Source organism: Miscanthus floridulus, chromosome 9, assembly GCF_019320115.1.
Source record: "Miscanthus floridulus cultivar M001 chromosome 9, ASM1932011v1, whole genome shotgun sequence".
In the NCBI taxonomy this organism is placed as follows: domain Eukaryota; kingdom Viridiplantae; phylum Streptophyta; class Magnoliopsida; order Poales; family Poaceae; genus Miscanthus; species Miscanthus floridulus.
The window spans coordinates 75,003,088-75,147,266 of record NC_089588.1 but is presented as its reverse complement, the minus strand read 5'-3'; the positions used below and the strand labels follow the sequence as shown (position 1 = coordinate 75,147,266).

The following is a 144,179-nucleotide window of genomic DNA, read 5'->3' as shown; positions in this document are numbered from 1 at the left end:
AAAAGCTTTTTCAAAATCAAGCTTTAGAATTACCACTTCCTTTTTAGAATGGTGACAAATGTGAAGAAATTGGAATGCCCAAGCCAGGCAGTCCTGAATGGTTCTCCCTTTTATGAATCCATACTGATTTTCATGTACCAGTTTTGGGAAGACTGTCTGTAGTCTGGTGGACATGAGCTTAGTGATACACTTCAAAGAGTAGTTGAGTAGAGATATTGGCCTATAATCATTGACTATTGCAGAATTAGGCTTTTTGGGTATTAAGGCAATGTGAGAAGAGTTAATGCAACTGACGTCAATGCTGTAGCAGCAGAAGTCCTTGATCAATCTGAAGAAAACATTTTGTATGATGGGCCAACATTTTTTTAATGAAAAGCCCATTGAAACCATCTGGTCCAGGGGCATGACTGTTAGGCAACTCTTTGCTCATTTCTGTGATTTCTGTATGGCTGAAGTCATTGTCCATATGATCCAAATCTTGTCTCTGAAGAAGGGGTTCTAAGTTGTAAGAAATACCTTGAAAATTGCTGGCACCCAATCTTTCTTTGAAGGCATTCCAGAGAAAGCCTGCTTTCTGTTCGTGATCAGTTAACAGGACGTCTTCAGAGGTAGTCAGACTGTCTATATATTTTCTGGTGTGGTTATGTGTGGCCATAGCCTGACAAAAGGATGTGTTTTCATCTCCCAAAATTACCCACCTGACAGTGTTCCTCTGCTTCCAATACTTTCTTTTGGATTCTAACAAAGATTCTAGATGATTCTTAACCAGTGCCCTAAAAGATAGCTCAAGATTTGACAATGGCCTTTGGTCTTCTAGCCCATCAAGAAGTAGAACCTAGTTGCTATTATGAATCAACTTATTGAGATTTGACAATCCTTTGCTCCAAGATTTTAGCCCAGCTCTTGTCTGTTTAAACTTAGCATTCAAAGTTCTAGCTGCATTAGCAAAGAAAGGACTGGAATTCCAATGGAGTTCTACAGTTTCCAAAAAAACCAGGTTGATCTATCCAGTGATTTTTCAAACCTGAAGTGTGAGCTTTTTGGGATTTTGCTTCCAATGTTGATGACAAATGGTAAGTGATCTGTTAGGGATCAGCTATGGCTGGGCCGTCACGTGGGCCTGGAGTTGCTATGGTTAGGCCGTCGCATGAGCGCAGTTCAGACTCTGCCTGGATGGAAGCCTACAAAGGCAAGAGAGCAGGAGCAGAGTAGGCATCGAAGAATTATTCAGAAGACTTCCATCTCCTTCTACCTTCTACTGTTCTTCTTCCTTTCGAAGCCTCTCACTCTTGTACCTGGATTTCCTGCTTCCAGTACCTTCTAGAACCTTCTAGGATCTTCCTCCTAGCATCGATTCCCTGCTTGCTACCTTCTCCCAGATTCTATCTCATATTGTATGGGATCATAGTACCTGTGCTTATTGTGATTGTGTTGGATCGATCTGTGTTCTATCATCCAGAGTGTGTGCTGCTAACAATTGGTATCAGAGACAGTCGTTTCTCGGTCTAGCACCATGAATCCCCCTACCGAGATCTCTCCTTCTACCCAGTTCCTCCTCGACGCGATCCCCAGGACGTTCGATCAGTCCGATGCTCGTTTCGACTGGCTGTTCGCCAGGCTGCAGCAGCCCGCACGCGGACGCGCTCCCTCCTCCTGCGATGACGACTCGGGCACCGGCCCCGTGCACGCGCTCATCACCCTGACCGACATCGACGCGCCGCTCGACGCCGTCCAGAAGGTCGCCATCACGCTAACCCGCGGCTCCAAGTCGTCGAGCCTCGGTTCCGTGCGTGATTCCGACCTCGCCTGCCCGGAGCAGCTCGCCATCGACGTTGGAGCGTACGCGTGCACCATCACCGACGCTGCTGACGTCGCCGACATCTCCCTCGAGCTCGCGTCCGACGCCGAGGTGGTCCCGGACAACTGGGGAGGGCTGTTCGAGCAGCCTGCCCACGACCCGGAGGAGCGCGACCTCGACCTCTCCACCATCGATGTCTTCGGCTCCACCCAGATCCGCAACGAGCACGGCCTCACCTCCACCGTCCCCGACGCGCTACTCGACATCGTCCACGAGCCCGCTCCAATGCTCGACGCCACGGAGAGACCTCACCGCCTAGCCACCGCGCTCGACGACATCGTCAACCTCGACCGCCTCAGCCTCCTTCCAGATGTGCTCCTCCGCGACATCGTCTCTCGCCTCCCCATTAAGGATGCCGCGCGCACTGCGGTGTTGTCCCGCCACTGGCGGTCTCTCTGTGCCTCCCCATCTGTGTCATTGGTGCAGATGGAGACGCAGCCCTTCTTCCTTGTCGCATGCACCAAGCAGGAGCGGCGCCCAATCATCCACGCCGAGGAGATGGGTGCCAGCGGCCACGTCTTCGTCGGCGTGAACATACAGCGGCTCCACGATGACTTCGCGCCCTGGACCCCGGCCTTCTCCACTGTGTCTGCCTCAGCCCCGTCATGTGTGTGCTCCGTGCCACCCCACTCGGTGGCTACGATGGCTCCCTCGACGACGACCCGGAGTCCGGCGTCGCCCACTTCAACGCGCCGTTCGACCGAGCCATCGGTCGTGATGGCCAGGCACCCCCCGCGGCTACCACGCTCCGTGCCAATGCTGTGGGGGCTGCAGGTGGTGGGCTACTGGCTTGGGTGTTGGCTGCGAGGATAGCGCTGGCCATATGTTCAACGATTTACCCGGCCGGTGACAGCAGCTTCGTCGACGTCCCCATCGGCGTGCTCTGGGAGGAGGAGATGCTCCGCTAGGGCAACAACAACCATGGGAAGGGGAGAGTGCTTCATCCCCTGGCGGAGCTCCAGAAGCCGTGGCCTGCTGTTACCCAGGTTGTTCCTGGCGAGCTCGCACAAACATCGCCCTCATGGTGTACGACACCAGGTCACAACCATGCTGGGTGCGCCCCTGAGTCAGTGACCACTGCACCGGCTCCTTCGTCGATCCTTGTTGCGGCGCTGGTGTTTCCTTCCATGCCTGAGCTAGTGGAAGCAGCAGAAGAGTTTACCTTTGTCATCGACTTACACTCCACCCTTGGGCCTGCTATTGTGGTATTCCAGGACGTTGCAAAGCATAACCAGCCAAGGTATTTCATTGCTAATCTTGCCCATGCATACTTAGTTGATGATGCTGTTGTTCCACTTCATGCTGTTCAGAGGGTGTTTGGGAAATTGATCATTCAGTGCCCGGTGCCATTCTGGCCGTTCTCAGCTCCAGTGGTAGTCAAAGCGCCATGGTCGCCATTTATGTTGTTTGAGATCAAGGGTGATGTAGCCCATCTCAGTCCAATTCCTTGGCCATTTTTCTGTGGTTATGCAGCCCCTGTGCACTTGAAGACATCACTCTCAGTGAATACCATGCTTGCGGACTCCACACAGCTTTGTTTTGGTTTATGGTCGCCGTTCTATTTATGTTGGTTTGCTGTGCAGAGTAGCGGAAGCGTGGTGCAAATCCTTGTGTGGCCAATCCTTATGCATGAGAATTCAGCTGCTGATATGGAGCATTTTCCGGTTTCAGTTCAGCATCAGGGCAAATCGTTAAATCCTCGTGCAGTTTTTCACATGCTGTTACGTGTCCTTTATTTGGTACCAAATTTCTATGGATGCAGCAAGGAGAAGGTGCTTTCTGTTTTGTTGGTGATGTCCAAGCGTACTCTTTCATACATGGTCTATAATGAGCTATGGCTGGGAGATTATGTTTCTATCTTTGCTTTTGGTTGCATGTCTTTGTGGCCATCGTGGGTGCAGGGAGACTATCAACACCAACCATGGCCACCACCTACAGAACTGAGGCTGACAATTTATGCTGCTGAGCTAGGGCCTGTACAATGGCCGTTGTTTGATATGCTTGAGAGGTTCTCTGTCATGTGCTAGCCCGGTCAGATCTGGAAGCCCCAATGGCATTTACCACTTCAACAAGAAACTATCAAGCTGCAGCCCTCTCAGATAGTGGATGTCTTTGGTTAGAACATACATGAAACATCAGCCTGGCGTCTAGAACTGGCATGGCTAGTATGCACATTCCCACTAGAGTCAAAGCAACAAAAATGGGCTGGTGCTTCCACAGAGCATATCTACAATTTAAGAGCTCTTTGCATTGGTCAGGGTCTGTATACAGAACACGAGTTTCTGCAGTTTGCTTGGGATCCTGGTGCTTGCATACTTCTCCATCGGCTTGGGGGCAAGCCGAATCTCAAGGAGAGGGGAATGTTAGGGATCAGCTATGGCTGGGCCGTCATGTGGGCCTGGACTTGCTATGGTTAGGCCGTCGCATGAGCCCAGTTCAGACTCTGCCTGGATGGAAGCCTACAAAGGCAAGAGAGCAGGAGCAGAGTAAGCATCGAAGAATTATTCAGAAGACTTCCATCTCCTTCTACCTTCTACTGTTCTTCTTCCTTTTGAAGCCTCTCTTGTACCTTGATTTCCTGCTTCCAGTACCTTCTAGAACCTTCTAGGATCTTCCTCCTAGCATCGATTCCCCTGCTTGCTACCTTCTCCCAGATTCTATCTCATATTGTATGGGATCATAGTACCTATGCTTATTGTGATTGTGTTGGATCGATCTGTGTTCTATCATCCAGAGTGTGTGCTACTAACATGATCAGAAGTCGGTTTAGAGAGAGGTTGGACAGTTGTACAGGTTATTAGAAGATACTGAGTTTGTGTTATGCCAATCAAAATGTACCGAGATGTAGGAAGCATCTGCATAAAAACAAGCTAGAAGAACAGGAAGGTACAGGACAAAAGAGAAAAGGGGGTGGACAGAAAAGTCAAAAGGGGTCAACCGATAAAGGTGAACGCAGATCACACAGGTCACAAAAAAATAAGCTGAAGAAGATAAAGATAGACTATGCTGATTAAAATGAAAGGCATGTTTCATCACCAGATAACAAGTACCAGAAAAGCACGACATAACCAGACTTAGGTTGTTTACATGCCAAACATTGGCAGATAGGATCTTATTAATCCAGCACGCAGGCTGGTAGGACCAAGCAGACTGGTCATAAACTGACAACCTAAGACTGGGCAAAAGAGACACCACTATCAGACGGAGTGGTGTCTGTTAGCATCGTGGCAGTGTACCTCTGTGTGTAACCGTAGATCCGGGTAGACCTCTCCTTTAGTGTTTCTCTACTCGCCCTTGGACAGTAGCACCGCAGCAGCGTAGGACGCCAGTACCACGGCGTTGTAGGCATCGTGCTGGCGATGCCGCGAAGTCCAGTGGCGACCGTGGTGACCCTGCAGAGGCGACGTCGGTGGTGGGGCATCCCGTCGCTGGCAGCACGCTTTAGATCGTTTTAGGTTTACTGTGGGTGGGATGGCGGCTGCTCCGTTGAACCTCGTTCGTCGAGCCCTGATCCCCACCTTACCTTTTATATGTGCTGTGCGATAGGGGCCCACCAACCGTATTAGGGTTGGGCTCCCCCGATCAGGGAGCAGAGATAAGGGCCCAATAGGCCATTGGGCCCATTGGTGGAGATCAACTAACATTCTCCCCCTTGATCTCACTACCATCTTTCAATTTCATTTACTTTTATTCATTCCATTACAGATTAGCGCATAGAGCATGTCTCATCGTCACGGTCCATTGCCAATAGACTTAACAGCTACAACACACTACTCTGTTCTGAAATAGATACTTATCTTTGAGCCTTCTTTTGTCTAGGAATTTTAGGCTTTCCCTTAAACCCATGCTAGCTACATGTTCTCTAAACACCATGTTCTCTGAACACATTGGGTGGTAAGCCTTTTGTAAGCGGATCCGCGAACATCTTTTCTGTACTTATATGCTCAAGACTTATGACTTGATCCCAGACTTTATCTTTCACAACATAATACTCTATGTCAATGTGTTTGGCAGCACCACTTGACTTATGTTGTGAGCATACTGTACTACCGAATTATCATCGCAGTATAACTTAAGTGGTCTATAGATGTCGTCAACCACCTTCAAACCGGGTATGAACTTCTTTAGCCAGTTTACCTGCCCCGTTGCCTCATATCACGCTACAAACTATCATACATTGTGGACGATGTAGTGATGGTTTGCATTTAAGCTTTTCCATGAAATAGCTCCCACTTTTCGAGAGTGAATACATATCCTTTCTGAATTTTCTATCATCTCTCGTATAATTAGAATCTGAATATCCCACTATGTGGAGTGAATCAGATCTTCTATATATCATCATGAGTCCTTTCGTTCCTTGCAAATAATGTAAGACTTTCTTTACTAATTTCAGTGTTCTGTTCCAGAATTGCTCTGGAATCTACCAAGTAACCCAGTAACAAATGCCAAGTCTGGGCGCGTACATACTTGAGCATGTTGCAAGCTTCCGACAGCTGAAGCATATGGAACCACTTTCATTTGATTGAGCTCATATTGGTTCCTGGGGCATTGAAAATCCCCATATCTGTCGCCCTTGACTATAGGAGCAGGTGAGGGACTACATTTGTGCATACTGAATTTCTTTAATATTCTTTCTATGTACGCCTTTTGTGACAGTCCTAATACCCCTTTTCTTCTATCTCGGTGAATCTCGATCCCTAGAACGAACAAAGCTTCACCAAGATCTTTCATATCAAATTTTGGGGACAAAACTTCTTTGTCTCCAGTAGTAGACTGACATCATTACTAGCAAGTAAGATATCATCAACATACGGGACAAGGAAAATAAACTTTCATTTCTTAAACTTTGCATAAACACAATTGTCCTCAACATTCTCTTTAAACCCAAAATTCTTTATTATCTGATGAAACTTCAGGCACCACTGTCTTGAAGCTTGTTTTAATCCATAAATGGATTTCTTTATGCGGCATCCCATTCATTCTTTTCCTTCCATGACAAAACCTTTCGGTTGTGCCATGTAAACATTTTCCTCCAAGTCCCCATTGAGAAATGTCGTCTTTACATCCATCTGATGTAATTCTAAATTGTAATGTGCCACTAATGCCATTATGATTCAGAAGGAAACCTTACATGAGACTAGAGAAAAGTTCTCATTGTAATCAATCCCTTCTCTTTGTGTAAAGCCTTTTGCCACAAGCCTCGCTTTATATCTCTCTATATTCCCTTGAGAGTCAAGTTTTGTTCTGTAGACCCATTTACAGCCTACTATTTTGGCTCCTTTAGGAATTATTTCTAAATCCCAAACTTTATTGGCATTCATTGATTTCATTTCAGCTTCCATGACCTCAAGCCACTTTGATGAATGATCACTTCTCATGGCTTCTTCAAATGAGGTGGGATCATCCTACATTTGAAATTCCTCAGTGTTGTACACTTCATAATCAGCTGGAATAGCTGATTCTCTAACTCTTTGAGACCTTCTAGGGGACTTCACATTTGGCACATCTTCTGTTTGAGGCTGTTGTTGCTCCCCCTCATGTGTGGTAATAGGTTCTATAGGATCCTGAAGAACAGGTTCCTCATTGTCATTCATTGTTGCCATAGGTGGGATAACAACAGGTGCTGGCACCATAGTATCTAGCATTGTCGGTGCAGCGACAGCAGGTAGTGAGAAAAATGGCTCATGAATCATTGGAGTGGGCGCATACACCCACTTCACTTCAAGGTCAATTTCTCGAGCTACCATGCTCCTCCTCATCAATTCATCCTCTAGGAAGACAGTGTATCTCGTTTCCATAAACTTTGTATGTCTCTCTGGACAGTAGAAAACAAAAACCTTTTGACTTTTCTGGGTAGCCAAACAAATGACAACTTACTATTTTGGGATCTAACTTCACAATGTTTGGGTTAAATACTTTAGCCTCAGTAGTGCTCCCCCACACACGTAAGTGTTTAGTGAGGGTACTCTTCCTGTCCATAACTCATACGGTGTTTTGGGCACCGACTTACTTGGCTCTCTTTTGAGAATATGAATGGCGGTTTTTAACGCCTCCATCCACAGGCTCAACTATAAGATGGAGTAACTTATCATACTGCGCACCATATCCATTCATTGTACGATTGCGTCTTTCAGCTACTCCATTCTGTTGAGGTTCGTCCGGTATAGAATACTGGGCTACATTGCCATTCTCCTGTAAGAACCTTGCATAAGGTCTAGGAACTTGGCCATCTGGGGTATGCCGACCTTAGTACTCTCCCACGGTCAGACCTGACTATCTTTATCTTTAAATTGCGTTGGATTTTAACTTTTGCCTTAAATATCTACATTAATCCAATGCTTCTGTTCTTTCTTTGATTGGATAAATGTAGACATAACGGGAGTAATCATCTGTGAATGTTATAAATGAATCATAACCATCCACATGCTTTATAGAAAATGACCACAGATGTCTGTGTGAATAATCTATAAAATTCATGCGCTTCGTTTGTCATTTTTCTTACTTTTCTTTATATACTTTCCTTTTATGCATTCTCTGTATTGTTTTAAATCTGAGAGCTCTAATGGAGGAAGAATATCATTCTTAACTTGTCTTTCTATTCTCCCCCTCGAAATATGGCCTAAATGATAGTGCCATAATTTCGACGATGCATCGTGAGCTCTCTTATGCCACCATTTCCAGAGTGACTCTCTGTCACCAGCTGCTTTATTAGCTGGGTAGCATATGTCTTTGAAGAGCCAGTGAACTGACTCTTTCTTCTATCGAGGAATTCGGTGACCGTGTCACACTCTGGGATTGAGCCCACAATTGCAGGCTCAATCGTGTTCTTTATCACAGCCAAACATTTCATGCTGGCAGTGACCCACTTCCTATACTCAAAGTCACAGGACATCTTTTGGGATTCAAAATCCCTTTCTTTAGTTGCCTAATCGGCATCATTCTCTTTTGTCTTTCTCACCGGTGCCACAGAATCAGTGGGACACGGTGAGGTGACTACCCAGTCCATCTTAGCCAAGATGACGACGAGGTCAAACCTTTTCTTAACATATAAATAACACCATTTGCATGCCTTAATTCCAACATTGGTCAAAATCAAAACATACAATTATTCTTATACACTAATTCTATATCACCGTTGGGCAGAAATAGAATTAATATATAAAACATTAACTTTCACAACTTTCTTACACACTAATTCTACATCACCGTTCGACAGAAATAGAATAAATGCATAAATCATTAAAATTTACAACTGTTCTTACATAGTAATTCTACATCACCATTGGGCAAAAATAGAATTAATGCATAAATCATTAAAATTACGATATTGTTATTAACAACATTGGTCAGAAAATAACAACATCATAATCATGTCAAATCTCTTTTTCTCCAATTAAATATCACATTGGTTCAAAAAACTGGAGAATAAATATTTTCTTTAGCAGCGAAAAAACTTTCTTTTTCTCCAATTAATTACCACGTTGGTACAAATTAACTGGAGAATAAACAACTTCTTTAGCAGCGGAAAAACTTTCACTCAATTTCTTGAATTTTACCCACTATGGAAAAATTAGTTTTCTATTTTCTTTGAGCTATTTTTCATTTTCCAAAAATAAATATTTGCTGGAAAAGGAAAAAACGAAAAAAAAACCGAAACATTTCTTACTGTGCATTCAACCTAGCCGACAAAATGGCCCGGCCCATCTCCCTTGACGCGCGCGCTGGGGCTCCCAGGCCGCAACCTAGGCCTGGGCCGCCAAAGCTGCGTGCCCACCTGGGCCGTTTCGCTGGCCCGATCGCGATCCACCGTCGGATCACATCCGACGGTCGCCTAGCCGTCTTGCCCGAACAAAAGGACCGACCGGCTGCGTCGGCCGAAAACCCTAGCTTCATTCCTTTCGTTGCTCTCTCTCTCTCTTCGCCTTCTCTTCGCCGCTCTCTCCTCTCAGCGCAGCGAGCACCGAGCGGCGACCGAGCAACTACGTCGGTGGAGCGAGGCATCCATGGCGCCGTCGCCGGCTCCCTCGTCGGCGCGTGTGCTCCCCTTTGGGTGAGCACGCCGCTGTCGAGCGGCCTGGCCACGGCGCCCCCTTGGCCGAGCCTGGCGAGCAGCTGCCCCCTGGCTTGACCCTTCTCTCGCGCTGGCGAAGGGCCATCCCGACGGACGGCGAGGTTTGTCTCCTTTTCCCCTTCTCTGATTTGAGTTGTATCTGCTTTCTTTTCTTTTCGCTTGTTCACCCGAAAAGGAGATCTAGGGTTAGGGTTCGGTTGAACCGGATTCGTGTTTTCTTTTGGGTTGATTCGAGATCAGCGAGATTAACCCATCTTCCCTTTCTTTTCTTTTGAATCTACTTTCTACGGATTCAACCGATTAGGGTTAGGGTTTCGAGATTTGCACTTTTCTTTTGATTTCTTTTTCTTTTTGGAGTTCATCCGAATGGCTTTCCCCTTTTCCCTTTCTCCATGCGAGTTAGGGTTAGGGTTCGGTTGAACCCGATTTGTTTTGAATCGAGATCGAGATGCTAGGGTTCACTGTTCTTCCCCGAGACTGATTCCTTCCCCTTCTTTCCCCTTCCCATTCTTCTTTTGGGATTAACCCGATTTGGGATTGGGTTAAAATTAGGGTTAGGTCTTAGGGTTCGGCCAAATCCGAACCCACTCTTCTTCTTGATTCTACTGTTTCTCTTCCCGTTGAAGGCTTTTACGGGTTTAGGGTTAGTGAACCCCTTCTCAGTTCAGATCCGTAAGGAACTCTTTTCTTTTCTTGCCGCACTGGCACTTTTCCCCACGCGGTGGCGGTGGAGACCGGGGTTCCAATGACGTCTGCCACCCCCGGTCTCTTTTCCTCTTTGCTTTTACCTGGTTAGGGTTACACACTGGCAACCTGGCTCTGATACCATTGTTAGCATCGTGGGAGTGTATCTCTGTGTGTAACCATAGATCCGGGTAGACCTCTCCTTTAGGGTTTCTCTACTCACCCTTGGACAGTAGCACTGCAGCAGCGTAGGACGCCGGTACCGCGGCGTTGTAGGTGAAGCGACCTAATTTCTGCAAAGGGAAATCCACAGAGTCGAAGTGTAATATGACCGTTGAAGATCATATTACCCAAATTCCAGTCGAATACCACATCCATACAACGATGATATCAGAGTACAAATAGTGTGGAATTACATAAATTATTACATCGCCGCATTAGCGGAATCAAAAGTAGCATTCATTCAGAACAACTTGAAGATGAGATCGCCAAACTCGAGCGTAGCAACGAACCCCTCAACTGTCAAACTCCTCAGAACTATACTCCTCAGCAGAACCTGTGTGCCAAAATTTATCAGTATGATTTGTACTGGCCACTCCCACCCTATGAGCATTGCTTTGTGGAAATTGGATGCAAGTTGGATATAATCAAAAGGAACCTATAAGGCTAGGGTTTCCTATTGTTGACACAAAATGTGACGCACTGTGCCTCACACACAGCAAGCCGAAAAGCGTAGCTTCAATCGGGTTCCCAGGTGCTTCGTTATCCGGAAGCGTGCCAGTCAGTTTGACCTAAAAACTAACAAGGGATAAAACAATTAAATGTCAAACCGGAACATGTCGGGTAATACCAGACAGTTCCACATATACGGCCCAGAAGCCACTTACGACGACATACAGCTATAGAGAACTGTCTGCCAATGAGTTCATAAACCATTCAGCTAATAGTAAGATGAATACACGTGGAGACCTGATTGCCGAATACACGTGCATGGGAAGACATGTTTGAACAAGTGAAAATAATTATGAGTTAATGCATAACCAAGCTCGGCAGTTTAGCCGAATTGGGGTCCATGAAGAAGGAACGTGCAAATAAAAAACGATTAAACTAATCTAAAACCTGCGTCTGCCGCACGACACCTGGTTTTGTTAAAGCTTAAACGTGATTAACATGCATGAACCCACGACACGTGACAATCTAGATTAAAATAATTCAGCCATTGTTTGCACACTATCTAGTTGCAAAGGTATTATGGGAAGCCATGATCGTTGAAGCATGAATGAAACCACAAGAGATAGAAGGCCGAATAATATCAATCTAGATTGGGCAAAAGTGTGTTACAAATATATATATAATATTCCGTAACATGCAACACTAGATAACTTAATGAATCTATTTAGATTTGCCATATCTAAAAGAGCCGATAACTATCTTGCTTTCACTAAGCATATTGAGCAAACGCCTGCCGCACGGTATCTACTCATAAACAAAGCATAAGCAAAGACTTCTTGATTGTCAAACAAAGATCCGCCGCACGATCATTGAAAACAAACAAGACTACTTGCATCATGTCTAAATCCACCGCATGATACTAAACATGATAACAAGGTTGTCGGAACTTACGGAGGTCGACGGATCGATGACTCCTCTCGAAGAACTCGACGACACGACAAAAGGACTCGAAAGTTGGCACGGGGCCGGTTGTATTGATTTGGTTGTGAACCCTTATTACAATGGTCGAGGGTCAATATTTATACCCTAGACAAAATGTGAGTCCCAAAGGACTACGATTTACAAAGGAACTTCTAAACAAACTTGGAAACTTACGATTCCTTACCCTAAACTTATAGACTCCTTTATTAATACAACTCTCATCTTTCCGATCGGTCTTGCCTGCCATCTTCTGTTTTCCCGAATGGAGTTACCGCCTTCCAGAATAACCGACCGCACAAGCATTTAGCCGACCGCTTGCGTTGTTTGCCGAACACTCTTCTTCCCGCATGTGGGTCTACCTGTCATCTTCCAGAATTGACCAAAATCCAGTGTTAACACATGCCCCCTCAATTTCGGGATAAAAGTTGTTTTATTCTGAAATTGACCACAAGCTCTTTCATCCTCCTAGGTCATCACCGTTCAAAACCGCAGCCGCTGCCCAAAAATTCAAGCTTTCAGCGCAACTTCGGATCTCCTTTAAATCTTCAATGGCGACCCAGGATGAAATCCCAGAGGTAAACTTTATTTCTATTCGGCAACTTTCATCCCATCCTTCCGCTCCTCTTTTGATTTACTCCCCTCTGATTTCAACCATCTTCTAAAGGAGTACAAGAGCCAGATTTTGATCCCTTATGCTGCCAACCCCGACTCCTATTTCCTCGGCCCAATGGGAAATCCTGACCCTTCTGAAATCATTGAGAAGGAAACCCAAAGAATTCCTTTCAAGTCTGGAATTACCTCACCAAACCGATGGCCAAACACGTTCAAGAATTGGCCATTTCCCCCAATCACCGGATGGCGCAACTGGTACAGGAGAATGTTGGAGAAGAGCAGCAGCCACTGGGAAAGTCAGGACATCAGTCATTGTCTGGAGTTATCTTTAGCAGAGACACCCAGGAATGATTCCCTTCTGATAGCAGCTTCTCATTTTTGGTCTGACGCTACCAATGCCTTTATTTTCGGTCATGGTATTATGACCATCACTCTAGCCGACGTATTCATGATGACTGGTTTGAATGTGTCATTGCCAGTATATCCTTATAAGTACAAGAGCAAGAGTAATCAAAGAGCCGTTAGTTCTGGATGTGGATGGGTCAAACATATCCGGAACTATGTGAATGTATCTGGCACCGTTTCTGACAAAGAGTTGAAAGCCTTCATGAATATGTGGCTATGCAGATTCATTTTTTGTGGAAAATCCAATGAACCAACCCTGAATCACATGGTAATGGCTGAAGACTTAGCTGCAGGCACCCAGATCCCATTAGGCAAATATCTTTTAGGGTCTGCTTATCATATGATGCATCAGATCACCCTTCAGATGTGCCAAGGTGGAGAAATTTCTTGTGTGAATGGTCCCTGGTGGCTAATTCAAATGTGGCTCCAACTATATATGCATCAGATAACCCCTGTGAGCCTCTTTAATCTAAGTTTCCCCTCAGTTAACTATGCTGAAGGCAGCACAGCAAAGGTTAAGGCTTGTCAGACTTATGGGGAAGCAGCAGCATCTATAAGCATTGATATAGACATTGGTCATCTCTTCAAGCTATTTTTCAAAGGATTCGGCAATGTGCTCTGGTTTCCTTACAGAGAAAATGAAGATCTGACTTTGCCCTGCAAGTTTAGCTATGAAATTGGTTGTTCAGGCCAAGAATCCACAGAGATTTTCAACTCCTTTATCAAACCTTGCACTTTGCCAGCCGAATTTCATCATGGGAGATTAGTACAATCCACCTATGAATTCTATTATCCAAACATGGTGGCCAGACAATTAGGATGCGGCCAACTGCCTCCAAAATTCCTCTTCTCAACAATCATAAAATCAAGGGAAGTAATAACAGAAGGAATGGAAGCCAAGAAGGTCTTTGAATTAGGATGGGAATTACCAATATATGAACCATCTCCATTTGGGCTAATAGATGCTGCTCATCCCCTCTTTGTCTCTTGGTGGCAAGAATGGCATGCTCATATCTTCAATATATCAGTTCATTCTTTATGCAAAAACTTGCAACCCGATTTTGCTTCTGACAGTGAGGTAATTTCATTATGCCCATCATTTCTTGTTCTTGAATCCACTTCTTATTTTAACATCTGGTCATGCACAGGATCTTGAGTTTACTCCCCCTGCCAAAGCAATTCAGTATTATCCGGCTGGTCCCAAACCTGCTCTGGGGTTTGATGCTCCAAACTTAAAGGAATTCATGAAAACTTCTGCAACTTTGGATTCAGCACCTCTAAAGGCACTCATGAGAACTCCTGGTACTTCAGCTGCTGCATCTTCCAGAGGAAAAAGCAAAAGGAAAACACCTGAAAGTTTTCTCTTACCCAAGAAACCAAGGACCAAGAAAGCCAGATTATCCCTTAAGGCATGAACCTTCTGTTTTCCTATCAGGTCAACCATCTCATTTAGCAGTAAGCCTGACTATCTCTACACTCATTTCTTCCACTGCAGCCACAAGTCGAAATTCCCATACTGGGTAATACCTCAGCGCCTGTAGAACCAACCCCTGAAGTTTCTACTGAAGATGAAGAAATCCATGATAGCGAAATTTCAGAGACCCATGAAGCTGAAGGTTCAAAGGCTCATAAACCTGATGAGACTATAGGTAACATTGTTCAACCAATTCTCTTCTCCTTTCTCTTTAACAACATCTATCTCTTATGCTCATTATCATTTACTTTACTGAGATTAGATGAGATCTTAGATGAACTGGCAAGGGAAACTTCTCCTGATCAATCTCCAGATCCGTCTCCTCTGAACCTTCAATCAAGTCCTCCAGCAAGCCAGGGTATAACCTATCCTGATGACCAATCAGCCCAACAGGTAATGCCTTGTCTCATACTATATTTTAGCAAAATTACCCAATCGGCTAACACCTTCTTTCTTCCTCTTTGTCTAGAAGAACATCACTAAACCGACCACCAGTTACTCCTTCTCTATTGAGGACTACATTATTGAGAAAGGTGAAGAGATCACTTCTCATCAAACTTTGTCACTGGAGAATCAGGCTCGGCTAAAAGAAGTGATTATTCTGCTGAATAAGGATACCATTAGTCTGGTTCAGGATGCAGACCAGATAAAAGACCTCCTTGAACTCATTGATCAAGATATCCCTTCTGCTCTCAAGGCTCCCCTAGAATCTGCAGCCCATCTTGATGATCACTTTGCTATGGTGAGAAGGGCAACCAAGAACATATCTTCGAGGGCCGTTTTGCAGAAGGATAGATCTTTGAAAAAGCTGGAGATTAAAGATCTTCACTCCCATATCCAGACTACGAGAAATTCTTTGGCAACCTTGGAGCCTGAACTGAGATCCATGGAGGATGAAAAAATCAGACTAGAAGCTCAACTAGCCGAACTGAATGCCAAAATTCAGTCTCACAGGGCCCATATAGCCAATCTGCCGAAGAATATAGAAGCAACTTCACTAAAGATAGCTTCGACCATCAAAGAAGACCAGCAGATCAAAAATAAGTTGTCCAGCATCCAGAGTTCTGAAGATGAAGATCAAAAAGTGCTAGATAATGTTAGCCGAATCAGGACTGAGGCCATAGAAGCAATCAATCATCTTCTGAACCAGTAGACATTAGGCTTGTAATAAACTTTAAGTGTGATACCCTTTTTTCCTTGATTAAACAACTTTATGTTCACTTATTTTCATTCGTTCGGAAAAAAGCAATCGGCCATTTTCCCTTAAAGTACTCGATTAGAATGTAGCCGGTTGTCTCCATTCTTCTGATAGCCGAACGAATCCAATCCAAATATTGTGAGGGTATAGCCGAACAATGTTGGCTCCAATAAATCATGGAGATATTCAAGCGACGTTCGACTTAACTCAGGCCTGGCCCAGTCCAGTAACGGTCCAGCCGAAAGGGAGAAAACCTACTCCGCCGTTCGGGATTCTCGCCCCACAACCCCGTGGAACTCGCCACGATCCCTCGCTTCGGCTTATAAATAGACTTTTCCGTTGGCCTTCATCACTATCTTCGCCTCAGCGTTCTCACATCCGTCTCTTCCACTTCTTTCATCCGATTCACTCCAGAAGGAAACCCTAACCTCCATCAAAGCAAATGACGAACAGTGGCAACCGTGGCAAGCGTCCTGCCGACAGAGAAGCTGAAGGAAGCAGGGCATCGCGCTGCCGGCGTCGTGGGTATGATTCGGCTTTTTGCCCCCTTTGCAACTTCCTTGTTTATCTCTTAATTTCGATTTCCTCTTCCTCATTCATCAGGATAAGGGTCATCAGCTCCAGCCAATACCATCTCCTTCCTCCAGTAACGGCAGCTCAACCGGGAACTCCATCATCCGGCTCCTCCGGGTCTTCCAGCTCCTCAAGCTCTTACCACTCCAATCCTTGGGGTTCGGCAGAGCCAGCAGACGCACACCATCCATACTCTCACGAGGAGGCGCTCAAGTTTCGCCAGGAGAGGGACGAAGCCCGGGAGGAGCTAGGCGACGTCTCCAAGAAGTTTGGCATTGATCAAGCCGAATGGGAGGACCAGCGGAAACAATTCTGCGACGCCATCACCGGTTTGATATCTTCATTTATTTTTGTCATCCTGACTTCCTTTGCTTGCCGACCCATTTCTTCTTTTCTGCCCAGCTCTTTCCGCGGAGAATGACCGCTTGAAGACGGCGGCGAACAAGATTGCCGACAAGGTGAATGCTCAAGGGGAGACATCTGAGGCACGCCTTGATGCTGTGGACGGCCGCATTGATCAGGCCATCATCCAAGGTGTGCACCTCGGCGCTTCTCTCGGGCTGGCGGCAATGACCTCCCAAACCAACGAAGACTACTCCTCCCAACCAGTTGGCTTTGTTGGAGGACGCCCGGACGAAGTCGACGACATCGATGAGCGTCTGGAGGCCTACGACGATCATGCTGCTGCCCTTGCCGAAATCACAAACCCCCAATCCGTCCTCAACAAGTTATTTGAGGAGTAGTTTGTATTAGGATGAACTTTTATAAATAATCTCATCCTTTGGAATGACATTTACTTCTTTGATTCTTTTCGGTAAAATCCCAATTGCGATTGTCAGAAAAATGCTGAAAACAACCCAGTTTCGGATAAACATTCTTGTGCTAGAGGCGATGCAAACTACATCGGCTATTTTGTGCTAAAGGCGATATAAACGATATCGGCTATTTCCAATCTCGTATCTGATTTTTAGGCTAAAGGCGATATGAACAATATCGGCTATTTTTCAGTCTTGTATCCGATCTTCTAGGCCAAAGGCGATTTTCCCTCTGTCGGTTTTTCTGATCTACATTCACGAACCAACCTCAACACTGGGGTAGTATTTCTTAAGAAATCTTCCATTAATAGCTCTGGTAAACTCTTCTCCGAATAAAGTCTTTAATATGTATGCATTACCAGGCACACATTCTACAATTCGGAAAGGACCTTCCCAATTTGGAGACCATTTGCCGAACGCTCTATCCTTTGTCCCAACTGGCAATATAGTTTTCCAAACCAAATCTCCTTCTGCGAATTGTTTCAGCCTAACCTTTTTGTTATAATACCTGGCAACGCGTATTTTATTTTTCTCAATATTTTCCAATGCCTTGAGACGAATCAAATGTAAATCTTCCAATTCATCCATCATCAGATTCTTATAATCTTCTTTTGCCAATTCTTTCTGTAACACAATTCGCCTTGAATCTAACCGTAACTCCCATGGTAGTACAGCATGATGCCCATAAACCAGTTCATAGGGAGACGTTTGAGTGGATCCATGACAAGCCATTCGGTAAGCCCACAGTGCTTCATTAAGAACCAAGTGCCATTTCCTTGGTTTTTCATCAATCTTCTTCTGGATAATTTTAATCATAATCTTATTTGATGCTTCTGCCTGACCATTAGCTTGTGCATAATAAGGAGAAGAATTATATAACTTAATCCCCATACTTTTGGCAAAGTCACAAAATTCTGAAGAAGTAAATTGAGTCCCTTGATCAGTTGTTATAGTCTGAGGAATCCCAAATCTGTGAACTATATGTTCCTTAACAAAACTGATCATATTCTCTGATGTTACTTTCTTCAAAGGGATAGCCTCAACCCACTTGGTGAAATAATCTGTGGCCAAAAGTACAAATTTGTGTCCCTTACTAGAAGGAGGATTGATCTGACCAATTAAATCTATACCCCATCCTCTGAACGGCCAAGGCTTGATTATAGGATTCATAGCAGACGCTGGAACTTTTTGAATATTGCCGAATTTCTGACAATTGTGACACCCTTTGTAATATTCAAAACAATCTTCCAACATAGTTGGCCAAAAATAACCAGTTCTCCTAATTATCCACTTCATCCGATAAGCTGACTGATGTGCACCACACAACCCTTCGTGAACCTCATACATCACTTTCTTGGCCTCTTCCTGACTCAAGCATTTGAGCAATACTCCATCGATGGACTTGTAATATAACTGATCATCAAGAAACACAAACTTGAGAGCTTTGTACCTGAGTTTTCGGGAAACCCTTTGAGATGGATTTTTCAGATAATTGGTAACTTCGTATCTCCAATCACCATCTACTGGATCAGTATTTAAAACATCTTCCTCTATAGCAAAAACTTCCCGATTCTCTCGATATCCAGAAGCAGCTTGAGCTAACTTATTTGCTTCTTCATTGTACTCTCTAGGGATATGATGCAAGGTTACTATCAGAAAATTCTTCAAAAGTTCTCTACACTCCTCATAATATTCTCTTAACACATTATTCTTGCATCCATACTGACCATTCAGTTGATTAATCACCAACTCAGAATCCCCAAAGATTTCAACGGCAACGGCCTTTACTTCTATAAGAAGCTGAAGCCCTCTAAGCAATGCTTCATACTCTGCTTGATTGTTAGTAACATGAAATTCAATAGGGACTGCATACTCAAAAGCCTTTCCTTGTGGGGAAATCAAAAGAATACCAGCACCACCACCTTTGTTGCAAGATGATCCATCGAAGAACAAGGCCCAAGGCACAATGTTCATCGCCTCAACAGAAAGATCCCGATGTTGGGTAATAAAATCAGCAATAATTTGACCCTTTACCGCCTTTGCCGATTCATACCTTAAATTAAATTCTGACAATGCTAAAATCCATTTGCCAATTCTTCCATTCAAAATCGGCATTGATAACATATGTTTGATTACATCAAAACTAGAAACCACCACGCATTCGGAATTCAACAAATAGTGCCGTGATTTGGTACAGGAGTAATATACACACAAGCAAAGTTTCTCTGTAGCCGAATACCTTGTTTCCGGGTCTAACAGCTTTCGGCTAAAATAAGCTATGACTCTTTCTTTTCCTTCAAACTCTTGCATAAGGGCCGATCCTATCGTTAGGCTATCGGCCGCCACATACAACTTAAAAGGCTTTTCAAGTTGTGGAGGTACCAGCACAGGTGGTGCTTTCATATATTGTTTGATCTCATCAAAAGCCTTTTGTTGTATGTCACCCCATACAAATTTTTGATCTTTCTTGAGCTTCAATAAAGGGGAAAAGGGTAAAACTCTTTCTGATAAATTGGATATGAATCTTCTTACAAAGTTGATTTTGCCTAACAATGATTGCAATTCTGTGAGATTAGTTGGCGGCACAACTTTGTCTATTGCTTCCATGCTCTTTTTCCCAACTTCAATTCCTCCTTTATGAACTAAAAATCCCAAAAACTCACCAGCCGAAACTCCAAAGGCACATTTGTTTGGATTCATCTTCAAGCCATGCTTTCTTGTGCACTCCAGAGTCTTTCTTAAATCGGCTAAATGTCTTTCATGATTTCTAGACTTGACTACTACATCATCGATGTAGATTTCTACAATCTTGCCGATCAACTCGTGAAAAATATAATTCATAGCTCTTTGATAAGTTGCACCAGCATTCTTTAACCCAAACGTCATGACTATCCATTCGAACAAACCAATATGACCAGGACATCTGAAAGCTGTTTTCGAAATATCTTCTATCGCCATAAAAATTTGGTTATAGCCAGCATTACCATCCATAAAACTAATGACTTCATAACCTGCCGCTGCATCTACCAGCAAATCGGCAACTGGCATTGGGTAACCATCCATGGGAGTAGCCTTATTAAGATTTCTAAAATCTATGCAAACTCTCATTTTTCCATTTTTCTTGTATACCGGTACTATATTTGAAATCCACTCTGCATACTTGCATGGCCGAATGAAGTTCGCTTCTATTAACCTTTCAACCTCCTTCTTCACATCGGCCAATACCTCCTCTTTGTATATCTTCCTTGGAGGTTGTTTATAAGGACGAAACCCAGGTTTAATGGGTAATCGATGCTCAACAATGGAACGATCCAATCCAGGCATTTCCGTGTAATCCCAAGCAAAACAGTCTTTAAACTCTTTCAACAAATCTATCAACTTTGACTTATATTCTGAGTCTAACTTTGCACTAACATACATCGGCCTTGGCTTAGAACCATCACCAACATTGATTTCTTCCAACTTATCAGCTGACATAAAACCACGCCCCAACTTTCCTTTGTTGCCATCGACGGGATTTCCCATTAAAAATTGCTATGAGAGCCGACTGCTTGGATCGGCTGTTGGCCTTCGCTGAAAACATTTACAGGACCTTCTTTCCACACTTTTCCAGAGAAACAATCGACGCCCTCATATTCCCAATAGGTAGATTCTGTGGCAGCAACACTTACCGAATTATCAGCATGTACAACTTCAACATCATCTCCAATCCATTGAATAAGAATTTGATGCATAGTTGAAGGAATGCAACAATTAGCATGGATTCAATCTCTGCCCAAGAGTAGACTATATGCCCCCTTGCCATCAATGACAAAAAAGGTAGTAATCAGAGTTTTTGACCCAATAGTCAGCTCGACATGGATAGCACCTCGGGTATCGGAAGGATTGCCAGCAAAGTCCCTAAGCACCATGTCAGTTTTCAATAATTCTTCATTAGTCATCCCAAGTTTCCTGAAGGTAGTATAAGGCATGATATTGATAGCAGCCCCTCCATCGACAAACATCTTAGTTAAAGGCTTGCCATTGACATATCCCTTTAAATAGAGTGGCCTCAAGTGACGATTCTTGATTGGTTTATCAAAAACAGCCTGCTGTGTTAATACAAGCTGAGCCATCAAATCCTGACATTCACTTTCATCAAAATCGGAGTACACCTCTTCTTGGACATCTTGGCTTTCGGGAGCTATAAACTCTGATGGGAGGAAGAAAGCCATGCAAGCATTAGCCGAAGGACCACATCCATCAGGCTTCTTTTTAGGACGCCAAATTTGCTTTGTTTCGGTAACTTCTTGTTCCAACTCCCTATTCCTCAATCGTTGTACTCTTCTTTTCTGGCTTTTCCTTAGGCCTGGAGGACACCACTGTCCTTTTTGCCATACGTATTTACAAAAGTCAGCTTCTTCATCATGCACTCTATCATGAATCCAACCTGAACCTGCAACTCTTTTCCTTTGCTGATTCTCAAAGCCACCTATTTTTAAGCGCCGATCATCTTCAGGAACCTTCGTTCCAAGTCTTTCATAGACGGGACGGCGGTTGACTCGAGATTGCCTATACTCGGAGTACTGAGCACTACACTCCGGACAATTATTTCTTGCAGGCAACCTCAAACCTTCATTCCAACAATGCCTAAAGAACGAACAACCCCAATGAGACTGCTCCTGTTCTGTCATGTATTCTTCTTCCTCATACCTCCGGCATTCTTCCATAAACCATTGTTTCTTACAGTATTCCTTCTCTTGTTCCCTCTGCCACTTGTTTAGCAAAATACGTGATGTAACTCTGAGTTTGGAAGTTTGACCTTTCTCGGTTCAGCTATTCTGAAACCGAACTCGATGCTGCAGCTCTCTACTGGTGATTTGCCGATCCGGGTCAACAGCACCACTCTCCTTTGCTCTATCGGAAGTCAACACTTTCACCTTGCCTTTACCTTTGAGATCATTGGCAGATACCATATTCACAGAGAAAGAAATCATATTTTGTGGAAAAGGCTAATCATCAATTTTCATCTTACCATCAAACCTCAAATGTCCCTCTTGGATAGCTTTCTGGATTCGCATTCTGAACACTCGGCAATCATTGATAGAATGAGAATTAGTGTTATGAAAGCCACAATATTTTTTGTCTTTCACTCCTTCAGGACGTAACATAGGATGTCCTTCTGGTAGCTTGATGCGTCCTTCCTTTATCAACAATGCAAAAAGTCTGTCTGCCTTAGTAACATCAAAATCATAGGTTCCCTTTTGTTGTTTCAACCAGCGTTGACTAACTTGAGTGGGTTCCTTTGCCCAATTTAACTCAGCTGCAGCTATCTCATCTTCATCAATATACTCAGTCGCTTCATCCAGAAAGCCCTGATACACCTCACTAGTGGCATTGTTCTTCTGAAAGCGATTATCTCTCCTGAATCCTTGGGCTTGATTACTCATAGCTGCTAAACGCTGTGCAAGTTGACCAAGATCATCAAACTCTAAACCGAACAACTTCTCCCTGATATTCGGCAACATTACTGCTATAGCAATTCTAGGTAGTTGATCATCTGGTAAATTTAGAGAATAACACATATTCTTGGTCTCCCTAAATCTGCGAAGATACTCCAATGGTGTTTCATTTGTTCTCATCCCCAGACTCATGAGATCAACCAATTTCTTCTCATTAGTACCCGTATAGAAATATGAATGAAACTTCTGCTCTAGTTCTGCCCACGTACCAATGGAATGAGCTGGTAGAGACGTGAACCATGTGAAAGCCGGTCCTGTAAGAGACAAAGGAAAATATCGAATCCTCCATGCTTCATCTGAAGCAGCTTCTCCAAGCTGCATTAAGTACCGACTGATGTGCTCTATGGTACTAGTATCATCTTGACCAGAAAACTTGGTCAAATCTGTTGGAGGCTTCACCCTTGGAGGCAATGCCACTCTGTTGTACCATTCTGGATAAGGAGATTTGTATGAATAGGATTGATTCTTTGGCTTCAAGCCGAACTGATTTTGCATCATATCAGCCATCCTGTGCATCAAAACATCAATGCCTGGATCCTGATTTCCTTGTACTTGCACTCCAGAAGGCAATCCTGAAACACTTCTATACCCTGGATTTGGCACAGCATTGATAGCACTGTAATCAGTAAATTCTTGATATCCATCTCCATACATATTCTTTTGCAATCTGTTTGATGCCGGAGAAACTCTATAAGCTGAAAGTGGCACTTCTCCTGTGGTACCAAATGTCACCTGGCCATAGGTGGGATGTGATTGCTTTTCAGTGTGAGTCAATCCACCTATATTTGAAGGCGACGCTACTTCCTTTCCAACAGGCTTCTCTTGATGCTTTGGAACATTGAAAAGCGTCGGCCCACTGAGTGGTCCAACATTTTCCTCGAAGTATTTATCAACCATTGGGCCAAAAGTACTGATCATGATTGCCCGAAAGGTATTCAGAAAAGCTGTGTGATGGTTTGTCATGGTTTCTCCCATAGCTTTATAAACCAGGGCTGTCATCTTCTGAGCATCCTCCTCTTCAGTGTAATCAGTTTGATGCGGAAGAAGAACTCTTGGCATTGACTGCTTTTGAAATACTTTATTGCTCTTGTTTTTGGAAAAAGACATCAAGCACTTCCATTGGTATTGCTCACATGCTTGTAGCACTAAATCCTTGTAATTATCTGGCAATTCTGCCATGCTTACATCAAGAACATGATCATTGTTGATCTCAGATGCCATCTTGAACTAGCAGTTGTCCCACCGAGCGTGCCAAAAAGTGTGTTGACACAAAATGTGACGCACTGTGCCTCACACACAGCAAGCCGAAAAGCGTAGCTTCAATCGGGTTCCCGGGTGCTTCGTTATCCGGAAGCGTGCCAGTCAGTTTGACCTAAAAACTAACAAGGGATAAAATAATTAAATGTCAAACCGGAACATGTCGGGTAATACCAGACAGTTCCACATATACGGCCCAGAAGCCACTTACGACGACATACAGCTATAGAGAACTGTCTGCCAATGAGTTCATAAACCATTCAGCTAATAGTAAGATGAATACACGTGGAGACCTGATTGCCGAATACACGTGCATGGGAAGACACGTTTGAACAAGTGAAAATAATTATGAGTTAATGCATAACCAAGCTCGGCAGTTCAGCCAAATTGGGGTCCATGAAGAAGGAACGTGCAAATAAAAAACGATTAAACTAATCTAAAACCTGCGTCTGCCGCACGACACCTGGTTTTGTTAAAGCTTAAACGTGATTAACATGCATGAACCCGCGACACGTGACAATCTAGATTAAAATAATTCAGCCATTGTTTGCACACTATCTAGTTGCAAAGGTATTATGGGAAGCCATGATCGTTGAAGCATGAATGAAACCACAAGAGATAGAAGGCCGAATAATATCAATCTAGATTGGGCAAAAGTGTGTTACAAATATATATATAATATTCCGTAACATGCAACACTAGATAACTTAATGAATCTATTTAGATTTGCCATATCTAAAAGAGCCGATAACTATCTTGCTTTCACTAAGCATATTGAGCAAACGCCTGCCGCACGGTATCTACTCATAAACAAAGCATAAGCAAAGACTTCTTGATTGTCAAACAAAGATCCGGGTAGACCTCTCCTTTAGGGTTTCTCTACTCACCCTTGGACAGTAGCACTGCAGCAGCGTAGGACGCCGGTACCGCGGCGTTGTAGGTGAAGCGACCTAATTTCTGCAAAGGGAAATCCACAGAGTCGAAGTGTAATATGACCGTTGAAGATCATATTACCCAAATTCCAGTCGAATACCACATCCATACAACGATGATATCAGAGTACAAATAGTGTGGAATTACATAAATTATTACATCGCCGCATTAGCGGAATCAAAAGTAGCATTCATTCAGAACAACTTGAAGATGAGATCGCCAAACTCGAGCGTAGCAACGAACCCCTCAACTGTCAAACTCCTCAGAACTATACTCCTCAGCAGAACCTGTGTGCCAAAATTTATCAGTATGATTTGTACTGGCCACTCCCACCCTATGAGCATTGCTTTGTGGAAATTGGATGCAAGTTGGATATAATCAAAAGGAACCTATAAGGCTAGGGTTTCCTATTGTTGACACAAAATGTGACGCACTGTGCCTCACACACAGCAAGCCGAAAAGCGTAGCTTCAATCGGGTTCCCAGGTGCTTCGTTATCCGGAAGCGTGCCAGTCAGTTTGACCTAAAAACTAACAAGGGATAAAACAATTAAATGTCAAACCGGAACATGTCGGGTAATACCAGACAGTTCCACATATACGGCCCAGAAGCCACTTACGACGACATACAGCTATAGAGAACTGTCTGCCAATGAGTTCATAAACCATTCAGCTAATAGTAAGATGAATACACGTGGAGACCTGATTGCCGAATACACGTGCATGGGAAGACACGTTTGAACAAGTGAAAATAATTATGAGTTAATGCATAACCAAGCTCGGCAGTTTAGCCGAATTGGGGTCCATGAAGAAGGAACGTGCAAATAAAAAACGATTAAACTAATCTAAAACCTGCGTCTGCCGCACGACACCTGGTTTTGTTAAAGCTTAAACGTGATTAACATGCATGAACCCGCGACACGTGACAATCTAGATTAAAATAATTCAGCCATTGTTTGCACACTATCTAGTTGCAAAGGTATTATGGGAAGCCATGATCGTTGAAGCATGAATGAAACCACAAGAGATAGAAGGCCGAATAATATCAATCTAGATTGGGCAAAAGTGTGTTACAAATATATATATAATATTCCGTAACATGCAACACTAGATAACTTAATGAATCTATTTAGATTTGCCATATCTAAAAGAGCCGATAACTATCTTGCTTTCACTAAGCATATTGAGCAAACGCCTGCCGCACGGTATCTACTCATAAACAAAGCATAAGCAAAGACTTCTTGATTGTCAAACAAAGATCCGCCGCACGATCATTGAAAACAAACAAGACTACTTGCATCATGTCTAAATCCACCGCATGATACTAAACATGATAACAAGGTTGTCGGAACTTACGGAGGTCGACGGATCGATGACTCCTCTCGAAGAACTCGACGACACGACAAAAGGACTCGAAAGTTGGCACGGGGCCGGTTGTATTGATTTGGTTGTGAACCCTTATTACAATGGTCGAGGGTCAATATTTATACCCTAGACAAAATGTGAGTCCCAAAGGACTACGATTTACAAAGGAACTTCTAAACAAATTTGGAAACTTACGATTCCTTACCCTAAACTTATAGACTCCTTTATTAATACAACTCTCATCTTTCCGATCGGTCTTGCCTGCCATCTTCTGTTTTCCCGAATGGAGTTACCGCCTTCCAGAATAACCGACCGCACAAGCATTTAGCCGACCGCTTGCATTGTTTGCCGAACACTCTTCTTCCCGCATGTGGGTCTACCTGTCATCTTCCAGAATTGACCAAAATCCAGTGTTAACACCTATGTTTTAGCATATCAAGTATATAATAATAGTTGGTCAAGTTTTAAACACCATTCCCACACTCATTCCACCCCATTCCCATCCAGAGCCAGGTTTCGATCCTGGGATTGATATACCACCATCTCCATATCATCACCATACCATCGCTCAGTCGATAGGCCAACTCCCTCTCGGCACTGTCTCAAGGCCCGTAGCCCCTAGCTACGACCGACACTCTCTCACAGGGGAGAAAAGGACTCATTTCGCTATCTAGTTTAAGCGAAACCCAGGAAACGTCCATAGCCGACCAGTCGGCATATGTATCGATCGATCAACCATACACCCTACAGAGGTTTTACATAACCACAAGATCTGCCTTCTTCGCTGACCGTCATCAACTAGGCTGATTCCGGCCGCTTGCTAGCCTAGGATAATGCCACTCTACCATTCAGCCCTGGTACACCCCAAGTCTAGTCTGGGGCGGCTGAAACTATGAGTCATGAGCCGGGTCCACAAGGCCTCCATGAAGTCTCGGAAGGGTGTGGGGGAAATCCTCCATGCCGCGTAACTCCTTACACTGTCCGCTATCAACCTAGCCGTAGTGGCAATATCCTACCAAGTAGTCCGGCCGTCCCGCACCATATAGGGTGAGTGGTACGTAAGGCTTCCCAGTGAATCGGAGTACTAGTAAGTCCTTAGGGATGACCAAGCTAGAATGTCTTCATCAGGGTTTCCATTTATCGTGCCACCACAGCACCTCCACCCCGAGCTCCTCCCATCACAGGTTCACACCTAGGGCCACCTCATATACCATTTACCCACCACAGGTATTCATTCTAGGGGTGCCTAGGTAGCACCTCACGATAAGACTTGCCCCAGGCTCGTCGTATAAACCAACTTGGTCGATATAACCCTTACCCTCCACGCACCCAAGTCACACACACAGCACTCTCCCCATAGTCCAGATAACACCAGTTTCCACCACACGTCAATGTAGTACAAGCGTAGTAGAAGTAATAAGCAATGAAATATAGCAGCAAGCGTGTGTCTAGCCTAATAGCAGGGTAAGCAGGGGTAAGGTTGCGTCAAGGTAAAGGCCATCAAGTAAGCATACTACCATGCAAGTCCTATCATAGTGTGAATATAAAGTAAAGCAATAGCAGTTCTATATGAGCCATGCGTAATAGGTGCTACGAGGTTGGGTGGGATGTGGCACCTTCAGTGAAGTCATCTCCGTACTCCTCACGATACTCTCGGTCCTTGTCTGTCTGGTTCTCCTCCGAGTCTGCAAACGATCGTATTATAGTCGCGTTAGCGACGTCTATAGAATAGCACAAAAAGCAATGAAAATTCAAAAGATCCAAATGCACTCAAATATGGGTTCATTGCGTAGAGCTCGATTTTAGATGAATTTTGGTCCTAGTCTTGTATTTTTCTGAGTTCGTATGAATTAGTTATGAATTTCTGAAGTTTCAATAATTTCTGAACATGGGAAAAGGCTGAATTAATATCGTGTTGACACGTGTCATGCTCCTGTTAGTCCACGTGGCATGCTGACATCAGCATGACGTCATTGTCTCGGTTCTGGTACTGACAGGTGGGGTCCTGCTGACGTCATCATGACGTCATCTACGTCATCAGCTACTGACTGGTGGGACCAGGGGTCTTGGGTCACTGACATGTGGGTCCGGTCTAAGTCAACGTCAAGTCAATGGGTGAGTCAACGGTCAACAGATCACAGTCACTGACATGTGGCCCCGGTCAATGGTCTACGTTGACCGGTCAATGGCCAATACAGGCTGGGCCTCGACTGGGCTGGTTGGGCCTGGATTTGGGCCAGGCTTGGCCCGCCACGTGGCGTGCGCTGGTGCGGCCACATCGTCTTACTGGGCCACTAACAGGCCGTGATCCACAGGCACAGGTGAGGCGCGGTTCATGGTGAACTCGCATGCGTTGGTCCATAGACCGCAGAGTCGGTCTATGAAGGACTTGGTCCACTTACTCCTTCCCAGGGTTTTGTTCACGTGCACGACGTGGTCGTGGTCGGAGCGCGGCGGAGCTGCTCGGGACGTGGTCGACGAGGTCGTGGTCGGAGCTCAGCGGAGCTGCTCGGGACGTGATCGACGAGGTCGTGGTCAGAGCTCGGCGGAGCTGCTCAGGACGTGGTCGACGAGGTCGTGGTTGGAGCTCGGTGGAGCTGCTTGGGATGTGGTCGACGAGGTCATGGACGGAGCTCGGCGGAGCTGCTCGAGACGTAGTCGACGAGGTCATGGTTGGAGCTCGGCAGAGCTGCTCGGAACATGGTCGACGCGATCGTGGTTGGAGCTCGGCGGAGCTGCTTGGGACGTGGTCGACGAGGGGAAAATCCCCTTCTCTTCCCCGATGGGGCTCCCGCTAGCGGTGAGGTCACCGGCGAGGCCCTACAGCGGCGCTAGCGTCTGATTAGGGTAGGTAATAGCTTCCCATGTCATGGCGACTACGACGGTGGGGTCAGGGCGATGGCTAGGGCTTCCTAGGGCTCTGGCCGCGGTGAACGGCGGCGTGGGTTCGTCGGCGTGCATGGACAGGGCTGTAGTGGCAGCGAGAGCCCAGTTATAGGAGCGTGTGAGCTCCATGGTGCTTCTACAGCCATGGTGGGCGTGTTGAAGGAGCTCCTGGTGCTCCCGTGACTCCGGCCACGGTGGTGGGGGCAAAGCAGAGGCGGTGGCGCTCCGACGAGGTGCGGTGCGGCAACGCAGGGCTCCGGTGGGCTTCTTCCTCGGCTAAGGTGAGCGCGGTGGGTCTCTCGTCATGGCGGAGCCAGTCCGGGTGTCAACGTCGCCTTTACCGCAACATAGAAGACGCGGTGGTCTCGCCATGGTTGTGCTCTCGGCCATGGTGAGCGTGCCCGTGCATGTGCGCTCCTGTTCCAATGTACAATGTCATGGCTGGGGTCCTCCTTTTGGCTGATGGCAGCGCGCATGGCGCGTCCTGGGTCTCGGTAAGCGTGGCCATGGCGATCTCCCTAGCTAGCCAGTTGGGCTAGGCCGGAGCTCGAAGCTTCAGCAAGGTTTCGATCATGGCGGTGCACGTTCCATTTGGCTAGGGAGGTGGTCTCAGCAAGAAGGCTCACCGCGAAGAGCTCGAAGGCGATGGTGGTGGTGTGGTGGCGAGGAGATGCAGTGCCGTGCCGAGCAGCTTACGTCGCTGTAGCTGATCGGGGCGGTGCTCCTAGCTCCGATGAGATCCTCCCCGCAGCGGCTTCCTTCTCCTCCTTGCTTCTCCCTCCTCCCTCTCTCTTGGCTTGACGCTGTGTGGTGCTGTGCCACCAGCGGCGGCGGTGAACGGGCTGAGGGTTAGGGCTCACGGACGTTGGCTTTTATAGCCGAGCTCCAAGGGCTCCAATGGCGGACGGCGATCGGGCGGTGGTGATGCGTGCGGAGCATTCGGCGGCTCGCGTGCGGTAGCGTAAGCGCGGCGCAAGGGGGAACAAGATCATGCAATGTGTGTGACCCAGGGCCCGCGCTTGCTCCGCGGTTGGCTCCTGTCGCGTGGTGGAGAACACGTGGGCGAGGGGAAGAAGACACTACTATGCTGACAAGCGGGGTCGGGTCGTCAGGCGCTTGGCATGATGTGGCTGCGTGCGGCGCGTGATGGCTGACGAGCGGGCCCGGCTTGTCAGCGGCTGTGCGCGTGAAAGGGCAGGCGAGGCTGGTTCGCAAGGCCGAGCAGGCCTGGGCTGCTGCTGCTCCCTCTTTTCTTTCCTTTCTCTTTTATTTGTTGCCAATTTGGTTAGGGTTTGTTATAACTATTAAGTAAGTTAGTTAAACATCACATAAGGCAAGAGAATCCAAATCACAAGTGGGATTAAGGATGCATGCATGATTTATTCATTTAGGAATTTAATTACATATGTGGCATAAAACCAAACTATGCTTATGATCTTAACCAAGTTGGGTCACATCCAATCCAAAACTAAGGTTGGGCTTCTACATGTGTCACTCAACATCACATAGGGCTAACACAAAAAATTTGTAGTTGTGATTTTTGGTGTGTGGATTTTTGGGTTGTTACAGTAGGCGTCGTGGTGGCGATGCCGCGAAGTCCAGTGGCGATGCCGCGAAGTCCAGTGGCGATCGTGGTGACCCTGTAGAGGCGACGACGGTGGTGGGGCATCCCGTCGCTGGCAGCATGCTTTAGATCGGTTTAGGTTTACTGTGGGTGGGATGGTGGCTGCTCCGTTGAACCTCGTTCGTCGAGCCCTGATCCCCACCTTACCTTTTATATGTGCTGTGCGACAGGAGCCCACCAACCGTATTAGGGTTGGGCTGCCCCGATCAGGGAGCATAGATAAGGGCTTAATAAGCCGTTAAGCCCATTGGTGGAGATCAACTAAAAGTGTCAGGCAAGGTCTTCTAGGACTGAACTTCATCAGAGTCGGCCTTTAGGATGCAAGCAGACACAGCCGAATGCTGTATCTGAACGAAACCCGTGGCGATCCCTTCAACCACGTTCTTTTGTCAGGTGTGGTGCAACCGGGCTTCCAGGAGGAGGGATGATTGCCAGCGGAGTCGGATTCAGAACTTTTGTGGCCTTTGAACCCGCCGAGGGAGACTTGAAACCCTGCAGCTTTATAGCATTCCTCTTGCTGCGGCGAAGGGATCTGTCATCCAGTTGCTCCTTCGGTTTGGTGGCCCTCTTGCTCGGAGTCAAGTCTGCAGCACTGATTTCAACCTGGTCCTCATCATCCTCCGAAAAAGCAAAGACCAGATTCTCATCAGTTTCCCTGATCTGTGGAGGAAGGAGACAAGCCAAACGGGCTAACATCAGACTGTCACAAAAAAAGGATGGAATCAAAGTGTTATAATCAAAATCAAGTAGGGACAGGAAAATGAAAGAGCTTGAGATGATAGGTTTGGAAATGAAATTTTGTACCTTGCCCAGTTCTGGGAAGACAGAGGCTGGCTTGACAGAGGCTGGCTTGGGAGCAGGACCAAACAGATTCTTCACAACAACAGAGTCTTTCACAATAACAGAGCAAACTTTCTGCTTCTTTGCCTGAGGAGAAGCACTAGACTTCGCAGCTTGGTTTTGGTCATCTGCCAGTGTCACCTCTGGGTTGGGGATCACAGTGCTAGAGAGGGGCTCCTTTGTAACAGTTGCTGTGGCACTAACCCGAACCTGAACTTCCTGTCGAACAAGGTTTTCACCTGCAGTACCATCAACAACAGCAGCTTCTTCATTCTCAGCCGCTACACCAACGGCATCGACTACCATGTTGGATCCATGAGTCTGGGAATCAGCTGGGGTTGCATCTGACCGCGCTGGTGGTACTGGTCCTGTCCAACGGGGGAACTCTGGCGGATAAGGATGCAGCAGACCAGCGGTGACATATGCTTCTCCTTCCTGTAGTTCTTGGACGCCTGTCTTCTTCAGAACGTAGGGAGCGCCCCCTCTTAGGGACACCAGCATTTACTTTAACAGAGTCAGGAATCATGGCTTCATTATTCAGATAAACCTTAGTAATGACCCTGGACAGGGTGCAGGACGGATGCCAATGAACGAGAATCCCAAAACCAGACACAGCTTTGGCTATAGTCCCCATATTGCGAAGATCTTCAGGGAAACCCAACAGCATGACCTAGGCCTCGCGATCAAGATCAAAAGTTCTAGCATTGTCCCCTTCATCATGCTTAATCACAGTCATACAATAGCTACCAAAAGAAAAGACAGGACCCAAGAATTTCTCCCTCTCAAGAGGACTATTGAATCTGATGTAGGCCTCACCAGGGGCGCATGGTTGGATGTCCACAACACGCACCTGGTGAACATCACGGAAGAACGAGCGAAGAGAAGTGGCGAGGGGCCCGAAATCGTCCTTGTGCACGGGGGACTCCAACTTCACGATCGCCGAGTCTTCATTGACCAGTGTGTAGCAGCCCGTCACAAAGACTTCCTGCCTAAGAGGAGGACGGGGAGGGGGATCCTCCAGAGAAAAGCCCGCCGGGACATGGGGGCGCGGGTCGGCAGCGAAGTTGGCCATCGTAGCTAACGAGGTGAGAGCTTGAACTGTAGATTGGTGCGGGAGTGAAGAGGAGGAAGAAGGAGGCGTGTCCAGGTTAAGGCCGCAGCGGCCGGCTCTTCGCCTTCCTTCCTTTGAATGGGCCGATAACCACGGCGGTGACGGGCCTTTGAAAGGCAAGTGCGGGATATACGTCCATAATTAAAACAGATATTGCACCTTACAGAATTGCCACAATCCTTCCTTAAGTGACGAAGGGCCAAGCACCTAGTGCAACCCAACTGAGGTCCAAAAAACAGGGGAGGGTCCGGAGCTGGGCCAGAAGCCCCGCGAGGAGGGGGCACTGAGCTAGAAACACCTGGGAGAGGACATGGACCCCGTGAAGTAGCAGACTTTGAATTCAAAATGGGGATTGAATTAGCCCCGGTAAGAGGCGGGGATCTCGCCGAAGGCATAGACTGAGAAATCGCCTTAGGCACCGTCTTGCCGTTAGAGTGTTTCTGAACACAAAAATGCTTTTCGCGAAGAACACGGATGAAATCTTTATCCAAATGATAGTTATTAGCATAATGATCAGGATAGGAAAGACGGTGAAAAATCGGTGTAGCCGAGATAAGGGGCTTTGGAGCAGACTTAACCACTTCAGCAAAGAATTTTCTGGTTCTGCTCACATAAGTCCATTCAGCTGCTTGTTCTTCTTTCCAGCGATTAAAATCGAGAACCCAATTAGAACCCCCATTGCTCCAAAGGAAGAAATAGACCGCAAAGGATTTGCACAGAAAGGATTTGAGACGATAAATCCAAAAACCAACAGCTTTGCAAGATAAAGAGAAGCGAAACATCCAGCCAGATAAGTGGATAACTTGAAAATCTTTGGCTGAGCCACCAAGGCAAGATTGCAGGATGAGACTCACAGAGTCAACATTGAGACGAACAGCAGAGCGATCGAAACTTGCAACCATAATAAAGGGAGGGGAGAGCGATGGAGCAGAGGGGCTGACCGAGCAACCAAAACGAGCAGACATAGATTTCTCCAGGGCGACACCTGGAGCGAAGTCCAGATCTGAGAGGCCACCCATGGGTTGCGATCAGAAGAAGGCGCCGAAGACAGGGAGGACACCGGAGCCGAGGACGAGAACCATGGCCAAGGGCAGGACCTTCAACATCACACGGGGTCAGGGAGCGGCGGAAAGGCGGTCACCTATGCCAGAGAGGCACCCGGCGGGGGAAACTGGTGGCCTGCGGTGGCCAGGGAGGCCGCCGGCGGGTGGGAGGGTGGAGCAGCTGGTGGCATGGAGGCCGCCGACGAAGGAGGGGAGAGGTTGCAAGTTCCATCCGGCCTATAGCGTTAACAGATCTAGGTCTTAGGAACAGTCGTACCTCCTTCTACCTTTGTCGATCAGGCAAAAACCCTGGCACCATTACCCCGCCTTGGCTATAATCTGAGGAGCCAAGGTTCTCCTACCTTGGGTGCGAACGTCCTTGACACAATGAAACACAGTTCTCTGCATCATACAGGAAAAAGTCCAAAAACAGAAGGTAAAGTGTTTTCGATTTTTGTAGCCTATAGCAATGATTTTGTATGTATAAGTATATAAGACCCTGTTGTATGAGCTGGCACCCCACATGAACCAGTACTTGAGGACAATAAACAATAACACTATAGGCCAGATGATGCAGTTGAGTCTGAATATGAAACAAAACATAGTGTCGCATTCCCTCTACTATAGGCACCCGAGTAAGCTCCCAAATTGGGTACTAATGTATGATATCAACATAATGTATGATATCAACATACCTGTACTTCATCATTCTTCATGAACCAAGTAATAGAAGAGTAGAGTAAACAGGAACCAAAGTGACATTGATCGAATTTATGTGTGCATCTTCTTAATGCATTGATATGCAGCTCTCATGAGTATTGGAGAAAAAAAAAGTTTATATGAGCAGATGGGTTATAGTAGAATTTTATTATTTAGTTTGTGCTACTCTTGTTGCATTATCGCTACGATGTATGCACATAACTGGTAATGATACTGTGTACGCCCTCTGTCCTCCAATATAAGGGATCCCGAGTTTAAAATTTGTACCAAAATACAAAATGTTCTGGGTCCTCAACCCCCTTTCTCCTCTGTCCTTTTTTATAGGAAATATTGAGATTCTTTTTAAACTTGGCATCATCCAAAACAACCAGCTAGTAATTAAGGAAAATTTGAACTACTCCATCCTAATTTGTAAGGGGTAAAGTGGTCTTTTGCTAGGCTCCTTATTTTGTCTCAAAATTGCTTGGATACTATGTATTTGAGGACGGAGGTAGTATTTGGCTACGATAACACATACCTTTTTCCATTTCCTAAAGTTCATGCATCAGTTCACTCACTATAAAATGTATGCTCAAATGATGTTCCCTTTAGCTAACAATTTCAGCTATGGGGTTTCTTTGATAATTGTAGTTGAGCTGCCCTTGTCATTTTTCTACAGATTTTTTTGATGTGTGCGTTCAGTATTGCTTCATGTATTTTGATCCCTGATAACTTTGGAAAACTACAATCCTGTTCTGTTCCTGTTCTTCAATGAAAAACAATACTCCTGGAAAAGAAACACTATAATTGTCTGTCGACTTGTGAAACCTACAAAAGCTAATCCTTCCTCTTTTTTTAGAAAGGGTGACAAGATCATTACCCCATAATTTACTAGACAGAAAGGAATTATCCCATTATTTTGGAAAATAGGGACAAAGTCTGAACAACTACAGAGTTCCAATACAGAAGCCACCCGACCTTTTTTCTGAAACGACGCAGGAGAACTACATGTCATTTCATTAAGAAGAGAAAATAACAAAGGAGAGGCGGAACCTACTCCCCGAAGAAACCTAGTACAATACTTTTTGATAGACCTGTAGGACGTCTAGGTCTAGATTAGTGGGGAAATTCTTAACTTAGATAAGCAGACTTGGTGATGTACCTCGTCGAGTGCAGTCGCGGCCATGGCGCCACCAACAAGGTGGCCATGACATGTCAGTGTTGGGAAGCCGTGCAGGCGCCCGCTAGGTCGTCGACGGCAGCAATAGCGTAGGTGCAGACCAGTGGTGACGGTGAAGGTGGTGTGGACTTCTCGTCGCTTACAGCGCGCTCTTCTAGATCGGACTAGGACTAGGAACCTCAGTGGGACGCTGGTGGCTACGGTGAACCTCGTACTTTGCGCCCCGGCCCCCACCTTCCTCTTTATAGCGCTGCGTGATCGGGGCCCATCAGCCAGGAGAACGGCTGGGCGCCCCCGATCGGGGCGCGGATCAAGGGCCCAATTGGCCGTTGGGTCAACTAGTGGAGATCAATCTAACACTTTTAGCGCCACACACTAAAAAACACAGCCAACCTCAGCCCACCAGGTGCCTAGACAGCCATAGGCAGCAACCTACAAAGAAGCTGTTGCAGTGACATAGCACCAGCCCCACGCCATAAAATACATACCTCAGAAACTATAGCAAAACTTTTTGGACACTAGACTAACACCCACAAAGACACAGACCAACTGTGATTGGTGTTACCATTTTTTGTGATCAGTCTACCTCATTGGTTCAGGTTTCCATTTGTTAGTGCATAAATCTTAATATTATTTCCCATATTAATATCTCCTTTCTAAAAAAACTAGAGTGCCAAAGACAATGAGTACCCGTCTGGAGTAGCACCTTCTTTGGAGTTTCTAATTACATCAAAGGATATTACTGGATCTGGTGCATCCTTGACTTTGCTGATTTTCAACAATGAGAGGGGATTCTCATCGACCAATATAGATTCCATTTGTCGTGTCGGGAAATCAACAAAGAAGGGAAACAGACACCATGGTTACATCGGAGAGAAAGGTAAATATTTGCAGCTGAGTCAATCTTTTGTGTTTTGTTTTTCACCAATTAGAAACACTTGAACTTTTTTTGAAGGAAAAATTTGTTGGAATTGTCAAAGATTGTGATAGCTGATATAGATGAAATTATATTGTTAAATGGCAGGAACTATGTTCATCGTTGATACTTAGAGCGTTCTGTTTTCTCTATTCACCAACACAAATCGTTTTGCTTTTCATGGAAGCAAAATTAGTTAGAACTGTTTTGTGGAACTGAAGCAATATAATAGCAAATAAATGCCAAATAGTACTTTAATTCCCAATTACTGGAACTATGTCTAATGCTTGATGCATTGATATGACACTGACTAAGTATGACAACTACTTAAAATTGTCACTTTTGGAATTTATGCATTTCCTATAAGTTTATTGGGTGCCAGTGACGTTGGGAGAGAGACCTCCTTAATTGTGGTACTGGAGCTCACACATATGTATCCCATTTATCTGGGTCAAGTTCTTTTTAATACATGTATTAGTATGGATAATAATGGAAAACATTGAGCATGACCTTCAAATGTTTTGTTTTTTGATGAACTAGTTTAACTCTGCCTGTGAGCTATTCCTTAGATGTGCTAGTTTTCTTCCATGTATATCAATTCAAATTCATATAAGTTGTCTGAATGTGTTTCGGCAGCCAAAATCTGTTATGCATTCTTGTCATTATTGCTTGACTGTATGCCGATCCGTTTCATTTCATTTCAAAGAGTTGCCTCAATACCAGTTCTAATATCTTGTGCCTTTAATTTAGGTATTGGGTTCAAGAGTGTTTTCTTGATATCAAGCCAGCCTCATATATTTAGTAATGGTTACCAGATCAAGTTCAATGAGAAACCATGTGCTGAATGCAATATATTGGGTACATTGTCCCTGAGTGGGTGGAATCTGGACCTACCCTTTCAGATATCAAAGCCATATATGGATGCTCCAAAATCCTACTTACAACCACAATCATCTTGCCATTGAAGAGCGAGAAGGTTGACGCAGTGAAGAAACAGCTGTCAAGCTTGCATCCTGAAATGCTACTGTTCCTATCAAAAATCAGAAAGCTTTCTGTCCAGGAGCATGACTCTGATCCAAAGAGTAGCACTGTTAGCGAGATCTCAATTTCCAGTGAAAAGAACTACCAAGCCAGAAAGAACATGCATGCTGAGTCTTATACACTCCATTTATCAGCTGAAAAGAGTGGAAAAGGAGAAGAAGAATGTGGTTATTATATGTGGAGGCAGAAATTCCCAGTCAAGCCAGAGAACAGGGTTGATAAACGTGCTGAAATCGATGAATGGGTGATAACCCTGGCCTTTCCACATGGTCAGAGAACAGTCTGACTTCATCCTTGCATCATCAAGGGAGGCAATACTGTTCGACAGTCCATGGAACAAGGGAATTCTCAAGTGCGTTCCAAGTGCTTTCATGAATGCTCTTGTAACACTTGTGAAGTCCAGAGCTGATGCACCTGCATAATGTGTCTGCCATCAATGTTCAATTTCCTACCTGTCAATTCTTCATTGATTCCACTGCTTGAGCCAGTCAGGTCTGGCATAAAAAATAAGGTTCTCGCCGAGGATATAGTTCCATGTGAATCTTATGCTTCACAGAAGATATTCTGCAAGCCCAGTGAAGTTGCACGGCTTAAGCCAGCCATTTGGACTATCCTTGGCAAAGCACGGGAATCTGGTGCAGATTTGAAGAGTCTGTCAACTCATGGAACCTACATTCTTAGTTCCCATTTTGACAATAGTAGATACAACAGTGTGCTTGAGTTTCTTGGTATCAAAAGCGTGAGCACTGAATGGTACGCAAAATGCATTGAAGGGTCTAATCTTGTCAAGGAGGTACATGAGCAGCTTTACCTGGAAATCTTATATTTTGTCGCGTGTAATTGGGAAAACTGTTTTTCTGGTACAAACATGATGTCTGTTCCCCTACTGAAATATGTTGATCGGAATGGTGTTCTCTCTTTTTGGAGCATATCCAGAGCTAGTCAACAGAATGATAGGTTATGCACTGCATCTAATATGAACTGTACATCATGGCTAATCAGCTGGAACAGAGAGTTTTCATCTTCTAATCGGTTCTTTCTCCATCCCAGCACACAGGCTGCTCTGGATAGTTTCTCAGAGAAGATGACAGTGGAAAGCTGGCTTCGGAACCATGCAAGAATGGAGGTTGTCTCTGTCTACAGTTATGGATTGACTGTTGCTGCGTCCTTGAGTATTGATCGAAGGCCTGTCATTGCTTTTGCACACTTTCTGTACCACTCATTTAAGATGAATTATATAGAGAAGTACTGGTTATCAGAACTCTGCCATGTCATGCCGGTAATTGACAGCGGTGGCCATGTTGTCAAGGAAAGAAAAAGCATAATAGTTCCAGCCAATGGGAGCAAATGGGTTGGTTTGTTGGGTGCAAACCCATGGAGGGATAAAGGCTACATTGAATTGTCAGCAGATTACAAGTCAGTAGGCCATTTTGCTGGGAACTACACATCTAAGGATCAGCTGTTGGAATTTCTCAAGATGCATCTGCATGCCTCAGATGTGCCATTCATACACCCACCAAATGCGAGGTTCCATACTGTCTCATCGCCTCTCACAGTGGACAATGCATTCTTGCTACTGGAATGGATACGGAATATCAAGTCAAATGGTGTAATTTTACCAGATCGATTCCTGGCTTCTGTAAAAGAAGGGAGTTGGCTAAAGACATCGGTTGGGTACAAGCCACCAAATGAATCATTTCTGTCCAGTGCTAACTGGGGTGTTAGACTAATGTAATTAGGCCCATGTTTGGGGATTGTAAATACGCCAACTGTGGTGGGCTTCCAAGCCACCCAAGTGCGTATATATATGTAATCATGTACACACACATTAATATATCAATATTCCCGAACTTGCATGGTATCACGCGGTTACGATCCGCTTCCGCAAACCCTAGCGCGCCGCCGGTCCTCCCTCGCCGTTCCCGTCGCTGATCTCCTCGCCTGGAACGCCGCCGAGCCGATCGCCGCGCCTGACCGCCCGTCCTGCCCTGCAGCACGGCCGCTGGTCCCTCGCCTGATCGCCCGCCCTGCCACGCAGCGTGGTCGCCGATCCTACACTGATCGCCCGCCCTGCCCGCCAGCGCGGTCGCCGATCCATCATCGTCCCGTCGCCCCTCCTCTGTCGGGCGCCGCCGCCGGCCCTACCTCGCCATGGCGGATGACGACGCCACGGACGACGCTCGCCTGGAGGCCGAGGAGGCTGCCCGCGCTGAGAAAGCGCGCCGTGACGAGGAACTCCGCCTCCGCAATGAGGCCCTCGCCGAGTACGAGTCTGCCCACGAAGCTCTCTGGGCGCAGGCCACCGCCGTTGTCAACGTCAAGGCTCTCATCCCCATCGTCCTCGACAAGGCGACGAACACCTACACCAAGTGGCGTGGGATGTTCCTCACCGTGCTCGGGAAGTACGCCCTCACCCGCCATGTCCTCGAGGACGAGGCGTTCCCCGAGCGGCCGGTGTGGGTTCAAGTGGACTGCGTCGTCTTGACGTGGATCTACAGCACCACCTCCAGCGATCTGCAGCAGGCCCTCATGATCCGTCAACGTCCAGCACGCGAGGCATGGTGCTACCTTGAGGAGGAATTTCTAGGGCAAAAGGAATCACGTGCCCTTCTCCTGGAAACGCAGTTTCGCAATCTTCGCCAAGACTCCATGTCGATCACCGATTACTGCCGCAAGTTGGAGACTATGGCTGCCTCCCTTGCCGAGTTCGGCGATCCCATCGGCGATCGGCAGATGGTGCTCACCCTCCTCCGCGGCCTCAGTGGCAAATACCGCCACATGGTGTCCATTTTGAAGATGCATCGTCCGTTCCCGACGTTCGCCGAGGCCCGCACCCATCTCCTGCTCGAAGAGATCGACGTCGACGCTCGGCCACCGTCACCGCCTGCGGCCCTCATCGCCACACCGCCTGCACCTCTGTTTGCGCCTCGCCAGCCTGCTGCCCCGGCCCAGAACGGCCAATCTGGTGGGCAGCGGAATGGCCGGCGGCGCGGCAAAGGTGGCCGTGGCCAACAGGGTGGCCAACAGGGCGGCAAGCAGCCAGGATACACCGGCTACGGTGCACCGTCTGCCGGCTACCCCGGTGCCCAGCCGACGCCGCCCCCTGGGCAGTGCCCTCCTGGGCAGTACCCGTCCTTTGCCCATCCTTGGGCCGGGACACTCCAGATGTGGCCATATGGTCGCCCGCCGCCACCACTGACTCCACCTGCCTTCGTTGCCGCCCCTCAGTACGGCACACAGCTTGGTGGCGCCCCTGGGAGCAGCGTCTACGGCCCCAGCTACCCGTACGTCTACGGCGGTGGTGCTCCTTCAACACCAACGTTCCAGGGGCCCTCACATCAGATGCCATCGGCACCCTGGAACCCTGTACATGGTGGTGCGTGGAACCAGGACTCTCTGGCGCAGTCCTTCAACACCATGACCCTGCACCCCCCAGCGCCATCGGAGTGGTACGCTGACTCGGGTGCCGGTTCACACATGACTGCAGACGGTGGTAATCTCTCTCTCTCTTCCTCGCCCAACCCCTCCACTCCTTCATCTATCATTGTGGGCAATGGTTCTTTACTTCCTGTCACTGCCATCGGATCACATACTTTTCATTTTCCTCACCGTAATCTAGTTCTTAACAATGTTTTAGTTTCCCCACACATTATTAAGAACTTGATTTCCATCCGTCGTTTTACCACCGACAATAATTGTTCCATCGAATTTGATCCGTTTGGTCTTTCTGTGAAGGATTTGCAAACCAGGAACGTGATCGCCAGGTGCAATAGTTCTGGCGACCTCTACCCGTTCTTCCCACCAGCCACCACCACCTCTGCATTCCTCGCTGCACCCACCTCGCTATGGCACCGTCGTCTCGGGCATCTTGGGCGCGACGCTCTGTCCAAGCTTATTAGCTCCAGTGTTATCTCTTGTAATAAAGATGATAGTCATCATTTATGTCATGCTTGTCAGCTCGGTCGTCACACTAGACTTCCTTTTAGTTTATCCAACTCTCGAGCTAGCAATAATTTTGATTTGATACACTGTGATCTTTGGACCTCTCCAATTGTTAGTGTGTCCGGCTATAAATACTATCTTATTATTTTAGATGATTGCTCACACTACCTTTGGACCTTTCCGCTCCGCCTAAAGTCCGACACTTTTTCCACTCTCTCCAATTTTTTTGCCTACGCCCACACACAGTTTGGCATCACCATAAAGAACGTCCAGTGCGATAATGGCCGTGAATTCGACAATTCTCAGGCCCGCACGTTTTTTCTTTCCCGTGGTGTTGCCCTTCGCATGTCGTGTCCCTATACATCCCAGCAAAATGGCAAAGCTGAACGCTCCATTCGCACTATCAATGACATTTTGCGCTCTCTTTTATTTCAGGCGAGTCTTCCTCCGGTCTACTGGGTTGAGGCACTTCACACCGCCACATACCTCGTCAACCGGCTTCCTACCAAAACCCTCGCCCATTCCACTCCTTATTTTTATCTTTTTTCCACCCAGCCATCCTATGAACACCTGAAAGTGTTTGGGTGTGCTTGCTACCCCAATATGTCATCCACCGCCCCCCACAAACTTGCACCTCGTTCATCCCTATGCGTTTTTCTTGGCTACTCCTCGGAACACAAAGGCTATCGGTGTCTCGAGCTTGAGTCGAATCGCATCATCACCTCCAGACATGTCGTTTTTGATGAATGCTTCTTCCCTTTTGCCGACATGTCTACCACGCCCATGGCATCCTCCGCCTTGGACTTTCTTACTGACGAGCAAGATCTCACCGCTCCAGTTCCTGGAGCTCGCTCTGTGCTTGCAGGTACACCAGCTGTCACGCCGCTTGATGCACCGTCGCCTGGAGTCGGGTCGCCTGGCCACCACGGCCCAGGCTTGACCGGTCCCTCTCCAGCCTCAACGAGCGCTGCTGCCCCCGTACATCGCCTACGGGTTGCTGCCGGCAGCGCTCCATCGACCTTGCGTGACGCCTCGCCCCAGCAAGCCGGTTCCGCTGCCCCTGCACCACATGTGCAGACTGCTGCCAGCGGGACCTCGGCTGCCCCTGCACGCAGTCAGGTGCCCTCCACTGGTCGCACCCTGGCGACGCGACCGATCTCCATCACCCCCACCGACAATGCGCACTCCATGCGCACACGCAGCAAGGCCGGCATCTCACAGCCTGTGGATCGTCTCAACCTCCACGCTGTGCCCATGTCGCCGTTGCCGTCCTCTGTTCGTGGGGCTCTGTCAGATCCCAATTGGCGTTCTGCTATGCAAGCTGAATATGATGCCTTGATTGCCAATGCAACATGGAATCTGGTACCCCGGCCTCCTGGGATTAATCTTGTCACTGGCAAATGGATTTTTCGCCACAAGCTACTTGCAGATGGTTCCTTGGATCGCTACAAAGCTCGCTGGGTTCTTCGGGGATTCACACAGCGACCAGGTATTGACTATGATGAGACTTTCAGCCCAGTGGTCAAGCCTGCGACTGTCCGAGTGGTTCTCTCTTTGGCTCTCTCTCAGGACTGGCCTATTCATCAGCTGGATGTGAAAAATGCTTTTCTGCATGGGACTCTTACTGAGACAGTATACTGTGTTCAACCCGCCGGTTTTGTGGACTCCTCCCGTCCCGATTACGTCTGTCGGCTCAACAAGTCACTCTATGGTTTGAAGCAGGCTCCACGTGCTTGGCACCATCGGTTCGCCTCTCATCTCCTCTCGCTTGGATTTGTTGAAGCAAAGTCAGATACATCCCTATTTATATATCGCCGTGGGTCAGAGACCGCTCTACTGTTGCTATATGTCGATGACATCGTCCTCACTGCTTCCTCTGCTAGACTTTTGCAGCATATTATTGGGGCTCTCCAGCATGAGTTTGCTATGACTGACATGGGTCCTCTTCACCATTTTCTGGGCATTTCAGTGACGCGTTCTGCTGGTGGTTTATTCCTCTCTCAGCGACAGTATTCTCAGGACATTTTGGAGCGAGCCGGGATGAGTGAGTGCAAGCCTTGTAGCACTCCTGTTGATGTTCACTCCAAATTATCCGCAGAAGGTCCTCCTGTTGCTGACTCCACCCAGTACCGCAGTCTCGCAGGTGCTCTGCAGTATTTGACGTTTACCCGTCCAGATATTGCTTTCGCAGTTCAGCAAGTATGTCTCTACATGCATGATCCCAGGGAGCCCCACCTTGCAGCTATCAAGCGGATTCTACGGTACTTACGAGGCACTCTATCACTTGGCCTGATCATGCACCGATCATCACCTACAGAGATCGTCGTTTACACAGATGCTGATTGGGCTGGATGCCCGGACACTCGCCGTTCTACTTCTGGTTATGCAGTGTTCCTAGGTGACAATTTGGTGTCATGGTCGTCCAAACGTCAGCATACAGTCTCGCGATCCAGCGCTGAGGCTGAGTATCGGGCTGTGCAAAGTGGAACTTCATTCATCGATATACCAATGATTGATCAACAATTCTATCGAAACAAGCTGCATGTGTACAAACAGGAACTCAAGGCAATTGGGGTGAGATTTGAATTTCAGGAGGCATGATCTTACATTGGAAGCCATCTCATGTCTATGGCTGCAAGCAACATGTTAACCAGAGACTGTGTGTACTCCTTGCTTCGGCTCATTCGGTTCCTACGAGAGAAGGTTCTATCTCCAAGTCAATTGATTGACAGTGTCAAAGGTGGAGGTTGGATGAAGAGTACTCTTGGCTATAGGCGTCCTTCTGATTGTATCACCAAAGATTCAGAATGGGCAGTGGCATCTTGTATTAGTGACCAACCATTCCTTGATGTCGAGTTCTACGGCGAGGGCATCCTTTCATATAAACCAGAGCTGGAGTTCCTTTCATATAAACCGTATATTTTGTGCTCCAAATGTCTATTTTCTTGTGGATTCTGAATGGGAGTGCTTTGTGAAGATCTTCAAAGGAGTTCCAATAATTGATTTAGGATTTTATGGGAGTGTGATCAGTTCATACAAAGAAGAGTTGAAGAAGGCCGGTTTGATCACACGATTTGAGGAGGCATCGAAGGCTATAGCCAATGTTTTCAAGCGCATGGTATCTGAGTCATCACTTACGAAGGCTAATGTCTTAGCTCTACTACTAGCTTACCGGCAGCTGAGAACACACAGCCCACTTCCTGTTGAGCTTTTCAACTGCATGCGCACAGAGAAGTGGATACACACATCACTAGGGTTCCAATCTCCCTCAAATACAATCCTATTTGATAATGCATGGCAATATCTATCTCCCATAGCAATATTACCGTTCATGGATGATGGTGACACTTGTCATGGTTTGGGGAAGGAAATATACGGTTATAAAGATGAGCTTAGGGAGTTGGGTGTTACTATTGAAGTGAAATTTGGTGCCAGATTTGTCCTTGTTGCTGGCCTCAGCATTCCTGATGATCCTTCCATTATGTCCAAAGCTACCATTTTGTCGTTTCTGGAGTGTATCAAGAACTACTTTGACTCTGCAACTGAACCTCCAAAGGGCTTTAAAGACAAGATTTCCAAGAAGTGGTTGAAGACATCCTTGGGCTACCAATGTCCTGATGAATGTATTCTCTTTGATGCAAAACAATGTTTTCTACACATGGAAGATGTCCCTTTCATCGATGAAGCATTCTATGGTTCAGAGATAGCTTCATTCAAACATCCCCTTGCGATGATTGGAGTGTCTGTGGATTTTTATTGTGCACAAGATCTTATTGCCCGGTATTTGAGGAACAAAACAGATACAGATACTATTTCCCGGATCTACATGTATCTGAAGAAATGTGACTGGAAGCCTGATAACAACAACAGAAATTGGATTTGGATACCAAATGAAACAGAGGGTGGAGACTGGGTGAGCTCAAGAAGTTGTGTTCTGTATGATAAGAACAATCTATTTGGCCTGCAGCTGCATGTTCTGGACAAATATTATGACAGAAAGCTGCTTGACTTCTTTTCACTTGCTTTCAGTGCGAGGCATGGACCTTGTTCTGAAGACTACTGCAAACTATGGGCCACATGGGAGAGTTCGGTCCACGAGCTAGCCATATCTGATTGCCTCGCTTTCTGGAAATTCATTGCAACGAACTGGACCAAGAAAACAGAGGAAATTCTTTCTGGTTGTGTCAAGGTTCCAGTATGTACTGATGGCAACATTATTTTTATCAAACAAGGAGAACGTGTTCATACCTGATGATCTACTGCTGGCAGATTTGCTCAGCAAGCATCCTCAGCAATCACTATTCATCTGGTATCCTTCTTCTGCTCTACCTTCCATGTCTCGAGCAAGGTTCAACCGCATATATGGTAGTATCGGTGTCAAGACAATCTCAAAAGCAGTCACCAAGAATGATTCCTTCACTTCAGCTAATAGCCGTTTCAAAACAGTGGTTCTGAGTAAGGTGATCAAGGTTGGGTTGCTCCAAATAGTCCTCGCATTCCTTTCGAATCCTGCTTTTGACATTCCTGCTGAAGATAGGCACAAGATGGTTTCTTGCCTCCTGAATGTGACTATCGAAGAGACCGATGAACCGATCACAATGGCATACAGTGCGAGTTTGTCCTCTGGAGAGGTGGTGGAGGTGAAGGCCAGACGAATGCTTCGGTGGGAAAGGGAGAATTCAAAGCTGTACATGCAGAGAACTGATGGCGTATCCAGATACGAAGACAAGATTGAATTTGCGACCTACTTTGTACATGAGATATCTCATGGGTTGCTGTTTCAGATGCCAGATCAGATATCTTTGCTCGCTGAACTCATAAAAATTGGCAGCTTACTGGACTTCGAGCCTGCCGCTGTTGCGTTCTTGCTGAAGTCGAAAAACCTGCAGCTGTTCCCTGAAGATGAAGATTTCCTGTTTCGTTCAAAAAAGATGAAGATTTCCTGAACTCATCACCGCTAGGTACACGTCCTGAAATCTACATTAGCATCTTGTGCTTCTGATTTTTCTCAAAAGTACATCATTACATAATCTACCGATGGTCTGAGGCTAATTTCAATGCACAGGTGGCAGCAAAAAACCAGTGAACAACTAGCAGCCTGCAGATTTTATTCTTTTGTACTTGTTCAAGGTTAGTAAATTACTGTCTTCTCGTTCAAAAAAAGTAAATTACTGTCTTCAATACTTTACTGCCCATTTGCATCCATGTACTGTTTCAAGGCTGCACCAGTTTTTCTTGATGCAACGAAGTCTTACGTAAGTTATCTTGTGCGCAGATTGCTGATGGCCTGCAATCCCTAGAAAAGAGTGTTGTGCTTGTGCCTGGAGGCTCCTGAATATCACCAACGTTGGTGTCTTCTATGATGCATATGTATCATCGTCAGTCTGCTATCTCCCTATTACAGTTATGGATTCAGTGCCTCCTGGTACAAAACATGTCAGTTGTTTCGGTAGTGTTAAATGACACCAAGTACTTGAATGAAGTGTTACTATTATTATCGTCAGTGCCTTGTGTATGCTCCGTTGATTTATGGTCCCGCTACCTGAGTTGTGTTTGTTTGAGATTTGTGGCAGTGACCGTGATCTGTCAATTGCACGGTTTTTGCTTGTACTGGAGGCCAAATAGAGTCGTTTCCGTTGGTGTATATGCTAGGCGTATCAGTTGCAGTCTTGCCGATGAAAGTTGTCATGCTTTTGTATCCAGGATAGCATACTGCTTGTTCTTTCACCTCTCCTGAAATGCACTACTAGATGTCAAACAAGTTTATTTGCCACTGCTCTAGAAGCATTAATCATCCTAAATTGGATGCTCTACTATTGCAACACATCGTCATTTTGTTTCTCGATTTTTGTTTTTTAGATAATGGCCGTGTTTAGTACTACTATGGCCGTGTATATGAATATCACCAGCATTCCTGCGACCGACATTTTGCATGTCAAGGAGCTGAACCACGTCGGCAAGCTCGACGATCGCAGCTCGCCGGGGGGCTTCATCCGCTACACAGAGGGGGCTAAGGCCTACAGTGTGCTTGACCCGGCGACACGGCGCGTGCGCGTGGCGCACGACATCGTGTTCGATGAAGGACGCGACTGGGCATGGGACAAGACAGTGGATGCCGGGTCGGCGACCGCGCTTCGCGACTTCACCGTCGAGTACGCGTGGGCTGGAGGTGCTGAGGAAGCACAAGGTGCATCTTCATCGACGTATGGGTCTTCATCATCAGCGTCGACCTTTTCACCAACTCCACCTCATTCACCATTACCAAATCCAAAGGAGCTTGGCAGCCCATTGACGGTGGTTGGCAGCCCATCGGCGGTGGTCGGCAGTCCATCGGTAGCAGCTCCAACCTCTCCAGCACCGCAGCCGACCTCTCCAACCTCTACATCATCGCAGCCGATCTCTCCAGCGTACCAGCCAACCTCCTCGGCGTCTTCTGCCTCGCCCGCTGCGACACCAGCGCACGCAGGGCAGCCGGAGGTCGAATATGCCACGCCGCTGAAGGACGATGAAGACCCCTTGGACGCCTACTACGACGATGAGCCTCTGTGATACCGCACCGTGGCAAGCATCCTCGGCGACCAGTCTTCACCGGACTAGCCCTCGGCTCTTCACCCAACTTCATCTGATGCACGCCGGTGAGCCGACCACTTACGCTGAGGCGCAGGGTGATCTGACGTGGCGGGTGGTGATGGAGCAGGAGCTCAAGTCCGTTGAGCAGAACCGCACCTGGGAGCTGGTGCCACTGCCTGACGGCCACCGCCCTATCACCCTGAAGTGGGTGTTCAAGCTCAAGAAGGACGAGCTGGGCGCGATGATCAAGCACAAGGCACGGCTGGTGGCGCGCGGCTTTGTTCAGCAGGAGGGGATCGACTACGATGACGCCTTCACCCCTGTGGCGCGCATGGAGTCAGTCCGTGTCCTCCTCGCACTGGCGGCTAATGAGGGGTGGCAAGTCCACCACATGGACGTGAAGTCCGCCTTCCTCAACGGAGACCTCAAGGAGGTCTACGTGCGCCAGCGACTTGGCTACGCCGTCGCCGGAGAAGAGGGGAAGGTGTACCACCTATGCAAGGCACTCTATGGCCTACGCCTGGCACCGCGCGCCTGGAATGCGAAGCTCGACGCCACACTCAAGAAGATGGGGTTCAAGCAAAGCACGCATGAGGCGGCGGTGTACCGGCGGGGTAGCGGACGCAACGTTCTACTGGTCGGCGCCTACGTCGACGACCTCATCATCACCAGCGCTGAAGAGCAGAAGGTGGAGGCGTTCAAGGCGCAGATGAAGAAGGCGTTCGACATGAGCGACCTCGGCCTCCTCTGCTTCTACCTCGGCGTCAAAGTGCGCCAGGACTCCACCAGGATCGCCCTCCGTCAAACCCACTACGCCAAGCGCATCCTCGAGCTTGGCGACATGATAGGCTGCAATCCGCCCCACACCCTGATCGAGGAGAAGCTCAAGCTGAGTCGGGAGAGCACGACGGAGGAGGTCGATCCAATCCATTACCGGCGGTTGATCGGGAGCTTGCGCTACCTGGTCCATTCCCGGCCGGACATCGCGTTCGCTGTCGGGTACATGAGCCGGTTCATGGAGCGGCCGACAATGGAGCATCTGCAGGCCATCAAGCGAATCCTGCGCTATGTGGCGGGCACCCTCGACTACGGTCTTCACTACGGAAGGGCCCCCTACACGGCACGGTTCATCGGCTACTGCGACAGCGACCTCGCCGGCGATGTGGATACCAGCAAGAGCACAACCGGGACAATGTTCTTGCTCGGTGATTGCTTGATCAGCTGGCAGTTCCTCAAGCAGAAGGTGGTGGCCCTCTCACGCTGTGAAGCGGAGTACATCGCCACCACCACTGCCGCAACACTAGCGCTGTGGCTGTCAAGGATGCTGACAGAGCTCCTTGGCAGGAAGGTGGATGTGGTTGAGCTGAAGGTGGACATCAAGTCTGCTCTAGCTCTAGTCAAGAACCGTGTCTTCCATGAAAAAAGCAAGCACATCCGCATTAAGTACCACTTCATCAGAGATTGCTTGGAGGACGGAAGCATCAAGGCCAGCCACATTGCCACTACTGATCAGCTGGCTGACATTCTCACCAAGTCGCTGGGGAAGTCCAAGTTCCAGGAGATGAGGGAGAGGATTGGGCTACAGTAGATCACTCCAGTGCTCGGCACAAGGCTTAGGGGGAGATTGATAGATAAGCCTAGTGCTAAAACACTTGTATCTTACTTTTCCTGCACTTTTACTTTCCTTGGCTTCCAAGTCTAGTGTTAGAAATATGTTCACCATCCACTTTAGTGGTTAGAATATGTTGTAGCAAGTGGGAGTCCCCTTTGCCTATAAAGGGCAAGGGAGTGTCATTGTAAAAACAAGCAATTGCATTTTCATTCAATCCAAGCGGCCAAGGGCCAAACTGTCCTCTGGTAGTTCCAGATCTGAATCTGAGATCCAATCGGACCAACAGGATATAGTTCCGCGTTAGTCTTATGCTTCACAGAAGATATTCTGCAAGCCCAGTGAAGCTGCACGACTCAAGCCAGCCTTTTGGACTATCCTTGACAAAGCATGGAAACTCAAAGTGGATTTGAAGAATCTATTGACCCATGGAACCTATATATATTCTTAGCTCTCATTTTGACAACAGTATATATGACAGTGTGCTAAACTTTCTGGAAGTGAAAAATGTGAACCATGAATGGTATGCAAAATGCATTGAAGGCTCAAATCTTGTCAAGGAGGTACACGAACAGCTTTACCTGGAAATTATATATTTTGTTGCAGACAATTGGCAAAACTTTTCTGGTACAAACATGATGTCCATTCCCCTATTGAAGTATGTTGATAGGGGTGGTGTTCTCTCGTTCTGGAGCATATCTAGAGCTAGTCAGTGGAATGAGAGGTTGTGCATTAAATCTGAAAACAAGTACATATCATCTAATCAGCTGGAACAGGGAGTTTCTATCTTCTAACCGGTTCTTTCTGCCTCCCAGCACACAAACAGCTCTAGAAGATTTGTCGGAGAAGATAACTGTGAAAAACTGGCTTAAGAATCATGCAAGAGTGGAGGTTGTCTCTGTCTATAGCTATGCATCAACTGTTGTTGATTCCTTGGGTTCTGATCAAAGAGCTGTCATTGCCTTCGCACACTTTCTTTACCACTCTTCCAAGATGCTTCACATGGAGAGCTACTACTTATCAGAACTCTGCCGCACCATGCCAGTAATTGATAGCTATGTCTACGTTGTCAAGAAAAGAATATATACTGTTGTCAAAATGAGAGCTAAGAATATATATAGTTTCCATGGGAGCGAATATATATAGGTTCCTTGATGTTCTGTCCTACGGTGAGGCCATCCTCGAATATAAACCCGAGCTGGAATTACTTGGTGTTATTGTGGGGTTCAAAGACAATTACCAGCTTGTTATTGACAACTTCAAGTTCAGTTCTGATGATATTACTTCTGAGGCTACTGTATTAATCCTCAAGTGCATCCATTATGTGGTTTCATGTGATGATTTCGTAAGGAAGCTGAAAGATTTGAAATGGTTGAAGACAATTGTGGGATTTCATGCTCCTAACATGTCTTTTCTTGTGGACCCTGAATGGGAGTGCCTTCTAAAGGTCTTAAATGGAGTTCCTGTTATTGATTACGGATTTTATGGTAGTGTGATCAGTTCATACAAAGAAGAATTGAAGAAGACTGGCTTGATCACAAGATTCGATGAGGCATCAAAGGCTATAACCCATATTTTCAAGCAGAAGGTGTTGAATTCATCGCTTGAAAAAGCAGATGTCCTGGCTCTACTAGGATCGTATCGTCAACTGGCAACACATAACCCACTTCAAGTTGAGCTTTTCAACTCTATGCGTACTGAAAAGTGGCTGTACACCTCACTGGGATTCCGATCTCCTTCAGATGCAATTCTATTTGATGATGCATGGGAACCTTTGTCTCCAATAGTAAATTTACCATTCATAGATGATGGTGACTCTTGTCATGGTTTAGGAATGGAGATACATGGCTACAAAGATGAACTGAAGAAGTTGGGTGTTACTGTTGAATTAAAACAAGGTGCTAGATTCGTCATCACAGGCATCAGCATTCCCAGTGACCCTTCCAAGTTGTCCAAAGCTACAATCTTGTCACTGCTTGGGTGCATCAAGAGCTACTTCACCCTTGCAGCTAGGACCTCCTAAGGGCTTCCAGGAAAAATTGTGCAAGAAGTGGTTGAAGACATCCATGGGATATCAGTGTCCTAATGATTGTATCCTCTTTGATCCAACACAGTCTTCTATCTGCATCGAAGATGGCCCTTTCATAGATGAAGCATTCTATGGTTCAGAGATAGCCTAATTTAAAGATGCTCTTACAAGAATCAGAGTAACTGTGGATATCAAACATGGAAAAGATCTTGTTGCTCGGCATCTGAGGAGCCACAATGATAGGATTACCATTTCTCGGATCTACTTATACCTGATGGAGAGCAATTGGGTGCCTGAAAATAAAAATAGCAATTGGATTTGGATACCAAACGAAATGGATGGTGGCGAATGGGTGACCTCAAGAAGCTGTGTTCTTCATGATCGGAACAGTCTTTTTGGCCTGCAGCTTCACGTCCTGGACAAATATTATGACAAAAAGTTGCTTGACTTCTTTTTGTACTCTTTCGACGTGAGGAATGGACCTGGTTCTGAAGATTACTGCAAACTATGGGTCACATGGGAGAAGTCCATCCAGGAGATAGCTGTGTCTGATTGCTCTGCTTTCTGGAAATTCATTGCGACAAACTGGAGCAAAAACACCCAGAAACTTATTTCTGGCTTTGTCAAAGTTCCTGTATGTACTGATGGAAAGATCATTTTATCAAAGGAGGATGTGTTCATTCCTGATGATCTACTGCTTACAGACTTGTTCAGCAAGCTATCTCAGCATTCATTTTTTATCTGGTATCCTGCTTCTATGCTACCTTCCATGGCCATGTTTGGTACAGCTTATCTGGGAAGCGCTTCCCAGATAAGCTGCACAAATAGAGTAAAAGTGGCGGTCAAAATAAGCTGGTCTGATCCAGCTTCTGCTTTTTAGTACAAATGAGAGCTGTGGGAATAAGCGTGGCCAGAATAAGCTGCTGAAAAGCGTGGCGTTTGACTGTTTTGGCCATAAGTAGCTTATAAGCTGTACCAAACAGGCCCCATGTCTCGAGCAAGCCTTAAGTGCATCTATGATACCATCGGTGTTCAAAGAATATCCAAAGCAGTTACCAAGAATGATTCCTTCACCTTATACAATTACTGTTATAGAACAATTGATCCAAGTAAGGTGATCATGGTTGGCCTACTCAAGATAATTCTCTCGTTCCTCGCTGATCCTGCTCTCGACATTCCTGCTGAAGAGAGGCACAGGATGGTTTCTTGCCTTCTGAATGTGACTGTCCAAGACAGTGATGAACCAATCACAGTGGGGTATAGTGTAAGATTGTCATCTGGAGAGGTTGTGGATGTGAAGTCTGTCGAATCATAGTACCTCTAAAATCGTAGATCAGGGGATAAACTTGACTTAGATAGGGAAACTTGGTCATGTACCTCGCCCTAGGGCAGTTGTGGCCATGGCGCCGCAGCGACTTGGCCGCCGGTGTCGTAGTAGCGTAGGCGCAGGTGGAGTCCAGAGGACGGGGCGGTGTCGGCGGGGCTTCCCGTCACTTGCAGCGCTGCCCATGATCGGAGGGGCCTTCTAAGGGTTACTTCGGTGGGTCAGTGGCGGCGTCGAACCTCGTCTCGCTTGCCCTAGCCCCCACCTTTCTCTTTACTTATAGCGTTGTGTGATAGGGGCCCGCCGACCAGTGGTCGGTTAAGCGTCCTCGATCAGGACGCGGTCAAGGGGGTCTGATTGGCCATTGGGCCAATCGTTGGAGATCAAACTAACATTCTCCCCCTTGATCTCACCTTATGACTTAAACTTAACTTACTTACTTTATCTTGTTTCCTATTCCATCACAGATCAGTGCATAGAGCGTGCCTCATCGTTACGGTCTGTTGCCATTAGATTTAACAGCTACAATACACCTCTCTATTTTGAAACCGATACTCAACTAGGCCCTTAGTATCCAGAAATCATAGGCTTTTCCATAAACCCATATCGACTGTGTTTTCTCTGAACGCACTGGATGGTTAGCCTTTGGTAAGCGGATCCACAAGTACTTACTCAGTACTTATGTTCTCAATGCTTTCAAAATGATTCTGAATTTTCTCCTTTACAACATATACCTTAGTGTCAATGTGTTTGGCAGCACACTTGACTTGTTGTCTTAGGAGTTAACTTACTTTAAATGGTTATTGCTACCATTGTTAAATCCGGGTACAAATTCCCTTAACCACCTTTTGCCTGTTCCTTAAACCTCATATCAAGCTATACTATGGTATGCATCACTGATGACACCACAATTGTTTCTTTAGAGCTTTTCCATAATAATACTCCAACTGCGAGTGTTAGCAACTACTATGGATTTCACTATACATCTCGTCAAGACTTAACATTTGTATCCCTCAACTATTTGAGAGTACTTATTATTTCTTACTCAGCATGAGACCTATGATACTTTGTAAAATTACAAGACATTCTCAACTCTATTTCCAATGATCTATATCTAGACTGGACTTCTGCCAAAATATTCCAGATACATAAACTACTGTCAGGGTAAGTTCTTACTTGTACTTGTATACTCATCAAGCTTCCAACAGCTGAAGCATATGGAACCATATTCATTTGATCGATCTCATATCGGTTCCTGAAACACTTAAAGTTCCTAAATCTATTTGCCTTGACTATAGGAGCAGGTGTAGATTTACTCGCATGCATACTTTATTTCTCTAGAATCTTTTCTAAGTATGCCTTTGTGATAGTCCTAATACCCTATTTTCTTCTATCTCGGTGAATTTCGATTCTTAGAACCAATGACGCTTCACCAAGATCATTCACATTGAAACTTGAGGATAAAACTTCTTCTTCTCCGATGACAGATTAACATCACTACTAGTGAGTAGAATGTCATCTATTCACAGGATGTGGAAAATGAATTTTCCATTCTTGATCTTCGCATAACGCTATTGTCCTTCTCATTTCCTTTAAAACCCAAACTTTCTTATCATTTCATCAACTTCAAATACTACTGTCTAGAGACTTACTTTTAATCTATAAATGGATTTTTTACAGGCGGCATCCCTTATGTTCTTTTCTTCCATGACAAAAATCTTTTGGGTTATGCCATGTAAATGTTTTCATATAAATCCCCGTTGAGGAATGTCGTCTTTACATCCATCTGATGTATTTCTAAATTGTAATAGTGCCATGAACACCATTATTATTCTAAAAGAATCCTTGTATAAGACTGGAGAGAAAACTCTCATTGTAATTTATTCATTTTTCTTTGTCGTAAAGCATATTGCTACAAGTCGTGCTTTCTATCTTTCTACATTCCCTTTGGAGTCACATTTTGTCTTGTAGACCCACTAACAGCCTACTATTTTGGCTCCTTTAGGAATTTCTTCTAAGTCCCAAAACATCGTTGGTATTCATCGAATTCATTTCAACTTCCATAGCTTCTTTACCATTTAAACGAGTAAACGCTTCTCATGGCTTCTTCAAATGAGGTGGGATCACCCTCCATTTGAATTTCTTTACTAACATAGACTTCATAGTCATTGGAAAAAACTGGTTTACTAATTCTTTGAGACCTTCTAGGGGCCTCAGCTACTGGCACTTTCATATGGAGCTAGTTGTGGCTCTTCATTGCCAAGAGACAATTGATTCTACAGGCTCCTATGTAACAAGATCCATATTTACATTATTCATCTTCCCATCTTTTCTAAAGATAGTGTATCTTTCAAATTTCTTATTTTGGGTTTAATCTGTTAAAACCTCATATGACGCTTTAAGCACCACCTTAACAAGCTTTGACACTGACTACGCTATTTTCCTATCGGAACTTTAAAAGGTCAGGAATGTAGCTATTTCTCTGCTTAGGGGTATCATTGTTGTGACCGTTGTACTCCTTCGACGGTCGCATACATCTTAATTAATCTTTATCTTCACTCTTAATGAAGAGTATCTTAATTAATCTTTATCTCACTCTAAATGAAGAGTATTTTTCTTAATTAATCTTAATATTCTCTCCCTCGAAATATGGACATGAACTTTACTGCTATAATTTTGAGAACCATTAAGAAAACCTGTGAACGAGGAGACACATATAACTTACTTCATTCACATGATTATGTCATGCGAACATAGTTATTTCATTGATTCGTATAAGAGTACACTTTCCTTATTTCACTTCGAGAACTCAACGAGGTCTTTCATTAGCAGTGCTTTTGCAAGTCACACTTGCATCTTTTCTTATCTTTTGGTTAGTATTGACCATGACGATGCATTTCTATTGTGCCAAGGTCAATACTAGGACAGCATAAGAGCTACCCAAACTTCTGTCGCTATGCGGGATATAAAACATGTGAATCATCATAAAACTTCTCTCGCCATGCATGATTGACTAGCATAAGTACTATGCCAAAACTTCTCCCTATGCGGGATACATCTATATGAAAACTTAGTCATGACGACTAAAACTTCACTTATACTTCATTTTCAATTAAATCTTCTCGTTGGTTCCAATTTAATCAGAAAATTAGTAAACTAACCAAAAATTGTCCTGAACTGGCTTGACTCAAGCCTTTTCATTCACATACCCCAGCATTGCAGCCCGTTGGCATGCAGCCGAGTGATCTCGTCGGTTAAAATAAAACATACAATATGCTTCTATATCAATTCTACATCACCAGTTGGGCATAAAATAGAATTAATGCATAAAACTCATAAATTAACTTGAAATCCATATAACCACTCTTCAAAATTAAATTCTCACATTGGTTCGAATTTAATTAGAAGATAATTAACATCATTGCAGTGGAAACTTAATAATGAAATACATTCTTTTAGTTCAGGAGCATTTCTTGGTCCTTATCTACTCTCTGAAAAATTCACCACATTGGTGTAAAATTTTCCAGAGATTTAAACATCAAACTTAAATTCATTATAATATTGTCGTCATCAACGTTGGTCAGAAAATGATAATACCATAATCTTATTTAAACTTCAAACTTAAATTCATTATAATATTATCATCATCAACGTTGGTCAGAAAATGACAATACCATAATCTTACTTAAACAAAAATGGACTACTCCTCGAATTAAATTTTCCTGTTGGTTCCAATTTAATTAGAGGATAAGCATAATCATGATTTACTAAATATAACTGCTCTTCAAATTAAATTCTCCCATTGGTTCGAATTTAATTAGAAGATAATTAACTTTAAACTTTATAGCAGAAACTTACACATAATTTGTGAATTTTACCCACAGGAAAATTCTCTTTACTAATTTTTTCTTTGAGCCATTAATCATTTTCCAGGAAATAACAATTTACTAGAAAAATAAAAAAATAGAAAAGAGGAAATGCACTCCATTCAGTACTGCTCCTTCAGCCCAACCGACAAAATGGCTTGGCCCAACTACGCGCGTGCGCCCGTAGCGCCTCCCAGGCCACAACCTGGGCCTGGGATAGCAAAGAGGCCCAGTGCACGCTCCCGCCTGGGCTTAAACTCGGCCCGGTTGATCTGTGCCGTCTGTTTTCATCCGACGGCCACGCGGTGATCTCGGGCGAACAAAAACTCCACTCGGCGTCGTCTCCCCTGAACCCTAGGTCATTCCGTCTCCCTCTCCTTCCTCTCTCAGCCCTGTGACAGAGAGCAAGTAGCACTGGTAGCTGCCTGAGTTCGTCAGAGGAGGGTGACGGCACTGTCGTAGGCCCCCTCGCCGGCGCGCGCTTTCGCCTGAGGGTGAGCGCGCCACCGTCGAGCGGCCTTGCGGCGGTGCTCTGAGTCCGAGCCAGTAGGGTAGGCTCTCTTCTCGCGCTCCGGTGAGGCGACAACGTGGTCATCTTCCCACGCGACGGCGGTGGCGACAGCGGCGAGGAAAAACCCAGGTAGGCTCCTCCCCCTTCTGTCCTCGCTGCTAGGGTTAGGTCTTAGGGTTAGGGTTCGGGTTCGATCCCTCTTGCATCTCTGTTTCTTCTCCCATTTGGGTTAGAGTTTCAATCCGAACCGGATCGAACCCTCTGCTTCGATCCGAATTTGATCTTTCTCATCTCCTTCTAAATTGCTACTTTCCCTATCTAGATCTACACATTAGAGAACCTGGCTCTGGTACCATTGTCGAATCATAGTACCTCTAAAATCAGTAGATCAGGGGATAAACTTGACTTAGATGGGGAAACTTGGTCATGTACCTCGCCCTAGGGCAGTTGCGGCCATGGTGCCAGCAGCGACTTGACCGCCGGTGTCATAGTAGCGTCGGCGCGGTGGAGTCAGGAGGACAGGGGCGGTGCCGGCGGGGCTTCCCGTCACTTGCAGCGCTGCCCATGATCAGAGGGGCCTTCTAGGCTTACTTCGGTGGGTCAGTGGCGGCGTTGAACCTCGTCTCACGTGCCCTGGCCCCCACCTTTCTCTTTACTTATAGCGCTGTGTGACAGGGGCCCGCCGACCAGTGGTCAGTTAAGCGTCCCCGATCAGGACGCAGTCAAGTGGGTCTGATTGGCTGTTGGGCCAATCGTTGGAGATCAAACTAACAAAGTCCTGCCGAATGCTTAGGTGGGAAAGGGAGGATTCCAAGCTGTACATGCAGAGTAGCGATGGTGAGCCCAGCTACAAAGAGAAGATTCAGTTTGCGACCTACTTCGCAGAGTAGATATCGCAAGGCCTGCCCTTTGAGATGGCGGATCAGATCCCTTCGCTCGCTGAGCTTATTAAGTTTGGCAGCTTACTGGATTTCCAAGATGCTGCTGTTCGGTTCTTGCTGAAGGAAAAAAATCTGCAGATGTTTCCTGAAGACGAGCATTTCCTGAAGTCTTCAATGATAGGTTTGTGCCCTGACACTAAACTTCTTATTGTGCCTTCTAAATTTTCCCCAAATTACATAACTATATAACGTACTGATGCCACTGTCCCCAACTCTTTCTATACGCAGATGGCTGCATGAACCATTAGTTTTGTGTCGATTATTCTCTTTTGATAATGTTCACGGTCAGTTAATGTTTTCATTCTTCTTTACAGCACTATCGTGCATGTATAATGTTTGTATGCTGCATCATATGTTTTCTCACTGCAAACCAAGTCTTATGTAAATTCTCTTGGCAGGTTGCTGCTGACCTACATAAAAATTTGGTGCTGACGTGCTGTGCTTGGAAACGTCCATCTTGTGAATGTGACTGCCCTGGTGTTTTCTAGCGTCCATCTTGTGCCTAGTCAATCTGTTCCTATATCTCGTGTTTAAGTTTGGATTTCTGCGTGATGGAATGCAACTTGTCAGTTGTTCCCGTGCATGTATTAAGTGCAAAACAGAACTCAACCGTGATAAGTAATGTGGTGTCTGATCTATTTATTTCTTATCCTATTTGATGAGTTTGTGTTGGACATGAACAGTGCATAAATTATAGCTGCAGTGTGGTGGCTTGCTTACTTTAAATTTTTGAGGTTGCCATTTGGATGAGTCAACTGACGTTTTTTGCTTTCACTTTGGACGAATTCATGTTTTCTCATGCCAGTCAATATCAGGATCAAAAGGAAAATATATAGTTTTGCTATAACGTACAGAGTGAAAAACTTGCCTTCTATGCTTGAATTTTGTGAGTTTGTATATAACTTATTTAAGAAAGATGTTCAATTATTTTTTTAGGTTCAACGTCATGATTAAAGGTGTTGTAAGAAATTGGGTGAAATATTCCTTCCTCACACCTTAATTTTTAGTTACGTCAATTCTACATGGAAAGTATAGTAAAAGGATGTATTCAGTGTAGAGAGCTCCTGCTCTGTGCAGGGTCTGGGGAAGGGAGTCAGTGGCAAGCCTTATCCTCGTCTGTGCAATGCGAGGAGACCGTGACTCAAACCCGGGACCTTTCGGTCACAGGCGGTAAGACTCTACCGCTTGCACAAGGCCCACCCTCCATGGAAAGTATACTAAAATAATCATTTTATCTTTAATATAATTTAATTTAAATCCAGAAATTAAGGTTTCTTCTAAAATTACGATACATTTTTCTTCCTAACCACAAACAAACCTGACAATTGATTTCTGGTAAGAGAGTCAGGAAATTGTTAATAACAAAATTCAATCCAAATCATGGCTTTCCAACCCATAGCTCATAAAAGGTACTTTTTTAGCAGAATAAAACCCTTTATTGAGTTTCATAAGAATTACGAACGCCATCAGGCGGAGATATGAAGCCAAACATGTCACCCAAGTTTGTCATAAATACAACTTCTAGCTAGATTATGAGCATCCGTATTGGATTGCCTCCCCTCATGGACAAAGTCAACAAGCCTAAAGTCATTAGATCTAGCTCTAATCTCCTGGACAACATGACCATAAGTGCCCATGCTTCCTTCCTTGATGCTTTTGATAACCCCAACATTATCACACGCCAATATGAAATCTCGCAGAACCAAATCACTGGCGAGTGCAAGACCTTCTTTGCATGCTATTGTTTCCACCATATTGGTTTCCATGCGACCCTCTAAAACCACAGCCGAGGCCCCCAAGAATCGCCTAGCCGTGTCCCGAGCAACAGCCACCGCAGCAACGACTCCTGAATTTTTGGCCAAGGCTGCATCAACATTGATCTTCATCAATCCCGTTGGCGGAGGGATCCACCTAGCTGGACTTCTCTGAACTTCAGGCCGCACCCTCCTTTGTGGCTTTGCGTACCAAATGTTGGCCACAGAATTGGTAACAAACTGATGAGTCAAGAGCGGGCTTTGATAAATGTTTTTATGCACATCTTTCCTCCTCGCATACCAGATTGCCCATAGAGTAATAGTCACCCGAATCAGGTCCTCATGTCGCATGGACTTCATCACTGTGGCCAGCCAACCCTTCGCATCTTGTTCCTCAATTTGGCAAAGGTGTTCAGTGATATCTTCTTTCTCCAGAGTCCATACACAGAGCGCCATATTACATTCGAGAAGCGAGTGCTTCCATGAGTCCTCAACTCCACATATTTGGCACGCAATATTTTCCGCCATGTTCCTATGGTGGAGAACGTCCTTTGATGGGAGAGAGCACCTAGCTAGTCCCTACAAGAAAACACATACTTTGGAGGGATCCTTGATTCCCCACAATGTAGACCACTCCTTCTCAGTAGCCTATCTATCTGAGGCACCCACATTCCTGGCTAGATACTTATGGTGTGCAAGCATCCTATATGCTAATCGAACCGAGAAAACGCCACGCTTTTCAAAGTGCCAAGCCCAAAAATCTTCTTGATGCCTTGTGCTTAGAGGGATGCTCGTGATCACATCCACATCAATCGGTGTAAAAAACTTCATTAACTTCTCACAATCCCAAGTTGCCGTCGTCGGATCAATGAGTTCACTAACAAGTTGAGGGAGGTTCGCCAGGCTGCTTGGTACCAGCCTCCTTAACCCTGACGTAGGTAGCCAATCCATTGTCCACACATTAGTTGATTCACCTGTGCCTATCCGCCGTATTAGGCCCTCTTTAAGGACATCCCGTCCTTCAACAATTGATCGCCAAATACGGGAATGAGACGAACCAATCTCAGCTGCAAGGAACTCTTGGTCTGGGAAATAGACAGCTTTTAGGACCCGAGCACTCAAAGAACTGCCATCCTGCAATATCCGCCATGCTTGTTTTGCTACGAGTGCAAGGTTAAACAGCTCCATATCTCGAAAGCCAAGACCACCAACATACTTTGGTTGGGTCATGTCATCCCAGGCCACCCAACATGTCTTCTGCTTACCATCTATACAGTCCCACCAGAATTTGCGCAGTAGACCATAAATGTGTTGGCACAGCCCGCGGGGTAATTTGAAACATGACATAGAGAAAGTTGGGAGTGCTTGTGCAACAGACTTGATGAGAACCACCTTCCCGCCGACTGACAAGCACTGTTGCATCCATCCTTGTACCCTATTCCAAACACTATCCTTTAAGTATTTGAAGGCTCCATTGATCGCTGAACCCACATCAGATGGCATGCATAAATATTTCTCCTTGAGTGCTTCAGTATGTACCCAAAGGATATTCTTGATCTCCTCCCTCAAGTTCTGGCCGCAACCCTTGGCAAAATGAACTAAAGATTTTTCCATATTTATTTGCTGGCCCGAAGCTTGACAATAAATACTCAACACTTCCTTCACTTCCCGAGCACTCTCCCCTTTAGCCCTGAAAAACAGCAGGCTATCATCTGCAAAGAGTAGGTGGCTAACCATCAAAGCCGACGGAGCCACCCTAATGCCATTGAGTGTTGATGACTGATTTCTTGATCTCAAGAGGCACGAAAGGCCCTCTGCTGCTAACAAGAAAAGATAGGGGGAGATCAGATCACCGTGTCTGATTCCCCGTGTTGGAGTAAACGGCTCTAAACACTCACCATTGAGCTAAACCAAAAAGGACACTCAGCCTCATTATCTTCTGTCGACGAAATCTAGTCGGCAGTCTACCGAGGGGTATTACGACAGAACCGTCTGATTTATACAAGCTCAAGCACAGCTGCCACCACTTAACACGTTGGTACGCACACGCTTGCACTTATATAAAGCCGATAGTCCGCCGAGTGTCACGAAGGACCTCGGTAAATCAACATCACAACCAAGATCGCATGATTAAGCAAATACATAGTTCACAAATAATAATATGTTGCCAAGTTTACAAATATGATAGCTAAAACAACATAGCTTTAAAATGGTTACAATAACATAAGTTTTAAATACACTGCTAGCATAAGTAACATTCTCCAACAATAGCATATGAACGATAAATAAATAGAGTCTCAAGGGATAAACATGGTAGGATAAAACCCTGAGTACTCGAATGTACCCAGCTAGACTTACCCTATAGGAGAGAAATAAAAAGACTCTCAAGGGTGTGCAAGGCTTATTTAGTGAAGCTAGATGGATAGCATAACTTTGCAAAAAGAGCATTACTACCATAAGTCCTTACTTTCAATCTTTTAGTCAATATTTTAGCATCAAGTTTAGTGAAGCTTATTATGGCAAACTTTGCACCTATTCTAGAACAATCACTTGATTAAGCTAAAGAAAACATTAGTAACCATATCTGAGTTATCATATATCATCATAACCATCATGTTCTATCCAGTGTTACTACGAATGGAGGAAGCCCGGTCAAGTTTCTGACTATCTGGGAGAGACGGCGATTCGAATCGATTGCAACCAGCTGGGCAGTATTCCTAACACAAACCCAGACATACCTGCGCCAAGGTAGTCTTAGGTCACCTTTGGTATAACTCAGGTACACATGTCGCGGGTTCAATTAGGGCCGCACAATCAAGGACAACTAGCTGCCAGGATGGTCAGGCCCAGCCTGCCCTTGGGCTCATGTCTGGCTCTCCGCACATCCTTACTACCTCCAGTGTGCGCACTCTTACAGAACGAGGCCTGGCCTGAGTTGAGCTACTCGGCTTCATGGTCGGAACGAGTTATCCGGCCAGCTAAGTGAGAGGCTCTGTTCAAAATGACCGAGGACCAACAACGATGCGGTCCTTAATCGACACAGATGGGATAAAACATGCACACAAGACCTCTATGTCCTACTGCCTCTCAATCATCAGACCCCATCCGGTCTCCATTTATTCATCATCACATGGTTATTTGCCACGATAGCAAATATAGCCAACCGTGACCAGGTATCCACCTATATTGCAGGTGACAGGAAATCACCCACTTCTACCGGTCTAAGCATGGCTAAGCATAGAACGTCCTACTCATACTCGTAAGGGTTCAGGTATTTATATATAGTGGACAAGGTAGGAATTTTGGACCAACGGTTTCATTCAACTCCTATCACCTAATGCAACATACAAAAGTTATACTTATGTGCATTTGTAAAAAGAGAGGGTAATAGACTTAGAATGCTCCGAGGCTTGCCTGGGATCCAACACAAAGTCAGTTCAGTTAGCTTGCACCGTCTTGGGGAACATCTCCACTCTAGGCATGCACTCTAGGAGTACTTCCATCTTCGGGATAGGTCCACCAAACACCATCTTCGGGTTTGGCTCCAACATCACGTCCTTCGGTTCCCCGCGTGCTTCATCTAGTGTACCTAAATGAGATACAAGATGCAAGTGCATGAATGCGAAGAATGGTAACATGAGATGCATCACATACAAGCATATTAAGATAAGCACAAGGTTACACCACATGACATGAGCACCTAGAGAGTAAGTTATTTACATCAAGTCTAACATAGGATAGCAAGCACATCAAGCATGGCATGATATCCAACTTAAGTCCAGTTACATCAAGCATTTATCAATCAAGAACTAACTAACATGTTTAGCCAAAATAAGAGCAAGCTAAGGCAATCTACTTAGTACATGCTCAGAATCTGGACAGCAACATAGAAGGCACTTGTTTCAACCATAACTGGAGTTATAGGCATAAAAAAGGTGATCCTAGACTTTCTAGAAAGATTAGGAATTTGTATATGACTTTGTTATTTACACCTAGAGCTGATTCAAAGGTTAACAAGATTGAAAACACTAACAAGCAGATCTGCACAAACTAGGACAGAAAACTGACATGAACTTCAGAAATGCATAACTGGAGTTCTAATCATCCAACAAACATGATTCTTAACTTTATGGAAATATTATTAAGCTATTTATAACTTTCTTATTATCATATTAAGATGATTCTATAGCTAACAAGGTGAAGCAACCCAATAAAGAATCTCTGTCCAGATTTGGACAGAACCTGCCATTCCACTTTGAATAGCTATAACCAGAGTTCTAGGCCATCAAAAGTGGTGATCTTAGAAATTTTCAAAATCTTAACAAAATCAATACAACTCTTATATTATCACCAATACATGATTCCATGTTTAAATAAGCCAAACAATACAATCATTCAGATTTGTTCAGAGGACATGCAAAACCTGACAGCAAAATTCTAAAATCTATAACTCCTAAACCATCAGGACTAAAATCATTAAATTTTAGGAAAAGCAAGATGAGGAGGCTATATACAACTTTTGTATTGACCACATTCATAGAAAACATCATTTGTATCATAGAAACACCCACTTAACAAAAACTGCACATGCAGCCATTTCAGCACATATGCGACAAAGTTCTTCATTTAGTTCCTTAACAAGGTAACATATGCATAAGTTAAACACATAGCTCACACTACTATGAACATAGTTAATTAGCATTGGTTCTAGGTAACATGAAACACCCTAAACACTTTAAGCAAGAATTAAAGCAAGGATGAAGAACTTGTATAAGCAACATAATCATTAGTTGTTATATTAACATGAGAGCATACATATGAGTTATATTCAAAGCTTAACCACTACTTATCATAACTTGGCTTCATATATACCACTCAACAACAACTATTAAAAACATCACATGACTTAATTGCATGCATCTACTAGCAACCATTCATTATCCAATTATATAATAAAACATATATGTTAATTATAGGTGATGTGGCAAACATCTCATTTGGATCTCAAATTTTTATGAGAGATAGATGATAACAAAACATGACTAATGTACAAATCTTGCTTGTGCAGGTTCTATATATTAATCATTACAAAAAAGACAAATTCCTATTGCAAGAAAACATGTGTGAGCAAGATAAATCTAAAACACACTATTTTCTGCAAACACATAGCCATATTGTGTATCAACACGACACAACAACCTCATACCAAGGTAATGTAACAACATTTTTTATTTTTGCATCTTTATTTTAATTATAATCATTTAAAACCATTTATCAAGCACCAAACAAGTTAAATCAATAAATCAATCAAATTACATCCAATGAACCTAAAATTTTTACCACAACACACATATAGCATCAGTAGCCTACCATAAAAATTTCATATCAATTAGAGCACCACACCTTTAGATATGAATTTATTCCTAGAAAACCCTAATTTACAAAGATAAATATGTGCAGTAAAAACTTTTTACTAAAACATATGATATTATGGAACTACTGCATATATCTGCTCACAAGGATTCCAAGACATGTTCATTTGCTAATTTATGTTTTTTCTGCAAAAAAATACTTTTGCACCTGGAACCCTAAACTTTTCTCAAACTGATCAAGCCCATAACTGAAAAGTACTCTCTCTAGCGCTCTTGCATCATTAACCATGCAAAGAGTTTCTATTCCAATTTTTTACCTTCTTCTTCAACCTTCGTACAGAGCAAGCAGGGGATCGGGCTCGGTAGCGGCGGCGGGGAAGGGCCGGCCGGGCTAGACCGCGCCCAGCTGTGACCGCGCCAGGCTCTGGCTCGGCTGGCGGTAGCCAGCAGCAGCCTAGCCGTGGTAGCAGGCGGCGATGACTGCGATGGAGGAGGGGGCCGACGGACGGAGGCGGTCGGGCTCGACGTCCACACCATGGACGCAAGGCCGGTGGCTAGCAGCAACAAAAGGAGGGGCTCACTGGCGGCAGTGGCTGGAGGTTGCAAGGAGGCGCAGAGGCACGGGAGCTAGCGGCAGCCACGAAAGCTGGCACGGCGGCCATGGCGGTGTGCGCGCTCGCGAGCAGGAAGGGAGCGAGATAGTGCGGAGAGGGAGAGGGCGATCATGAAGGCGCTGCAGAGCTCTGTGTCTCCACTCTGCGCGCGAGGGAGGCAGGGGGTGCAACCACGCGGTAGGGAGAGGCACCCATCACTGTGCATGGTGGACACATACCAGACACGCGACGTCTTCTGGGGCATTTCTCCGAGCAGCTCGTGGGCTGCGAAGTGGTCGGTTTGGGATGAAATTTTGGGCAGTTTCTGTTCTGATCTGGGCCTTGGGCCTTAAATGAAGTTTGCTATACTCCTGATGCTCTCCAACTTTTATTGAGGAACTCATGTCATTAGGGCAATGTATTAGAAGATAATTATGTCCAAATTTGACACTGTCCGTGAAAACAACGAGGATTAAGGTAGAGCTCAGTTTTGTTGGTTTTGGAGGGTCAAACCGAGTCAAACTAAGTCCAACTTTTTACATGCTATCTCCACAATATAAACTCCCACCTTTATTTTTGGCTCAACTCAAGTTGCTTAACAAATTTTGGAGAACGCGGGATGCCAATGCCGATGATGATGAATTCCAGACTTGGAATATTGTAGCACTCCACTTAGACTTAGACTTTGCTTAAAGGTCAAACTTCATAACTTGCTTCCAAACTATTATTTAACCTTGGTCAAAGCGGTATCACGATAAACCCTAAATTAGAGTTTTAGACCGATTGAGGCATTTTCTTGACATTTGCTCAACATGAACCTTTCTTGATTTTTGTTGTAGAGTTCAATTAGAGTTATTTGGGCAAGGTAGCAAGGTTTGGTCGACATACCATATTCCCATTCACCTAATGAAGCAATTCAAGAAAGGTTATAACTTATCATTTCATGTGACTTCTTGGCTTGAAACTTCATAAAACTTTTCCAATGGTCAAGATGGCCTGATACTAAGGTGATGCCCATAAAAGAGGCATGTTGAACACTACTCAAGCCTATATTTCAAAAGGGTCAACATGTAAGCAAGGTGTATTGCCAAAGTTCAAGTTGGGGCTCATTTTCATAGATTTGACCACAACACCTTCATCACCACTTCAAAAATTTTAGATTAGAGCTCTCAATCATCACTTGACATAACTTACTTGAGTCCATACTCACTGCTTAACTTGTGACTAATACCTAGGGTGTTACAAGTATGCCCACGGTAGTAGATGAATTGGTGGAGGTACGAATGAAGGGAACTAGATGGTGACACAGAACGCAGAGACAGTGATTTAGGCAGGTTCAAGCCATCAGCTAGATGTAATACCCTACGTCCTATGTCTTTGGTGGATTGTATTATGAGATGAGGTGAAAATGAGGGGGTCCATACCCGCCTTATATAGCTCAGGGGTAGGGTTATAGGTCTGTTGTATCTATCCTGATCGGTTACATGATATGTGTTTACAAGGAATACAACATCTAGCATATCCGATCAGATTCTCCTTCGTCATCAAGGATGCTTCATGCAGACTTGTGGTGCACACCGACCTGTGTTGTTCCCCGCGTGCCTTGATACTATAGGCTAGGCCTCCCTCAGCCCATGTATAGCCCTGTGGGTATTGGGGGTTATACCCTCACAACTAGTACCCGAGCGTCTATCTTCGAATTAGTTATCTTCAAATTAGGGCGTCCTGCCTAACAGTGCGATGGTGGGGTGGCATTCGGCAGCCGGTGAGGACTTCCCCTCTCCCCGCTCCGATGAATTAATTGTCTTCGAAGATTATTTCTTCCATGGATTTGGCGTTCCTATTCATCCTTTCCTTCACGGATTGATTGATTACTATGGCGTTAGTCTCTATAATCTCAGTCCGAATTCTATCCTTCATATCACAATCTTTATCAATTTCTATGAGTCATATTTGGGAATCCTTCCCCACTTTGACCTTTTTCGCCATTTCTTCTGCCTCAAAATCAGGGGGATCTAGATCTAAAGTGGTTGGCACTGCTTATTTGCAGCTGCGGGATGGGATGGCGAGTCAGTACATCACCAGCCCGCTTAACACGAATGTGAAGTACTAGGCCTATAGATGGTTCTACATCAGGTAGGTGGAGCCATATGTGCAGTTCGACATTGATCAGGTTCTAGTGAGCAACCCCAGGTGGTCCAAGAGGCCCAATTCCAATGGAATGGAGCAAGTGAGGGAGCTCCTGACTTTGATAAATCGCAAGAGGTTGGATGGAGTCATAGTGGCGACAAATTTCACCTTCTAGTGAATCCAGCCCTGTAAAGAGAGGGTGCATTCTGGATATGAATTCTGGGGGGAACCAACGGGACTCATGAGGTGCCCGAGGAGATCCACCGGAACAAAGTCAAGCGGCGCATCACAATATTCAACCTCGCAGTGCGCACTTCCATCAATGATCAGTAGAGGGCATTCAGTGTCGATAGCCTTCCCCGATGGTAAGAGTTTGCTTGTAACATATACTTGATCTTTGTCTTTATGTAATGTATTCATGTGCATTCTTGAAGATTCATGGGTAGGACCGAGCGGTGTACTTCTCGGCAGTATTGTTAGAGGACCGGCCGAGGGCTATAGATGCTCGACTGAGCAGTCCCCAGTGTCATTCTAGCTCAAGGACTGGTAAGGAGTAATCGGATGGCCCCGGTGATGGAGATGGAGATCCACGGACCGCCTATGCCCGTGAGAAACTTTGGGGGAAGCGACCAGCACAAGATGAGCCGTCCCTAAAGAGGAGGAAAATGTTGGGCTCCTCCCGCCATGAAGAGCGACCTATGAGCATTAGGAATGCCGCACAGCTCTGGAGGTGGTAGATGGTTTTGCCAGACTCATCTGACGATGATGAGAGGGCGGTTCTTCCTCCTCCAAGCACCAAGAGACCTCCACCAGCTGCGCCGGCTAGAGCAGAGATGCGGGAGAGACTCCAAGCATGGGAGGCCACGTCCACAGTCCTAAGGAGTGCTCTGATGACCCCAGCAGCGATAGCTAGGGCCACCGGTCAAGTCCCCAAGCCTGCCCAGGTGACCCCTGTTGGCGTAATCCTGCCAACACTGATGAAGAAGACACCGAGCAGGAGAGGAGCGAGTCAGCTGGGCGGGAAGGCGAGAATTCAAACTGAAGAACGCCAGAGTGGGAGCTGCGGTTGCGGTGACCGCGTCCACGACTAGGCGGTTTCTGCAGAGTGTGTTTTCCAAGTCTTGTATCCATGTGTAGCGGTTTGTTTAGCTAATGGGTGTGTGAGAGATGGCTAGTATATGTAGCTGGTAGTTCAAGGAGTCGAGTTATCACATTGTAAGCCGGTTAGGCGTATTGTACTTCGAATATATGTGAGTGAAAAAGGGCACTGTCACCCGGTAGACCACCGGGCAGTTTCCAAACCCAACATCTGTGTTCATCATGCTTTGATCTTTGATCTAGCCACCATACAGCGTGTAATCGTGATCCTAGACTTACATCTGGTATCAAAGCCTTGATTACTCGCGGAGACACTAGAGATCGGGAGCCATGTCGATTGTGACGGCAGGAGAGGGTGCGCGCGGCGGCGGGGAGGCGCGCCAAGTGTATCCGACCTTGACGCACACGAATTACACCAGCTGGTGTATTCGGGTTCAGGCGATCATGGAGGATCGGGAGGAGTGGGAGGTGATTGAGCCGGAGGCGGAGGTGTCGACGGCGCTGTCCGAGGTGGAGGCGACGAAGCGGACCATCAAGGACAGAAAGATCAAGGCGCATCTTCTTCAATGCATTCCTGATGATTTGCTTATGCAAGTCGCCAAGAAGAAGACAGAGAAGGAGGTGTGGGATTCTCTGAAAGCTCGCTTCGTTGGGGCGGATCGGGTGAAGGATGCGAGATTGCAGACGCTCAAGACGGAGTTCGATGCCATTCGGATGAAGAATGGAGAATCCCTGGATGAGATTGTGGGAAAACTGACGGCAATGTTAGTTAGATACAGCAGTCTTGGGGGATGCCTGGAGGATCGGGAGTTAGTCAAGAAACTGTTTGATATCGTGCCCGATCAGTACTTGACGGTCATGGTTGGTATTGAGCAATTCTATGATCTGAAGTCGTTGGCATTTGATGAAGCGGTAGGGCGTTTGAAGGCGTTCGAAGAACGTACGCAGCGGAGTAGCAGCGGCACGCGATTCAATAGTGGGCAGCTTTTGCTCACCCAAGCAGAGTGGGAAGCTAGACAGAAGAACATGGGAGGTGATTCTTCTGGGAAGGGGAAGAGAGCAGATGGTGGGAGCCGAGGGCGTGGTCATGGCCGCAGTGGTGGCGGTGGTGGTCGAGGTGCCGGTGGCGATGCCGGGAAGGATGGCGCAGGGAAGCATGACAAGAGTCACATAAAATGTTTCAAGTGCCATACCTATGGGCATTATGCAAATAGATGTCCAAACGAGAAGAAGAAGGAGGAGGCGCACTTTGCAAAGGCGGAGGAGAAGGAACACTCGGTGTTGCTTGCTGAAACGGCCATGCCGAGACAGCTTGAGCACCCGTCAACAAACCGACTTTAGAAGGTGTTTCTGAATGAGGTTGGAGCAGTGCCTGAACTCCACTTGTCTGAAGGAGGCAATCCAACAGGCAACTTGTGGTATTTGGATAATGGAGCAAGCAACCACATGACTAGTGATCTTCAGAAGTTCAGAGATCTAGATCGTGCTATCTCAGGCAAGGTACGGTTTGGTGATGACTCTACTGTCGAAATTCAGGGCAAAGGTACTATTGTGTTTCAGGGAAAACATGGGGATCAATGGGTACTTTCTGATGTTTACTATATTCCTAAATTAAAAAGCAACCTTGTCAGTCTTGGTCAGTTGACAGAGATAGGATATAAGGTTATGCTTGATGATGATGAATTAGAAGTGTTAGAAAAGCACTCTGATAGATTGATCATGAAAGTTCCCAGAACACTGAATAGGATGTATAAAATTGAATTGACAATAGTAGAACCAGATTGCTTGATGGCTAGCATTGATGATAAAGCATGGCTATGGCATGGGAGATTGGGACATGTTAACTTTAGATCTCTGAAACAATTGGTGGGGAAGGAAATGGCTACTGGAGTGCCTGCTATTAGTCACCCAGAGCAAGTGTGTAGTGATTGTTTGGCTGCAAAACAAACTAGAACACCATTTCCTAGAGCAACTCAGTGGCATGCTACAGAAAAGCTTAATTTGGTCCATGTTGATCTGTGTGGGCCAATAACACCAGCAACAGCAGGAGGCAATAAATATTTTATGCTGTTGGTAGATGATCACTCAAGATGGATGCATGTTTATATGCTAAAAAGCAAGGATCAAGCATTGTCAGCATTTGTCAAGTACAAGTCAGAGGTTGAAAATTACACTGACTGTAAAATTAAGACTCTCAGATCAGATAGGGGAGGTGAATTCCTTGCAGGTGAGTTTGCAGGTGTATGTGAACAGGCAGGAATCAATAGGCATTTTATAGCTCCTTATTCACCCCAGCAAAATGGGGTTGTTGAAAGAAGGAATAGAACTGTAATGGAGATGGCTAGGGCTCTGTTGAAAAGCATGAGCATACCAGGGAAGTACTAGGGAGAAGCTGTCAGGCATTCTGTTTTTCTCTTGAACAGATTGCCAACAAAGGTGTTGGGTAATACAACACCACATGAAGCTTGGACTGGGAGGAAGCCAAGTATGGGACACTTGAGGGTGTTTGGGTGCACAGGACATGTGAAACCAGCTGCACCTCATCCAAAGAAGCTTGATGACAGAAGCATGAAACTAGTTCACTTTGGAGTTGAAGATGGGAGCAAGGCATACAGAATGTATGACCCAAAGTCAAACAAGGTGGTTGTAAGCCGAGATGTAGTGTTTGAGGAAAACAGGAAGTGGGATTGGAGCACTGTTTCAGGGGGAGTTAGCTCAGCTGAGTTTTCTGTAGAGGGTGAAGCTGTGAGATATATTTATGTTGGTGGTGGTGATGATGAGGAACATACTTGGCAGGATGTGCCAATGGATAATGGTTCAGAAACTGTAGTTGGGGTTTCAGACAATGTGCCGGATTTACTACAGTGGCAAGCAGAAGAAAACAGTCAGCTGTCAGGCAGTCCGACTGGAACTTTTGTGGCTGATCCTTCAACACCCCAACATAGTGTATCTGTGGTTGATGTTCCTACACCATCATCAACCAATGAGAGTGGAGCCTTGAGGTTCAGAAACTTAGATGAGATCTATGACGATACCTCTGTCACTGAATTAATGGACTCTGATGTTGAAGCACTACTTGCAGAGGCAGATGAACCATCTTGCTACAAAGAAGCAGCTAGTCATCAGGAGTGGATGGAGGCAATGGATAGAGAAATGGAATCCATTGAGAAAAATAAGACCTGGGAACTGGTAAAGTTACCTGCAGGCAAGAGACCCATTGGTCTGAAATGGGTGTTTAAGGTGAAAAGAAACTCTGAAGGTGAGGTGGTGAAATACAAAGCCAGATTAGTTGCAAAGGGATATGTACAGAAGTATGGCATAGATTTTGAGGAGGTGTTTGCTCCTGTTGCCAGATTGGATACAGTGAGGTTGCTATTAGCATTTGCAGCTAACAATGGGTGGAAAATTCATCACTTGGATGTGAAATCTGCTTTCTTGCATGGAGAATTGGAGGAGGAAGTCTATGTGTCACAGCCTGAGGGCTATGAAGTGAAAGGTGGAGAACAACATGTGTTCAGATTGAGCAAAGCGCTTTACGGCCTTAGACAAGCTCCTAGAGCCTGGAATGTCAAACTTGACAAAAGTCTAAAAAAGTTGAATTTCAGGAGATGTCTCAGTGAGCAAGCAGTGTATACCAGAGGAGTTGGGAAGAATGCAGTCATCTTAGGAGTATATGTTGATGACCTGATAGTGACTGGAGGTAATCTAGATGAAATCAGCTTATTCAAGGAGCAAATGATGACTGAATTTGAGATGACAGACTTAGGTCTGTTAAGCTACTACCTTGGTATAGAGGTAGAGCAAAGGGGAGATTACATTACTGTTAAGCAAAGTGCATACGCTAAGAAAATATTGGAGCAGTTTGGAATGGGTGATTGCAATCCAACCAAAGTTCCAATGGAGCCAGGGTGTAAACTGAATACTGACAAGGAAGGGCAGAGAGTGGATGCAACAGATTATAGGAAGATGATTGGGTGTCTGAGATATCTATTGCACAGCAGGCCTGATTTGTCATATTCAGTTGGGTTGGCTAGCAGATTCATGGAAAAACCAACAGTGATGCATAGTAAAGCTGTTAAGCAGATCATGAGATACTTGAAGGGCACTATAGATCTTGGACTGGTCTACGTTCAGGGTGGGAGTGCAGACAAGATTGTGGGTTACACAGACAGTGATCATGGTGCTGACATAGTTGAAAGGAGGAGTACAGGTGGGATGGTGTTTTATCTGAATGAGAACCTCATAACCTGGTGCTCTCAGAAGCAAAAGACAATAGCACTATCTTCTTGTGAGTCAGAGTTCATGGCTGCCACATCAGCAGCAAAGCAAGCATTGTGGTTGAGGAATCTAACCAGTGAGATAACAAAAGAGAAGCCTAAAATAGTGACTCTCTATGTAGACAATAACTCGGCCATTGCACTCATGAAGAATCCAGTGTTTCATGGGAGGAGTAAACACATTGATCTGAAATATCATTTCATCAGGGAGTGCATTGAGAGGGGTCAGATCTTGGTGAAGAGAGTGGGAACTGAGGAACAGAAGGCCGATGTGCTAACCAAAGCAATGCCAGCAGTGAAGTTATCAGTCATGAGGCATTTGATCGGTGTTAGAGACCTCAGTGTCTGTCAGGCTTAAGGGGGAGAATGTTGGCGTAATCCTGCCAACACTGATGAAGAAGACATCGAGCAGGAGAGGAGCGAGTCAGCTGGGCGAGAAGGCGAGAATTCAAACTAAAGAACGCCAGAGCGGGAGCTGCGGTTGCGGTGACCGCGTCCACGACTAGGCAGTTTCTGCAGAGTGTGTTTTCCGAGTCTTGTATCCATGTGTAGCGGTTTGTTTAGCTAATGGGTGTGTGAGAGATGGCTAGTATATGTAGCTGGTAGTTCGAGGAGTCGAGTTATCACATTGTAAGCCGGTTAGGCGTATTGTACTTCGAATATCTGTGAGTGAAAAAGGGCATTGTCACCCGGTAGACCACCGGGCAGTTTCCAAACCCAACATCTATGTTCATCGTGCTTTGATCTTTGATCCAGCCACCATACAGCGTGTAATCGAGATCCTAGACTTACAACCCCGGCGGTAGGAGCCGAGGCCGCCGGCCGAAGAAATGCTGAACCACCAGTCGGCTCTGCTATTGGACAGGGCAGGTCCAGATGGGCGCGTCACTTCAGGACAGCTCAATGGGAGTCAGAGTTATAAGTTTTTCTTGCATTGCTTCGTTAGATTGATGTTGTTGTTTGACAAATCTGCTTCCTTGTCTTAGCGCGGAGATGACTGAAGAGTTGCGTCTGTCGGTTGCCGAGGACGGGCAGCGCGGAGCAGAAATAGCAGCTCCTAGCGCCGAACAGGGACAAGCAGGAGCGGACTTGGTTGTCCCCGATGTGGAGGAGCCACCGGCTGCAGGACCGACCTCTCCCGATGGTGGGGCACATGATGAGGGTGACCCTACGGATGCGTTCGGTGATGAAGAGGCATGGGCCATAGCAGGCGTGCCAGTTGGCTCTACTGGGGCATGAGCGGAGACTGCGAGGCCCATGTCGGGTAGCGCGACACAAGACCCTCCGATGGCCATAGAAGATGCGGTGCCCATGGTGTCTCCTCTGAGGATAGCTACTGTACAAGTTGAAGAAATACCACGAGAGCCTGTCCGACCTCCTCAACTCCTCCGCACAGTTATCCGGCATGGCGACGAATTCAAGATGCTAGATGAGGAGGAGGCGACCGCATAAGTGAAGAGGTTGAGGGCTGACCTCTCGGCGATGACGGGCTAGATTGAGGTAAGTCAATAGTAGTCTTGTTGCTGTATTCTTCTTTGGGTATGGTTTTTGACCTGTTGCTTCTGTAGAATGTGATGAAGATGTCTGAGCAGCGGCGATGGCAACTAGATTAGATGGCTCTGGTTCTTGCGGAGAACAAGGAGTTGCATTCATCGCTGAAGGACCTCGAGGAGAGGCTGACCTAGATGCGCTGTCAAGAGGAGAACCTAGAGCTAAAAGTCCTAGCGTTGGAGAAAGAGCACCAGCTGCTAGAGATAGAGAACCGGTCAGTAACTGAGCAGCTCAGTCATAGTGCCAACCAGCAGAGGGGTAAGACCTTCAGCGTTGTCCTATGGGTGTTCGGTGGCATGACTTGCTTATCCATCTTTTCTTATGCGGATTTGGGGATAGAGCTCGACCTTTCCCGCGAGGCCATCGCCCAACTCCAGAAGGAGAAGGAGGAGGCAGAGGAGAAGGCTGATATGGTCATGAAGGATCTTGAAGGAGAGGGTATCTTCTATGGAAACCATTCTCATAGTGCTAGGAACATGTTTAACATGTCATCGCCTTGTTGTAGAATATCGGTACAATGCCTAGGCATAGTTCAAGGTCTTTGAGGACCAGCTGAAGGCCCAGGATGATAAGCTGGAGGCATTGATAACGGGGATCAAACCCGTGCTTTACTATGTTAGCTTCGAGCCACCCGAGGGATCCACCCGGCTGCCCGGTGACCTGCCCCACCAACCGATCTTAGATCGGTGCTAGAGGGCTAGATAGACTTCAAGGAGTTCACACGCAACGCCACCCAAGGAGCCATCATCCATGCGCTCATGGTGCTACGGTCACATTATCCTTCAGTGAAACCTGAAGTGATAATGACCAGTTATGCCTGATGAATGAGTGCGGCGAAGATCACAAAGCTAGAGGACGAGGCGGAGGAAGTGGCGGTGAAGCTTGCTAGAGATGTCGACCTGATCAGCGAGGGATGAGACAAAGTCCAGTAGATTAGGAAAAAACTTATGTTGGAATGTTGTGTAAAGTTGTTTAGTAGCTTTTGTTGAACACTAAATATTATTTCATAGTTATGTTTATATTTAATCTAAACCATCTGGCCAGTTAGTTTATAGCTGAGTCACCAGCCCTGGCTAGCCCGTAGACCATAACGCGGAGCACGAAGATCGTGTACATGTAGGGAGAAGCAGGAGACAGGGTCGTCTTTAGGGAGCACGATCATAAACATGACTATTTGGGGGCGTGCCTTAGGCAAAAATCGTATGTCATCTTTAAGATGTTATACATGGAGAAAGATCACTTAGCTAATAAACATGGAGAAAACATCAGAGCAAAAACTTTATTTAATACTCAATTATGAAAGGTACATATCATATTATGGAACGTTTCAAGGATAGAAATGCCTAAGGAGGTAGATGTGCCAGGAGTTTGGGACGTCTACTTCATTCATGTCGCACAATTTGTAAGACCCTGGTCGGTTGACCGCCTTGATGATGAAGGGGCCTTCCTAGGGTGATGAGAGCTTGTGCATCCCATCCGTCTTCTCTTTCCTATGGAGGACTAAGTCTCCGACCATGAAGAATCTATCATTGACATTGCGGTTGTAGTATCTGCGCAAGCCATATAGGTACTTAGCCGTCCAAACACAGGTGACTAGGCGCTCTTCTTCTAGGTGATTGACATCATCAAGCTAGGCTCAGTCGGAGTTCTCCTTATCGTAGTGGTCCACCCTAGGTGCTCGGAAGGCGACATCGGCGGGTAAGATGGCTTCGGAGCTAAAAACCATGAAGTATGGGGAGACACCGGTGTTGCGACTGGGTTGGGTTCTTAGCCCCCAGACCATAGCCGGTAGTTCCTTGAGCCATTTTCTAGGGTGCTACTGCTCCTTCTCGTAGAGCCTCTTCTTCAATGCGTCTAGGATCATGCCGTTGGCACGTTCGACCTGGCCGTTAGCCCTAGGGTGAGCCACGGAGATGTACTTGACTGAGATGCATCTCTCGTCATAGAAATCCCAGAAGTCACTACCAGTGAATGTGGACCCCAAGTTGGTGATGATGCTGTTCGGTAGGCCGAACCTGTGTACGATGTTGTCGAGTAGCTTGGCTGCCTTCTTCGCTGTGGCCTAGACAAGGGGTTTGTATTCGATCAACTTGGAGAATTTGTCGATGTAGACATAGACCCAACGGAATCCTCCTAGTGCGGGCTTGAACAGTCCGATCATATCTAGTCCCCAGCATGCAAAGGGCCAAGACGTAGGAATCGTCTGTAGAGCCTGAGCCAGGACGTGGATTTGCTTAGCAAAAAACTGGCAATTCTCACACCGGTGAATGAGTGCTTCTACGTCGACGATGGCTGAAGGCCAATAGAAACCAGCTCAGAATTAGAAGGCCCATGTTACCAGACATATTTGCATCTATACAATATAAGTTGATCTATCATTCCTTTTTTTCTTTCTTGCCACAAACAAATTTGAGCTGTTGATTTCTGCTTATGATACAATCAAGGTAAAAAAGGTAGATCTAGCGTTTGTAATCTATTTTCTTCCTTGCCACAAACAAATCTTCGCTGTATAATTTAGATGCCAGCAGTTAAATCCAAGATACTGAATCGAACTAAGGGTCCATTTTACTTTGCGGTCTCCCAGGCAGGACAGTGGCCAGGCATCCATCTTGACGCCAGGCGCCCAAATAAAATCGGATGCCTTGGGACGACATTGGCGCCAAGCAGTCTTCCCTAGGATGCAAGCAAACACGTCGTAAATGCGGTTCAGCACATCTCCAAGGTTTCCTCGTCTGTTTTAGAATGTGTTTTTCTAATGGTAGAGATTCTTTCATGCAATTTTCCGCAAGTGGGGGAATGCTTTTGTATTGTAATTTGAATATTTCCTACAAGCGAAAAAATAGCAAAAACAAAATCAGTGGCAAAAAAAAACTCCCCAAGAAAAAAGACATTGGCCACTTTTTTTTAGTAAAATAATACTTGTGAACTGTGTAAATTAGATTGAAGTACGTATAAAACACTTTGGAAGTTGAGAAAATTCTGATGAAGGAACTTGCCGTTGGCCATTGAAAGGAAAACAGTGAGGAGGACTACGAAAGGCTGATGCTTCGGTGCAAATTGAAATATTTCTTTTTGAACAAAAATTCACAATACCTTGCCAAATTCTATTGCAAAAGGAATTTTTTTTACATGCAACAGATCTGAAGAAAAAACTCTCGCCCAGTGAATGGTGCATGGCACCTCGCTCTGGCTGTATACCAAGCTTCTACCTCGCCTTTGATTTTGTTACTGAGGGAGATGGAGGATAGTTCCTTGTGTTGAAATACCCTTGAATTTCAATTCTACGATTGCCAACATAGACCACCAACCATGACGTTGTTGGTGCTTTTCCAATTCTCTAGAAAAAAGCTGAGTGTATGAAGTGAGGAGGCCACGAGCATCTAGACGCGCTTAGAATATCGTCGACATGTAGCTAGAAGATGATGCGCTATCTCAGGCTCACTTTGCCAGAGGGCAGAAAACGTGGCAAACTGAAATGTTGGTGATATGTAGGCTTAAGTGGTAGTAATTGTTATTGTTCAAGGCCCGCCAATTGGTCTAATGCACAATGTCACAATCCAAAGTAAAAAAAAAACCTCTTTAGGCATACTTGTGTGTGGTACTATGGTGTGGCCGTGTTCTTGTTTGATTTAGTGATCCTTTTATTTTTAGAAAAAAAACAACCTCTTTGTAATTTCTATTATCATATAGTACAAGTAACTCGTCTCATGGTGTATATGTATGATCATGTCGACGTCTTCCAACTCTCTAGTGATACCGAGATCAACGTTCATGAGCAATTTCCTCGAATATGTTTCCATCAAAAAGAAAAAAAAAACGTTGAACATTTATGTTTTTCGAACTTGGAAAACTCAAGCACAAATTTTAAGCTCAAAATAACTTTTCTCTATATGTTTGGCTCTACCAAACTAGTACTCCTACATGCGTGCTACGTTCTTTGAGGGAAAAAAATACGGGTATATGTGTGCCGCTCAGTGGAATCTGCACGCGTAACACTTGCATAGTCCGATGACAAGTGGTCCCGCGCGACTAACCCGCTCTCAATCACTCTGGCTGCACTACCCCACCGTGCAGGCGCCACCCCGGGCCATGGTGCCAATCCGGCAGCCTGTTGGCCTTCCAATGCAAGTTCCAAGGCCAGCAGCTCAATTAAGTCCTCGCCCACTACCCTGCCCCGGCGCCTCCGCTTCCCAACCAAGGCCTCCCTCTTCGTCTTCTCCCACCCAGTTCGATCATCACTCATCAGCAGCTAGCAGTGATCTTACGTGAACGAGCGCTCGCCATTTGCGGCGAGCCGGCCGGCGACCATGTTGTCGTCCTCGGTGGTGCCGCCGGTGTCGCCACGGGAGCACGTGGAGAGGATCCGGCGTCAGCGCTACTTCATCGGGCGTGAGGAGCGGAATCCGCTGGCGGAGGACATGCACCAGGCGGTCAACTACCTCAGCCAGGAGCTCTACAGCAAGGATGTCCATTTCCTCATGGAGCTCATCCAGGTATCTTGCTATTCGTAAATCCACCTGCGCCCTGCGGTATATATATCCCGGTCCATTCCGATCTGTACATACTCAGACCGGACCGCTCCATGCATGGTTCCTTGTTGAGCAATGTGCCATTCTTTTGTGTAGCCAAAATGCAATAAGTCCTCTACTCACTCGATCTCACTCAATTCTCAATCACAAATGATGAACAAGCACTCAAGAACACTATGGTATTGGCGCTACAAAGGGGCCACATGTGGTTCTTGCTCGAGTGACCTGAATTTCTTTGGTGCAACAACAGACAGATTAGAGTCCAACCAATTTTCCAGTTTTTTCTGTTTCTTGTTGCAAAACGATGTCTTAAATTATGCTAATTTGCATTTATTCACCAGAAGATAGACATGGTAACGAGACTGTCCATTGCATTCCGGTGTGGCTTCTGGATTGTCAATATTCTGTTAACAATTTCAGGTCAAACAGTTACACCCTCTAGTGTGAAAGAAAATATATAGGGAATACTACGATGGTACTTATTTCTTTTTCAATTCCACAAATTAAGGTTTAACAAACAACGGTGAAATATTTTTATATCATGTGGCTACGGCCTTGTTCGCTTCGCTGAAAAACCAGGCTGAAAAGTACTCTTCGCTAATTTGTTGTGAGAGGAAAATACTGCTCATTTGCTAAAAAAGTACGGCTGATAAGCCAAGCAAACAGGGCCGTAGGATAGATGGATTAGCGGAGAGACCCCGGATAGCCGCCCTTCCTCGGGGTCCATCTTAGGATTTTCTTCTTACTTGACTATAACTGATACATGATGGTCCTTTTTATAGAGACAACGTATTTGACCCCTAAGTAATATCCTAACCGAATCAATCTATCTTATCCACTACTACAGAATATTTATCCTGTGTCGGGCATTTTGGGTTTCCCGCGGCGGGCAAACCGGTCCGCCGCCGCCGAAAGGCCACGGTAAATCGTGGCTTCCCGCGGCGGACAACTTTGCCCGCCGCGGTTAATCGTTCAAGAAAAACAAAAAGAAAAGAAAAAAAGCCCACACGGGCTTGGATCCGGGCCGCACTGAACCTAGATCCCGCCGCCGCCGTCGATCCACCGCCGTCGATTGGATCCGCCGCAGCTCCAACCCGCCGCACCGCCGGAGGGAGAGGAAGGGCCGGGGTGGGCGCCACGCCCACCGGATCTGCGCCGCCGTCGATTGGGTGGGAGGGAGACGACGCCCCTCCGTGGATCCGTGCCGTCGCGGCGGGTTGGGGCCGCCCCTCCGTGGATCCGTGCCGTCGCGGCGGGTTGGCGCCGCCCCGCCGTGGATCCGCGCCGGACGGGCCACGCCGCTGCTCGCCACCGTGCGCGGAGGAGCACCCGTCGCCGCTGCTCGCCACCGTCGTCGGGGATCTGCAAGGGTGCGAGTGTGAGAGGGACAAGATCCACCATTGATCTGAGAGAGAAGAAAGAGGGCTCCACACCTTGCGCCGGATCCGCCGCCGCCGCCGAGGCCTCCATGCCGGCGTCGGGGCCTCCACGCCGGCCGGAGGAGGGAGAGGAAGGGGCGCCATCGGGGCCTCCACCGCCGGCCGAAGGAGGGAGAGGAAGGGGCGCCGTCGGGGCCTCCACCGCCGCCGTCGGGGCGGCCTGACCTGGAGCGCGTGGGGAGGAAGAGAGGCCGACTTGCGCCTAAGTATACCTATATATACGTGTAGACGAATATCGGGCCAGCTTGGGCCTGATGGGCCTAGGCCTTTTCCGTGGCGGGCTTTTAACGTTGTCCGCCACGGTAAATTGATTTACCGTGGCGGACACCTTACGATGTCCGCCACGGTAAATGGGGTATTTACCGTGGCGGACATATTAAGATGCCCGCCACGGTAAATCGATTTACCATGGTGGGCAAAAGTGCCCGCTGCGTTAAATAAAAAATGCCCGCCATGGTAAATCGTGGGATTTACCGCAGCGGGCAAAAATAGGTGCCCGCCACAGAGTGCAAAAGTGCAACGCTGCGCATATTCGTTTGTGTAGTAGTGATCCCTTTCCTAACTTATCTCTTTCCTAACTAATCCTAATCAATCTAATCTAATATGATCTATTACTGCTCACGCGGTATTTGACCCCTACAGTACCGCATGGGCCCCTGGGCCGGCTCCACTTGCCATAATGAAACGAAAGCGGGATTTCAAAAATGAAATTCCGACTCTCTTGCCCCTCTGTGATAGTCCCAGGATACCTCAGTTATCACGGGCATCCATTTTTCAGATGATTACAGAGTCATACAACACATCAGAGTACAAAATTAAGCCTATTACATTAATCTAGTTACAAGCCCTTTGGACTAAAATCAAACAAAACACCGGAAATCTAATCGTAGTAGCGAAGCTTGACGAGTCTTCAATCCACTGGCGTCCTTGAGAGTAGATCCGCAACCCAACTACCATTCACAACACCACTGAGAGGCAAGAAATCTGCACACCATCAGATATGTGCAGGCCATGGTCAACACCGAATGAGCTTTGGTGGAAAATAGAAAATAAAGGGATCTGGTGATCCTAATAGTTTGGCTGTAGTTTACATCCTTAGCGCATGCAGAAAAGCATCAAAAATAGTTATATCTTCTCAAGTCCCAAACCACACTCTCATTCTCACCATCCCCTCATCATCATCACAAGTCACCACTCATCATCCCTCACAACACCCTCAGTCTCTTAGTCTAGTCGACAAGGCAGCCTCAAGCCGGACCTTTTCTTCAGGGGGAGAGAAGCAAAGCACAAGAGAAGCTAGTAAGCTGAACCCTACACATAGGTAAGTGATCATATCCGAGACCGCGGCTATGCGTATAGATTATTAACCTCTGCAGAGAGTACACTGTTACCCCACATGAACACCGCCGGTGAATCACCATCAGCGATGAACACCGCCACCGCATACTAGGCCGACTAACACCAGCCCTGTCCACTAGCCCGAACGAAGATATATAGACGCCACTATATAAGTTGGGGTTGTGTCGTCAAGGTAGCATGGAGTAACCCCCGCCCTCCTAACACTAATTGCACAGGGCCACAGACCGCAAGCCTACTCACTCCCACAGAGACTGGTGGTCGCCTACACTACTAGGGCAACGGGCCGTACCCACTTAGGCATGTGGTGTGTACGAAAGTATCCTGTGATTTATGGTTGCAACTTACGTCAGTCCTTAGGTTGGCCAGAGCAAGCACCTTCCACCAAACCGTGTGCCCTCAGAGCACTAGACTCACCCCACAAAGGTGATCTATCCATCCACAAACTCCTCATCCCAATGTCCCTCGGAGACGCGCCGTCCCTCTGGGATTCTGTGTTCCCGCCACAGGAACTACCCTTGGTGCACTCCGTACGCCACGGCAACCTCTCACTCTAGCCAGTATCTCCAAGAATCAGTTCGAGGGCAAGGAATATCTCCAGAACTCCTCACATCAGGATTCACCGCTCCCGTCGCGTATCAAACCATACCACATGGGGATGCCTCGTGGCTAAACCCCATCCACCATCCACATCACCCAAACATCCATCACACATCACATAGCAAGGAATTTATGTAATTATGATGGAATAAATGCAAGCAAGCAGGCAAGCATATTATAAGTGCGAGCGCGAAGCTGGGTAATTAGGGTTAAGTGGTTTCAAGCAAGGCAAACAAGGCTTAGGCAATAGCATGCATCACATAATCTAGCAAAGGAATAAATATAAAGCGCTAGCAGTTCTACTTGCATTGCCTAATAGGATTCTCTAAGAAAAAGGTGCTGCCATGACACCTGCGGTGTAGAGGAAGTAGTCGTATGCATCTTTGGAAGTCGTCGTCGTTGATCAGCGGGAGTCTCCTTCTCTATTCGAGCTCAAACCGTAGCTACGAACAAAAAGCTGAGAACAACCACCAATAAGAAGCAATAAAACCACAACAAAACCTAACTCATCTAGACTCAAGAATAGCACTAGGAGGTAGGGCAGGTTGGCGGCGGACAGGAGGGAGTTGATGAGGGTGAGGCCTCGGCTTGGGCTTTATAGCCCGGCAGCTAGGGTTCCAGGTGAAGGCGCCGCTGTCCATGCCGCTTGATGGGACGGCCGGTGCACGTGGCTGCCATCCGGAGGTGCGGGCAGGTGGGCGAGCCGGGAACCTTCGAGAAGGGCTAGGGGTTCGGACGCTCCGCAATTTGCGGCGCGGGTCGCGGCTCGGCGGGCCCGGGTGGTGTGCCTGGCTTCCACGGCGGCAGACGGAGAGCAGTGGCGCGTGCGGAAGGAAACAGGGGAGCGTCGTTGGTACGGAGAAAGGAGAAGACGGCGTGGGAACGGGAAAAGTGACGGAGAGGAAACGGAGAGGGCAGCTGCTGCGGCTGACGCACGGGTCCCACGGGAGCATGCACGTGAGAGATAGGGAGGGGAGCTAGGCTGCTGTTGCCGACTGGTGCTGGAGTTGGGCCGATGGGGCGCGAGCTGGGCCTGTTGGCCACTTGGGCTGAGCGGGAGCTGAGGAAAGGAGTGGGCCAGATAGGGCCTGAGTTAGGAGACTAAGAATAAATGATTTTCCTATTTATAGGGATTGAGATTACCTCCAAGCACAACTAAGACAAGAACCAAATCACACATGCATCTATACTACATGATGCCCAAGATTATTGTAAATTTAGTTGAATAAGGTGGGAGAGATTAGGATTAGTAAGGAAAAAGGTTGACTTAAGTTGACTACACATTACATGCAACACACATTCACCGAATTTTTTTTTGAAAGTTGGGATTTTTATTACACGGAAACATGGGATGTTACACATAACATGTGAAGCCATAATGCAGGACTGAGCCTTATAGAATCTAGAAAAAAGATGCCAAATGTTCTTTCAATTTTACTAATTTTTATTGTTAGCGTTTCAGTTTCTAATGTTTTTGCCCAGAAGTAAGTGTGATATGTGACATTTCATTGTACATTACTAGTTAGTAACTTCACAAAACCTGTTTACCATTTTTACTATAATACCTTTTCATATGGTGTGACATCAGAATGCTGAGGACAATGATTATCCTTCTGGGGTGTTACCAGCTTTGGAGTTTGTAATCACATCGAAGGATATCACCTGTAGTGGAGCAACTGCAACCCTCTTGGTATTCAATAATGAGAATGGTTTTACTCCAGCAAACATTGAATCCATTTCTAGAATTGGCAAATCGACCAAAAAGTCTAACAGAGGCAGTGGTTATATTGGGGAAAAAGGTACATCCTTATGACTATCACCTAAAAGTCTACAACTTAGAATCTGTATCATTCAATTTATTGGTTGACAATAACATTTTTTTTAGGGTCGACAATAATATTTTACAATGCTGCTTTTATTTTTAGTCATGCTCTTCTCTACTTAATATAATAGAAACTTCAGGAAATCTACTTTGTTAGTTTTATGAAATTTGGTTCTTTTTCATGCAGGTATTGGTTTCAAAAGTGTGTTTCTGGTATCCAAGAATCCCCATATATTTAGCAATGGGTATCAAATTAAATTTAGTGAAGATCCTTCAGTAGACTGTGGTATTGGCTATATTGTTCCTGAATGGGTTGAAGATTGTCCAAGTATTGCAGACATAATGAACATATATGGCTGTCTGAAAAGCCTCCCAACCACAACTATTATATTACCTCTGAAAAGTGATAAAATAGATGCTGTGAAAAAGGAGCTCTCCGGCACTCACCCTGAAGTACTATTATTCCTTTCCAAGATTAGACAAATTTCCGTGAGGGAGATTAATGATAACCTGAATGTTACTAGTCTTAGTCAAATTTCTATATCAAGTGAAGCTGATGCTTTAACTAGGAAGCAAATTGGTGCAGAGTCATATACTCTTCACTTATCAGCTTTGGAGAACAAGACAGGTGAGCGTCAATGCAGCTACTACATCTGGAAGCAGCATTTTCCCGTGAAACCAGAATGCTGTGTACAAAAGAGAGAAGGAATTGATCAGTGGGTTGTCATGCTAGCATTCCCCCATGGTCAGAGATTGAGCCAGGCGATGGGATCACCTGGTGTTTATGCATTCTTGCCAACAGAAATGGCAACAAACTTTCCTTTCATTATCCAGGCTGATTTCTTGCTGTCATCATCTAGAGAATCAATCCTGCTTGACAGCCAGTGGAACCAAGGGATACTAGAATGTGTATCTTCTGCTTTTGTAAATGCTTTCCTGGTATTACTGAAGTCAATAGAAAGTGCTCCAGCATTTGCTCTTCCACCTATTTTCAAATTTCTGCCACTTAATCACTCTTCCATAGTGCTGATGGATTCTGTCCGGCTATCTATAAGAAATAAGCTGATCGGTGTGGATATAATTCCGTGTGAGACCTGTTCTTCACTAAAAGTATTCCGTAAGCCTACAGAGGTTTTCCGGATAGAGTCTGCATTCTGGAGCATCATAAACAGGGCAGTGAAGATGGGAGTTGATGTTCCCAACATTTCATCGCATGGCACTCATATTCTGAATTCCTACTTTGACAGCAAAGTATATGATGATGAGTTGGGATTTCTTGGTATTGGTTATGTTGATTCTGAGTGGTACGGAAAGTGTATTCAGGGTTCAGATCTTGTGGCACTGCTGCCTGAAGACATTTATTTTGATCTTCTCACTTTTGTTGCTCAGAACTGGAAGGCTAAGAAGATGGAGAAAATACCACTTGTGAAGTGTGTCGGCAGAGGTGGTCTACAAACTTACATGAGTGTGTATGAAGCCACAATGGGCGATGAGAGACTATGCATTCTATCTGATGAGGAATGTGTACCATTGATCATTAACTGGAATAATGAATTCTCAACAGCGTCTCGGACACTCTTTATGCCACTGTCTACTCAGAAAGCACTGGGTCTGTTTCCGAAGAAAACAACTGTAATGGAATGGCTTGAGAAGTATGTAGGAGTGAAGAGTCTGACCCTACATGAGTATGCTCTCGTTGTTGTTAAAGCTTTGCATGAGAAAAACATGGTTCTTTCTTTTACTCGATTCATATATCACTTGCATTCAGAGAATTTAATGCCAGAATGGAATGTAAAGCATATATGCAATTTAATGCCCATAGTTGACAATTGTGGTTGTGTCGTTGCTGCAAGAAGCACGGTTCTTGTTCCATCTAAAGGAAGTAAGTGGGCTGCATTGTTGGGCGAAAATCCATGGAAGGCACAAAACTATGTAGAACTTGGAGATGATTACATCTATGCTAGAAATTCCTCTGGGGAGCATACATGTGATGATCAGTTTTTATCATTTATTAGGACATTTATACATGGCACTGATGTGCCTTTTCTGCTTCCCCCTGATGCTGGTTTTCCTGTTGCGTCATCTTCATTAACTACAGAGAAAGCACTTCTCCTTCTTGAATGGATTGAGAATTTAAGGACAAGGGGTATATGTATACCTAAAAAATTCTTAAGTTGCATCAAGTATGGGAATTGGCTCAAGACATCTGTTGGCTACCGTTCACCAGCAGATTCGTTCTGTTCAAATGCAGAATGGGGTTGCTTGTTTCAGGATAGAGTTGCCTTTGCTGATGTGCCAATGATTGATCAAGAATATTACCTGGGCAATATTATTGATTTCAAGGAAGTATTGGGAACACTAGGTGTGAGGTTTGAATTTGCTGAAGTGATGTCATACATAGGCAATCATTGTTTCATGTCAATGGTAACAGGTACTCCAACGGGTGACATGGTGTTATCACTGCTCCGTTTCATCAGATTCCTTGAACAGGAACACATACAGTCTGATCATCTCATTGAGACCGTCAGAGGCGGCAATTGGCTGAAGACTTGCTCTGGGTACAGATCCCCAGTCGGATCAGTTCTTTTCAGTTCTGAATGGACAGTACCATCTGAAATAAGCAGTTTACCTTTTGTTGACATCGATTTCTATGGCCCTGAAATCAGTGATTACAAGTCAGAGCTTGAGAAACTAGGAGTTCATGTCACATTAAAAAAGAATTACAATATCATTGTTGATAACTTCAAGATTCCAACAGGTCCAGTTACTTCTGGTGCTGCTACGCTATTATTGAAATGTATCAGATATGCCGACTCATGCAGGAACCTGGTGAAGGTACTAAAGAATCGACAATGGTTGAAGACTAATGCTGGATTTAGAGCTCCTCGGGAAACATTTATCCTCGATCCAGAGTGGAAATGCCTTGTAAAATTTGCTGATGCAGTTCCACTACTCGATTTGTCGTTCTATTCTAATGAGATCCTAACCTACCGGGACGAACTGATGAAGATAGGTGTCGTACTTAGTTTGGAGCAGGCAAGCAATTCCATAACCAATTATCTGAAGCAACTCTTGTCAACATCTTCCCTTACAAAGGAAATTAGACTTGCTCTGCTCTCATGCTACAAGGATCTGAGGGATGAGCACAAAACATTCCCTGCAGATATTCTCAAATTTATGCAAAAACAGAAGTGGCTGAATACTACACAAGGTTTCAGGACTCCAGACAAATGTGTGCTCTTTGATTCTTCATGGGAACCATTGATGGCAGTTGCAAGACTACCGTTCATTGATGACAGTGACTCGAGCAATGGCATGGGGAAGGAAATATACAGCTATAAAAAGGAGCTCAAGGCCTTGGGTGTTATTGTAGGTTTTAACCAGGGAGCAGACTTCATCTTATCATGCCTATCTACGGCAGAGAAACCTCAAATGCACATGCCCAATGTTGTTAACCGTTATACTGGGATGATTGTCAGTGACTCTGGGATCACCAGTGAGAGCACCGAACAGAATGTAGTACCCTTGTGTGTTGCTGACTGCCCACCTTTACTTGTGAGCTCAACTCTTGAATCTTTGTTGAAATGCATGCAGACATGCACCGATCCCAGAAACTTTGCAGCACAAATTAGAAACATGCAAATGAAAACAACTCTTGGATACAGGTATGCAGATCAATGTATCCTTTATGACTTGGCATGGTCTTCATATCTCCGCAGGGAAGATGGTCCTTTCATCGATGAAGCATTCTATGGCTCTGAAATATTGTCATACAAGACTGAGCTCAGACTGATCGGAGTTGTTGTGGACATTGGCTATGGATGCACTCTGTTGGAACAGGACTTGAAGCACTTTTTGAGAGTGGATACCATAACCAGGATCTACAAATACTTTGCAGCATTTAAATGGGATCCTAGAAATAAAGGTCAAAGCTGGATTTGGATACCCAATGGAAGCAGCAGTGGCCACTGGGTGCGCCCTGCAGATTGTGTTCTTCATGACAGGAACGGCCTGTTTAGTACGCGCTTCTCAGTCTTGGACAAGTACTATGAAAAGGATTTGCTTGGATTCTTCTCCTCCACTCTTGGTGTCAGGCACAACCCAAGAGTTTTAGATCACTGCATTCTGTGGCGCTCTTGGGAGTGCACATGTTCTGAGCTCACACCAGCTAGATGTTCATTTTTCTGGGAATTCATTGGAAACCGTTGGAATGCGACAACAGCAAAGCTCCTTTCTGGGTCTGTCACAAGAGTCCCTGTTCTATCCTGTGGCAAGATCATCCTGCGGGAGGTGGAAGATGTCTTTGTTCCAGATGATCTCCTCCTGAAGCATTTGTTTGATCAGTTTTCTTCAGAGCCACTATTTGTTTGGTATCCATCTGGGCTATCATTCACTGCTCGAGCTAAGATGGACACTATCTACCAGAGCCTCGGTGTTCGAGCAATCTCCAAGTCTGTCACAAAAGTTGAATCCTGTGATTTGAACATGCATCACTACCAGGTAGTTGAGGCAAGAGATGCTTTTGTATCACCAGGCTTGCTCAGAATAATCCTAGCTTTCCTTACCAACCCCGTTCTTGAGAACGGTGCTGACAAGAGGCACCAAATGGCTTCTTACCTACTGGGCATGAAGATCTTTGATATGACCGAACCAATTAGTGTGAGCTACAACGTAAAGACATCATTGGGAAGAACTGTGACAGTTAAAGGACGGAGGATATTCAGGTGGGAGAGGGAGAACCGCAAGTTGTACATGCAGAGGTCTGATGGGCCACAAGGAAGGATAACTAGGATGGAGATGGCGACAAGCTTTGGCGAGGAGATCTCTCAAGGGCTGCTGTATGAAAGAGTTGATCTGATTCCGACTCTCACCGATCTTCTCAAGGTTGGATTCTTGGTTGATTTTGACGAGGATGAGGTTGAGTTCCTGCTCAGGACCAAGAATCTCCAGCTTTTTTCAGAGGATGAAGATTTTATCATGGGTTCATTCTCTTCTCACTGACTCAGGTTCTGATCTCAACTTAACATTAAGAAATTGGCACTGTTTTTTCTCGAATGTAGGTCATCGTTTCTTACCTGTGTAAAATACTCTTGTTACTTGTAGGACGATCAAGGTTGCTGAACTCAACATTTTTTAGTGGTGTTGAACATCCTACATGTGTGAAAGGTCTGATCTAGGTGGGGTCCATATGATCTATATACTATGGACTACTGACAAATAACCTTCATGTAATATTCAGGTACTTTTACCATTTTGTTCTGGTCTACATTATTCTTTAGGTTTTATTTTTTTTTTCTATTCAATAGAGGAATCCCTATTTTACAGCAACGAAATACTTCATGCATGCTTTGAATATGGCTACTGATTTCTTTGCTACTATCTGCATGTTATTTATTTTAACTTTCTGTGTGAATGTTAGTAGTGATATATCCTTACTTTCTGTTTGTAAACGATGATTACCGTGCTTGATGGATTCTGACATATATTCGATGTTACTTTTTTGCTCCTATTTGCAGCTGCTGTTCCAATGGTTGGCTTGTTGATCCCAAGCACAAGTAACGGCAATCTCTGTGGCTTCGAAATCTTAGCCTTTTTCATCTCAAACGCTAGCTTATTTGCTGGTTCACATTTGGATACGAATTATGAAATCACGGGATCGCATCTGTTCTTGGTAGTCTGTCAGTCTTTTGTCGGTACTTTACAACCTGTGATATATCGTTGATATGTTTTTTTTTTCTGATTATATAATTAATTAACGTGGCTAGATGCCGAAACCACTATTCATGGCAATACGAGCAAAAGATGGGTGTATTTCCTTTAGGGACAAAAATGTGTGCAAATAATGGTTTGGTACATTGTTTACATATCTTGTCAACTGCACCATTTCTTGTACACTTTTCATAACAGATCTGAACACACTTTTTTTTTTTGCCTTATGAACTTGATGATATATATTTTAGTAAAATATGAATATAGCCAAAGAAAAACGTAAATCGAAACTACCACACAAAATATTTTTTAGAGACAGGTCAAAATCAATTTATTTGGTTGGTTTTTAAAAAGCGTTGCGATGTTATAGTCTCCCTAGAGCAATTAATATGAGGTATTTGAAAAAATTAGTTTCCAAGTATTTGGCAAGAAGCACTACGTCAGATTTGCACATCACTACCGGCATCATCACTGATGTATTTGTGAGAACCGGCAGTGATGTACCTTCAGTGCCGGTTGATGCCAGTTGTTCGTAGATTGGTTGAGCATGACGAGCAAATAGTTTGCCATCAAATCTTTGCTCCCGCCAGTAGCGCATACAATGATCTTATACAGCATCAACCACTGCTCGGGGTTGGTCTTGCCGTCGTATGTGTCCACCCTGAACATCTTGAAGCTCGCTGGCCATCGGACGGCTCGTAATCTCGCCGTGAAAGTACGTAGCCTGGTGGTGTTGGCGACGGGTGGTGCTCGGGGGCTCCAGGAACCTCGTGCTCAGCACCATACTGCTACTAGTGTTGGATCTTCGCGTCATGATGCATGGATCTGCTGTGCTTGATGTGGTCGTGGGCGTCGATGTTGGCGTTAATGTGCTCGCGGGCATCGTACGGTAGAGGTTGATTGACCTGCTAATTGGCATTACGGTGGCCGCCTCGACCGCCTGGGGGACGAGGGGGGCGCCCATCCGGATTTGGGTGCGCTTTGTAGTTGCCTTGAGACCCTCTATAGAGATAGGGGCCACCCACTTGATAGTGAGGGCGCTCGGAACCCTGGTGCTGACTCCCCCTATCGTGGCAGGAGCTACGGGAGCAATGGCTGTGAGCCGATGTGGTCGAGTAAGTTGGGGCGGGGTGCCGGATCTCGTTGACATGGTGAAAGTGCATCTAGCCCTTTAGTGAGTTTTGGATGATTGAATGACAACACGATTAAAGGTCTAACATGTTTGCTAAGTGTTAGACAGGAAATTGATTATCTCACAGATACTTGATGAAATTGTATAAAGCCAAAAATGATGTATTGTTGTATAAACAATCTAGTTCAAGCATAAGACAACAATGCAAATGGAATTCATGCAAAGGCTTATTTATTGTGGGATTTCAATGATCTATGTGAAAGCAAGCACGATAAAAGTTAATTAATGAGACATGAGGGATTGCATATGGAATGGTCCCATATTTGAAGCTTGCTAAATTGAAAAGAAAAAGACAACAATACAAATGAATGGATGATTCAACACAAGATGTGACTTGATGGCTTGAGATGGTGAAGATAGCAAGGAAAGACTTCGAGGTACTAAGCAAGGGTGAAGGGCAAGCGACGGCTTGGCGGCCGAAGGACCTAGCTAGGGTGAAGAAGGAAGTACTTGCATTTAGTTGAGGTACTAATCAAGCTGCGATAGTCATATTGATGTGGAGGATCAAACCTATATTAGACAAAGCGTTGGAAGTGACTTGATGCATTTGGAGTTATTCATATTTGATGAATGGAATCAAGTCACGTGCTCAAGATGGCTATGCTCAAGTGAAAAGATCAATATCAACATGATTGGCACCCTCACTTGATGAAGATTGGAAAACACGGCTTCGGTTCAAAGAGATCAACTCAAAAGGTTTAATTTCCTTATACTTTTAAATTTGAGTTAATAGGAATGCCGTACTATTAAGAGGGATGCAAGTTTAGGTGGTCTGAGGAAGATAGAGTGCTCAAGCATAATAACTAAATCAATAATGAGACACTCTAGCACTTCACGAGCACATAGAATAATTTTCTGTGACTGTCGGTGTCGGAAGTCCCGACGTAAGCCGGAACTCCCGACAGTCGGAAGTCATGACTCTTGCCGGAAGTGCTGACTCTCAGTCACAGCCTGCGCGGTGACTGTGGACGTCGGAAGTCCCGACGTGTGTCGGAAGTCCCGACAGTCAGAAGTCCCGGCCTCAGCGGTGTTGGCTGTTTGATTAACTGTGCCCGTCGGAAGTCCCGACGTACGTCGGAAGTGATGACCGTCGGAAGTCCCGACGTTTGTCAGAAGTTCCGACACTGACTTGCACACACGGACTTCTGACCTGTTGTGAACAGTGTTTTCTTCATACGTCGGAAGTCCCGGGATCTGCGTCGGAACTTCCGACGTAGATCTGAACGGTTCGATTTTCACTTGGGGTATAAATACCCCTCTCCTCACTTCTAACCGTTGCCCACTCATTTCATTGCGTCAAACACTCGGCCAAAACAGCCCCCAAGCATTCTAGGCTCCCCTCTCTTCACTCCCTTACTTCCAACTTCGATTCCCAAAGGGTTTGAGTGATTGGAGAGTGGATTGAGTGAGAAAAACACTTGGAGCAAGCTTGAGCACTTGATTTCTTCGTCAAGCCGGTTTGATTTGCATTTGTTACTCTTGGGGATTTTCCCCTAGCCGGCTAGGCGTCGCCCAAGAGCTTCCATCTTGTGGAAGAGCCTTGGGAAGTTTGTATTACCCTTGATTTCTAGTGAAGAAACTCAAGTGACCTTTGTGGTATCCTTGAGTGAGGCAAGGAGGTGGAAGAGACTCCGACCTAAGTGGTCACCTCAACAACGAGGACATAGGAGCTCCTTTGTGGGGCTGCCGAACCTCGGGATAAATTCTTGTCTCCCGCGTGCTTGTTGTTGTTGTGATTTGCTCGAATTTACATGTATTTGGTTATCTTCCTCTCTCTAGCTATTTCTTAGGGTTTGGGCCTCGATCTACGGAGTGGTGGCTTATCAACGTCAAGAGACTGACCCAACACCTTACCTTACCACTAGGAAGTGGGTTTGTAAGTTATCGGCATCACAAAGTTCATTTTAGCACTTGTAGTTCATTTCCCGTAGGGGTCGGAAGTGCTGACAGTTTGCGTTGGAAGTTCTGACCCAAACTGTCAGGACTTCTGACACGTCGGAAGTTCTGACCCAAACGTCGGGACTTCTGACACGTCGGAAGTTCTGACCCAAACTGTCGGGACTTCCGACATTAACTGACTAGTGCTTTTTGATTCAACTCTTTGGTTGCCGTTGTTTGGCTCCCTAGGTTTATCTAGTATCTTTTATATACTTTGTGGCTAACTTGTGAGGGGTTGTATTACTTTGATTTGGAGTTTCCATTTTGGAAACTCCTATTACTAATCGTTTCCGCTTTTAAAGGTGTTGATTTTTCAGAAACGCCTATTCACCCCCCTCTAGGCGACATCCTAGATCCTTTCAATTGGTATCGGAGCGAGGTTCTCACCTAAAGCTTCACCGCCGTGAGAAAAGGATGTCGACGCCTATCGAGTTGGAGCCGATGCTTCTCCAAAATGATGGTTCAAACTTTCTACCTTGGTCAATTCATGTACTCAATGCTTTTAGAGATATTAGTCCTCTTGTTGAGCATATTGTGTTTGCAAGCATACCTCTTCCTATAGTTGATTGGAGCAACTATAAGAATTTATCAAAAGAGGAAGAGATATGCGTGCAACTCAATGCTCAAGCTATTAATATCATTTTGAGTACATTGAGTGCAGAGGTTCAAGATGAGGCAATATTCAATGGACAACCACCTCCGGAGAGTGCTCATCTCATTTGGACCAAACTCGTTGAGTTATATGGGAAATCCAAATGCGATGATGCACTTGAGGTCGAGTCAATGGAAAACATGTCCATTATGTCTTCATGCAGTGAAGAAGCCTCACAAGACCTCAAGAGCGCTGAGCCGGAGCAAGAGGTGCAAGCCGAGGCGACTGCGCTGTCTGCAAGCTCATGCCGGATGTGTCCGGTATCCCTACCAGACGTGTCCGGTATGGCCAAGGCAGCCGGACATCAGGCAGTCTGTGATGATGAGGCTCAAGCCCGGTGGCGGCCAAGTGATGAGTCAATCTCAGTATCTCATGATACTCATCACTTGTGTCTCATGGCCAAGAAAAGCAAGAAGAAGGCTAGCAAGAAAGATCAAGCCAAGGAGATAGCACGAGTAGATGATCAAGAAGAGAGTGATATTGAAATTGAAGATAGCTACACTCTTGATCATCTAAGCAACAAAGACAAGCTCATTCTCATGAAGCTAGTTGAGAAGAATGATGAGCTAGAGGAAGAGAATGAGAAACAAGAGCAATCACTTCAAAATCAAGAAAAATTTCTCATCTCCAAATTGCAAGAGCTAAAGACCATAAATGAGAGGTATGAGAAATTATCAATTGAGCATGCTTTAGTTACTAACTCCTCTTCTAGTGTTTCACAACTAGAGAAGGAAAACTTTGAGCTCAAGGCAAAACTAGATGAACTCTCAAGCAATTATAATGTGCTACAAGCAAACTATGTTCATCTCAAGTGCTCTCATGAAGAATTAGTAGAATCAAGCATTATGCTTGAGGTGGCTCATGAGGTTGTGATTACAACGGTAAAATCATCTCAACCTCCCACTCACACACTCACTTGTACACACTCTCAATTGAATATTTCTTGTACTAATGAGTGTGCTTCTCAAGCAAGCCAATCTTCGATTGAGCAAAAATTTATAGAAAACATAGAGCTCAAAGAAGAGGTGAAAAGATTAAAGAAAGATGTGATTCGATTGAAGGGTAAGGAGAAAGCACAACCTTCTCAAGATAACCGTGATAACATGGTGAAGAAGCTTGAGAAGGGTTCAAACCTTGCTTCCTTCAAAACCCAACAAAGGAATCACATTTCAAGCAAGGCCAACACAACCAAGAGCAAGAAACATGGAAAAAGTATGTGCTATGGTTGTGGATTGTATGGACATGAGTGGGCTATGTGTCCACATAAGAATTGGGCCGACAAGGTTGAAGCCGCCACTCAAAAGGCTTCAATCAAGGAGGCCAAGCAAGTGAAGAGTGATGGACAAAGCGCTTGTCTCATGAGCAAGAAATTGGGGCATCCTACCAAGAAATGCCCAATATATCAAGAGTCAAGAAAGGAAGCCCAAGTTGCAACAAGAAGATGCTATGGATGCAATGAGATGGGCCACAAGGTTGATGGATGTCCATACAAGCAAAACAAGCATAGAGCAAACAAAGGTCGCATATGCTATGCTTGTGGAAGAAAGGGGCATCTAAGCTATGATTGCCCAAATGGTAACATCCCTAAGCCGAACACATTTGTTTATGATAATATGCTTAGGAAGACCACAAATAGAATTAGCACTAGCAAGGTGATGTGTTCACCACAAACTAGTACTAAGGTCATTTGGGTGCCTAAGCACTTGTTGACTAACCCAAAAGGACCCAACAAGAGTTGGGTACCAAAATGTGCTTAGGTTGATAATGTAGGTACTTGGTGGTGAGATGAAAGCTTCGGGGTGGTTGAGCAAGCAAATTGAAAATATTCACTCAATCTATCAATCAATTCTTATCATAATCTCATATATGGTTGACCCGAAGATAAATCAATGACCATATCGTTTACTTCATCTCTACCATCGGTAACAAGTACCTAAAAAACCTTATAGGATAGCCACTTTGTGTTTAGTGCTCAATGGCTCACAAATAAGCATATTTGTGAAATAATCGGAAGTGACTAATTAGTTTCATTTAATAATTATCATGTTTGCCATATGATGCTTTTAATGGCTCTCTAGTAGAGCAATGCATTTGTTCAGATGCAGGCATACAAGAAGTACTAGAGCTAAAATGAAGAATTACAAGCAGCGCTTCAATTGTTTCTGTCCTGCACCTACCGGACGTGTCCAGTATGGCCAGGGCAGAAAGGAAAAGTGTTTATGTTCTTCACATGCCGGACGTGTCCGGTATGTCTACCGGACGTGTCTGGTATGGCAGGAACCAGAGCACTAATTGGGATGCAGTTGATGTTTGATCCATATGATTTCATATATCCTTAATTTGCTCAGAAGCTTGTGATCTATCAAACCTAAGTGGGTTGTGAGTATGTCTCAACGAAATTTAAATATGGCAAATTACTTTGTGTGGGTCAAAATAGAAAATTGACTCCCAAATTCTTAAAAGAATAAAGTGCTTGTTGAAAGTCATTCAAATTACTTGTGGTACTTATTTAGGGGGAGCTTAGTTTCTATTTTGCACCATTGTGGACTAACAAATTTATCTAGCATTACTTGTAGTCCTTTAGATGAAAATTGATTTCATATATGGTATGATTATTTGACAAGTAAGGTCAACATGATGTTGTAATGCCATGTATTATCTCAGTGGTGATACCGTGGACTAACAAATTTATCTAGTATTATTTGTAGTCCTTTGGATGAAAATTGATTTCATATATGGTATGATTATTTGACAAGTGAGGTCAACATGATGTTGTCATGCCATGTATTATCTCAGTGGTGATATTGTGGGCTCAAGGCAAAGGTATGTATTTACATACATGCATTGTAAGTGCATCTAAGGCCCTTTATATGCTAGTGTGTGCATTAGTGTGATATAGGATAGATGTTTTTCAAAATCCCTAACTAGCATGTGTAGGTGGTGTGGTTTTTGAAAATCATGTGGTTTTTGGGTCTTTGTGACCTAGTCATGTCATATTGTGATTATTGCTACCCTTGGTTGATTATTTGCCTAATCACATGTGACATGGTTCTCTCAAGTCCATAAAAATCCCTATGTCCCTCTAAAATCTCTCAAGTTTTGAAAATCATAACTTTGCCAAATATTCAAAAAGGAGAAAATCAATTCTTGGCTAATTCATGTCCCCTAAATGAGAATCCTAAGCCTATTTCAATTGATGCAAATATTATGCCTAGGAAGGTTTGTTATGGTACCTTATTGGTTAGTATTGCAAAAAAATTCTACTATTCATACTAAGGCTATTCCTAAGTATGTTGCGTCTAACATGAGAGGACCCAAACTAGTTTGGGTAGCATCGAAAAGTAGATGATCGTTTGTAGGTACCATGGCATTGGAGACTTGATTCAATGGAATTATTATTGTTCATCTTATGTTGAGTCAAGTATTGAAGCCTAGTACAATTCTATCCCAATGCCAAGTCAAAATTGAGTGAAGTCCATATGCTATCAACATACAAGTGTCATATTCAAGTTGTGGGAATTTATTGATATATTTGAAGGCCTACAAATAAGTGGAGTTGAAGCTTGCAAAGATGATCATAAGCTATCAAGGTATATCTCTTGTTGATCAAAGTTTATTTGGGTGCATATGAGTTAATTGAATTGGATATATATGCATATGTTGCTTGCTATGAGATGTTTGAATGGATTAAATGCTTAAGTAATCAAGTTTGAAGTTGGTTTGATTGGATATGTCCATAAGATTTCTTCTAGTAAGTGGTTTGAATGGACATATGTCTTGTGAGAGTATTCAAACAAGTTGATTTCAAGTTTGGTTCAATTTGGAGAAAAATAGCTCAATTATTGAAATCTGTCCAATATTGAAAATCTGAGCTAGCAGTGATCATAGACATGTTTGAGTAATCAAATCTATTTGTATTGGCTTGAAATTTGGTCTGCATGCTCTACACTTATGGTATTAGTTGCTGTGCAAATTTCATGAGATTTGGATGAGTGATACTTCGGATTTGGAGTAGATCTTGTCAGCTATAGTGCAGCAGTTTTCAGCATGTAGCAGTGTGAAAAGATGTGAAATCTGGTAGCAATATAGAAGTCAAAAGAAGCTAAAATTTTTACAGCTACTAGAAGACTTAGTGTGTCACATCTTCACCAAATTTCATGGTTTTTGGATATGTACTTTGGGAGATATGATTTATTCTTTGAAGAGTACAGAATCTATCAGGAAAGTGACAATTATTGGATTGATCAAAAGTCACTTAGATTCAAAGGTCCTCAAATTAGAATCATATCTATAAGTGATTGAGGTACCTATGTTTTGGTTTTGGTTTGAGATAGAAGCATGACAAATGATGAGTACAAGACAATTTGTTTGAAGAGTGTGTCTGTTACACATTTGGTACTCAAGCTAGAGTTCAAGACCAAGATCAAGATAAAGATGGAGTTTAAGTTCTAGTGAAAATTGGAGATCTTTTGATAGAAAGAAAAGGACTTAAACAAGTAGAAAGAAAATGACTTAAAGAAGGATTCAAAGTTATTCATCAAATTAAGTCCAACAATATGGATCAATCAAACAAAATCCTTCAAGTGGATCAAGTGATTTTCTTTCAAGTTATTTCAAGTGAGCATCAAGGATGGTTCTTTGGAGAGAGGTCACTTCACCCTAGGCTTGGATGGCTAAAATCGAAGTGGTAATCTAAAGGAATATTTGAGGTACTTGGTTGAAGAAAATCAAGAGATTGGTCTAGAAAGCAAGCAACACCCAAAAGAGAACAAGTCATTAAAATTCAAGTGGTATCATGAAATGTCAAGTGGTATTACAAGTGGTGCATCTTTTAGTTCTCTCAAGCAAGCAATGATCAAAGAAGAAGCAAGCCAACCACAACAAGAAGAGTGCACTTGATCATTAGTGATTCTCAATTCATATGGGTGAAGAATAGGAATTCAAAGAATTGGTATCTATTGGTCTTCACCAAGCTTATAATTGGACTTCATGGTGCTATTGGAGAAATGAATTGAAATCTATATGACTATCTTCCTCTCCAACATAGCAAAGGTATCATTGTATTGTGCATGATCATTTTCATCCCTTACTAGTATGCGGTTAGTGCATATAGTACATGCTTATAAGATCATGCATTACAAATGAAAATTTTTAGATTCATAGACTACCACTATTGCTTGAATGATTATATGATCTAGTGGTTAGTGTATGAGTTTGTTCATGAGCTAGTGAACCCATGTACTTGATCTATTTTGAATTGCTAACAAGTGACAAGTGACAAGTACAACCTCTTTAAGATGACAAAGGGGGAGTGACAAGTAATATGACCCACGCCATGACAAAGGGGGAGAGTTTAATACAAAGGGGGAGAGATTAGTACTAAGTTTGAACCTTAAGCACCCTTTGTGCTTTGTGTGACCCTTTTTGGCGATAGATGACAAAGGGGGAGAAATATGATTAAAGCTTAAGGAGGAGAGAGATGAAAGCTTAAGGGGGAGAGATATGTTTAGAGCTTCAGGAGTGCAACCTTGTGTCTAGCTATGAAAGGAGGAGAGTAGCTATGACAAGGGAAGAGATATAACTTGAGAAATCTTTGTGATGAGTGCTATGTGTGTGATATATATGATGTATTTACTTTCATAAGGACCATGCATGTTTTAGAGTGACTTTGTATGGTGTGATGCTTTCTGTTTAATCCTGTGTGATATATCATGTCATATGCATCATGGTTTTTCTTTTTATTTTGACACACACTTGCACCCCATGGACGCAATGAGTTAAGGGGGTCTCCTATGTGTTTTAGTATGTGCAAATTGACATTTGAGGTCATTTATGAATTCAATTCATATTGCACACATTAAGGGGGAGCCTCTCATATATCATTGAATCCAAAAGCCTAATTGTTTATATCTTTTTGTAAGCTTTAATCGGGTTGTCATCAATCACCAAAAAGGGGGAGACTGAAAGTGCATCTAGCCCTTTAGTGAGTTTTGGATGATTGAATGACAACACGATTAAAGGTCTAACATGTTTGCTAAGTGTTAGACAGGAAATTGATTATCTCACAGATACTTGATGAAATTGTATAAAGCCAAAAATGATGTATTGTTGTATAAACAATCTAGTTCAAGCATAAGACAACAATGCAAATGGAATTCATGCAAAGGCTTATTTATTGTGGGATTTCAATGATCTATGTGAAAGCAAGCACGATAAAAGTTAATTAATGAGACATGAGGGATTGCATATGGAATGGTCTCATATTTGAAGCTTGCTAAATTGAAAAGAAAAAGACAACAATACAAATGAATGGATGATTCAACACAAGATGTGACTTGATGGCTTGAGATGGTGAAGATAGCAAGGAAAGGCTTCGAGGTACTAAGCAAGGGTGAAGGGCAAGCGACGGCTTGGCGGCCGAAGGACCTAGCTAGGGTGAAGAAGGAAGTACTTGCATTTAGTTGAGGTACTAATCAAGCTGCGATAGTCATATTGATGTGGAGGATCAAACCTATATTAGACAAAGCGTTGGAAGTGACTTGATGCATTTGGAGTTATTCATATTTGATGAATGGAATCAAGTCACGTGCTCAAGATGGCTATGCTCAAGTGAAAAGATCAATATCAACATGATTGGCACCCTCACTTGATGAAGATTGGAAAACACGGCTTCGGTTCAAAGAGATCAACTCAAAAGGTTTAATTTCCTTATACTTTTAAATTTGAGTTAATAGGAATGCCGTACTATTAAGAGGGATGCAAGTTTAGGTGGTCTGAGGAAGATAGAGTGCTCAAGCATAATAACTAAATCAATAATGAGACACTCTAGCACTTCACGAGCACATAGAATAATTTTCTGTGACTGTCGGTGTCGGAAGTCCCGACGTAAGCCGGAACTCCCGACAGTCGGAAGTCATGACTCTTGCCGGAAGTGCTGACTCTCAGTCACAGCCTGCGCGGTGACTGTGGACGTCGGAAGTCCCGACGTGTGTCGGAAGTCCCGACAGTCAGAAGTCCCGGCCTCAGCGGTGTTGGCTGTTTGATTAACTGTGCCCGTCGGAAGTCCCGACGTACGTCGGAAGTGATGACCGTCGGAAGTCCCGACGTTTGTCAGAAGTTCCGACACTGACTTGCACACACGGACTTCTGACCTGTTGTGAACAGTGTTTTCTTCATACGTCGGAAGTCCCGGGATCTGCGTCGGAACTTCCGACGTAGATCTGAACGGTTCGATTTTCACTTGGGGTATAAATACCCCTCTCCTCACTTCTAACCGTTGCCCACTCATTTCATTGCGTCAAACACTCGGCCAAAACAGCCCCCAAGCATTCTAGGCTCCCCTCTCTTCACTCCCTTACTTCCAACTTCGATTCCCAAAGGGTTTGAGTGATTGGAGAGTGGATTGAGTGAGAAAAACACTTGGAGCAAGCTTGAGCACTTGATTTCTTCGTCAAGCCGGTTTGATTTGCATTTGTTACTCTTGGGGATTTTCCCCTAGCCGGCTAGGCGTCGCCCAAGAGCTTCCATCTTGTGGAAGAGCCTTGGGAAGTTTGTATTACCCTTGATTTCTAGTGAAGAAACTCAAGTGACCTTTGTGGTATCCTTGAGTGAGGCAAGGAGGTGGAAGAGACTCCGACCTAAGTGGTCACCTCAACAACGAGGACGTAGGAGCTCCTTTGTGGGGCTGCCGAACCTCGGGATAAATTCTTGTCTCCCGCGTGCTTGTTGTTGTTGTGATTTGCTCGAATTTACATGTATTTGGTTATCTTCCTCTCTCTAGCTATTTCTTAGGGTTTGGGCCTCGATCTACGGAGTGGTGGCTTATCAACGTCAAGAGACTGACCCAACACCTTACCTTACCACTAGGAAGTGGGTTTGTAAGTTATCGGCATCACAAAGTTCATTTTAGCACTTGTAGTTCATTTCCCGTAGGGGTCGGAAGTGCTGACAGTTTGCGTTGGAAGTTCTGACCCAAACTGTCAGGACTTCTGACACGTCGGAAGTTCTGACCCAAACGTCGGGACTTCTGACACGTCGGAAGTTCTGACCCAAACTGTCGGGACTTCCGACATTAACTGACTAGTGCTTTTTGATTCAACTCTTTGGTTGCCGTTGTTTGGCTCCCTAGGTTTATCTAGTATCTTTTATATACTTTGTGGCTAACTTGTGAGGTGTTGTATTACTTTGATTTGGAGTTTCCATTTTGGAAACTCCTATTACTAATCGTTTCCGCTTTTAAAGGTGTTGATTTTTCAGAAACGCCTATTCACCCCCCTCTAGGCGACATCCTAGATCCTTTCACATGGACTTGGGCCGCCTTGATGTGCGCGGTGATCTTTTCGACCTCCAAAGTCTATGTGAGTTTTTCTATCTCGTTGAAAACAACAGTGAGATTAGCGCTCGGTGTCTGCTACACCAGCTGGTCACCCACCATGTTGAACTCTTCGTCGAAGTTGTGGTGCATGCGGGGTGGTCTATTTGGATTCCCGTCAGCCACGGAGCGGCTTCCTCGCCCTGGCGACGCTGGTGATCGACGTTCTTCTCTAGGCGAGCATTGCGCTCGTCGGCGGTTTCACCGTCCTTGGTGATGCTGTCGTGGCTGATATGAAAGATCTCACCCCTGAATCCCAACGGAAAAGGGGGCAGCTGGTCTGGTCTCGGTGGAGCCCTCGGAATATGCGCTGGGGCTCTCATCCAAGTTGTTGTGGAGTAAATTGTCTAGAATCTGGTGGATAGTTATGATATTCACCATGGATGTTGGCTGACCGACCTTAGGCAGATCAATCTTGTAGAGGTTGTCTATGTAGTCGCGCTCGGCGTGGTCAACAAAGAGGTGGTGGACGGTGTTTTGGTATGCAGATCCTGGCCCACCAGCCCAAACGGATAGGGCCTCGATATGTTCTCCATTGGGGCTTCATAGTCTACCAGGCGCAGGCTGTGGCAAGGAGCGAACGGCGTCGCACCGTGCGTCCTTCTGGAGTTGTCATGATCACCAGATCTGAATCTTTCCACCCCAAACGACGTGGCCGAGCAGATCGCTCGATCGTAGTGGCACGGCGATCTTGGGGCATAGGGACTTCATCGCTCATGGTAGATCGATCTAAGATCAACTCCGTGAGAGACAAGCATTCGGCTAAGCCGTTGGTGACCCAATCGATAGATGCGATCAGATCATCATTGTTGATGGATCTCCTAACCCAGCGGTGGGGCATCGAGATCGGAGACGTTGTTGTAGTGGTTGGCACAATCGACGCATGATGATTCTACACCGCCTCCACGATCTCTTCGACGCCATTGGCGCCGGTGACCCAGGTCATAGATCCAATCATGAACGACTGGCCTGGCTTGGGAAAGACTATGGAGCTCGAAAAGCAGACCATCTAGCTCGCCATGGAATTATCATGCACACCCCCTACTTGGCGTGCCAATGTCGATGAAATCTAGTCAGCAGTCTACCGAGAGGTATGCCCACGGTAATAGATGAATCAGTGGAGGTGTGTGTGAAGGGAACTAGATGGTGACACAGAACGCAGAGACAACGATTTAGGTAGGTTCAGACCGTTAGCTAGATGTAATACCTTACGTCCTGTGTCTTTGGTGGATTGTATTATGAGATGAGGTGAAAACGAGGGGGTCCCTACCCGCCTTATATAGCTCGAGGGGTAGGGTTACAGGTCGGTTGTATCTATCCTGATCGATTACATGATATGTGTTTACAAGGAATACGATATCTAGCATATCCGATTAGATTCTCCTTCGTCATCAAGGATGCTTCACGAAGAGTTGCGGCGCACGGTGACTTGTGCCGTGTCCCACACGGCTTGATCCTATGGGCAGGGCCTCCCCTGGCGGCTCGGCCCATGTATAACCCTGTGGGTATCGGGGGTTATACCCTACATCTTCGCAACCCAAATTTGGTGAAAGCCTAGTCGTAGCATTATTGCTCTCAAATATGGTCATTCCACGCGATCATATGCTTTCTTCATATCCAACTTGAGTGCACAACACCTTAAATCCCTGGCACACTTTTTCTTCATAAGATGCAAACACTAGTACACCGTGATTATATTGTCTGCTATCAGCCTACCAGGTTCAAAAGCCGATATTTTCGGTAAAATCACCTTCAGTCTACTGTATTTGCTACAGTCTTAGAAGCAATTTTATATATCACACTGCATAGGCTGATCGGTCGGAATTGACCCAGATCCTCCGGATTTGCAGCCTTTGGTATCAACACGATAATTGTATCATTAATCACCCTTGGGTCATCATCTCCTCGCAGAACACGCAGTACTACTGAGGTGACATGTGCTCCTCACAATTCCCAATGGCGTTGGAAAAAATGTGCCGGGAAGCCATCCGGTCCCGGGGCCTTTGCGGGGAACATCTGAAAAAAGAGCTTCCTTCACCTCTGCTTCCTTGAATGGTATCAACAACTTATTATTCATGTCTGGCGTTACCTTCGATGGAACTGTATCTAACACAGCATCCATATTGTGTACCCCTTCTGTTCGAAATAAATTTCCATAGAAGTCCATAGTCACTGCCCTCATCTCCTGCTCATCCGCAGTAAACTCCCCATCAGCTTTTTTCAGCTTTGTAATCTTATTTCTCCTCCTTCGACGGGCTCGCTCGTAGGTGAAAAAACGTGTATTTTTATCACCTTCAGCAAGCCACATAATTCTGGACCTTTGGCGCCACAGAATCTCCTCTCTATGGTTTAGTTCCATTATGCGTTCCTTGATTTTCAACTCAGCATGTGATGGTCCCACCCGAAGAGGATCTGACTGCATATGTTCCTGCTCGGCTGTTAGCTTGTGCAGCTCCCACCGAACATTACCAAACGTCGTTCTCTCCCAACGTTGCAAGCGGCCGCTGACATCCTTCAGTTACGCTGGAGATCCTGTATATTTGAAGGCTTCGGCCCCTCCCAGGCCTCCGCCAACTTAGACGCAAACTCATCATGGGTTTCCCACATAACCTCATACTTGAAACTCTTCTTCCTGTCTCATCTGATCTCCAAGTAAGAGTAATCGGGCCATGGTCCGAAGCAGCCGCGGTAAGATGCCGGACCGTGGCCACGGGATAACGCACTGACCAATCAGCACTTCAGCAGTAGCCAAAGCTCTATCCAAACGAACCCGACAGTTAGAACCGCCGGTAACCTTTTTTTTCATATGTACAATTTCTACCCTCAAACATGTTCGGAACGGCAAAGCCCTCCATCTGTGCGTTCCTGCGTTCTTGCACACCGACATGTTCGGACCGGTCAAGAACCTCATTAAAATCACCTATACATACCCAGGGAAGAGGAGACGAAGATTTAATGAATTTAAGTAGATTCCATGTCTTATGCCTCTCATTGGTCTGAGCCTCCCGATACACACAAGTTAATCTCCAGGCTCTCAATCGCCCCATTTTATGATGGCATCAATGTAATACTATGAGTAGGGTAAAATCTGCAAACTTATATTATTCTTTCAAAAAATACCGAGGCCGCCACTACGGTTCGTACTACTAACAACAAAGGAAAAATCGAAACCTAGAGTGTTCTTCAGCTACTCCACCCTCGCCTTGTGCACTTGGGTCTCTTGGACACAAAGTACAGAAGGGGCAACCCGTCTCGCCAGCTCGTGAAGCTCTTTCACTGTCACGGCGTTGCCAAGTCCGCAGCAGTTCCACCTTAGACAACTCATTGGAGTGGGCAGCACTCCTCGAGGGAGCCCGCCTCAACATCAGTCTATGCATTCTCTTTCTTTTCCTGGGTCCTCTTCGCGCGCTTGATCTCCTGCGGTGACCGGTACACCGGTGGTGGGGGAGGCCCGTGGGTTGAGAGCTCCGTTCGGCCCTTAGAATTAGAAGGCCCATGTCACCAGACATATTTGCATCTATAGTTCTATACAATATAAGTTGATCTATCATTCCTTTTTTTCTTTCTTGCCACAAACAAATTTGAGCTGTTGATTTCTGCTTATGATACAATCAAGGTAAAAAAAGGTTGATCTGGCGTTTGTAATTTATTTTCTTCCTTGCCACAAACAAATCTTCGCTGTATAATTTAGATGCCAGCAGTTAAATCCAAGATACTGAATCGAACTAAGGGTCCATTTTACTTTGCGGTCTCCCAGGCAGGACAGTGGCCAGGCATCCATCTTGACGCCAGGCGCCCAAATAAAATCGGATGCCTTGGGACGACATTCGCGCCAAGCAGTCTTCCCTAGGATGCAAGCAAACACGTCGTAAATGCGGTTCAGCACATCTCCAAGGTTTCCTCGTCTGTTTTAGAATGTGTTTTTCTAATGGTAGAGATTCTTTCATGCAATTTTCCGCAAGTGGGGGAATGCTTTTGTATTGTAATTTGAATATTTCCTACAAGCGAAAAAATAGCAAAAACAAAATCAGTGGCAAAAAAAAACTCCCCAAGAAAAAAGTCATTGGTCACTTTTTTTTAGTAAAATAATACTTGTGAACTGTGTAAATTAGATTGAAGTACGTATAAAACACTTTGGAAGTTGAGAAAATTCTGATGAAGGTACTTGCCGTTGGCCATTGAAAGGAAAACAGTGAGGAGGACTACGAAAGGCTGATGCTTCGGTGCAAATTGAAATATTTCTTTTTGAACAAAAATTCACAATACCTTGCCAAATTCTATTGCAAAAGGATTTTTTTTTTACATGCAACAGATCTGAAAAAAAACTCACGCCCAGTGAATGGTGCATGGCACCTCGCTCTGGCTGTATACCAAGCTTCTACCTCGCCTTTGATTTTGTTACTGAGGGAGATGGAGGATAGTTCCTTGTGTTGAAATACCCTTGAATTTCAATTCTACGATTGCCAACATAGACCACCAACCATGACGTTGTTGCTGCTTTTCCAATTCTCTAGAAAAAGCTGAGTGTATGAAGTGAGTAGGCCACGAGCATCTAGACGCGCTTAGAATATCGTCGACATGTAGCTAGAAGATGATGCGCTATCTCAGGCTCACTTTGCCAGAGGGCAGAAAACGTGGCAAACTGAAATGTTGGTGATATGTAGGCTTAAGTGGTAGTAATTGTTATTGTTCAAGGCCCGCCAATTGGTCTAATGCACAATGTCACAATCCAAAGTAAAAAAAAAAACCTCTTTAGGCATACTTGTGTGTGGTACTATGGTGTGGCCGTGTTCTTGTTTGATTTAGTGATCCTTTTATTTTTAGAAAAAAAACAACCTCTTTGTAATTTCTATTATCATATAGTACAAGTAACTCGTCTCACGGTGTATATGTATGATCATGTCGACGTCTTCCAACTCTCTAGTGATACCGAGATCAACGTTCATGAGCAATTTCCTCGAATATGTTTCCATCAAAAAGAAAAAAAAAACGTTGAACATTTATGTTTTTCGAACTCGGAAAACTCAAGCACAAATTTTAAGCTCAAAATAACTTTTCTCTATATGTTTGGCTCTACCAAACTAGTACTCCTACATGCGTGCTACGTTCTTTGAGGGGAAAAAATACGGGTATATGTGTGCCACTCAGTGGAATCTGCACGCATAACACTTGCATAGTCCGATGACAAGTGCTCCCGCGCGACTAACCCGCTCTCAATCACTCTGGCTGCACTACCCCACCGTGCAGGCGCCACCCCGGGCCATGGTGCCAATCCGGCAGCCTGTTGGCCTTCCAATGCAAGTTCCAAGGCCAGCAGCTCAATTAAGTCCTCGCCCACTACCCTGCCCCGGCGCCTCCGCTTCCCAACCAAGGCCTCCCTCTTCGTCTTCTCCCACCCAGTTCGATCATCACTCATCAGCAGCTAGCAGTGATCTTACGTGAACGAGCGCTCGCCATTTGCGGCGAGCCGGCCGGCGACCATGTTGTCGTCCTCGGCGGTGGCGACACGCCGGTGTCGCCACGGGAGCACGTGGAGAGGATCCGGCGTCAGCGCTACTTCATCGGGCGTGAGGAGCGGAATCCGCTGGCGGAGGACATGCACCAGGCGGTCAACTACCTCAGCCAGGAGCTCTACAGCAAGGATGTCCATTTCCTCATGGAGCTCATCCAGGTATCTTGCTATTCGTAAATCCACCTGCGCCCTGCGGTATATATATCCCGGTCCATTCCGATCTGTACATACTCAGACCGGACCGCTCCATGCATGGTTCCTTGTTGAGCAATGTGCCATTCTTTTGTGTAGCCAAAATGCAATAAGTCTCTACTCACTCGATCTCACTCAATTCTCAATCACAAATGATGAACAAGCACTCAAGAACACTATGGTATTGGCGCTACAAAGGGGCCACATGTGGTTCTTGCTCGAGTGACCTGAATTTCTTTGGTGCAACAACAGACAGATTAGAGTCCAACCAATTTTCCAGTTTTTTCTGTTTCTTGTTGCAAAACGATGTCTTAAATTATGCTAATTTGCATTTATTCACCAGAAGATAGACATGGTAACGAGACTGTCCATTGCATTCCGGTGTGGCTTCTGGATTGTCAATATTCTGTTAACAATTTCAGGTCAAACAGTTACACCCTCTAGTGTGAAAGAAAATATATAGGGAATACTACGATGGTACTTATTTCTTTTTCAATTCCACAAATTAAGGTTTAACAAACAACGGTGAAATATTTTTATATCATGTGGCTACGGCCTTGTTCGCTTCGCTGAAAAACCAGGCTGAAAAGTACTCTTCGCTAATTTGTTGTGAGAGGAAAATACTGCTCATTTGCTAAAAAAGTACGGCTGATAAGCCAAGCAAACAGGGCCGTAGGATAGATGGATTAGCGGAGAGACCCCGGATAGCCGCCCTTCCTCGGGGTCCATCTTAGGATTTTCTTCTTACTTGACTATAACTGATACATGATGGTCCTTTTTATAGAGACAACGTATTTGACCCCTAAGTAATATCCTAACCGAATCAATCTATCTTATCCACTACTACAGAATATTTATCTGTGTCGGGCATTTTGGGTTTCCCGCGGCGGGCAAACCGGTCCGCCGCCGCCGAAAGGCCACGGTAAATCGTGGCTTCCCGCGGCGGACAACTTTGCCCGCCGCGGTTAATCGTTCAAGAAAAACAAAAAGAAAAGAAAAAAAGCCCACACGGGCTTGGATCCGGGCCGCACTGAACCTAGATCCCGCCGCCGCCGTCGATCCACCGCCGTCGATTGGATCCGCCGCAGCTCCAACCCGCCGCACCGCCGGAGGGAGAGGAAGGGCCGGGGTGGGCGCCACGCCCACCGGATCTGCGCCGCCGTCGATTGGGTGGGAGGGAGACGACGCCCCTCCGTGGATCCGTGCCGTCGCGGCGGGTTGGCGCCGCCCCGCCGTGGATCCACGCCGGACGGGCCACGCCGCTGCTCGCCACCGTGCGCGGAGGAGCACCCGTCGCCGCTGCTCGCCACCGTCGTCGGGGATCTGCAAGGGTGCGAGTGTGAGAGGGACAAGATCCACCATTGATCTGAGAGAGAAGAAAGAGGGCTCCACACCTTGCGCCGGATCCGCCGCCGCCGCCGAGGCCTCCATGCCGGCGTCGGGTCCTCCACGCCGGCCGGAGGAAGGAGAGGAAGGGGCGCCATCGGGGCCTCCACCGCCGGCCGAAGGAGGGAGAGGAAGGGGCGCCGTCGGGGCCTCCACCGCCGCCGTCGGGGCGGCCTGACCTGGAGCGCGTGGGGAGGAAGAGAGGCCGATTGCGCCTAAGTATACCTATATATACGTGTAGACGAATATCGGGCCAGCTTGGGCCTGATGGGCCTAGGCCTTTTCCGTGGCGGGCTTTTAACGTTGTCCGACACGGTAAATTGATTTACCGTGGCGGACACCTTACGATGTCCGCCACGGTAAATAGGGTATTTACCGTGGCGGACACCTTACGATGTCCACCACGGTAAATGGGGTATTTACCGTGGCGGACATATTAAGATGCCCGCCACGGTAAATCGATTTACCATGGTGGGCAAAAGTGCCCGCTGCGTTAAATAAAAAATGCCTGCCATGGTAAATCGTGGGATTTACCGCAGCGGGCAAAAATAGGTGCCCGCCACAGAGTGCAAAAGTGCAACGCTGCGCATATTCGTTTGTGTAGTAGTGATCCCTTTCCTAACTTATCTCTTTCCTAACTAATCCTAATCAATCTAATCTAATATGATCTATTACTGCTCACGCGGTATTTGACCCCTACAGTACCGCATGGGCCCCTGGGCCGGCTCCACTTGCCATAATGAAACGAAAGCGGGATTTCAAAAATGAAATTCCGACTCTCTTGCCCCTCTGTGATAGTCCCAGGATACCTCAGTTATCACGGGCATCCATTTTCAGATGATTACAGAGTCATACAACACATCAGAGTACAAAATTAAGCCTATTACATTAATCTAGTTACAAGCCCTTTGGACTAAAATCAAACAAAACACCGGAAATCTAATCGTAGTAGCGAAGCTTGACGAGTCTTCAATCCACTGGTGTCCTTGAGAGTAGATCCGCAACCCAACTACCATTCACAACACCACTGAGAGGCAAGAAATCTGCACACCATCAGATATGTGCAGGCCATGGTCAACACCGAATGAGCTTTGGTGGAAAATAGAAAATAAAGGGATCTGGTGATCCTAATAGTTTGGCTGTAGTTTACATCCTTAGCGCATGCAGAAAAGCATCAAAAATAGTTATATCTTCTCAAGTCCCAAACCACACTCTCATTCTCACCATCCCCTCATCATCATCACAAGTCACCACTCATCATCCCTCACAACACCCTCAGTCTCTTAGTCTAGTCGACAAGGCAGCCTCAAGCCGGACCTTTTCTTCAGGGGGAGAGAAGCAAAGAAGCTAGTAAGCTGAACCCTACACATAGGTAAGTGATCATATCCGAGACCGCGGCTATGCGTATAGATTATTAACCTCTGCAGAGAGTACACTGTTACCCCACATGAACACCGCCGGTGAATCACCATCAGCGATGAACACCGCCACCGCATACTTGGCCGACTAACACCAGCCCTGTCCACTAGCCCGAACGAAGATATATAGACGCCACTATATAAGCTTGGGGTTGTGTTCGTCAAGGTAGCATGGAGTAACCCCCGCCCTCCTAACACTAATTGCACAGGGCCACAGACCGCAAGCCTACTCACTCCCACAGAGACTGGTGGTCGCCTACACTACTAGGGCAACGGGCCGTACCCACTTAGGCATGTGGTGTGTACGAAAGTATCCTGTGATTTATGGTTGCAACTTACGTCAGTCCTTAGGTTGGCCAGAGCAAGCACCTTCCACCAAACCGTGTGCCCTCAGAGCACTAGACTCACCCCACAAAGGTGATCTATCCATCCACAAACTCCTCATCCCAATGTCCCTCGGAGACGCGCCGTCCCTCTGGGATTCTGTGTTCCCGCCACAGGAACTACCCTTGGTGCACTCCGTACGCCACGGCAACCTCTCACTCTAGCCAGTATCTCCAAGAATCAGTTCGAGGGCAAGGAATATCTCCAGAGCTCCTCACATCAGGATTCACCGCTCCCGTCGCGTATCAAACCATACCACATGGGGATGCCTCGTGGCTAAACCCCATCCACCATCCACATCACCCAAACATCCATCACACATCACATAGCAAGGAATTTATGTAATTATGATGGAATAAATGCAAGCAAGCAGGCAAGCATATTATAAGTGCGAGCGCGAAGCTGGGTAATTAGGGTTAAGTGGTTTCAAGCAAGGCAAACAAGGCTTAGGCAATAGCATGCATCACATAATCTAGCAAAGGAATAAATATAAAGCGCTAGCAGTTCTACTTGCATTGCCTAATAGGATTCTCTAAGAAAAAGGTGCTGCCATGACACCTGCGGTGTAGAGGAAGTAGTCGTATGCATCTTTGGAAGTCGTCGTCGTTGATCAGCGGGAGTCTCCTTCTCTATTCGAGCTCAAACCGTAGCTACGAACAAAAAGCTGAGAACAACCACCAATAAGAAGCAATAAAACCACAACAAAACCTAACTCATCTAGACTCAAGAATAGCACTAGGAGGTAGGGCAGGTTGGCGGCGGACAGGAGGGAGTTGATGAGGGTGAGGCCTCGGCTTGGGCTTTATAGCCCGGCAGCTAGGGTTCCAGGTGAAGGCGCCGCTGTCCATGCCGCTTGATGGGACGGCCGGTGCACGTGGCTGCCATCCGGAGGTGCGGGCAGGTGGGCGAGCTGGGAACCTTCGAGAAGGGCTAGGGGTTCGGACGCTCCGCAATTTGCGGCGCGGGTCGCGGCTCGGCGGGCCCGGGTGGTGTGCCTGGCTTCCACGGCGGCAGACGGAGAGCAGTGGCGCGTGCGGAAGGAAACAGGGGAGCGTCGTTGGTACGGAGAAAGGAGAAGACGGCGTGGGAACGGGAAAAGTGACGGAGAGGAAACGGAGAGGGCAGCTGCTGCGGCTGACGCACGGGTCCCACGGGAGCATGCACGTGAGAGATAGGGAGGGGAGCTAGGCTGCTGTTGCCGACTGGTGCTGGAGTTGGGCCGATGGGGCGCGAGCTGGGCCTGTTGGCCACTTGGGCTGAGCGGGAGCTGAGGAAAGGAGTGGGCCAGATAGGGCCTGAGTTAGGAGACTAAGAATAAATGATTTTCCTATTTATAGGGATTGAGATTACCTCCAAGCACAACTAAGACAAGAACCAAATCACACATGCATCTAGATTATTGTAAATTTAGTTGAATAAGGTGGGAGAGATTAGGATTAGTAAGGAAAAAGGTTGACTTAAGTTGACTACACATTACATGCAACACACATTCACCGAAATTTTTTTTGAAAGTTGGGATTTTTATTACACGGAAACATGGGATGTTACACATAACATGTGAAGCCATAATGCAGGACTGAGCCTTATAGAATCTAGAAAAAAGATGCCAAATGTTCTTTCAATTTTACTAATTTTTATTGTTAGCGTTTCAGTTTCTAATGTTTTTGCCCAGAAGTAAGTGTGATATGTGACATTTCATTGTACATTACTAGTTAGTAACTTCACAAAACCTGTTTACCATTTTTACTATAATACCTTTTCATATGGTGTGACATCAGAATGCTGAGGACAATGATTATCCTTCTGGGGTGTTACCAGCTTTGGAGTTTGTAATCACATCGAAGGATATCACCTGTAGTGGAGCAACTGCAACCCTCTTGGTATTCAATAATGAGAATGGTTTTACTCCAGCAAACATTGAATCCATTTCTAGAATTGGCAAATCGACCAAAAAGTCTAACAGAGGCAGTGGTTATATTGGGGAAAAAGGTACATCCTTATGACTATCACCTAAAAGTCTACAACTTAGAATCTGTATCATTCAATTTATTGGTTGACAATAACATTTTTTTTAGGGTCGACAATAATATTTTACAATGCTGCTTTTATTTTTAGTCATGCTCTTCTCTACTTAATATAATAGAAACTTCAGGAAATCTACTTTGTTAGTTTTATGAAATTTGGTTCTTTTTCATGCAGGTATTGGTTTCAAAAGTGTGTTTCTGGTATCCAAGAATCCCCATATATTTAGCAATGGGTATCAAATTAAATTTAGTGAAGATCCTTCAGTAGACTGTGGTATTGGCTATATTGTTCCTGAATGGGTTGAAGATTGTCCAAGTATTGCAGACATAATGAACATATATGGCTGTCTGAAAAGCCTCCCAACCACAACTATTATATTACCTCTGAAAAGTGATAAAATAGATGCTGTGAAAAAGGAGCTCTCCGGCACTCACCCTGAAGTACTATTATTCCTTTCCAAGATTAGACAAATTTCCGTGAGGGAGATTAATGATAACCTGAATGTTACTAGTCTTAGTCAAATTTCTATATCAAGTGAAGCTGATGCTTTAACTAGGAAGCAAATTGGTGCAGAGTCATATACTCTTCACTTATCAGCTTTGGAGAACAAGACAGGTGAGCGTCAATGCAGCTACTACATCTGGAAGCAGCATTTTCCCGTGAAACCAGAATGCTGTGTACAAAAGAGAGAAGGAATTGATCAGTGGGTTGTCATGCTAGCATTCCCCCATGGTCAGAGATTGAGCCAGGCGATGGGATCACCTGGTGTTTATGCATTCTTGCCAACAGAAATGGCAACAAACTTTCCTTTCATTATCCAGGCTGATTTCTTGCTGTCATCATCTAGAGAATCAATCCTGCTTGACAGCCAGTGGAACCAAGGGATACTAGAATGTGTATCTTCTGCTTTTGTAAATGCTTTCCTGGTATTACTGAAGTCAATAGAAAGTGCTCCAGCATTTGCTCTTCCACCTATTTTCAAATTTCTGCCACTTAATCACTCTTCCATAGTGCTGATGGATTCTGTCCGGCTATCTATAAGAAATAAGCTGATCGGTGTGGATATAATTCCGTGTGAGACCTGTTCTTCACTAAAAGTATTCCGTAAGCCTACAGAGGTTTTCCGGATAGAGTCTGCATTCTGGAGCATCATAAACAGGGCAGTGAAGATGGGAGTTGATGTTCCCAACATTTCATCGCATGGCACTCATATTCTGAATTCCTACTTTGACAGCAAAGTATATGATGATGAGTTGGGATTTCTTGGTATTGGTTATGTTGATTCTGAGTGGTACGGAAAGTGTATTCAGGGTTCAGATCTTGTGGCACTGCTGCCTGAAGACATTTATTTTGATCTTCTCACTTTTGTTGCTCAGAACTGGAAGGCTAAGAAGATGGAGAAAATACCACTTGTGAAGTGTGTCGGCAGAGGTGGTCTACAAACTTACATGAGTGTGTATGAAGCCACAATGGGCGATGAGAGACTATGCATTCTATCTGATGAGGAATGTGTACCATTGATCATTAACTGGAATAATGAATTCTCAACAGCGTCTCGGACACTCTTTATGCCACTGTCTACTCAGAAAGCACTGGGTCTGTTTCCGAAGAAAACAACTGTAATGGAATGGCTTGAGAAGTATGTAGGAGTGAAGAGTCTGACCCTACATGAGTATGCTCTCGTTGTTGTTAAAGCTTTGCATGAGAAAAACATGGTTCTTTCTTTTACTCGATTCATATATCACTTGCATTCAGAGAATTTAATGCCAGAATGGAATGTAAAGCATATATGCAATTTAATGCCCATAGTTGACAATTGTGGTTGTGTCGTTGCTGCAAGAAGCACGGTTCTTGTTCCATCTAAAGGAAGTAAGTGGGCTGCATTGTTGGGCGAAAATCCATGGAAGGCACAAAACTATGTAGAACTTGGAGATGATTACATCTATGCTAGAAATTCCTCTGGGGAGCATACATGTGATGATCAGTTTTTATCATTTATTAGGACATTTATACATGGCACTGATGTGCCTTTTCTGCTTCCCCCTGATGCTGGTTTTCCTGTTGCGTCATCTTCATTAACTACAGAGAAAGCACTTCTCCTTCTTGAATGGATTGAGAATTTAAGGACAAGGGGTATATGTATACCTAAAAAATTCTTAAGTTGCATCAAGTATGGGAATTGGCTCAAGACATCTGTTGGCTACCGTTCACCAGCAGATTCGTTCTGTTCAAATGCAGAATGGGGTTGCTTGTTTCAGGATAGAGTTGCCTTTGCTGATGTGCCAATGATTGATCAAGAATATTACCTGGGCAATATTATTGATTTCAAGGAAGTATTGGGAACACTAGGTGTGAGGTTTGAATTTGCTGAAGTGATGTCATACATAGGCAATCATTGTTTCATGTCAATGGTAACAGGTACTCCAACGGGTGACATGGTGTTATCACTGCTCCGTTTCATCAGATTCCTTGAACAGGAACACATACAGTCTGATCATCTCATTGAGACCGTCAGAGGCGGCAATTGGCTGAAGACTTGCTCTGGGTACAGATCCCCAGTCGGATCAGTTCTTTTCAGTTCTGAATGGACAGTACCATCTGAAATAAGCAGTTTACCTTTTGTTGACATCGATTTCTATGGCCCTGAAATCAGTGATTACAAGTCAGAGCTTGAGAAACTAGGAGTTCATGTCACATTAAAAAAGAATTACAATATCATTGTTGATAACTTCAAGATTCCAACAGGTCCAGTTACTTCTGGTGCTGCTACGCTATTATTGAAATGTATCAGATATGCCGACTCATGCAGGAACCTGGTGAAGGTACTAAAGAATCGACAATGGTTGAAGACTAATGCTGGATTTAGAGCTCCTCGGGAAACATTTATCCTCGATCCAGAGTGGAAATGCCTTGTAAAATTTGCTGATGCAGTTCCACTACTCGATTTGTCGTTCTATTCTAATGAGATCCTAACCTACCGGGACGAACTGATGAAGATAGGTGTCGTACTTAGTTTGGAGCAGGCAAGCAATTCCATAACCAATTATCTGAAGCAACTCTTGTCAACATCTTCCCTTACAAAGGAAATTAGACTTGCTCTGCTCTCATGCTACAAGGATCTGAGGGATGAGCACAAAACATTCCCTGCAGATATTCTCAAATTTATGCAAAAACAGAAGTGGCTGAATACTACACAAGGTTTCAGGACTCCAGACAAATGTGTGCTCTTTGATTCTTCATGGGAACCATTGATGGCAGTTGCAAGACTACCGTTCATTGATGACAGTGACTCGAGCAATGGCATGGGGAAGGAAATATACAGCTATAAAAAGGAGCTCAAGGCCTTGGGTGTTATTGTAGGTTTTAACCAGGGAGCAGACTTCATCTTATCATGCCTATCTACGGCAGAGAAACCTCAAATGCACATGCCCAATGTTGTTAACCGTTATACTGGGATGATTGTCAGTGACTCTGGGATCACCAGTGAGAGCACCGAACAGAATGTAGTACCCTTGTGTGTTGCTGACTGCCCACCTTTACTTGTGAGCTCAACTCTTGAATCTTTGTTGAAATGCATGCAGACATGCACCGATCCCAGAAACTTTGCAGCACAAATTAGAAACATGCAAATGAAAACAACTCTTGGATACAGGTATGCAGATCAATGTATCCTTTATGACTTGGCATGGTCTTCATATCTCCGCAGGGAAGATGGTCCTTTCATCGATGAAGCATTCTATGGCTCTGAAATATTGTCATACAAGACTGAGCTCAGACTGATCGGAGTTGTTGTGGACATTGGCTATGGATGCACTCTGTTGGAACAGGACTTGAAGCACTTTTTGAGAGTGGATACCATAACCAGGATCTACAAATACTTTGCAGCATTTAAATGGGATCCTAGAAATAAAGGTCAAAGCTGGATTTGGATACCCAATGGAAGCAGCAGTGGCCACTGGGTGCGCCCTGCAGATTGTGTTCTTCATGACAGGAACGGCCTGTTTAGTACGCGCTTCTCAGTCTTGGACAAGTACTATGAAAAGGATTTGCTTGGATTCTTCTCCTCCACTCTTGGTGTCAGGCACAACCCAAGAGTTTTAGATCACTGCATTCTGTGGCGCTCTTGGGAGTGCACATGTTCTGAGCTCACACCAGCTAGATGTTCATTTTTCTGGGAATTCATTGGAAACCGTTGGAATGCGACAACAGCAAAGCTCCTTTCTGGGTCTGTCACAAGAGTCCCTGTTCTATCCTGTGGCAAGATCATCCTGCGGGAGGTGGAAGATGTCTTTGTTCCAGATGATCTCCTCCTGAAGCATTTGTTTGATCAGTTTTCTTCAGAGCCACTATTTGTTTGGTATCCATCTGGGCTATCATTCACTGCTCGAGCTAAGATGGACACTATCTACCAGAGACTCGGTGTTCGAGCAATCTCCAAGTCTGTCACAAAAGTTGAATCCTGTGATTTGAACATGCATCACTACCAGGTAGTTGAGGCAAGAGATGCTTTTGTATCACCAGGCTTGCTCAGAATAATCCTAGCTTTCCTTACCAACCCCGTTCTTGAGAACGGTGCTGACAAGAGGCACCAAATGGCTTCTTACCTACTGGGCATGAAGATCTTTGATATGACCGAACCAATTAGTGTGAGCTACAACGTAAAGACATCATTGGGAAGAACTGTGACAGTTAAAGGACGGAGGATATTCAGGTGGGAGAGGGAGAACCGCAAGTTGTACATGCAGAGGTCTGATGGGCCACAAGGAAGGATAACTAGGATGGAGATGGCGACAAGCTTTGGCGAGGAGATCTCTCAAGGGCTGCTGTATGAAAGAGTTGATCTGATTCCGACTCTCACCGATCTTCTCAAGGTTGGATTCTTGGTTGATTTTGACGAGGATGAGGTTGAGTTCCTGCTCAGGACCAAGAATCTCCAGCTTTTTTCAGAGGATGAAGATTTTATCATGGGTTCATTCTCTTCTCACTGACTCAGGTTCTGATCTCAACTTAACATTAAGAAATTGGCACTGTTTTTTCTCGAATGTAGGTCATCGTTTCTTACCTGTGTAAAATACTCTTGTTACTTGTAGGACGATCAAGGTTGCTGAACTCAACATTTTTTAGTGGTGTTGAACATCCTACATGTGTGAAAGGTCTGATCTAGGTGGGGTCCATATGATCTATATACTATGGACTACTGACAAATAACCTTCATGTAATATTCATGTACTTTTACCATTTTGTTCTGGTCTACATTATTCTTTAGGTTTTATTTTTTTTTCTATTCAATAGAGGAATCCCTATTTTACAGCAACGAAATACTTCATGCATGCTTTGAATATGGCTACTGATTTCTTTGCTACTATCTGCATGTTATTTATTTTAACTTTCTGTGTGAATGTTAGTAGTGATATATCCTTACTTTCTGTTTGTAAACGATGATTACCGTGCTTGATGGATTCTGACATATATTCGATGTTACTTTTTTGCTCCTATTTGCAGCTGCTGTTCCAATGGTTGGCTTGTTGATCCCAAGCACAAGTAACGGCAATCTCTGTGGCTTCGAAATCTTAGCCTTTTTCATCTCAAACGCTAGCTTATTTGCTGGTTCACATTTGGATACGAATTATGAAATCACGGGATCGCATCTGTTCTTGGTAGTCTGTCAGTCTTTTGTCGGTACTTTACAACCTGTGATATATCGTTGATATGTTTTTTTTTTCTGATTATATAATTAATTAACGTGGCTAGATGCCGAAACCACTATTCATGGCAATACGAGCAAAAGATGGGTGTATTTCCTTTAGGGACAAAAATGTGTGCAAATAATGGTTTGGTACATTGTTTACATATCTTGTCAACTGCACCATTTCTTGTACACTTTTCATAACAGATCTGAACACACTTTTTTTTTGCCTTATGAACTTGTTGATATATATTTTAGTAAAATATGAATATAGCCAAAGAAAAACGTAAATCGAAACTACCACACAAAATATTTTTTAGAGACGGTCAAAATCAATTTATTTGGTTGGTTTTTAAAAAGCGTTGCGAGGTTATAGTCTCCCTAGAGCAATTAATATGAGGTATTTGAAAAAATTAGTTTCCAAGTATTTGGCAAGAAGCCTAAAGTGCTCATATAGACCGATATATGTATCGCCCTTAGAACAAGCATGGCCGATGTATACATTGCCCTTATGTACTAGATAGCTGATGAGTTGGACATTGTTGCTATTTAGTGCCCTTTATGTTTACAGGTTCATGCAATATTCACCTAAAAACAACGGGGCGTATGTTGACACTCAAAATGTGCCATTAGACATATTGGACTTTACCAATAAGTTTATGGTGTCAAGAGGATGTGAGAAAACATTTGGTGGAACAAGAATCAAAGCACGAGCGAATAAAAGGGTAAAATTGGGCCGTGCCCTGCCCAAACTGGCCAAGCTGGTTTCCATGTACTGGCCAGTTAGGGTGCCTAGCACTGAGAAAACGGGCCAAGCCGGTTTCCCTATCTATTCTTAGTCCGATTTGTTTCCAAATCGGTTTTGAACATATTTTTAACATAGTAAACTTGGAGATTACGTGCAACATATGTTTCCTATTGGGATAAGATCACTCTCTGTATAAACGAGAGGATCACGGCCAATTGAGAGAGCTAACATCCAATCGACTTTTTTTTACATCCACTACCCTTTTTGTCCTACTTTTCCAATCCCTTGCTGTTCGTTGCATCTCTCAGCGCTATCCAACCACGTCCTAGGTGCCCTTGTTGACCTAGGGCAACATCAAGTGTGCATCTCCCTGACGGGTCTTCTCGAGTTCTTGTGGCGAACGACGGGCTCACTGATTTTGGAGTTGCTTGCTACATGTGGTAGGTCGTGTGCGACCTCAGGCATGCTAGCACTTGCTGGTGTGGGACCCAATTCGCCGTCAACACTAGGGATCAATTTTATTTGCTTCTAAGCAAAATACGCTTCCACTATTCTGAAGCTGTGGTAGCTGAACTTAGGGCAGTCAGCGAGGGACTGAGATTGGCAATTCAATGGATTGATTCTTGTCATTTTGGAGACTGACTGCCTATCATTTTGAAGCTCTAACTCTAATGATGACAATCGATTTAACCTTGCAGTACAACCAAAAGAGGCCGTGGCAGGGAGTGGTCGGCGTCGCACCGTGCGCCCTTCTGGAGTTGTCATGATCACCAGATCTGAATCTTTCCACCCCAGACGACGCGGCCGAGCAGATCGCTTGATCGTAGTGGCACGGCGATCTTGGGGCGCAGGGACTTCGTCGCTCACGGTAGATCGATCTAAGATCAACTCCGTGAGAGACAAGCATTTGGCTAAGCCGTTGGTGACTCGATCGATAGATGCGATCAGATCATCATTGTTGATGGATCTCCTAACCCAGCGGTGGGGCATCGAGATCGAAGACGTTGTTGTAGTGGTTGGCACAATCGACGCATGATGATTCTACACCGCCTCCACGATCTCTTCGACGCCATTGGCGCCGGTGACCCATGTCATAGATCCAATCATGAACGACTGGCCTGGCTTGGGAAAGACTATGGAGCTCGAAAAGCAGACCATCTAGCTCGCCATGGAATTAGCATGCACACCCCCTACTTGGTGTGCCAATGTCGATGAAATCTAGTCAGCAGTCTACCGAGAGGTATGCCCACGGTAATAGATGAATCAGTGGAGGTGTGTGTGAAGGGAACTAGATGGTGACACAGAACGCGGAGACAGCGATTTAGGTAGGTTCAGACCGTTAGCTAGATGTAATACCCTACGTCCTGTGTCTTTGGTGGATTGTATTATGAGATGAGGTGAAAACGAGGGGGTCCCTACCCGCCTTATATAGCTCGAGGGGTAGGGTTACAGGTCGGTTGTATCTATCCTAATCGATTGCATGATATGTGTTTACAAGGAATACGATATCTAGCATATCCGATTAGATTCTCCTTCGTCATCAAGGATGCTTCACGAAGAGTTGTGGCGCACGGTGACTTGTGCCGTGTCCCACATGGCTTGATCCTGTGGGCAGGGCCTCCCCTGGCGGCTTGGCCCATGTATAGCCCTGTGGGTATCGGGGGTTATACCCTACATCTTCGCAACCCAAATTTGGTGAAAGCCTAGTCGTAGCATTATTGCTCTCAAATATGGTCATTCCACGCGATCATATGCTTTCTTCATATCCAACTTGAGTGCACAACACCTTAAATCCCTGGCACGCTTTTTCTTCATAAGATGCAAACACTCGTACACCGTGATTATATTGTCTGCTATCAGTCTACCAGGTTCAAAAGCCGATTGTTCTTCTGAAATTATTTTCGGTAAAATCACCTTCAGTCTATTGTATTTGCTACAGTCTTAGAAGCAATTTTATATATCACATTGCATAGGCTGATCGGTCGGAATTGACCCAGATCCTCCGGATTTGCAGCCTTTGGTATCAACATGATAATTGTATCATTAATCACCCTTGGGTCATCATCTCCTCGCAGAACACGCAGTACTACTGAGGTGACATGTGCTCCTCACAATTCCCAATGGCGTTGGAAAAAATGTGCCGGTAAGCCATCCGGTCCCGGGGCCTTTGCGGGGAACATCTGAAAAAAGAGCTTCCTTCACCTCCGCTTCCGTGAATGGCATCAACAACTTATTATTCATGTCTGGCGTTACCTTCGATGGAACTGTATCTAACACAGCATCCATATTGTGTACCCCTTCTGTTCGAAATAAATTTCCATAGAAGTCCATAGTCACTGCCCTCATCTCCTGCTCATCCGCAGTAAACTCCCCATCAGCTTTTTTCAGCTTTGTAATCTTATTTCTCCTCCTTCGACGGGCTCGCTCGTAGGTGAAAAAACGTGTATTTTTATCACCTTCAGCAAGCCACATAATTCTGGACCTTTGGCGCCACAGAATCTCCTCTCTATGGTTTAGTTCCATTATGCGTTCCTTGATTTTCAACTCAGCATGTGATGGTCCCACCCGAAGAGGATCTGACTGCATATGTTCCTGCTCGGCTGTTAGCTTGTGCAGCTCCCACCGAACATTACCAAACGTCGTTCTCTCCCAACGTTGCAAGCGGCCGCTGACATCCTTCAGTTACGCTGGAGATCCTGTATATTTGAAGGCTTCGGCCCCTCCCAGGCCTCCGCCAACTTAGACGCAAACTCATCATGGGTTTCCCACATAACCTCATACTTGAAACTCTTCTTCCTGTCTCATCTGATCTCCAAGTAAGAGTAATCGGGCCATGGTCCGAAGCAGCCGCGGTAAGATGCCGGACCGTGGCCACGGGATAACGCACTGACCAATCAGCACTTCAGCAGTAGCCAAAGCTCTATCCAAACGAACCCGACAGTTAGAACCGCCGGTAACCTTTTTTTTTCATATGTACAATTTCTACCCTCAAACATGTTCGGAACGGCAAAGCCCTCCATCTGTGCGTTCCTGCGTTCTTGCACACCGACATGTTCGGACCGGTCAAGAACCTCATTAAAATCACCTATACATACCCAGGGAAGAGGAGACGAAGATTTAATGAATTTAAGTAGATTCCATGTCTTATGCCTCTCATTGGTCTGAGCCTCCCCATACACACAAGTTAATCTCCAGGGCTCTGAATCGCCCTATTTTATGATGGCATCAATGTAATACTGGTAATACTGTGAGTACGGTAAAATCTGCAAACATATATTATTCTTTCAAAAAATACCGAGGCCGGCCGCCAGTACGGTTCGTACTACTAACAACAAAGGAAAAATCGAAACCTAGAGTGTTCTTCAGCTACTTCACCCTCGCCATGTGCACTTGGGTCTCTTGGACACAAAGTACAGAAGGGGCAACCCGTCTCACTAGCTCGCGAAGCTCTTTCACTGTCGCGGCGTTGCCATGTCCGCAGCAGTTCCACCTTACACAACTCATTGGAGTGGGCAGCAGTCCTCGAGGGAGCCCGCCTCAACATCAGTCTATGCATTCTCTTTCTTTTCCTGGGTCCTCTCTTCGCGCGCTTGATCTCCTGCGGTGACTGGTAGACTGGTGGTGGGGAGTTGAGAGCTCCGTTCGGCCCTTAGAATTAGAAGGCCCATGTTACCAGACATATTTGCATCTATACAATATAAGTTGATCTATCATTCCTTTTTTTCTTTCTTGCCACAAACAAATTTGAGCTGTTGATTTCTGCTTATGATACAATCAAGGTAAAAAAAGGTTGATCTGGCGTTTGTAATTTATTTTCTTCCTTGCCACAAACAAATCTTCGCTGTATAATTTAGATGCCAGTAGTTAAATCCAAGATACTGAATCGACCTAAGGGTCCATTTTACTTTGCGGTCTCTCAGGCAGGACAGTGGCCAGGCATCCATCTTGACGCCAGGCGCCCAAATAAAATCGGATGCCTTGGGACGACATTCGCGCCAAGCAGTCTTCCCTAGGATGCAAGCAAACACGTCGTAAATGCGGTTCAGCACACCTCCAAGGTTTCCTCGTCTGTTTTAGAATGTGTTTTTCTAATGGTAGAGATTCTTTCATGCAATTTTCCGCAAGTGGGGGAATGCTTTTGTATTGTAATTTGAATATTTCCTACAAGCGAAAAAATAGCAAAAACAAAATCAGTGGCAAAAAAAACTCCCCAAGAAAAAAGTCATTGGCCACTTTTTTTTAGTAAAATAATACTTGTGAACTGCGTAAATTAGATTGAAGCACGTATAAAACACTTTGGAAGTTGAGAAAATTCTGATGAAGGAACTTGCCGTTGGCCATTGAAAGGAAAACACTGAGGAGGACTATGAAAGGCTGATGCTTCGGTGCAAATTGAAATATTTCTTTTTGAACAAAAATTCACAATACGTTGCCAAATTCTATTGTAAAAGGATTTTTTTTACATGCAACAGATCTGGAAAAAAAAAACTCTCGCCCAGTGAATGGTGCATGGCACCTCGCTCTGGCTGTATACCAAGCTTCTACCTCGCCTTTGATTTTGTTACTGAGGGAGATGGAGGATAGTTCCTTGTGTTGAAATACCCTTGAATTTCAATTCTACCATTGCCAACATAGACCACCAACCATGACGTTGTTGGTGCTTTTCCAATTCTCTAGAAAAAGCTGAGTGTATGAAGTGAGGAGGCCACGAGCATCTAGATGCGCTTAGAATATCGTCGACATGTAGCTAGAAGATGATGCGCTATCTCAGGCTCACTTTGCCAGAGGGCAGAAAACGTGGCAAACTGAAATGTTGGTGATATGTAGGCTTAAGTGGTAGTAATTGTTGTTGTTCAAGGCCCGCCAATTGGTCTAATGCACAATGTCACAATCCAAAGTAAAAAAAAAAACCTCTTTAGGCATACTTGTGTGTGGTACTATGGTGTGGCCGTGTTCTTGTTTGTTTTAGTGATCCTTTTATTTTTAGAAAAAATACAACCTCTTTGTAATTTCTATTATCATATAGTACAAGTAACTCGTCTCATGGTGTATATGTATGATCATGTCACTAGACGTCTTCCAACTCTCTAGTGATACCGAGATCAACGTTCATGAGCAATTTCCTCGAATATGTTTCCATCAAAAAGAAAAAAAAACGTTGAACATTTATGTTTTTCGAACTCGGAAAACTCAAGCACAAATTTTAAGCTCAAAATAACTTTTCTCTATATGTTTGGCTCTACCAAACTAGTACTCCTACATGCGTGCTACGTTCTTTGAGGGAAAAAAATATGGGTATATGTGTGCCACTGCCACTCAGTGGAATCTGCACGCATAACACTTGCATAGTCCGATGACAAGTGGTCCCGCGCGACTAACCCGCTCTCAATCACACTGGCTGCACTACCCCACCGTGCAGGCGCCACCCCGGGCCATGGTGCCAATCCGGCAGCCTGTTGGCCTTCCAATGCAAGTTCCAAGGCCAGCAGCTCAATTAAGTCCTCGCCCACTACCCTGCCCCGGCGCCTCCGCTTCCCAACCAAGGCCTCCCTCTTCGTCTTCTCCCACCCAGTTCGATCATCACTCATCAGCAGCTAGCAGTGATCTTACGTGAACGAGCGCTCGCCATTTGCGGCGAGCCGGCCGGCGACCATGTTGTCGTCCTCGGCGGTGCCGCCGGTGTCGCCACGGGAGCACGTGGAGAGGATCCGGCGTCAGCGCTACTTCATCGGGCGTGAGGAGCGGAATCCGCTGGCGGAGGACATGCACCAGGCCGTCAACTACCTCAGCCAGGAGCTCTACAGCAAGGATGTCCATTTCCTCATGGAGCTCATCCAGGTATCTTGCTATTCGTAAATCCACCTACGCCCTGCGGTATATATATCCCGGTCCATTCCGATCTGTACATACTCAGACCGGACCCCTCCATGCATGGTTCCTTGTTGGGCAATGTGCCATTCTTTTGTGTAGCCAAAATGCAATAAGTCTCTACTCACTCGATCTCACTCAATTCTCAATCACAAATGATGAACAATCACTCAAGAACACTATGGTATTGGCGCTACAAAGGGGCCACATGTGGTTCTTGCTCGAGTAACCTGAATTTGTTTTTCCAGTTTTTTCTGTTTCTTGTTGCAAAACGATGTCTTAAATTATGCTAATTTGCATTTATTCACCAGAAGATAGACATGGTAATGAGACTGTCTATTGCATTCCAGTGTGGCTTCTGGATTGTCAATATTCTGTTAACAATTTCAGGTCAAACAGTTACACCCTCTAGAGTGAAAGAAAATATATAGGGAATACTACGATGGTACTTATTTCTTTTTCAATTCCACAAATTAAGGTTTAACAAACAACGGTGAAATATTTTTATATCATGTGGCTACGGCCCAGTTCGCTTTGCTGAAAAACAAGGCTCAAAAGTACTCTTCACTGAATTGTTGTGAGAGAAAAATACTGTTCTTTTGCTGAAAAAGTACGGCCGATAAGTTAAGCGAACAGGGCCGTGGGATAGATGGATTAGTAGAGAGACCCCGGATAGCCGCCCTTCCTCGGGGTCTATCTTAGGATTTTCTTCTTGCTTGACTATAACTGATACATGATGGTCCTTTTTATAGAGACAACGTATTTGACCCCTAAGTAATATCCTAACCGAATTAATCTATCTTATCCCTTTTCTAACTTATCTCTTTCGTTACTAATCCTAATCAATCTAATCTAATATGATCTATTACTGCTCATGTGGTATTTGACCCCCTACAGTACCGTATGGGCCCCTGGGCCGGCTCCACTTGCCATAATGAAACGAAGCGGGATTTCAAAAATGAAATTCCGACTCTCTTTCCCCTCTGTGATAGTCCCAGGATACCTCAGCTATCATAGGCATCCATTTTTCAGATGATTACAAAGTCATACAACACATCATAGTACAAAATTAAGCCTATTACATTAATCTAGTTACAAAGCCCTTTGGACTAAAATCAAACAAAACACCAGAAATCTAATCGTAGTAGCGAAGCTTGACGAGTCTTCAATCCACAGGCATCCTTGAGAGTAGATCCGCAAACCAACTACCATTCACAACACCACTGCGAGGCAAGAAATCTACACACCATCAGATATGTGCAGGCCATGATCAGCACCGAATGAGCTTTGGTGGAAAATAGAAAATAAAGGGATCCGGTGATACTAATAGTTTGGCTGTAGTTTACATCCTTAGCGCATGCAGAAAAGCATAAAAAATAGTTATATCTTCTCAAGTCCCAAACCACACTCTCATTCTCACCATCCCCTCATCATCATCACAAGTCACCACTCATCATCCCTCACAACACCCTCAGTCTCTCAGTCTAGTCGACGAGGCGGCCTCAAGCCGGACCTTTTCTTTAGGGGGAGAGAAGCAAAGCACAAGAGAAGCTAGTGAGCTGAACCCTGCACACAGGTAAGTGATCATATCCAAGACCGATACATATAGATTATTAACCTCTGTAGAGAGTACACTGTTACCCCACATGAACACCGCTGATGAATCACCATCAGCGATGAACACCGCCACCGCATACTAGGCCGACTAACACCAGCCCTGTCCACCAGCCCGAACGAAGATATATAGACGCCACTATATAAGCTAGGGTCGTGTCGTCAAGGTAGCATGGAGTAACCCCCGCCCTCCTGACACTAATTGCACAGGGGCACAGACCGCATGCCTACTCACTCCCACAGAGACTGGTGGTTGCCTGCACTACTAGGGCAACAGGCTGTACCCACTTAGGCATGTGGTGTGTACGAAAGTATCCTGTGATTTATGGTTGCAACTTACGTCAGTCCTTAGGTTGGCCAGAGCAAGCACCTTCCACCAAACCGTGTGCCCTCAGAGCACTAGACTCACCCCACAAAGGTGATCTATGCATCCACAAACTCCTCATCCCAATGTCCCTTGGGGACACGTCGTCCCTCCGGGATTCTGTGTTCCCGCTACAGGAACTACCCTTGGTGCACTCCATACACCACGACAACCTCTCACTCTAGCCAGTATCTCCAAGAATCAGTTCGAGGGCAAGGAATATCTCTAGAACTCCTCACATCACCAACGCCCACTCAGGATTCACTGCTCCCGTCGCGTATCAAACCATACCACATGGGGATGCCTCGTGGCTAAACCCCATCCATCATCCACATCACCCAAACATCCATCACACATCACATAGCAAGGAATTTATGTAATTATGATGGAATAAATGCAAGCAAGCAGGCAAGCATATTATAAGTGCGAGCTCGAAGCTGGGTAATCAGGGTGAAGTGGTTTCAAGCAAGGCAAACAAGGCTTAGGCAATAGCATGCATCACATAATCTAGCAAACGAATAAATATAAAGCGCTAGCAGTTCTACTTGCAATGCCTAATAGGATTCTCTAAGAAAAAGTTTGCTGCCATGGCACCTGCGGTGTAGAGGAAGTAGTCGTATGCATCTCCGAAAGTCGTTGTCGTTGACCAGCGGGAGTCTCCTTCTCCATCCGAGCTCAAACCATCGCTATGGAACAAAAAGCCGAGAACGACCACCAATAAGAAGCAATAAAACCACAACAAAACCTAACTCATCTAGACTCAAGAACAGCACTATGAGGTAGGGCAGGGTGGTGGTGGACAGGAGGGAGTTGGTGAGGGTGAGGCCTCGGCTTGGGCTTTATAGCCCGGCGGCTAGGGTTCCAGGTGAAAGCGCCGCTGTCCGTGCCGCTTGATGGGACGGCCGGTGCACGTGGCTGCCATTCGGAGGTGCGGGTAGGTGGGCGAGCCGGGAACCTTCGAGAAGGGCTAGGGGTTCGGACGCTCCGCAATTTGCGGCGCGGGTGTGCCTGGCTTCCACGGCGGTAGACGGAGAGCAGCGGCGTGTGCGGACGAAAGCAGGGGAGCGTCGTCGGTACAGAGAAAGGAGAAGACGGCGTGGGAATGGGAAAAGCGACGGAGAGGAAATGGAGAGGGCAGCTGCTGCGGCTGATGCATGGGTCCCATGGGAGCATGCACGTGAGAGATAGGGAGGGGAGCTAGGCTGCTGTTGCCGACTGGTGCTGGAGTTGGGTTGATGGGGCGCGAGCTGGGCCTGTTGGCCACTTGGGTTGAGCGGGAGCTGAGTGTTAGCATGTTATGGTAGGCTCCACTAATTGTGGATGTAATACCAGCATGTGTGGTAGGCTTGTTGCCACCCCAGCTGTATATATATACATGTACATTGATATGGAATACAATCAATCATTCCCAAAACACTTTCAGACGCTGACCCCTCCGGCCTCGACGACTGAGTGGTATGCCGACTCTGGTGCTGGATCACACATGACATCGGATGCTGGTAAACTCTCCACCATTTCCCCACCTATTTCATCTACTCCTTCATCTATCATCGTGGGAAATGGTGCCTTGCTCCCTGTCACTGCCACTGGATCACACACTTTTTCTTTACCGCATCGTAATCTTGTTCTTAAAAATGTTTTAGTGTCGCCCCACATCATTAAGAATTTGATCTCTATTCGTCGTTTTACCACCGACAATAACTGCTCCATCGAGTTTGATCCTTTTGGCCTTTCTGTGAAGGATTTGCAAACCAGGAACATGATCGCCAGGTGCAATAGCTCCGGTGACCTCTACCCGTTCTATGCACCCTCCACCAGCACCTCCGCATTCCTCGCCGCAACCACCTCCCTTTGGCATCGCCGTCTCGGTCATCTTGGGCATGAAGCTTTGTCCAAACTCATTAGTTCCAGTGTCATTTCATGTAATAAAGATGATATTGATCACATCTGTCATGCATGCCAACTTGGTCGCCATGCACGTTTGCCTTTCAGTTCATCTAGCTCTCGAGCCATCCATAATTTTGATTTAATACACTGTGATTTATGGACATCTCCAATTGTTAGTGTGTCGGGTTATAAATATTATCTGGTCATTCTTGATGATTGCTCCCACTACATTTGGACTTTTCTGCTCCGCCTCAAATCTGAGACATTTTCCACTCTTTCTCATTTTTTCGCTTACATTTTCATGTAGTTTGGCATCACCATCAAGAGCGTTCAGTGCGACAATGGCCGTGAATTCGACAATTCTCAGGCCCGCACGTTCTTTCTCTCCCATGGTGTCGCGCTCCGCATGTCATGTCCCTATACCTCTCAACAAAATGGGAAAGCCGAACGTTCTCTCCGCACCCTGAACAACATCGTGCGCTCCCTTTTGTTTCAAGCAAGTCTCCCTCCAGCCTGTTGGGTTGAGGGTCTTCACACCGCGACATATCTTGTGAATCGCCTCCCCACTAAAACCCTTGCCTCCTCTACACCATATACTGCTCTATTTTCCACCAAGCCCTCCTATGATCACCTCAAAGTTTTTGGGTGCGCTTGTTATCCTAATATGGCATCCACAGCGCCTCATAAACTTGCCCCTCGTTCCTCTCTATGTGTTTTCCTCGGCTACTCCTCGGAGCTCAAAGGCTATCGCTGCCTCGAGCTTCAGTCGAACCGCATTCTCATTTCTAGACATGTCGTTTTTTATGAATCCTTTTTCCCTTTCTCCGACATGTCTAGCACACCAATGGCATCCTCCGCCTTGGATTTTCTCATCGATGATCATGATCTTACTGCTTCAGTTCCTGGAGCTCGTTTTGTGCGTGCAGGTACTGCAGCTTCCTCGGCAGCACACCCCGCACCGTCGAGCCCTAGTGCAGGGCCGTGGTCGCCCGGGTCCATCTCTCCTGCATCCAGCACTGCCGCCACTGTGCATCCCGCACAGGCCGCTGCCAGTGGCGCCCCGCCGATCGCGAGCACTGCGTCCACGACATCTGGCGTCGCTGCCCCTGTGCGCCCCGCACAGGCCGTTGCTAGTGGCGCCACGCGGACCACGAGTGTTGCCGGTCCTACTGCCCCTGCTGCTCGCACACAGGTTGTTGCCAGCGGTACCAGCCGCACAACTGCTACTCGACTGATCACCGTTCCTTCGGTCACCAATGCGCACTCGATGCGCACGCGCGGCAAGGCTGGCATCGCATAGCCCGTGGACCGCCTCAACCTCCACGCTGTGCCCATGTCACCCCTTCCTCGCTCTATTCGAGATGCACTATCAGACCCCAATTGACGATCCGCTATGCAGGCTGAGTATGACGCTCTGATTGCCAATGACACCTGGAGTCTTGTGCCTCGCCCTCCTGGCGTCAATGTTGTGACTGGCAAGTGGATTTATCAACACAAATTGCTTGCCGATGGGTCTCTTGATCGCTACAAGGCACGCTGGGTACTACGGGGTTTCACACAGCGTCCCGGCCTTGATTATGATGAGACATTCAGTCCTGTTGTTAAGCCTACGACGGTTCGAGTTGTTCTCTCCCTGGCATTCTCTTAGAACTGGCCCATTCATCAGCTCGATGTTAAGAATGCATTTCTCCATGGTACTCTCAATGAGACAGTGTACTGCGTATAGCCGTCTGGGTTTGTGGATTCTTCTCGCTCATATTTTGTCTGCCGGCTCAACAAGTCCCTATATGGTTTCAAGCAGGCTTCTCGTGCTTGGCATCACAGGTTCGCCTCTCACCTAGTGTCCCTGGGATTTGTTGAAACAAAGTCAGATACCTCACTCTTCATATGTCGCCATGGTCCAGACACATCCTACTTACTGCTCTATGTGGATGACATTGTTCTCACCGCCTCCTCCGCCGGATTTCTCAAGCACATCATTGAGGCTCTCGAGCGTGAGTTTGCCATGACTGACATGGGTTAGCTGCATCACTTTCTGGGCATTTCTGTGACACGCTCTGCCGATGGTATGTTTCTTTCTCAGCGGCAGTATAGTCAGGATATTTTGGAGCGTGCTGGGATGACTGCGTGCAAACCATGTAGCACGCCTGTTGATCTACACTCCAAACTATCTGCTGATGGACCACCTGTTGCTGACGCTACACAGTACCGCAGCCTAGCTGGCGCTCTGCAGTATCTGACTTTCACCAAAACAGACATTGCTTTTGCAGTTCAGCAGATATGCCTCTATATGCATGATCCTCGGGAACCGCATCTCACTGCTCTCAAGCGGATCCTGCGTTACTTGCAGGGTACGCTGTCACTTGGATTGACCATGCGCCGATCTACACCTACGGACCTTGTCGTTTACACGGATGCCGACTGGGCAGGCTGTCCTGACACTCGCCGGTCGACCTCTGGCTACGCAGTATTCCTCGGGGATAACTTGGTGTTCTGGTCCTTTAAGCGTCAGCATACGGTCTCCAGATCAAGTGCTGAAACTGAATATCGTGCAGTGGCAAATGGTGTCGCTGAAGCTACTTGGCTACGTCAGCTGCTTCTTGAGCTTCGCCACCCCCCTCGCCGTGCCACCTTGGTCTATTGCGATAATATCAGTGCTGTATATCTCTCCGGCAACCCCGTGCAGCATCAGCGGACGAAGCATATTGAGATTGATCTCCATTTCGTTCGAGAGAAGGTCGCCCTCGGCCACGTTCGGGTTCTACATGTTCCTACAACATCGCAGTACGCCGACATCTTCACCAAGGGCCTTCCTACCTCACTATTTCAGGAGTTTCGATCCAGTCTGAATGTTAGCGATGCTCCTGATTAGACTGCGGGGGAGTGTTAGCATGTTATGGTAGGCTCCACTAATTGTGGATGTAATACCAGCGTGTGCGGTAGGCTTGTTGCCACCCCAGCTGTATATATATACATGTACATTGATATGGAATACAATCAATCATTCCCAAAACACTTTCACTGAGGACGGGAGTGGGCCAGATAGGGCCTGAGTTAGGAGACTAAGAATAAATGATTTTCCTATTTATAGGGATTGAGATTACCTCCAAGCACAACTAAGACAAGAACCAAATCACACATGCATCTATACTACATGATGCACAAGATTATTGTAAATTTAGTTGAATAAGGTGGGAGAGATTAGGATTAGTAAGGAAAAGGTTGACTTAAGTTGACTACACATTACATGCAACACACATTCACCGAATTTTTTTTGAAAGTTGGGATTTTTATTACACGGAAACACGGGATGTTACACATAACATGTGAAGCCATAATACAGGACTGAGCCTTACAGAATCAAGAAAAAAGATGCCAAATGTTCTTTCAATTTTAATAATTTTTATTGTTAGCGTTTCAGTTTCTAATGTTTTTGCCCAGAAGTGTGATATGTGACATTTCATTGTACATTACTAGTTAGTAACTTCACAAAATCTGTTTACCATTTTGACTATAATACCTTTTCATATGGTGTGACATCAGAATGCTGAGGACAATGATTATCCTTCTGGGGTGTTACCAGCTTTGGAGTTTGTAATCACATCGAAGGATATCACCTGTAGTGGAGCAACTGCAACCCTCTTGGTATTCAATAATGAGAATGGTTTTACTCCAGCAAACATTGAATCCATTTCTAGAATTGGCAAATCGACCAAAAAGTCTAACAGAGGTAGTGGTTATATTGGGGAAAAAGGTACATCCTTATGACTATCACCTAAAAGTCTAAAACTTAGAATCTGTATCATTCAATTTATTGGTTGACGATAACATTTTTTTTAGGGTCGACAATAATATTTTACAATGCTGCTTTTATTTTTAGTCATGCTCTTCTCTACTTAATATAATAGAAACTTCAGGAAATCTACTTTGTTAGTTTTATGAAATTTGGTTCTTTTTCATGCAGGTATTGGTTTCAAAAGTGTGTTTCTGGTATCCAAGAATCCCCATATATTTAGCAATGGGTATCAAATTAAATTTAGTGAAGATCCTTCAGTAGACTGTGGTATTGGGTATATTGTTCCTGAATGGGTTGAAGATTGTCCAAGTATTGCAGACATAATGAATATATATGGCTGTCTGAAAAGCCTCCCAACCACAACTATTATATTACCTCTGAAAAGTGATAAAATAGATGCTGTGAAAAAGGAGCTCTCCGGCACGCACCCTGAAGTACTATTATTCCTTTCCAAGATTAGACAAATTTCCGTGAGGGAGATTAATGATGACCTGAATGCTACTAGTCTTAGTCAAATTTCTATATCAAGTGAAGCTGATGCTTTAACTAGGAAGCAAATTGGTGCAGAGTCATATACTCTTCACTTATCAGCTTTGGAGAACAAGACAGGTGAGCGTCAATGCAGCTACTACATCTGGAAGCAGCATTTTCCTGTGAAACCAGAATGCCGTGTACAAAAGAGAGAAGGAATTGATCAGTGGGTTGTCATGCTAGCATTCCCCCATGGTCAGAGATTGAGCCAGGCGATGGGATCACCTGGTGTTTATGCATTCTTGCCAACTGAAATGGCAACAAACTTTCCTTTCATTATCCAGGCTGATTTCTTGCTGTCATCATCTAGAGAATCAATCCTGCTTGACAGCCAGTGGAACCAAGGGATACTAGAATGTGTATCTTCTGCTTTTGTAAATGCTTTCCTGGTATTACTGAAGTCAATAGAAAGTGCTCCAGCATTTGCTCTTCCACCTATTTTCAAATTTCTGCCACTTAATCACTCTTCCATAGTGCTGATGGATTCTGTCCGGCTATCTATAAGAAATAAGCTGATCGGTGTGGATATAATTCCGTGTGAGACCTGTTCTTCACTAAAAGTATTCCGTAAGCCTACAGAGGTTTTCCGGATAGAGTCTGCATTCTGGAGCATCATAAACAGGGCAGTGAAGATGGGAGTTGATGTTCCCAACATTTCATCGCATGGCACTCATATTCTGAATTCCTACTTTGACAGCGAAGTATATGATGATGAGTTGGGATTTCTTGGTATTGGTTATGTTGATTCTGAGTGGTACGGAAAGTGTATTCAGGGTTCAGATCTTGTGGCACTGCTGCCTGAAGACATTTATTTTGATCTTCTCACTTTTGTTGCTCAGAACTGGAAGGCTAAGTTTGATAGCACAAAGATGGAGAAAATACCACTTGTGAAGTGTGTCGGCAGAGGTGGTCTACTAACTTACATGAGTGTGTATGAAGCCACAAAGGGCGATGAGAGACTATGCATGCTATCTGATGAGGAATATGTACCATTGATCATTAACTGGAATAATGAATTCTCAACAGCGTCTCGGACACTCTTTATGCCACTGTCTACTCAGAAAGCACTGGGTCTGTTTCCGAAGAAAATAACTGTAATGGAATGGCTTGAGAAGTATGTAGCAGTGAAGAGTCTGACCCTACATGAGTATGCTCTCGTTGTTGTTAAAGCTTTGCATGAGAAAAACATGGTTCTTTCTTTTACTCGATTCATATATCACTTGCATTCAAAGAATTTAATGCCAGAATGGAATGTAAAGCATATATGCAATTTAATGCCCATAGTTGACAATTGTGGTTGTGTCGTTGCTGCAAGAAGCACGGTTCTTGTTCCATCTAAAGGAAGTAAGTGGGCTGCATTGTTGGGCGAAAATCCATGGAAGGCACAAAACTATGTAGAACTTGGAGATGATTACATCTATGCTAGAAATTCCTCTGGGGAGCATACATGTGATGATCAGTTTTTATCATTTATAAGGACATTTATACATGGCACTGATGTGCCTTTTCTGCTTCCCCCTGATGCTGGTTTTCCTGTTGCGTCATCTTCATTAACTACAGAGAAAGCACTTCTCCTTCTGGAATGGATTGAGAATTTAAGGACAAGGGGTATATGTATACCTAAAAAATTCTTAAGTTGCATCAAGTATGGGAATTGGCTCAAGACATCTGTTGGCTACCGTTCACCAGCAGATTCGTTCTGTTCAAATGCAGAATGGGGTTGCTTGTTTCAGGATAGAGTTGCCTTTGCTGATGTGCCAATGATTGATCAAGAATATTACCTGGGCAATATTATTGATTTCAAGGAAGTATTGGGAACACTAGGTGTGAGGTTTGAATTTGCTGAAGTGATGTCATACATAGGCAATCATTGTTTCATGTCAATGGTAACAGGTACTCCAACGGGTGACATGGTGTTATCACTGCTCCGTTTCATCAGATTCCTTGAACAGGAACACATACAGTCTGATCATCTCATTGAGACCGTCAGAGGCGGCAATTGGCTGAAGACTTGCTCTGGGTACAGATCCCCAGTCGGATCAATTCTTTTCAGTTCTGAATGGACAGTACCATCTGAAATAAGCAGTTTACCTTTTGTTGACAACGATTTCTATGGCCCTGAAATCAGTGATTACAAGTCAGAGCTTGAGAAACTAGGAGTTCATGTCACATTAAAAAAGAATTACAATATCATTGTTGATAACTTCAAGATTCCAACAGGTCCAGTTACTTCTGGTGCTGCTACGCTATTATTGAAATGTATCAGATATGCCGACTCATGCAGGAACCTGGTGAAGGTACTAAAGAATCGACAATGGTTGAAGACTAATGCTGGATTTAGAGCTCCTCGGGAAACATTTATCCTCGATCCAGAGTGGAAATGCCTTGTAAAATTTGCTGATGCAGTTCCACTACTCGATTTGTCGTTCTATTCTAATGAAATCCTAACCTACCGGGACGAACTGATGAAGATAGGTGTCGTACTTAGTTTGGAGCAGGCAAGCAATTCCATAACCAATTATCTGAAGCAACTCTTGTCAACATCTTCCCTTACAAAGGAAATTAGACTTGCTCTGCTCTCATGCTACAAGGATCTGAGGGATGAGCACAAAACATTCCCTGCAGATATTCTCAAATTTATGCAAAAACAGAAGTGGCTGAATACTACACAAGGTTTCAGGACTCCAGACAAATGTGTGCTCTTTGATTCTTCATGGGAACCATTGATGGCAGTTGCAAGACTACCGTTCATTGATGACAGTGACTCGAGCAATGGCATGGGGAAGGAAATATACAGCTATAAAAAGGAGCTCAAGGCCTTGGGTGTTATTGTAGGTTTTAACCAGGGAGCAGACTTCATCTTATCATGCCTATCTACGGCAGAGAAACCTCAAATGCACATGCCCAATGTTGTTAACCGTTACACTGGGATGATTGTCAGTGACTCTGGGATCACCAGTGAGAGCACCGAACAGAATGTAGTACCCTTGTGTGTTGCTGACTGCCCACCTTTACTTGTGAGCTCAACTCTTGAATCTTTGTTGAAATGCATGCAGACATGCACCGATCCCAGAAACTTTGCAGCACAAATTAGAAACATGCAAATGAAAACAACTCTTGGATACAGGTATGCAGATCAATGTATCCTTTATGACTTGGCATGGTCTTCATATCTCCGCAGGGAAGATGGTCCTTTCATCGATGAAGCATTCTATGGCTCTGAAATATTGTCATACAAGACTGAGCTCAGACTGATCGGAGTTGTTGTGGACATTGGCTATGGATGCACTCTGTTGGAACAGGACTTGAAGCACTTTTTGAGAGTGGATACCATAACCAGGATCTACAAATACTTTGCAGCATTTAAATGGGATCCTAGAAATAAAGGTCAAAGCTGGATTTGGATACCCAATGGAAGCAGCAGTGGCCACTGGGTGCGCCCTGCAGATTGTGTTCTTCATGACAGGAACGGCCTGTTTAGTACGCGCTTCTCAGTCTTGGACAAGTACTATGAAAAGGATTTGCTTGGATTCTTCTACTCCACTCTTGGTGTCAGGCACAACCCAAGAGTTTTAGATCACTGCATTCTGTGGCGCTCTTGGGAGTGCACATGTTCTGAGCTCACACCAGCTAGATGTTCATTTTTCTGGGAATTCATTGGAAACCGTTGGAATGCGACAACAGCAAAGCTCCTTTCAGGGTCTGTCACAAGAGTCCCTGTTCTATCCTGTGGCAAGATCATCCTGCGGGAGGTGGAAGATGTCTTTGTTCCAGATGATCTCCTCCTGAAGCATTTGTTTGATCAGTTTTCTTCAGAGCCACTATTTGTTTGGTATCCATCTGGGCTATCATTCACTGCTCGAGCTAAGATGGACACTATCTACCAGAGCCTCGGTGTTCGAGCAATCTCCAAGTCTGTCACAAAAGTTGAATCCTGTGATTTGAACATGCATCACTACCAGGTAGTTGAGGCAAGAGATGCTTTTGTATCACCAGGCTTGCTCAGAATAATCCTAGCTTTCCTTACCAACCCCGTTCTTGAGAACGGTGCTGACAAGAGGCACCAAATGGCTTCTTACCTACTGGGCATGAAGATCTTTGATATGACCGAACCAATTAGTGTGAGCTACAACGTAAAGACATCATTGGGAAGAACTGTGACAGTTAAAGGACGGAGGATATTCAGGTGGGAGAGGGAGAACCGCAAGTTGTACATGCAGAGGTCTGATGGGCCACATGGAAGGATAACTAGGATGGAGATGGCGACAAGCTTTGGCAAGGAGATCTCTCAAGGGCTTCTGTATGAAAGAGTTGATCTGATTCCGACTCTCACCGATCTTCTCAAGGTTGGATTCTTGGTTGATTTTGACGAGGATGAGGTTGAGTTCCTGCTCAGGACCAAGAATCTCCAGCTTTTTTCAGAGGATGAAGATTTTATCATGGGTTCATTCTCTTCTCACTGACTCAGGTTCTGATCTCAACTTAACATTAAGAAATTGGCACTGTTTTTTCTCGAATGTGGCTCATCGTTTCTTACCTGTGTAAAATACTCTTGTTACTTGTAGGACGATCAAGGTTGCTGAACTCAACATTTTTTAGTGGTGTTGAACATCCTACATGTGTGAAAGGTCAGATCTAGGTGGGGTCCATATGATCTATATACTATGGACTACTGAGAAATAACCTTCATGTAATATTCAGGTACTTTTACCATTTTGTTCTGGTCTACATTATTCTTTAGGTTTTATTTTTTTTTCTATTCAATAGAGGAATCCCAATTTTACAGCTACGAAATACTTCATGCATGCTTTGAATATGGCTACTGATTTCTTTGCTACTATCTGCATGTTATTTATTTTAACTTTCTGTGTGAATGGTAGTGATATATCCTTACTTTCTGTTTGTAAACGATGATTACCGTGCTTGATGGATTCTGACTTATATTCGATGTTACTTTTTTGCTCCTATTTGCAGCTGCAGTTCCAATGGTTGGCTTGTTGATCCCAAGCACAAGTAACGGCAATCTCTGTGGCTTCGAAATCTTAGCCTTTTTCATCTCAAACGCTAGCTTATTTGCTGGTTCACATTTGGATACGAATTATGAAATCACGGGATCGCATCTGTTCTTGGTAGTCTGTCAGTCTTTTGTCGGTACTTTACAACCTGTGATATATCGTTGATATGTTTTTTTTCTGATTATATAATTAATTAACGTGGCTAGATGCCGAAACCAGTATTCATGGCAATACCAGCAAAAGATGGGTGTATTTCCTTTAGGGACAAAAATGTGTGCAAATAATGGTTTGGTACATTGTTTACATATCTTGTCAACTGCACCATTTCTTGTACACTTTTCATCACAGATCTAAACACACTTTTTTTTTGCCTTATGAACTTGATGATATATATTTTAGTAAAATATGAATATAGCCAAAGAAAAACGTAAATCGAAACTACCACACAAAATATTTTTAGAGACGGTCAAAATCAATTTATTTGGTTGGTTTTTAAAAAGCGTTGCGAGGTTATAGTCTCCCTAGAGCAATTAATATGAGGTATTTGAAAAAATTAGTTTCCAAGTATTTGGCAAGAAGCCTAAAGTGCTCATATAGACCGATATATGTATCGCCTTTAGAATAAGCATGGCCGATGTATACATTGCCCTTATGTACTAGATAGCTGATGAGTTGGACATTGTTGCTGTCTAGTGCCCTTTATGTTTACAGGTTCATGCAATATTCACCTAAAAACAACGGGGCGTATGTTGACACTCAAAATGTGCCAATAGACATATTGGACTTTACCAATAAGTTTATGGTGTCTAGAGGATGTGAGAAAACATTTGGTGGAACAAGAATCAAAGCACGAGCGAAGAAAAGGGTAAAATTGGGCCGTGCCCTGCCCAAACTGGCCAGGCCGGTTTCCATGTACTGGCTAGTTTGGGTGCCTAGCACTGAGAAAACCGGCCAAGCCGGTTTCCCTATCTATTCTTAGTCCGATTTGTTTCCAAATCGGTTTTGAACATATTTTTAACATAAGAAACTTGGAGATTATGTGCAACACATGTTTCCTATTGGGATAAGATCACCCTCTATATAAACGAGAGGATCACGGCCAATTGAGAGAGCTAACATCCAATCGACTTTTTTTACATCCACTACCCTTTTTGTCCTACTTTCCCAATCCCTTGCTGTTCGTTGCATCTCTCAGCGCTATCCAACCACGTCCTAGGTGCCCTAGTTGACCTAGGGCAACATCAGGTGTGCACCTCCCTGACGGGTCTTCTCGAGTTCTTGTGGCGAAGGACGGGCTCACTGATTTTGGAGTTGCTTGCTACATGTGGTAGGTCGTGTGCGACCTCAGGTGTGCTAGCACTTGCTGGTGTGGGACCCAATTCGCCATCAACACTAGGGATCAATTTTATTTGCTTCTAAGCAAAATACGCTTCCACTATTCTGAAGCTGTGGTAGCTGAACTTAAGGCACTCAGAGAGGGACTGAGATTGGCAATTCAATGGATTGATTCTTGTCATTTTGGAGACTGACTGCCTATCATTTTGAAGCTCTAACTCTAATGATGACAATCGATTTAACCTTGCAGTACAACCAAAAGAGGCTAAATTGCTGATTGTCCATTGTAATAGAGTTTGTAATAGGGTTGCTCATAAATTAGGCCACATGCTTGTAAACATCTTTCTTCGACGGCATGGCTCAAGCGAGCACCGGATCTTGTTGGCCATTCAGTGGCTGATGATGGTAATACAGTACATCTCTCAACTTTTCCTGCCAAAAAAAGACTGATGTCCAGTTGCTTTCTTTTTCTCTTCGGAAACTACGTTAGTACTTTTAATTTCGAGACAGTGGCAACACACAAAAATATGAGTAATTATACAAATTGTGTTTGTCAGTGGTGTGAGTACCTCATGTCTATAATTTGATTACCTGAATTACATTAGGGCATATTTTGTTATTAATTATCCTTCATTATGTTTTAGTTAGGAAAGGATATTTTGAAGTCTATCATCTCTGTAAGGTGTCAATACTTCCTCTGTTCATATTTACACTAGAAAATGTAGCGCCCTGCAATAAGTATTATATATCAATTATTAACTCTTACAGATTAAGAATGCAAATTAACATATGAAATGGGGTTCCTGAGTAGCCGAACAACAGCATTATGGTACTAACAGACATGATAGATCAGGGCCGAATCAGAACTCAGAAATAAGGGTGCTAACCACACAACCACCACCATTGGCATAATAGCTTGCCTTTAATTCTAATTTCTAAGTATAAGATGCAAAAGTACCGAGCAACAAAGATCAGAACAGTAGTGAGCCGGCCAGCACCAAAGATCTGGTTTGCAGCAGCCCAGTAGTTTTTCCCACCAACCAGGAGTTGGTTCAGCAATGATCCTCCCCTGGGCATAGCTGCAAAGGTCTAGTCCTCTGTGAACCATCTCAAAGGTTCACTGCACACGGCTTTGGGTTCAGCATCAAGCAGGCTCCCTGAGATCGAGAGCCTAATGGGCGGAGTACATGCCACTTGTACGGGCTGAGCTGAAGGGTGCACAACCCATATCTAAGTTGGTCCTAAACCTAGGACCTCTCTAGCCGGGTCGGCGATTGACTTTGACCACCTAGGGACTCACATGTCAGTGACCTCCTGCTATATGACTCATGTCACATTGTGTTGCTGCCATGTGTTGGACTCCTATGCTGCCATGTGTCCCTTTTTCTTCTAGGTGTTGAGAAAACCCCTTAATCCATAACTAATTCATTTTACATATAAAAAATTATGGAACTTGTACACAATTTTTCATAAAATAACCTCTATGCTATGGAGGTACGTTTGAGTGCATTTAGATCATGAATTTATCATTCTTTAGTTCTTATGGTTTCCACGCCATAGCTCCATAACATTGTTACTGTTAGTCATGTTTGGAACACCAGAAGGATCCCCCGAGGAGGACCTCGCTGATTTAGGTGGTGTTTAAATCCAGGGCTAAATTTAGGGGTGTCACATCGATAGTTACATAGGGTGTCACATGGGAATGTTCGGATAGTAATAATAAAACAAATTATAGAAATCCTCATGAATCCGCGAGATGATTTTATTAAGCCTAATTAATCTATCATTAGCACATGTTTACTATAGCACCACATTGGCCCTGTTCGCTTCTCTTATAATCCATACTTTTTAGCTTGTTTTTTAGCCGGAACAAAATTTTTCTCTCACAACAAATCAGCCGGAACAGTGTTTCGGCTTGTTTTTTCAGCGAAGCGAATGGGACCATTGTCAAATCATGGACTAATTAGGCTTAAAAAATTCGTCTCGTAAAATAGTCGCAATCTGTGTAATTAGTTATTTTTTTAGTCTATATTTAATACTCCATGCATGTGTCCAAACATACTTTAGGGAGAAAAACTAAACAAGACCTTAGAGTACAAGAAGACATGAATGATGCTAATAGGTGTCAATACCATGGATACTAATAGGTGTCAAGGTTTCACATATCCTTAAAATCCTAATTAGACATTTCTATCCGAAACACAGGTGCTTTAATTCCTTTTATATCCATGGTATTGATTGCATATCAAGATGGCAACGACCGCCGATCCCTGATTCCCGACGGGGATTTCATCCATTAGGGGATGAAAATGGGATTATTTTGATCCCCACAGGGAGTTTAGCGGTCTACAGGTCATCCCCATCGGGTGTAGTGGGGGCTAGAGCGTTCCAGCAGTCCCCGTTCCTGTTACCCGTTGGGGACCCGAGTATATGGGCCAAAAGAAGCCCAATACAAATTGTTCAGCCTAGCCCAAGTTAAATTAAATATATAAATATTTGGTAACCCTAACTCCCACACCCATTCATCGCCGCCAGCTCTATTCTCCAGCATTGACAGCTCTCTCTCGCATTTTCTCACAGATGCTCGCTACCGGACTTTCTTCCACATCAGGCTCGTTGAGTCGGACGATCTTCCTTCTTCCCGCAAAGCGCTCGCGGTCGCGGAGTTGGATGTTAGCTGCTCCTGCTGGCCGCTGCTGCACCTCATCTTCCTTCCCTAGATCCAAATCTGCATGCTCTGTTGCTCCTTCCCCAGTCCCCGTGCGGCCATGGCGCCACGCCAACGTGCTCAATGCTCTGGCTATTGTTACTGCCTCTCCACCAACGCACCTAGGTGGCTAGGTGAGAATATCACGGTTAAAGCCCTAGTTTGGTTTTGGATAATTGATGAAACCTATTTGGACTAACCCTATGTTCTAAGTGTGGATTTGAGACAGGTTCGTCCAACCCAAGTGATGGAGCTAAGTGGCACTCATGGATGGAGATGGCCACATGAAATGAAGACCATGGTGATGGTGTGGACATGTGATGTTGATCAAGCTCCAGACATGTAAAAGAAGAAAGAGGAAAACAAAATGGGCTCAAGGCAAAGGTATATGTGGTAGGGCTAATTTATTTTAGTGATCAAGACACTATAGAGAGTGTGATCACATTTATGATAGATGGTCTTACTATTAAGAGAGGAGCTCTTATCGGACAACTCAATCATCTAGTGCCACTAGGTGTTGGAATACTTGCATTGCATTTTAGGCCTAGTGCATAATTGGTGAGAAGTGATTAACCTTTGGAAAATGATTGTGAAAATGATAACACACCTGCGCGTGATGGTGAAACACTTGGGGTGTTGGCACATTTGCAAAGGATTCAAAGGAGGCGAAGTAGGGGATGAGGTGTGTTGGCGGTCTTTACCGATCAAATTCAACCGCCAATTAAGACACAAAAAGAGTTGAAATAAGTAATCTTAAACACATATGCATTTACTATTAACCAACTTGCACAAGTATTTG

The 144,179-nt window shown here is 45.2% G+C and overlaps 4 protein-coding genes and 2 pseudogenes across 4 annotated transcripts; all 6 read left to right on the top strand.

The window, feature by feature from the left end:
- Positions 1-33,938: 33,938 nt before the first annotated feature.
- Positions 33,939-46,625, top strand: LOC136480094 (uncharacterized; annotated as a pseudogene).
- Positions 46,626-48,367: 1,742 nt separating this feature from the next.
- On the top strand, positions 48,368-58,788 carry LOC136480093 (uncharacterized; annotated as a pseudogene).
- An 11,018-nt stretch (positions 58,789-69,806) lies between these two features.
- Positions 69,807-70,817, top strand: LOC136480092 (uncharacterized). The gene has a single exon (XM_066477748.1). It carries the CDS (start codon positions 69,807-69,809, stop codon positions 70,815-70,817), a length of 1,011 nt encoding a protein of 336 aa, XP_066333845.1.
- Positions 70,818-79,611: 8,794 nt separating this feature from the next.
- Positions 79,612-90,228, top strand: LOC136482161 (uncharacterized). Its single transcript, XM_066479393.1, has 4 exons — positions 79,612-79,797; positions 84,817-85,027; positions 85,238-90,056; positions 90,154-90,228. The coding sequence occupies exons 1-3, from the start codon at positions 79,612-79,614 to the stop codon at positions 90,049-90,051; spliced, it is 5,211 nt and encodes a 1,736-aa protein (XP_066335490.1). The 3' UTR covers positions 90,052-90,056; positions 90,154-90,228.
- A 17,946-nt stretch (positions 90,229-108,174) lies between these two features.
- Positions 108,175-118,994, top strand: LOC136480091 (uncharacterized). Its single transcript, XM_066477747.1, has 5 exons — positions 108,175-108,213; positions 108,332-108,583; positions 113,583-113,793; positions 114,004-118,822; positions 118,920-118,994. Exons 1-4 carry the CDS (start codon positions 108,175-108,177, stop codon positions 118,815-118,817), a joined length of 5,316 nt encoding a protein of 1,771 aa, XP_066333844.1. The 3' UTR covers positions 118,818-118,822; positions 118,920-118,994.
- A 6,842-nt stretch (positions 118,995-125,836) lies between these two features.
- On the top strand, positions 125,837-138,786 carry LOC136483209 (uncharacterized). Its single transcript, XM_066480263.1, has 3 exons — positions 125,837-126,101; positions 133,540-133,750; positions 133,961-138,786. Exons 1-3 carry the CDS (start codon positions 125,916-125,918, stop codon positions 138,784-138,786), a joined length of 5,223 nt encoding a protein of 1,740 aa, XP_066336360.1. The 5' UTR covers positions 125,837-125,915.
- Positions 138,787-144,179: the final 5,393 nt, after the last annotated feature.

Excerpts from the sequence above, each read along its gene's own strand:
- LOC136480092 (XM_066477748.1), top strand. The coding sequence starts at position 69,807 with ATGTCGATTGTGACGGCAGGAGAGGGTGCGCGCGGCGGCGGGGAGGCG.
- LOC136482161 (XM_066479393.1), top strand. The coding sequence starts at position 79,612 with ATGTTGTCGTCCTCGGTGGTGCCGCCGGTGTCGCCACGGGAGCACGTG. Across the intron at positions 79,798-84,816 it reads TCCTCATGGAGCTCATCCAG|AATGCTGAGGACAATGATTA; the intron begins GTATCTTGCTAT and ends GTGTGACATCAG. Across the intron at positions 85,028-85,237 it reads TGGTTATATTGGGGAAAAAG|GTATTGGTTTCAAAAGTGTG; the intron begins GTACATCCTTAT and ends TTTTTCATGCAG.
- LOC136480091 (XM_066477747.1), top strand. The coding sequence starts at position 108,175 with ATGGTGCCAATCCGGCAGCCTGTTGGCCTTCCAATGCAA. Across the intron at positions 108,584-113,582 it reads TCCTCATGGAGCTCATCCAG|AATGCTGAGGACAATGATTA; the intron begins GTATCTTGCTAT and ends GTGTGACATCAG. Across the intron at positions 113,794-114,003 it reads TGGTTATATTGGGGAAAAAG|GTATTGGTTTCAAAAGTGTG; the intron begins GTACATCCTTAT and ends TTTTTCATGCAG.
- LOC136483209 (XM_066480263.1), top strand. The coding sequence starts at position 125,916 with ATGTTGTCGTCCTCGGCGGTGCCGCCGGTGTCGCCACGGGAGCACGTG. Across the intron at positions 126,102-133,539 it reads TCCTCATGGAGCTCATCCAG|AATGCTGAGGACAATGATTA; the intron begins GTATCTTGCTAT and ends GTGTGACATCAG. Across the intron at positions 133,751-133,960 it reads TGGTTATATTGGGGAAAAAG|GTATTGGTTTCAAAAGTGTG; the intron begins GTACATCCTTAT and ends TTTTTCATGCAG.